The sequence below is a fragment of the Dicentrarchus labrax genome, unplaced genomic scaffold, assembly GCF_905237075.1.
Source record: "Dicentrarchus labrax unplaced genomic scaffold, dlabrax2021, whole genome shotgun sequence".
Classification (NCBI taxonomy): domain Eukaryota; kingdom Metazoa; phylum Chordata; class Actinopteri; family Moronidae; genus Dicentrarchus; species Dicentrarchus labrax.
Genome location: NW_026136708.1, coordinates 22,226,123 through 22,370,301, shown reverse-complemented (window position 1 = coordinate 22,370,301; position 144,179 = coordinate 22,226,123). Strand labels below are relative to the sequence as shown.

The following is a 144,179-nucleotide window of genomic DNA, read 5'->3' as shown; positions in this document are numbered from 1 at the left end:
GATGGTACCTTCAAGGACACACAGGAAAAACAATGACTGGTCCACCACATCAGCACATCGACACGTTAGACAGGGACTGTCACAGTCATAATACACGTTTTTATCAATAGCAGCTACGCTTTATGTCTTAAAGAAAGCGTTCAAACATTAAATACGCACTTGAGATTGTGAAAGTCACTTGTGAAAAGTAAAAAAAATTCATTGCAAGGCCACAAAAGGCAAAACAAGCGAGAAATCAGAGAAGGCCGCTGAAGAGCAGGAGAACTCCCACAATTTGAATTCAACTCAACTTTGAAATGTGATGAAGCAGCTATTGAGGTGCTGCTAAGGACATAATTAGGAGTCTTATTAATGTCTGTTGGTCTCGCCAAGGTGAGCCAAGTCAGGGAAGTGTCTCATAAGAGCAGAAACCTTTAAAGTCTTTTATGTAGTCTTTTCTATAAGGGACGGGCTTGACTGTGGTGAATAGTTTGTTTTCTTTTATACAGTAAAAAGTTTATTTCTGTGTGAGTGAGATGAAAATGTTAACCCGAGCTCAAGCAACACTCAAGTGTTAATTTCTTTAACTTAAACTGTGAGAAAAATGTTTGTCTGACAAACATCTCAATTCATGGAAATAAAAAAATGAACCACATTAAATTATACCTTTTTTTTTATATATATATATCTAAATTATAAATAAAATAAATATGGACAAAAGCACAAATCTGTAAAGTTGTCAACCTGAAGGTTCAATTTGTCATTTATTAAAATTATATGTAAGTCTGGCAGTATTTTTTAATTTCTTTATTGTCAACAAACTCCATGAACAAACCAAAAACAACAATACATTGATCCTATAAGTATTGTCTGAGTGCCGCAGAGCTCCATCATCGTCCAAAAACCATGAAAAACACATCAGTGAGCCACATTATCACTACTTTATTTCCATAAGTAAACTAAAACACCTTAAAATTTTAAGTCCATGTGCATCAAAAGAGGAGCGAAAAGTTTCTCTTCTTTTGACAGAAAGACAACTCTATCTAATCAACAGTTCAATGGATCAGACATGACCCTGAAAAAGCTCGCTGACACACGAGCACAATCCCAAACACAGACGCAGGTGTATGTGTGTCGATTGCAGCTCCTCTTCCCTTCAGAACGAGGACTGTAAGAAGACAAGGGTCCTCTCTTTGGACTCAGTCGAAGCACTTGGAGAGAATTTCAAAAATCAACTGTGTTAAATTCATCAGTAAAGGATTCTATTTATCTTTGTCATTGTCAATAAATCTAATGAAAAGACCAAAAACAACTGTGTGTTAGTCCGTTACTCCCTCAGTATGTGGCTCTCAGCTCCAAACCCATTGGTTCCTACTGAAAATGTAAATCTAAAAAAAAGAAAAAACAGCTCAGTAGCTTCAGTAATTTCTTAAAATGACTGGAAAATGTAGTTTTTTATTCAAACAGGAGGAAATTGTAAACTGTATTTGTGGGAGCATATTTTAAGCCATGGAACAATGTGTGTGTTTTAATGGTAATGAAGGAACAGTGCAGCTCATCGATGTGTCTTTAATAGTTAATAGAATGGTTGATTAAAGCAACATTATGTAACTTTTCCATCTTAAACTAACAAAAAATCCAAATTATTTTGATGGCACACTGAGTTGTAATAGCGTGAATGGTGCCTCTGTCATTCCCACTCTGCGGGGGCCTATACACCTGTTGTTGCACTATGTAACTTTTACGAGAGCTAGCTTTACGACAGCAGTCACAGACCACAAACTGAAACTGATTTTGGTGAAACTGGATCATATTTTATGGAGAAAACGTCTGATGTCCTCCTGTTGTTGGCTTGTTAGCTTAGCCCGTACTGCCCAGGACGCTGGGAGCTCAGAGCACAAGGGTGGAGCTCAGCAGCTTCTATGGACTTGGCTAATGGCGGAGGCGAAGAGACCGGAGAGGAAGCTAAGAAGATAAAAGCTGCCGAACAAGAGTAAATGTGAGACTGGCTTTTAGTCGTTGGCGAGAGCTTTTAGGTAATAAAAGGCTGCAGACAGACAGCGAGCTGGCCTTCTTGCTGTTGGACTAGTCAGTAATATTAGCTGGCTCGCTATGTCTTGTGTTGTTGCACTTGATGTTTGGCTGTGTTAGAAAAGGTTTCAACTCACTAGCCTCTTGAATGAGACAGTGGGCTGCCAGGTTCACTGCAAAGAGCCCTTCTAGAAACAATCCAAATATTCTGAAATATAATATAATTTCTTGTTTGTTTGAGCAAAAATCTGCCACTGGAGGTGAGTTACTATTTGGATACGACACTTGTTGCCATGTTGCAGTTTCACTAATATTTCAGTTGGACTGTACAGTTACTGGGAAGCTGGTGAGTGCTGCAATGGGCCCTAAAACGAGAAAAAAAGCCAAAACTTTAAGCAAGTTGTGTTGATTGCAAGCAAAATAAAAAAAATTATTGTAATCATTTTAAAATTATTATTTAACATAGACTAGAACAAGTATTTTGATCACTTTATAGGGCTGAATTTAAGAATATGTGCTTTGATCTAAGATTAAAAATCATCAAAACAGACTTTTGCTCCAGAAGCATTCTTAATTTTAGCATTTTTTAAATTAAAATAATGAAAAACTAAACAGCTGCTTCATTTGGGAACATTCAGAGATGACCTTCTCTTAAATTGAGAAGTTGTGCAAGTGGTCTTACTCTTAAAATAAGGAAAAATTAACCATTGTTGTGACTTGTTACTGGTTAAATCTAGCTCAATATTAACTGTAATATCTTATTAAGACAAACTTGCAAACATGCTTGATAAGATTATTTTTCTTTTTAGACAAAAAATGTGACTCATTTACCAGAAACAAAGCTTTTTTACTTTCATGAGAGTCCTTTTTTTTTGCAGTGTGTGATTGTGTTTGATAGACAATCTGGTAACTTCTGACAAACTGCATGAAGAATATTTGTAATGAAGTTTGACGACCATATAAATTATGAGAGTTTTAATAGGAGAAACAACAGAACGGGAGGGTGTTGCCAGGTATGAATATATTTCTCTTGAACGGGTCATTATAAATCTTCCATACACGGGAGGTATTTGAATCTCGCCCAGTGTTTCTAATCCTTCGCTCTGCTGTGATATCAAACATGGATTTCAGCAGAAGTTCACTCGGGTCATGTTTAATAACTGAACACTTTATTAAGTAGAATGGCCAATATAACTACTAACTACTATCTTCTGAGTGCCTCTCAATCACCATTCATTCATGTTTCCTAGCACTGACCTATTGTAAAACAATTACAAGAAGTGCTGCACTTGATCAAAATATGAGCGGCAGTTTGTCTAACAATCCTCAATCAATGCTCAGTTCTAGGAGATTATTTTATTAAACCAAACTGTACTTCAGACTGTATTTCAATGAGGGAACGCTCGCTTTAGGAATTCAAAAAGCTTTATTGAATAAAACATTGATCTTTGGCTTAAAATTCCAGTTGAAGCTTCTGGCAGCTTGTGAAGACAGCAGCCTAATGAATGAGCCCAAAATAATGGAAGCTCCCCGGTTTTGCAGGAATCTTTCGGCGGTAAAAATATATAAATGGAGCCTTAATATTGGTGGTTGCCGTGAACAGAGCAGCAGCAACAAAGATGACAGCAACATTCAGTTAGAGAGAGCTGACTGAAGTAAGAAATTATGATTTGTTTCCATGCACTTATCTGACAGCTTTACTAAATGCTTAATGTGTAGCTTAATATATTGCACACAAACCACATCCTCATCTTATAAAATACAACACACTTGTAGACGTTAAAGACTGAACTGACACTCCTGATCTCTGGTTGTAATCATTGTAAGGAACAAGAGGAAACAAACTATTGTTTTGTTGTGATAACGGGTTGATTATCTTGAGATAGCAAAGCTTGTTTTCTCCATAATGAGATAGATGAACTTGTGATCTTAAGATAACGGAATGAAAACAATAATAATTGCTTCACGCTGTAGTTTTGATCATAAAGCTGGTCATATATTTCATCACATTTCTGCTGCAGACAGGAGGTTAAAAGACAAAGACGGCTTGCCTTAATTCAAGTTTACAAATATCTGAAAACTTGTGAGTGTCCTCGGTAGGCGGTGGGGTCCGCCACCACATCCACCTGTTGTTTAATTCACAGTACCTCTGGCTTACTCGTGTGGTTGGATGTAGACTATTCGTTGCTGCTGGGAAGTAGGGCTGCACGATTTGGTATAAAAAAAATCATATTGCAATTATTTTGAGTCACGATTAGAGGGAATGATAATTTCTGCATCAGAATTTTCATTCTCACTGGAATAAAACAATTAAAATCATTATATTTTGGGGGGTTTGTACCAAACAAATATGTTTTCTTACATCTGGAGAACAAGATTTGTAGGTCAGAGCATCTCTTCTAGTGACTAGTGACTCCCACTGGTTGATCGGAGAACCTCCTCAGTTGGGAAGGTGGTCTAAACCTCCCATGTGTTACTCAGGTGAAGCTCAGGAGACTTAATTTGAACTTTGTTTCTACAACGTTAATGTAAAAGAGTCTGTTCATGTATAGATTGTGGAAAGTATGAACCAAGAACCACACTTTCTTACTTTATCAGAAAAAACAGAGACAGAAACAACCCGATTTAGATTTAGTCTGTATAGAGTTATCTCAATGGTGTGAAGTAACAAAGTACAAATACTACATTACTGCAGTTTTTTCAGGTTTACTTACGTATTTATTTCTCTGACAATCTATCTGTATTTTCTACTCTTTACATTTTCACAACAGGCCTGTTACTTTAGTTTGAATGTGTTTGAGGGGAATTAACGATAATTATTATTTGTTTTCCAACATCAGGACCAGAACCAATGTCACTCATGATGACAGACGTAAGAAGATGAAACAGACAAGAGAGGGAAACTCGACCCTATTTGCAGTTGGTAGAAATGTCCTTCAGAAAAACAGAGTACTTTTATACTTTTGAGTACATTTCAGAGCCTTTACTTTCTAGTTTTCAGCTCATGGTCTGATTTCAGCAGAGTTTCTACCTTTTTACCATTTTTATATACAGGAATTCTTTACTTGCAGATTCAGTATTTTAAAACTTTACCAGTAATCATGACACTGATTTTAGTTTTACTAGTTACATTTGTTTGTTTTGTTTGTGTGCTGCCATTGAAGGTTGTTCTCTCTGATTATTATTTGCACTCAGATTTGAAACTGTAACATGTAATTTGAATGGTTGCCTGAACTATCAATGCCCATCAAGAGACTAGTGTCTGTCTTTTCCCTTAACTCAAAACAGTTATTGAGGCTTTTGGTGCGTAGCATAGCAGAATTTTAATTAATATTAAATTGTTTTTTGATGTAATTAGCAAGTGTCAGACTCATGTGACACGTCCTTGCAGGGAGCCTTTGCAGCGTTAACCTCAACCAACCAGGTGCACTGAAAATCAATAAAGCAACAAATAGTTTTTCAGACACAGTTAATTTTGTGAATGGAGACCTTGGCTTTGCTGCACTGAAAGACATTTTCAGAAACTTTTTGTTTGAATCCTCACTCTCCTGAGCACCTAATATGAGAGTTTGCTGCCCTCTGATGGACATTTGGAGAACCTCTCTCATATGAAAGACACATAAGACACTAAAGAGAGGTCCATATCCGTTCACTGGGACCTCTTTTCTACCTGAATTTCTTCACTTTTCTGCCTTTACTGATTATTTTTACCCCATATTTAACCAAATAAAACTCACATAGAGATACGAGTCTCCTTTTTCAAGGGAGACCTGTCCAAGAAGGTTGCAAAAAGACGACAATAAATACAAACAAACAAGAAAAATGGCCCAAAGCTCACTGACACATGCAGTCTGTGGTTACAGATACATGTGGGCCAGTTGGTGTTGTGAGGCTGTTAAAGTATAATGCTGGCATTTATAAAAAAATAATCTGTATATTATTATTATTATTATTATTATTATTATTATTATTATTATTATTATTATTATCAATTAGAAAACAAACAAATAAAAAGTATTTCCTGTGTAGACATTACAAACAGTACATTTTAAAAAGGATTCATCATTAGTTTGAATGTAAGAAAAACAATGAAACATTAAAAGTTGTGTTAAATGTGTCAGTTCATCTTTCATATTGTTTTTAAATGTTAATATTGATAAATTAAATTAAATGTAAACTCAAAACTCAAAATTAATTATAAAATGCTTTAAATGATTACTTTCTGTTATTAAATTATCTGATTGTGGATTACAGTAGCAGTTATATATCCCATCACACAGTGAATTTGTCTCCTTATTTAAATGTCAGAGCATTTTGTTTCTAATATCTCATTTGCAAAACAGACAATATTTGTTGTTAATAATAGAAATAAAAATGGGAAAAGTCTAAGTCATAGTGGGAAGAATTAAACCACTGTAACATCCACCTGAAGGTTTATTTTTGAAACACTTTCCTGTTTAAGAACACGTATGTGCTTGTTCTGATATCATGTGCAGGAGGGTTGTAACTGCCATAAAAGTGGAAATAATGTTATTTCTCATACAGCAGTTACCTCTTACCTGCACCACACACACACATACAGAGAGAGAGAGAGAGAGAGAGAGAGAGAGAGAGAGAGAGAGACTCACATATGGAGGCTGTCTCAATCAGCTCTAATGCAAAGTTCTGGTTAAACATTGGCCCAAAGTTTGCCTTCCGCCTTCTGTTGTTTTTACACTAAAGGTCCGGCAATTGTTGCAGCCATTATTGACTTAGTAATTAAAGTATTTTAACGTGGGGATTCTGTAATCATTACATATGCCACCATCTGTCCCTGCGCCGCTGCATGAGCACCTGAAATGGATTTTTCCTCCTGAGTAGATAACGTATAAAAACCAATCAAGAAGGGAGGAGGGGAGCGCAGCCACGTCACCACCATTCATCTACAAAAGTCTGACTCGTGCCAATATGTTTGTTATTTATTGTGGTTTTATTAAATATTTGGCTTCTGATTTGATGAGGTTTTCTCTTTAATGCATTAAAAGAGCAAAAGAAACCTGCAATAATATCATTTTTAAATTAGTTTGTGATTATTTATTTATGAAAACACTTCATAATTAGCCTACTAGTAATGTTAGTATATATAGTATTTTGCATATTCTTAAATCTTATGGTCATATTTCCATTATATCAAAATCTCTGAATTAAATTGTACTGAATTGGAAATTTTTGGTAAATAAATAAACACATTTTGCTGTAAAAATAGTCTACCTCACATGACACAATATAATAATAGAGAGATAAACTATTGGAAAACACGTTTTACACATAAACAAAGTAAAAAATAGTCCATTAAAGCAACCTGTTGTATAAAACTGTGTAATAATGCAGAAAAATGTCCTAACAAAAAAAAAAAAACAATCTTTATTAATTTGAATAAATAACCTTTTTCTTCAGGTCATGATATAAAGAGAAATATAAAAGAAAGTGCCTTTAACTTGCCATTTCTTTTAGCTTTAACATAACTGGTGTAACAACATAACATCTGAAGTGAAACTACATTTCATGGGTCCAATTGGTCAGTTGAGTTACCAAAATGTGAAATTTGTCTACAGACAACCAGACAATTTAATGTACTGTATAATGAGGATAAAGTTTACAATCATAAATTAATAATTTATAGATATTTTGTTGTTATTTTGTTTGATTTTCTGCGTAACTAATAGTTAAATTACATTGCTTTTTCTAGGAAACTTTACTTTATCTGGATAGTCAGCCTACAGATAGTTTACAGAGTATCTCTAACTCTAATGTGTGATTATTCATACCCTAACCAAGACTATAACAACTATAACCAAACCTTAACAACAGTGGCGTAATATCTATGAACAGTTATTGAATATAAACTAATGAGCTCTTGAAGTGTTAATCTATAAACTCTCTGTAGGCAGACTGTCCAAATAAAGTGTGACTGTAATAATTAGGAAACTGCAAACTGGAAAAATTGGTTTTTAAAATGTGAAAGTGATAGTTTCAGGTCAAATTTATGCCTTATGTGCTTTTCCGTTCTTATAGTACAATAATAAACGCAATGGTTAGACAGTGGATACATACAAGCAGTACAATTAAATATTTCAGTGCCATAAAACAGGTGAGTTCAGGACATTTTAATCCCCCCACAAACGTATTTTCTTCTCTATTTAGTGAATTCAAAAGATAAATCAGTCTGTGACAGATAAAAGGTTTTTTAGTGTTTTCTCAGAGGAAACCGACCACACAACTTTCATCTTCTGCTTTTATGACGTCCCATCTGCTCCAGTACCGACAAACTCAAGAGGAGACATGTTTCAGATGTTTTACTGAGGTCACTGTAGTGTGATATTAACAGCTCACTCTCAGACATCCTCCCCTCCCGGCCCTCCCTCTCTGCCTCTCTCCCTCTGTTGGTTCTCGTAACATTTTCGCAAACACTTTTATCTGAGTCATATCTCCCTCCCAATGTGCCGCAGACAAAGCAAATAATTACGAAAGCTCCCAACTTTGATCCGCTTGTCTTCTATTGTGATTCCGTCCTGTAATCTCAGATTTCAGCCATTAAAGAGTCGTGTGTTTAACGCTTTGACACAAGGTCTTTGAATCAGGGGAGATAAGGATCCTATTGGGGTCTATTATTGACTGGAAGTCAATCTGCTGCAGAGGCGGACAAAAGCAGGATCTGTTCCCTGTTCTGTCCTGTTCAGTGTCTCCATTATTACAGCAAATAGATAAAACAGGCAACCAGAAGCAACGTGGTAATAATTCATGTAGTCAGTAGAGCTGCTGCAGCTACTGGAGACACTTAATTTAGATTTTTAGCCGCACTAGTGCCGTGGCTCTGTGGATGGCAGTGTCAGCAAGGCGTTTCAGACTAAAATATCTTAACAACTATTGGATGGATTGCTATGAAATCTATTACACAGACCAAAAAAAACCTACAAACCTACACTAATAAGATTCCTATCAGACTCAGTTGTAAGCTAAGATGGTGACTATGGTTAATTAGGCTATACCTGCTGTGAGCATGTTGGTATCCTGATGTTAGCATTTAGCTCAACGCACCACAAAACGTGTGGATTGACAGAAAGGATTATTTTAAAGATCTCCTCCAGACATGTACTAAGATATGTACAAATAGTTTGGAACAATAATTTTTCATTTAAAAAGAAGTGTTTAAAATCCTTAAAAGGGCATTTAGTCCTTCTACCTGAAGTCCATGTCACAGTGTTTGTGCACTGGTGGGTTAAAATTTCTTCAACACATTTGTAGAAGTTGCATACTGGACCAGGATTGACTTCCAAACTATTTGTGATCAGCAGATGAATGTGAAAACATCATTCTAGGGTCAAACTCTGCACAGACATCATTCAAACATCACACTGTAGGAACAAGAAGAAACTGATTTTTGACTGGAGGGGGGACTTTAATTATTAATTAATACCTGGGTTAGTTTTTAAGTTAATTGTTTAGTTTATGGCTTTCTTAAATTCCCAGAGTCCCACAGTGAGTTTTAAATCACTTGACTCGTCCAACCAACAGTCCAGAACCTACTGATATTCAGTTTACAGACGGAGAAAACCAGTAAATCCTCACATCAGAGAAGGTGGAACCAGCAGCTTGATATCAAAATACCTTTGATTGACAAAATGATTAATTAACTGATTGTTTCACTAACTGACTTAAAGCAGAAAAAGAGTGTCTTAAACAGCCTCCACAGTCTCTTGACTCAATACTACTGTACACATTTGGTGAAATTTGCACTCTGGGAATCAACAACTTTGTATTTTAACTACACATTGACGATGGGGTTTCTAAAAGCCCTCAAAAAGAAATGGAAACATAAAACCAAACACAAGCTGTTTAAGCTGATTCAGCCTCGATTATTCTCTGATCTGACACTGCAGATAAAGTCTGCACCTCGCAGCAACAATAACAACCTCACTTAATGAACTACACCTAGCCATTACATCACCACACTAATGAGTATATGTCAGTTAATAATAGTGCTGTTTATGGCTGCTTTCCACTTGTTGTCCCGTCAATGAATTGAGAACAGTGTTGTGACTAACAAAGATTTTATTTACAATTTGCACACAAGAGAAATGGAAGTCCTCAGGCATAATTTAGGAACTAAATCAAGTCAAAGTCTTTCTGTGTGAATGACTGAAAAATACAGTTGTGGATATATGATAAATATCTGCATCAGAGTCATAGTTTGTATGTTTTTAAGTAATAATCCACATTTTAATACAAATAAATATATTTCTTTTGCTCCTCCTTCAGTCTTTTAATAAAACAATTGCCAGATCTTTACATATATATATATATATGTATATATGTATGCTTCCTTAGCTGAGGTTCATACTGTACCTTACAGATCTGGGTTTGAATTTGGCAGGGTGTACTCGTCACTCGTCACCTCATTCGCTCCATTTTATCCAGACCACCTCCTAGCGTTAGTTCATACGTACATTCTGGGTAGCTCTGAATGAACCCGGACTCCAAACCTAGCTCCAGTAGACGCTTTGAGTCCTGTGCGTCACTGCACTCCTCCTGCTCCCATGAAGACAGTGTTGATGGGAGGCAGCGAAGACACCAGGTCCTGCACATCTGAGGATGACGGCACACGCTGCTGAGAGAGCAACGTGTCCTGCGAGGTGAACGGAGAGGGGACGCCAAACATACAGGGAGCTGATCCTGAGGAGGGGAGGGAATGATCTGAGGAGGAAACAACAGAGATGTAGATTTAATCTTTTTAAGGGCAATGCATGATGTAATTTACATTTCTGGTCCTCTTATTATGGGTGCTGGGACTACGGGTGCAGAGGGGGCTGCAGCAACACCTAAAATCTGCCATAATGAAAACCATTAGTTTATCCTTTTTTTTACACACTTTTATTTATGGATGGAAAATAAGTTTTGCCTTGTTTTTCTTAGTTTTATCCACTAAAAAGTTATAAAATGTATGTAAAGTGTTGTTAATAACTATGATATAAGATATAAATGATCTCAAATTACTGCAAAACATATGGACAGATTTTCTCTCAGCACCCTTAACTCTGACTGACTTTCAGCATTCCTGCCTTTTAATAGATTTTTTATTTTTTTACTCTGAATTTGACCTTATTTATGTGCTGGGAAATTCAAACCTGCAATGACTGATTTTTTGGCCACTTGGGGGCAGTATAATGAAGCTGTGAACACATTGTTATCTTTTATCACCTTTCAGTTTATAATTTTGTTGCACACCATATTCCTTTATTGCACACTGCATATAGTGTTTATATTTTCAATATAATGTTTATATTTTCTATGATATCTTTAAGTTATTTTATTCTTCATCTTATTCTTTTTGCACTTCATTTTCACTGTGCTGCTGTGTCAGACTTGAATTTCTCAATAAAGGGGAACAATAAAGGAACATCTTATCTTAAATTGAAATGCAGGAGCAGATCTAGAGGGGCAGTAAAAAAATGCTTGGTCAAATTTAACATATTAACTTAACTTTTATAACTTTTTTTTTTACCATATTTGCTGAAACATTCACTATATCCTGACAGCAGTTCATGAGACAGATCATCTGTTAAAAGATCTGGTTCCTCTGATTCCTCCTAGTGCTCCTAATGGTATTTGCAAGAATCCACCAAGCCTGAATGAAAACAACCAACCAGAGCTGAGAAAGATTTGATCCCAGCTCATCAGATACAGACGCAGGGAGACTCCAACAAACCAAAATGTCTTTCTATCTCAGAATTCTTCATTTTATCTGGTCTTCGCTGTTTTCAAGAAACTACGAATACCAAAACACTGTCATTATTAAAGTATTTACGTAACATATTTTTTACACTGATTGGTTGGAATGAATCAAACTGAGTTGAAATTGATTATTTTGTGGATGTTTTCATAATTAAATTAAATTGACTGAAAAATGAAAATATGATTTATCTTTCTATTAATAAAGACCATAATTCAGGTGCCAGTGCTCATTTTGTGTTGCTAACTTACAGTAAGAAAATTAAAGAGTCCCTTTAACTTAACAAAATGTTTTAATAGAAGAAAACCTTTGTGCATATACCACCCCTCACCCACCCTGACTCACCCCCCCTCACCCCCCCAGTATGTTTAACCGCTCACCTGCTGCAGCTTCGGCCTCAGTGAAATACGCCCCCGTCGCTTTCCTTCCCGGCTCGTCCAGGATGTTGAGCGGATCGTGGACCTCAGAGTACCCTGAAGGGAATGGGCGCAGGCTTCCGACAGTGCTGATGACTGACACGTGCTGGTCAACCAGTGATGTCATGCGCTGGCTATCCAGGTAACTGCTGTTGCCATAGTAACCTGCAACAAGGGGGAAACGTTTGGCATTGAGTTTCTGTGATTATAATTTGGTGCTATTTGTTTTGTGTACATAGAAGAAGAGTTGTTCCCAGCATGGGGAGTTTGGGAACCAACAAAATTAAGTTTATTTGCTTTTTTCTTTGATCTCTGAATGTCTCTAAAAAGTCTTCAAATGAAACCGAAAACAATTACCTTCATTTTAAGGGGTCACAAGCCAAACAGCAAAAGTTTTTTCTTCAACTTTTTCTTTATACAGAACAAAAGTCAAGGTTGGGAACCACTAACCCAGAGTTTAGTCTGGCAACATATTGAAATTTCCAATTTCCTGCTCAGGTCTTTTCCAGGTAAAACAGTCAGAGTGAGTGATTCTGATTGATGTTTTTTGTGTTTTGTTTATGTCTTTTAAGTGAAATGTGTCAGAAGACATCGACTATATGCAGATATTTGCAGCTAAAAAGCACAAAAAACTGAAATAAGTGGCTAAATGTATTGCAGCAACACAACACAGAACACCCTAACCTCTCACATAATGTTTTTATAATGATAATAAATATGTTTCCAATCAGTAAAACAAAACCACAGAGTACATATTCTATATCTGCCTCTCCTGATACTTCATTGAAGCCACATAAGACTTCCAATGAGTAAAATACTTAAAGCTAAAACAACATGGTAGCACCATTATATCTGACAGAAATAGTAAAGCTGTCTTGTGCATCATTTGACATTTATTTCTCTGCAGTGACATATTTAGGATCCTGACTAGAATTAATGAAGTCCTGTAGGACCCACCAGATGATATTTCCACATTAAAGCCACAGTCTGAGTCGTCCTTACCGTTGTGTCCTGCAGCAGAATACGCCTGCCCCTGACACCCACCGCCCGCGGGGTTCAGTCCAGCCCCCACAAAGCCGAACCCCTCTGCTGAGTCCAGAATCTGTGCCGTTGTCTGAGCGTCCAGTCCCTGTTCAGTCTGAACCGGATCTGAGCCTGAGCTGTAGGTGGATGTGGGTCGGACTGCAGAGCCATAAGGTGTCAGGGAGCAGTTGGTGCTGTTAGAGGAGTGATGGGCCGACGGCTGATGATGACTGTAGAAGACATCTTTATTCAGGGGTTGGTCGTTGAAGGAGGGGTACCGAGAGAGATGGTAGGCCAGTGATGAAGCCTGAGACAGACACTGGTTCTGAGTCTGAGGCCTGAAACGCAGATCAAACACACCTTCAGACTTCATAAAGACAACAAAACATCTTTTATTGTACTGTTTGTTGATTCAATGGTAGACAGAAACTTAAGGACTCAACCTTTACAGTTTGATTGCTGCATGTTTTTAAAAAAAATATATTTTTGAATAGAATTGACAATAAAAGCTCCCTGTAGCTCATGAAAGTAAAATGTTTTTATGTTTTAATGTGAAAAAAATATTGTATATAGTTTTTGTATATAGACAAATAAATAGACAAGTATTTCTTGTAGATATCATTTCATTTTCCTTTTTATTTCTTCCTTTAGTGCTACTTTTACATACTTTATTGCCTATTTCATTGTTTATATTCTATTGTAATTTAAATATTTAAATATCTGTTTATATATGTTCTGTGTGTGTATTATATTGTATAATCATATAATCATTGAATTTGTAACAAAAAAAAACAAGTAACAATGTGACAAAGCAGGAAAAAGAAAAGATAATGTTTTTAATCATAAATCATATTAGACGCAGATGACACTGGATTGTATCTTATAAAATCGTGAAATAGAATGTGGGCACCAGTAAAGACACAACACTAAATGAAGCTAACCTCAGTCCAGGTTGGTAGTTTGAGGCTGAGGATCCGCTGGCTGGAGGGAAGTAACCAGAGCTGGTCTGAGGTAAGCAGTGGTACAGGGTCTCCGGGTATGAAGAGCAGGGGGTTGGCTGGGTCAGGGCGCTGAGAGAAGGCAGGCAGGAGGAAGTGGAGGAGGTGCAGGTAGAGGAAGAGGAAGAGGATGTCAGGGGTCTCCCCGTCATGGGCCCCTGGTTGATGACGGAGCCTCGGTGCACGAATGCTGCTGGAGAGATGGGCGGCGTCATGAGGGGGCCGCTGAAGTCCATCTGAGCACCTGTGTGTGTGTGTGCAGAGGGAAAAGCAACTGAAACGGATGTGACTGTGTTATTATAACATGGTTGGTTAAATTAGTATTAGTAATGGGAAAGATACCCTAGAGAAACCCCGCAGAGAATCACAAGTATTTTAGGGTTTTAGTTTTGTGGCCTGAAACGTAACTATTTTGATTCAGTCTCATCCGCCTCGTTTTCAGCAAAAAAAAACCTCTAAAAACTTCCCTGTACATCGGTGGTTCCCAACGTTTTCCTTAAGGGACCCCTTTTCTATCAGTAAACTTACATATAGTCACATATTTTATGGATATTTCCATAAATTCCATTTTCATTATATTCGATGCATAACAATAACATTATAGAACAACTGTTAAATTTAGCATCTAATCCAAAATGACCTATTTTGATAAATTCTCAGTAGATTATTTCCTGTAAAATTTTACATCAGAGATGAGTTTTCTGGATATTTTCAGCGACCTTTTATACCATCCTTTGTCTTTACTATGAATTTTTGGATTTTGACAATCAAACAAACCTAATAGGCTTGTTTTTTGACACATTCAGTGTTTTCTTCTCCCTAACACTTGGCCATTCTTCTATTAGCTGTTAACTTAACGATCAACTATTTGGTACTTTTTTTCTTCTTTACAAGGCTTATTTTTGTGTTTCTTTTACCTGAAACTGAGAACCCAGCAGGCTCTGTCCCCTGGTAGATGATGGTGCTTGTCTCCAGACTTTGCTGCTGATTGGTGGATAAAGACATGTAGGTGTGTTCTCCCAGAGACTCATTCTTCACTGATTGGTCGATGGCAGCACTGGCCTTGTTGCGGTTAGCCAGGAAGCAGGAACTGGGAGAGGCCATGAACGCTGCTTTACTGGCATCTGAAAGTGACATTAAGTCATTGACAACAACATCCAGGGCTGTTTGAGACATACTGGAACAGTTATTTTTTATTATTATGTTGCATGTTGGGATGTAATGTGATAATAATTAAACTAAAACTTATTATTCATTCACTTTATATATGTTGGATAATTTAATTCAATTAAACTCAGCCTCAACTTCAGTCACTTTAAATATAAATTAACAACTATATTTAGTATGTTAAGGAAAAGACCCACAGATTATTTTTTGTTAAAGGGAAGATATTATATTTATTGTATAACAAAAAATACTAATTTGGATCATTTAACTATGATGCAGAAGAAGAATTTATAATCCTAAAAAAAATATCTTTATTATCCTCATTCATTTATATTCCATTTAACTACAATCTATGTATTCTCTTGGTTTTATGTCTCTTTGTAAGTCATACTATATAGTCCCTCCAGCATTTTACAGGCTTTTTAGGGGGGGATTGTTTTGGCCTAAATTGCCTGATTTTACAGCAGCTTTTCTTAAGAGTTGCATTGCATCTTGCGATTAGATAAAATTGTTACATTGCACAGAATTAACAGGTTGAATTTGCATTACTTATTGCGATTGCAAATGTGTTATATAACAATAATGATCTCCTTTATCATCCCACAATGTTTGTAACATCTGTAAACAGGACTTTCCCTTTATCATGTCCCTGATCCTAAAAGAGAAATCTTGACAGACTGTAGACCTGCTGTAGATCTGATTCGAGTTCGTCTTTGTCAGCTGCTGAACTTCTCTGCATCAGTGTGGGTTCTGTTGTTTGATACCTGCATTTTTCATGTATTTGTCCAGCAGGTTCTGCAGGTCCTGCTCCTTGTCGTTGTTGAACTGAGTCTCCAGAGCCAAGAGGATGTATTCGTCCAACAGCATCCTGATCAAGTGGAAGGAACCTATTGATAGATAGAGCACAGAATGATCTCTTTGTGCATCCACATTTCAAACTATAAACATTCTTTCAAAAACATCTGACTATCTGATCACAGCTGAGCTTCTTGTTTATCTACTGTTTGACCTTTAGGATCAAGCTGCTCTTTGTTTGACCTGCAGGGTCGTAGGTTGAAAACCTTCTGTGTGTGTTTGAGCCTCCAAATGGTTTGTGTTTATTCACATACACGCACTCTGTGTGCGTGTGTTTGAACAGAGAGCACGCGACCCGCAGATAAGACTTTGTTTAATCAAGGCGAGCCTGGCCATTACAATTTATGGCGCTGTTGTAGCAATCTGCTCCGAGCTGGCTTGTATTAGCCTTAGTGTGTGTGTGTGTGTGTGTGTGTGTGTGTGTGTGTGTGTGTGTGTGTGTGTGTGTGTTTGACACATCCTGTAGACTGAATAATTTAGAATAAAAGAGTCCAGAATTAATAAGCTGAGTGACAGTTATTAATTTCATAAATAATATTCCCCATGTTGTCATTATGTTCAATATGTCGCTTTTATAAATTCAGTTTTAATATAACCTGATTAACTGTGATACTGTAGGACCAGTTAGACAAGGGACCTCAAACTGTCGGCCCAGGGACCATTTCCCAATGTCCATCGCCCTGCCTCCCGCCGATATTATACAATCCGACCCGCAAGATTATTACTTTTTAAATTCATTTTTTCTAGTTGTTTCATATACATTTAAAGTACCCCTTCATATACAATTAAAAAATATACTTTGTTTGGCGCAATATCATGGCAAATGCGTGCAAGCGGTTGATAAGAAAAGAGCAGATTTCAGGTTTTTGTTTGGTGACGAATGATGATATAAAGTTAGTAATGGAAATATTTTCAGACAATTATTATATTATCACATTTATACCATTTTTCCTTCCTGATACAGATTCTGATACCTGAACTTTGTCCATCAGCCGATACCAAGTACCAATCCGATGAATTATCTAGTCAGTCAAACTGCTGACATTAAGCTCTGGCTAACATTACACTACCAGAAATCAACTTTGCTGTTCTAAACCAGTAGTTGCCAGTGCCCAGCCAATCAGAGTCAGAGTAATGACTTCGGCATCTGGATGCTGCTGGGAAGTAGCAGGGTCCCATTTTGGGGCTAATAAATAACGTAGTTTTGGATCACCCCAGTATCTGAGAATTTACTGATATCGGTGTCGGATCAACTGTGTTTACCAGTTACATCCCAGAGCTGCTGGACATCGGGACTCAGTGGCCCCCCTCACATCTATCTGATGTTTTACATTAGGTACTATTCATTTAAATCAATAATGTATACTTTTCATAATTGTTTATGTGAACAACAAGACAGGCGAACAAATGTTTGGTTTTGGTGTGCCACCCCAAGATCTTCAGTGGCGCCGTATGCCCACTCCTACAAAACATTTCTTGGGGCAATGGGAGCAGCATGTCCCTCATTACCACTACTGTGATTCCCTTGAGGAAGGCACTGAACCCCATCTGCTCCAGTGGCTAACAAGTCAGACTGGGATTGTACTGGACAACTTCCAGGTGTGAATGTGTGTAACTGTGTAATCAATGAATTCCTGCACAGGAGACTCTTTCAATGAAAAGTTGTTAAAATACCCTTTCACTCTGTGTCTTGTAACCATTAGATGCCAAGAATATGTAACTTCTGAAATGTTCTCACCAAAGCTGGAGGCATTGTTGAGAGTGAGGTTGTGCATCACTCTGGCACCGAAGAAACTCCACCTAAGGAGAAAATCCTGAGCTCGCTTCTTCACCGATCGACCGCTCTGCTTTCCGGGCTGATAAGAGACAAAGGCGGAGGAGAAAAACTGTTTGGTTGCATCACAGGACATTTGAAGGACCACATAGTGCGTCAACATTAATGCAAGTATACACAAAGCACCAGGTAAACAGCTGTTACCTTGATGACTTTATGCTCCACGACGGAGTCCAACCACTCAATGAAGGACTCCACTGTGGCGTTCTTTCTCAGCAGCTCCTTCAGCTCCTGAAAGACGGTGATGGAGTCATCTGCAAAGAAAAAGACCACAGGAAGTGAAAGGGAGTTGCTTCATCATCAGTACAAGAGATTCTCATACAGTTGCTGGTTGTTTCTTTACTGTTAAAAGCTGTTTTCTTTAAAAGTCACATCAGTTAATGGGTTATCTAATATTGGACTTTTATTAAAAAGCTAATATACACTGTAAAACCTGACAGCACATCTTAATGAAAGAAGTTAACGTAAATTTATCCTCCGAATGAATTGGGATTACTCATTAACATAAATTAATCCAAACTCAAAAAATAAATGTTAAAGTAACTCACTTAAATTTGTGCATTATTTCAAGTATTGGTGATATTATTCAAGTTATTTCCACTGACTAATTTTTTTAAAGTTGACTGAAACTTTTGTTTTTATTTCAGTTTATTAATCCTCATTATGCATCAGAATAATTCTTAAAGATCGAAAAAGAAGAAGATGTACTTTATTAATCTCCTAGGGGAAAGTGTAAAGAGTTTAGTTTATCACATAAAAAATACCCCAACAAAATGAATTGGCTACCATTTTGATAATCATGGATTACCTGTTTTCGACAGTTTTTCTACTCAAATTAAATATCTCTGATGCTAGAATTGTTTGAGTTAATAAACTTGAAACAGTTTCCAGTTTGAGTTACACTAACTCATCAGGTTTAAATATGAGCGAGATGTTTCAGTAGCTGTCTCACACTCAGAGTAGATGTCGGGGTCCTGGTCTCCGGTTGCATTTACACTGAGCAGAGGCTGCGAGCTGATGCTGCTGAGATCCACGTTGTCAATATCTAACACCATGCTGGTCACCACAGCCTGGTCAAACAGCGCCGGTCGGGCTATCTGGAAAACACAGAGAGATTAAATAATGACATTAGAGTCTACTGTAATCTACGTAATCTAATCTGTTCTTTGTTGAAGTGTTGTACCTGTGCCAGGTGTAAGAACGAGGTCTGTCTCTTCAGGGAGGAAACAAAGTGGCGAGCTATGGGGAGTTTCTTGGCTGCAAGGCATTCTGGGAGGTTCTCCAGGGAGGAGGCCAGCCAGTGCTCCCAGTGTTTGGCAAAGTTGCGGATATCTGCCAACAGACTGATGAACAACATTTACTCAGATCTCCTCTCAATTCCCAATTAATTAATCATTCAAAGTAAATATTTGCTGCTTTTATCTGTTATGTTGTTCCAAATAACACTTTTAAGCGTTTTGGTCTGACTGGATTTGTAAAATCTACAGTAAAGAAGGTGAATTTGTATCATAATTGATGGGAATGATATCCAGAATTAGGATCCAGGGATCACAAATTGGTCTAAAGATTTCCGTCAATCAGGAAAATTCCCTCCAACGTATTGATCTTCCAGCATACAGCATACGGTTCAGCCTGGTATCACCAAATAATGAATAATACGCCAATGTCTTAAGTCATTTCTCAACGCCTTTATTTTGTCTTTTCACGTGTCATTTCTGGAGCGGGTCCTTTTCTACAGAGTCTGCCATGTTGAACCGCCATGTTTCTACAGAAGCCCAGAACAGACAATCCAAACACTGGCTCTAGATAAGGTCACCTTAGTTTCTCCTTCACGTTTGGAATAGGAGGGTGAGGCGAGGGCGTTGTAATTGTCAACTACGCCGCTAGATGCCACTAAATCCCACACACTGGTCCTTTAAGTAACTACTTATTTCAACCCAAACCATGATCTTTTCCTAAACCTAAACAAGTACTTTTGATCCCTAAGACCAAACCAAACTCTGACTAATGTGACTGTTGTTACCATGACAACAATGTCATCTGACTTCACATGGGGCACCCTTTGTAACAGCGTTAAATGTCACATAAAAAGCTTAAAATGAGTAGACATGAAAAATGTCCTTAAAAGTGCCGTGCTAAGAATATTACGTTGAAGGGTTATATGGAGGCTTCACAGGAAATGTACTTTCAACTTTTTAGAGCCTCAGATTGTCTCAGCAAAGGTTTCGTCTGTGTATCACATGAATATCACAACTGATACGACAATAATACGCGAAGTGAAGTTGAACTCACAAACCTTTCAGGCATCTCCTGCATCGTGGCGGGAATCAGAATGTCTGTTAAAACCTGCAAAAAGACACGTTAGTGAAACAGAGTATTTGTTTTAAGGCAGCAATGCATCAATAGATTTTATTGTTTTGTCCCAGTGATTCTATATTCTGTATAATACTCAGAAAGAACAACCTTATAGAGAATAGAGTCACAGACACAGAAGATGTCGACTATAACAGGGTTTTCCAGAAGCGGCAGCAGGTGGTCGGGCATTCCCTGCCAGAAATGGAGCAGAAAATTCTGGATCTGAAACAAAATATTTGAAGAGTTATATCAGTTTGAGTGGATGGTAAACTGTGTTGCTGGTTTTACTCTATTTGGTGCTCTATTGGAACAATAAAATGCTCTCATGTGACAGTAATCGTCACCTCCTCAAAGTTGACATTAATGGCATTGTCCAGGATGCACTGGCAGTGGGTTTTATACATCATGATCAGTGTGTCCACCTGCAAAGAGACAATGAAGACTGATTACAATGAAACCAGTGACAGCCAGCCAGCCCATTAAACAACTACTGCCAATGTAAAAATATTTGCTATATTTAGCATTTTATGCACTGGCGGACTCTTTGAGGGGCAGGGATGAAAAAAGAGCTTAGTTAGGATTATCCTGGTTAACAGATTGAATTAATATTCATCACCAACCTTTTCTCTGGAAATATTTCCCTGCAGCAGAAGATGCTGAGCGTTGGGAAAGTCTGGGAGCAAAGTTCCAGTTTTAGAGCTCAGAGAATATTTCCTGGTGAAACCTCCCTGAAAAATAAAACAATGTCAGCCCCCTTTTTAACTTTATTTTTTGGGATCTCAACGCTATTGATTTTACTTAAAGAGCAACTTAACACCCTCTGAAAACCTCCAGTGGTTTTACTTCTTATCTTACTACAGTGATGTAGAAGTGTACTCTAGGACTCTGTGACATCACTGTTGGCTGGTTACAGGTGTGCCACAGAGAATATACCTGACCGCACCCATCAGTAATACTTACTCTTAACACATGCATTGTAACCAGGGAGCATTCAGATGACATTACGATCATGTGATTAAAAGCAAAATATTTCTATACAAATCAATATTTTACAGCAGTTAATTAATGTTAATTAATGTTAATGAAATACACTGATGATGAGGCAGCTGCATTTGTTTTAGGATTATCTATCTTATCAATTACCCTGATGGGAGGAGTTTCAGATATTTAAAGGATCTCTTCAAGAGTCTCTGTTAGAAAATAAAAAATAAATAAATAACTGCTATACATAACATTTACAGACTTTTGACTACTTCTTTTCTAAATATGTTTTTGCACAAAGGCCCCCACAATAAATTTTGTCCATCACTGGATCTGCAACTTCTCCTGCGTTCCCTTTTTTAAGAGAGTTGAGGTGACAAACTTTAAACCAGAGATTGAAGCAAAATTCTGCTTTTCAGCCTGATGTTAAGTTTTCTCTTTAAGTAAGATTTACCATTTTAACTTACTTCGTTCTTGAGCTTGCTCCCTGAAAATCTGCAATCAAAGAGAAACAGATTTAAATCTTTTAAAATATAAATACATCATGTTTTGACACTGAGACCATTAAAAGTAAAAGAAAACACAACAGAGCTGTATGCCATGTGTTTAAAAGAGTATCAGAACGCGACTTTGATGCTGGACACACAAACAGTAAGATAACAATCAACAAGCAAAAAACATGCAGACACAATATAATATGCATAATGCAAGAAAGAACAAGAAGACCAGATTAAATGTTAAATGTTTTGTTACCTGGTCAAACCTTTTCCAGAATACACAGAGTGATAGTAAGCGCTGCTCTCTTTGATGCCAATTCCATAGTAGTGATATCTGTATAATGTCAAGGTAATGATATTAAATAATAATTATAAAGTGCAATGATTAGAAATAAAATGTTTGGTGCTCTAAGTTATTAAAAATGTGAAATAAAGACGAGTGAGTGAGTGTTTTGTATGTACTTGGAGTGTCCTCTGGTGCCCAGTCTTCTTGTTGTTAGCAGAGGAAACTTCTGTCGAATTGTCTGAAGAGGAAAAGAAGTTCTGGTTCGATCAATACGAGCTCCGTCCTCCACATTTTAACAATTTCATAGAGACATTTTTTCAAAATTGAAAATGAAATATTTTTATTATGTGACTCAGATTTAAAGTATATGTACAATATCTCTGTAATAAAGTGCAGATATTATTTTCTCCACTAAAAGGGCATCATTGAGGGCTATTAACACATTTTCTCCACTAGAAGGGCATCATTGAGGGCAATTTAACACATTTTCTCCACTAGAAGGGCATCATTGAGGGCACTTTAACACTTTTTCTCCACTGGAAGGGCATCATTGAGGGCACTTTAACATATTTTCTCCACTAGAAGGGCATCCTCAAGGGCACTTTATTGTTTACTTGCACATTGAGCCACCATATAGGGCACTTTATCATGTTTTATCTACTATAGAGGCATCCAAGAGGGCTTTTGTAGCTATCATCTGGGTTATTTAAGAATAATATAATAGAAAATAAGACATCTTGGACAATGAGGACGTTAACTGGCTTGCAACCACTGCAAAAACTGACACACACGCACACACACACACACACACACACACAACACACACACACACACACACACACACAAACACAAACACACACACACACACCTTTCCAAAGGTAGCAGCACAAGCCGGCTCTAGTTTCTCTTTCCTGCAGAAGTCCAGGTAGTGAGCATAGAGGATACATCGAGGCAGACACACTCCTTCACACACTATATAGTTCTCCTCCAGCCTGTTGTGACCCGTCAGAGAGGAGATCACACATGTAATTATAACAATATATGAAATGCTCAGTGAATGCAGTAACTGAATATAGTAAATGTAAATTCTAGCTTCACAACAAAGATAAATGGTGGACAGCAAAAGACTCTCTTTTATATTTTAGAGGTGAAAAAACAAACACAAAAAACAGTAATAGGAAAAGAGCGAATTGGACTCAGATTAACAGACAGAAATACAGCTTTTGGTTGCCAACAATAGTTAAATGGCAGAAAGAGGAGGAAGAAGTCATTCATGGTTGTAATTTTTCCCACAAAAATCCCACAGAATAATTGTTATTATGACTAGACGAGTCTTTGTTGAGTCTGTAAATGTTTGTACGTGTTAACAACATGAACAGCAGGTTCTTTAAGAGTGTTGGCTTAAGTAGGTTTACTCAAGTGCTGTACTTAAGTACAAATTTGAGGTACTTGTACTTTACTTGAGCATTTTCTGCAACTTTATACTTTTACTCTCCTACATTTGTCTGACAGCTTTAGTGACTTCTCAGACTATAATTTTTCATACCCTTTCTGTCCAGGGAAAACCACGTATCTCTAGATCTTGTGAATTTTACTTCAACAACCTGAAAGATTAAGTGTTCCTCGATGAGATTAGCTGGATAATACATTGTCTCAAAGCTAAAAAGAGGCCTGTGAAACGTGGTTCTCACAGGACATTGACACAGCAAACATGATGATCTTATTTCTCACATGATGATCTTATAGACTATGATACATTGCTGTAGATTAAACTACCCAACAGTACATAAAGTAGTTAAAATGAGCTCAACCTTAAACATCTACAGCAGAAAAAAGCAACATGCACATTAATGCAGCGGTGATATTAATCCAAAAACATCAGTTATAATAATAAAACACTGACAGGGAACATTTTACTGCATAATGAGTACTTTTGATCATTTAAGTACATTTTGCTGATAAGGTTTTGAATGCAACCCATTTACTTACAATGGGGATTTTCACAGTGTGATAATATTACTTTTACTTAAAGGATCTGAATACTTCTTCCACTACAGGCAGATACAGTGCCGGTGTCTCTTTACTGATGCAGTGTAAGCAGTTACTGATGCTCTCACCACTGCAGAGTGAGCTGTGTCTGTTTCTTCTTGTCCTTGATGATCTGACTGATGGTCTTTCTGGAAGACGAGATGCTCTGTTTGATGTTCAGCTCCGGGTTAAAGTCCGCCAGGTCCTGGTCCTCTTCAGAGGATGGCGTCTCATTACTGTCCTCCGCCTCTGAGAAAACATACAGACAAATACAGTACAAATGTCGTAAGAGGAGACAGGTGTGCTTTGTGTTGGGCACTGAACGTCAGGTTAGTGCTGGTTTTAATTCATATACTGCCATATTGTTGCATAGCAGAAACAACTGCTGTATCTCATTTGTTTCTTGTGCAATACAACATTTAAGAAATATCTCATTGAATATCAAAATATGTCAATTTTTAAATGTTTTGTTTTGAAAAGGAAGCCATGATAAAGTTGTTGGCATAACTTTTTAAATTTTAAAGTTCTGTTTTACTGCGTTGGGATTTGCTGATTCCTTTATTTTTATATAGTTTCATTTTATGGGGCCAAGAAACCCCCTTATAGAAACCAAATCCTTTAGTATATATACATGACGACTTTAAAATGTTTTTATATTCGATGTACTAACTCCCGACAGTAGCCACTATAAACCGATATAGATAATATATAAAATAAAATAAAAATTAAAAAATACCGTGATTCACCATGAAACTGCCAGAATCTTAAAGAATACAACAATATAAGTTTGAGTGCTGCCTTGCTGCTATAAAAAAAAACTAATATTTAAACACACAGATCAGAATCCAGACCGTCATTTCTTCACATGAGCTGAGTTTCATTATTGTTACACAGACGCTGGTTTTTCCATATCACTGTCGAGGACAGAGTGAAATAGCTTCATCACACTTTCTTCTTCTTCTTTAGTGTTAATTTCACCCAAAACCTTCTAATATCATGTAAAAACCTTGAATTGGTTTAATGCTCTTATCTGAGGTCAGATGCTGCACTGCACTGATCTTTCCTTAATGGAACATTTTTACATTTTATTTCTTTATATTTCTTTTTATTTTCAGTGTTTTCTTCTCAACCTCCAACAACCTCAGGCATTTCCTCAATAGATGTGCAGCTTTTATTTCTTAATCCAAACATCTGCTTTGAGGAGAATGTCAAGAAATTAGTTTGAAGTCCTGTTTTCTTCCTGTTTCTGTGTCCTTGAGAAAGTGATTTGAGCTTTCATTTATTACTGAACTTAAGCTGCTCCCTGGTGTGTTCCTGCACGGTAAACAATACGTTGTATGAGCTTATGTTGAGATTATTATTTTCTGAAGCTGTTCAGAAAGTTATAACTGCATTTTTAATGTTATTATGTTTAAAGGGAATGTTTTATTTGCTTTTTGGTCTAAATTTTCTCCCTGCAAACTAGAACAAAAGTCACTTCACGATCAGAAAATAGACAAACCTAAACACAATTAATATCATGTCACAATGATAAAAAGTAAGATTAATAATTGAAGCAATAATGAACAATCTAACAGTTAGAATAAATGTATTTATATAGTAACATTTTGTGTTTAGAGATATTTCAAGGTCTTATACACCCCCAATATATCCGACTGTGACTAATATTACAATACCTGAGCTGACAGAAGACGTGAGTTTGTACGTTTATTATTTAAAACTACAAAACAATTCCTAATTTGAATGTGAATTATAGCAACTCAACATATTTTTTACAAACTCTGTGGGACAATTTCCAAACTTATCAGAGGAGTTTTTAATGAGCACTGCAGGAAAGTGTAACGGTAAAAAAACTGTAGAACTGAAATAAATAATTAAAGAAAAAGGACAGAGTATAATTAAACAATTTAAACCTTATATAGTAAATAATTAACACGGCTACAAAGGGGCCATAAGGCTTCTGGAGCAAAGGAGGAGCTGATGAAACATTAAATCCATCGTAGTGTCAGAGTCGCATTTCCTGATATTACCATTTGTAAAAGAGCCTTTTGTGATGATGGTGATTCTCTTTTTGGTTAAATACAATGAATTTGATATTTAATAGCTCTAATATTAAGAATATGAAAACTTCTTTTTTGTGCAACCGTCATAATTTGTTGTTGAGGATTGTGAAAACCAGGAGAAAAGTTCATAATTCGAACAATAAATGAAGAAGTTTGGCATGAAACTAAAAATTGTACAAATTAGGATTCATGTTGAGTCACTAAATCTGTGGAAAAATAGTTTTTACTTTTACATTTTCAAGCATCTAAATACAAACCACCACTATATAACTGAATTTATTTATTCCACTCTTCTTTCCGTACTGATTCCTCTACTTCAGTCATGTACAAATTACGTCTCCCTTCGTGTTTAAGTCTCTTCATCAACATCTTTCTTCATACGCGTTGGTAAGGAAAATGTTTCTTAATAAAAATGAATGGGGTCTTATCCTGTCAGCTCAGTCAAGTCTGTCGCTGTAGCACCACCATGTGGTCAACTTGTGTCACTGTTTTTTTACCTGAGCAGATTTTAAATCTAACCACCTAAAAAGCTTCAGATTTAAAGTCTTTTAAGATTATTTCAAGAAAACAGGAGAAGATGATGGTGAAGAGATAAGAAGGATATTAATATAGAACATTAATGTTTCATCCATATTAATCTGACCTCCAATAATACTTAATTGATTAAGTATGTTGGCTTTCCTTACCTGATTTAATCCCAGAATCATCCTCCTGATGAAAATGTGTCTGTTTGTTAAAGTCTGTCTCTTCCGGTGAGCTGCACAAAGTCTTGGTTAGAGAGTGAATAAGAAACACTCCATCCCTGGTTGAGCTCTCACTGCTGCGTTTCATCGGCATAGTCACATAAAAAAACAACAAACGTCGATGAACAAATCAACCAAAGACGAAGAGGAAGAAGAAGAGAAGGCCTGCTGTGAAAAAAACGTCCACTGAAGCTCATTTGTCCTTAAGACTGTGAATCAGCTCTGCACACAGTCTTTAAACATTTGTCAATCCCACCTTCACACAAGTCCTGGAGAAGACACAAAAGATCACGTCCAGCATTTTATGTCCAAACACTGATCCACTGATCTGAAGCTAAAGAGGAAAAGGTGGTGTGCACTGCTGATGAACCTGACAGAGCAGCCTCAGACTAATAAAGCTGTGCTGTGGGAAGGCAGAGCTAATGAAGCCGTGGACGCATTCATCATATTTACAGAAGACTGGGGCTAATCCAGGTTATTAATGATTAACAGAAAAACCCTCATCCATCTGTCCATCCATCCATCCTGCCTGCCACAGTCAGCCGGCCCTCCGTGCACAAACTTATATGTGCATAAAAAACCAGCAGGGATTGTTCAGTTTGCTTTATTTTAAGTTGTGTTGTGTTTATGGGTTAGTTTTGAGCTTCATAAGTTTTTTATGTTTAAATAAATAAAAGAAAATAAAGTTGTTGTTTCAGCTGCATCCAACACATAATGGTTGTTTTGTTATCAATTAATCTGTTTTTTATTAACATTATTAAGAAATCAAAATATAAAATTATTTATTTTGTCCAAAGCCGCAAATATCACAATTAAGCTGCTGGCATTAGATGATGTTTAGCAGTTTTGCTTGATGAATGATTTAAATAATCACAATTAATGCTGCCAATTAATCTTCTGTCAATCTACTTATTAATCATTTAATAATCAAGTCTAATAAGACTTCGGGGGAGTTTTCTGTTAAAATATTTCATTGAAAATACAATTTAATTTAAAATGGTGTAACATGAGTTTTATTTTAACCAAAACCTAACCATAAATCCTTATGGAAATTAGATAATTCATTAATTAGGGTTTTCAAGTTAATTAAAAAAATAATAATAATCCAGCATAAGAACCTTAACATGAATACATTTTAAATGGGAGAAAAAGTACAATAAACATTTTTTTTTACTGAATTTCAAACTATGTCAACAGTCATGACCTTTGACCTTAGGGGGGGGGGTGTCTGAGAAGTAGGAAGCGAGGTCACGCACGTGCAGCGGGAGCTCGTGAGAGGTTCACATGAGGCGACACAAAAAGTAAGAAACAGTCAGAAAGAATCTTCCAGTAACGATGACAACCGGAGGTAACGCCGACCGGGGTGTTCGCTGAGCGTTGGGGGGTGTTCGCCGAGCGTTGCGGGGTGTTCGCTGACCGTTGGGACGAATTACGAAGCCAGCTCGTCCGCTGTTAGCATATTAACGTAGCTTAACACCGTTAGCTCGATGCTAGTTTTTACTGTCGCTAACTCCCTCTGAATGTCGGGTTAAACCGCCGTGAAAAAGTCTGGTGAGTCACGTCGACGTCTTCTTGTACTCTGAGGGTTTAGGGAAACTTTCTACATTTAGAAATGTTTTTTTTTTTTTTTGGTTCAGTAATATGACTAAAGTTTAAGCTAGTTGTGCTAGCTTCGTCTCCTCACAGGTTTAAGGTAGCCGCGCTTCTATGTTTGTGTTTTATTGTTTAAATAGCATTTAAATAAAGCAAATCTACCAAGGTGAATTCAGTTGGGTTTCTTTTAATGCTTCTGCAGATTTATTGTTGATAACTTGGCTTTGCATTGTATGAGAAATAAAGCTGCACAGTTAATTTAAATCACAATTTGTGCAAAGTGCAAGATGCAAAGTGTTTACATTTTTAAATAAAGGTTAAATGTGTGATTAAAATACCATTGTATTAAAAGTACTGTAGTACTGTAGAGATACCCTGGTCTACAAATCTTGTCCAGATTAAAGAAAAATTCCACACAATTGTTAATTCAATATTTTTTTTCAGTGAAAGTTTAATTTGTGATGCAGAAAATGATTATTTACACATTAATCGTGAATTATATCGCAACATCTGTCAAAATAATCGCCCTAAGATGTTTTTACCATATGGTTTAGATCAGGCAAAGTGCACTAATTTATTAATATCAGTGCCAATAAATGAAATAAAACCAAAGTGAGCAACATATTAATTTAAGAACTGCATAACTCTTTTAATAGCAAAATTACAAAAACAAAGAACAAATGTAATCCATGACCAGATATGCTCTTTAACATTTAATTCTGAGTTATGTTTTACGTCTAGTCGCCACCATGTTTTTAATAGAAGTGTTCTCTATGCACCATCTTAAAGTCATCTGAAAATTTAATCTATTCTAGACCACAAATATTTTTTTCCAAGATCAGTTAGATGTTAACATTGTCTTAAATAGTTTTTTGTGTTTATGGACTAAAATAACAAATCAGAAATTTGCCTGAAAGTGTTTTAAAATCAGTTAAACTTGAATGGGGAAAAAACACCTTCAATAGGAAAAATAAATACATAAATGAAATGAAGGTGTCAAAGTTAAGGTTATACAGGCTTAGTTATTCTTTAAGGGTTAATATCAGTGTTTGGTTCTTGTGTTTTTTTTTATGAGGGGTGAGTAAATCGATTTCTCTCCATTATTTCCCTCTCAGGTTCTATGTAGGATAAGACGGTTACTGATGCTGCTGCCATGCAGTCAGTGCTGGGCTCTGAACATCGAAAGTAAGTAAAATAGTGTATGTTCTTACTTAAACAGTAATATATGTAATTTTGTGTTATTTCCTAAGTGTTCTAATGACTGGTTGTGAAGTTGACAGGTTACAGGTTAAATTCATAATTTCCTATTCGTTTAAAGGTATATGCTTTAGTTGAGCACCAAATCTGACCATATAATTTTGTTTTTTGGCCTCCCAATTAAATGTGAAATTATCATTTCATGTTTTGTTATATCTTGAAGATAACGATCTCCATAAAATCAGTGAGCTACAACAATAAATGTTATTTCAAAATAAGGCAAATGAAAACAATCTGAAAGTAAATACCATATACAAGGAACAGGCATGGAGATCCTATTTACCATAAAGTACAGTGCACTATATTTAATGTAGTTTAATGTCTCAGTTGACTGCTCACTATAGAGTAAACTTTTGATTGTTGATTATATAGGGAATAGTGAATAAGGGAGTAATTTCAGACACAGTGCTGTGACGTAGGTCTTACTGTTGGCAGCTCCTGGTGCTTAAATGAAGTAAACTCAACAAATAATAAACACTTTTTAAAGGTCAATAATGTACGTCCTTTAAATTTGCAGGTCGCAGAATTCTGGTTCTTCTGTACCATGCGCCCTTTGGCCAGTGGACCTCAAGTTAACTCACTTGGACTGGAACCCTGAAGCAACCCTGATACACTTCCAGGGACAGTACCTGACCATATGTGACCTTGACTATAACATCTTGCAAGGGGAAATACAGAACGTACCAAAGACTAAAGCTGCAGTGGACATTGGAGAGTTTTGCCTCGTGGAGGATTTGACTTCAGCTCGCTGGTACAGAGGAAGAGTTCAGAACCGAAAAGAGGACTTGTTTGATGTTTTCCTCATAGATCGCGGCAACGTCTTGAGCGTTGACATTGCCAACATATCTTCCTGTTCAAACGACCTGTTCATCCTGCCTCCCAAGATAGTTTGTGGCTTTCTTGCGAATGTCCTGCTGCTTCAAGGTTGTTCTCATTCTGTAGTGGAGGAGTACTTCTCAAGCCTGATTGGAAGAGATGTCACAGGCTACATCCAAGCACTCCTGCCCCACAAAGTGCTCCTGTTGGAAGCCCCTGACATCAACATCGACTTTGTTAAACATGGGTTTGGGAGGCATGTGGACACAGCTACTTTCCTCCTCTTGGTTGAGATGCTCACGGAGGTGCCACTCAAACAAAATGTTGAACCAGTTCCCGACTTGCTCATTGAAAAGCAGAGGGGACAAGAATTTTGTTTCAAACCATCTGGTTTGCAGGGATACGAAGACATTCTGTCATTCTGTGGGCCAAGATTGAGTTGTGGGACACGTGCTAAAGTGCGTGTAACTGCTGCTGTCAACCCTGGGCTGTTTTACTGTCAGATGGTCAGTATGGAAACCGAACTTTGGGAAATGTCAAAGAAGCTGGCTGCTGTTTGTGAGTACAGAACCAAAGAATGCAATCAGAAGACTCCAGAAAACCTGGGTTTACTGTGCTCAGTTAAAGGCAAAGATGGGAAATGGTATAGAGGCTTTGTGCAGTTTCTCCCAGTTAACTCTCAAGTTAGAGTTTTGTTCATTGACTACGGGTTCATTGAATCTGTCAAAGTTGAGAATGTCCACAGGTTGCCACCTGATTTCGATTCAACACCCATCATGGCGTTCCCATGCTCGCTCTTTTGCCTTAGTGATCAGGAAGAGGCCGTCAAAACTGAGCAGTTGAGCTTTCTCAAGGCAGGCTTGCTTGGAAGAGTGTTAGATGTGGAGATCAAACGTTTTGACAAACAGCAACATCTTTACTCTATCACAGTATTTGGTGCTGAAGATAATCATGTGAAGGGACCTGAGCCCATTCAGGAGCTTCCTAGAATCAAGAGTCAGTCAGTTTTTGAGACAGAAGAACTGTCACCTCAGGGTGGCTATTTATACTATGAGACAATCATGTGTGAAGCATTGGGTAAAACACTGGAAACAGAAGAGGTACAAGTAGACGCTGTCTTTGTGGGTTATGTTGAATATGTTCAAAATCCACACCACTTCTGGATCCGAACACAGAAACGCAATGATGACTTTCAAGAAATGATGAGAGAAATGGCGGATCACTTCAGTGAAATAAAGATGGATGAAGACGTGCTGTTGAATCCTGTGCTTGGGACACTGTGCTGTGCAGTTTATGAGGAAGACATGCATTTCTACAGGGCTGTAGTGACAGACACTCTTGAGCATGGATCTGAGGTCCTTTTCATCGATTTTGGGAACATCGAGAAAGTGCCACACATGTTGATCAAGAAGATACCAAAGACATTTGCCAGCAAATCAGCATTTGCCTTCTGTTGTTCTCTTGCTAATGTTATTCCTTTGGGTGACGTCTGGACAAGCACTACCGGTGACTTTTTCAGAAGAGCTGTGTCAAACAAAGCCCTGCTTGTCCGTGTTGTCCAGATGAGAAAAAACAAATTTGTTGTTGATCTCTATGCAATGGGAAGTGACAATCAAAGTATCACTGAGTTCCTGATCTCTTCAAATCAAGCTGAATACTGGAACAACATTCCCATCGAGCCCATGGTGCCTGAAAAAACAAGGTGCCAACGGTATTGTGTGACATCAGACATGAATGGGAATACAGAGCAATTTGACGATTGGGAGAAGGAAGAGAAAACATGTAAAAATGAAATCCAGAAGACCCAAGCCCCTGCTAGCTTCAAACCATTAAGCATCAAGCCAGGGTGTGAGTTTCCTGTGTGTTGCTCTTACATCAAATCACCAGCAGATTTCTGGTGCCAGCGTCTAGATAAGGTTCCAGCTTTGGAGGGACTTATGGATCAAATTCAGCTATTTTACTCAACTCACACAGTCACCCTCCAATCAGGGGATTCATGTTGTGTTGCCAAGTCACCTGTGGATGGAAGATGGTACAGGGCCTTCATCACAGAGAAACAAAAAGGTCATGCCACGGTAATGTTGGTTGACTATGGCTTTACCATACAAATCAAGGAGCACAATCTTGAAGCAATAATGCCAGAGTTTGTTTGTTTGGAAGGACAAGCCTTCAGGTGCAGCCTTTACAACCTGATCGAACCTGCTGACCCCAAAAACAGTTGGAATTGGGGTCCAGAGGTGTGTAATTCGCTGAAAGGTTTTGTCCATGACAGCACCCGTGGTCTAAGATGTAAAGTTGTCTCTCTGTTAAATGTGAAAAACAAAGGGCTGTGCAATGTTGTTGACCTGTACAACACCCAAACCCAACAGAGCATAACAAATTTGCTCATGGAACAGGGCCTGGCAAGAGAAGCCACAATCTCAACAAAGCAACTGTCAGCAGTGATTCCTGAGTCTTTTGTCTTCTCTTCACATGATATAAGTCCTGGAAATGAAGAACAAGTCTACGTAACTTACGTTAGCAGTCAGTGGGAGTTCTACTGCCACCTTGAGAGAAACACTGACATCATAGAAGAGCTTGAAAAGAAAATCTCTGAGGAGAGTGAGAAAATGATGCAAGCCAGTACGAGAGCTGTTGTGAGGAAGCTGTGCCTGGCAAAATACTTTGATGGCAAATGGTACAGGGGCTTGGCACATCCTGTTCAGTCGCCTCTGCATCTCAGTGTGTTTTTTGTGGACTATGGAAACACAAACATATCTGAGAAAACCCATGTCATGTATATCCCCAGACACTCTACTGATCTGTTGTACACTCCCATGCAGGCTGTGAGATGTAGCCTTGCTTCAGTGTCCAAGAAAGAGCTCTATGCAGATGCCAAGAAATGGCTCCATGATGTAGTCCTCAACAAGCAAGTGAGAGCTCTCATAGTTGGAAAGAACGAAGATGGTTCATTTGATGTTGAACTGTTTGATGGAGATGTTAACATCAATGAGAAGGTAAAGGAGCTCATTCTCAGTCTTTTACCTAAACCAAAGACGGTTGGGAGTGTTGACATAAGCAGCACAAAAACAAAACATAAAACTCTCCACACAAGAAACACAAAGATGTCAGTCAAGCACACAAGTCAACGTGAAGGGCATTCTACACGTTTTCCCACATTGAATGCCAACAGAGGAGCTGCAGTTGGTAGTGTACCACACCGAAAGAAAAACACAAAAGTTCAAGGGATTGCTCAAAGCAAGAACGCAACAGTAAAACAGCAAAATGAGGACAGTACAAAAACCTGTCTCTCTGTAAAACCTCAGAAAAAATCAAAAACTCAATTAATACAACAAAACACAAAGTCAGAACCACCACAATATACAAAGGAAACCGAGATCCCTCAGCTCTTGTGTTTGCCCGACATGAAAGTGAGCAAAGGTTTCAGGGCAAAGTGTTTTGTCTCCCATATCGAATCTGTCAACTGTTTTTTCCTTCAACTGTCAGAAGATGAACCTGCCCTCTTGAAAATGGGAGAAGATCTCAACTCGGTTATCTTCAGAAAGACTACCACACCTTTGAGAATTAATGACCTTGTTCTGGCTGAGTATGAGGAAGACGGCGCTCTTTATCGTTCTGCTGTAAAGGACTATGAAGGAAGTTCCAGTTTCAAAGTTGAGTTTGTGGACTATGGAAACTCAGCAGTCATAGGGATGGAGAAGATCTACTCAATACCAAAGGAGTATCTCTCTCAGCCAAGATTCAGCATACCATGCTCCCTGTTGGACACAAGCACATACAAAAGTGATACTTCTTTCACTGATGCTGTAATGGACAAGCCTCTGGTTGTTGATTTTGTCCGTCAATGTGGCACTCAATGGGAAGTCACTGTTGAGATTCTTGATGGAGTTGGTCTTCCAGCGCCACTTGATGCCGCTGTTGAAAGTAGCACTGAAACTGAAAAGGAAGAGGAGCCATCTGCTAGTTCATCTGAAATAAAAGAAAGTGTGAGATCCTGCGAACAGAACTACGTAAGAGAAGTGGCTAAAAATGAAACTGCTAAAGAAAGAATGATGCCTACTGTTGATAAACCACCACCACCTACCTGTCACCCAAAACTGAATGTAAGAATCTGCAGGAGCCATAGAAGAAGACCCACCAGATACAAGTGTTATTCTCAGAAGAATCCAAGGAAAAGCGAGGAATCCTCTGTCGAAGCCAAGAGTGATTGTACAGATGGAATCATACCACTAACTATTCAAGCCAAAGACACAGAAAATTGTAGAATTCTGTCGGTTCTGAGTAACAGCAACTTTTACGTCAGACTAAATAGGACCAATGAAGCGCTCTCTGCATTGAAAAGTCGCATAGCTGACAACCTACACAAGTACGAGATAGTGGCTGAAGAAGAGGTCCAACAAGGCTTCAAGTGTTTAGTTCAAGTACACAAGGACAAGCAGTGGCACAGGGCTACTGTTCAACATGTATGCCAGGGGAAATGCCAGGTCCTCCTCATGGATCATGGAACAACAGAAGAAATTCCAAGTTGCTCAATCAGACGACAGGATAGTAACCTGACAAACATCCCAAACCTTGCAGTTCAGTGCAAGGTGAACTGCTTTGGGTTCAGTGAGGGAGAGGGTGCTTACAAATCGTGGTGTGAAACTCTCAAGCCAATGATAGGCAAAGAAGTCAAGCTGGTGTTTGTGTGTTATTCAGAAGCTGATAAACTCTGGAGTGTTGAAATAATCATGAATGGACTGTTCCTCATTCGTCAAATCACAACCTCACTGCAGCAGGATGAAGAGATGATCCCACCTCCCGCTGAAACCAGAAACGACGAAGCAGAAGGAAAATCGACCTTGGACACAAGCCAACCTCAGCAACTTGTCTTCGCTCCCATTGATACAGACAAAGCGTACTCTGGCTTTGCTGCTGCAGTGACAACTCCCTTCGAGTTTTGTGTTGTTCTGGAGGACTTGCTTCTTGTCATGAGCAAAGTGTCCTTAATGTTGGACGACCTACCTGAGCAGATGTCTCCTCTTCCTGAAGCCAACCTCGTCCCTGGCACCTGCTGCCTTTTGAAATCAGACACCAAGAACAAGTGGTGCAGGGCAGAAATTGTACACTTTGACCCCACAGCGATCCTAAACCTGGTGGATTACGGCCATTACGAATGCGTGCCATATGAAAACTTCTCCAAGCTGAAGAGGCTTCCAGTGGAGCTAACGTCCCTGCCCAAGGTGACGTACCCTTGCATCATGAGAGGGGTGAAGCCGGTTGGAGCGGACGGACAGTGGACCGATGAAGCAGCAGTCTTCTTCCAGCAGTGTTTGTGTCAGAAGAATCTCCAAATCTTCTTCAGAGAGTTTGTGTCAAACACACACTGGAAGGTGGACATTCTGGCCGACGGAGTCCATGTTGCCAAGGAGCTGGTGGATGCTGGACACGCCGGTTATATAGACGTCATGCTAGGACTCAGGTATGCTCTTATTGCTTTGTATTTATGTCTTAAATACACTTTCATTGAAGCAACTTATCATCCATTAAGCTCGTATTTTCACTTTTTCATTTTGAGATCGGTGAAACAGTAGAAAAATATTATATAGACAGATTTTATTCATGAATGAACACTGTTTGGGCTCAATGTTTTAAAAAAGAAGAGAAAATAGGGCAGTTAATTATAAACTAACAGTCACTTCTTGCAAGAGGAAATGTTTTAATGCTTTGGAAAGTTTAAACTACTACAAAATATTTTCCAAACAGGAAAAATCTGGCGTATAAAAAAAGAAAAATCACAATTTTACTGCTAAGACAGGAAAAAGACAAATGTGTCTATTCCATTTTCTGTACCTTACTTCTGATACATTCAGGTTCCAGGAACAAAGCCCCTGTAAAGCTGCTTCTCATAGCCCTGGTAGTGAGGAAGAGTGTGGTGAGGAAGAAGTCGTCTCGGACAGGAAGTCATGTCCTTTCTGTTGAGTCTACCGATGAAGCAGAGGAGAAGATACCGCGATCTAGGGAATGTAAGAATACTATTTACACATTTGAACACGTTTAGTTTTTTGGCATCAAGTGAAAGTGCTTGTTGATGCCAACATCTGCCAGCCATTGGCTTCCGTTGTTTCCAGAATCTAGGACTGGTTTCCTTTTTGTAGTGAATGTTTAGGTTTAAGATTTCCTTTTTGTAAACGATTGTTGCATCCACATTCACGTGAAAGCAGAGAGCCACACCCTCATAAAAATTTATTTTCAACATACATGAACACAAATCTGATATTTACATAATAGCTTATATCTTATATATATAATTTATCTGTATCCTTTATTGTTTATCATTTATCCGGTTGTATCATGTCTGTCTAATGTCTGAGTTGTTTGTTTTTATATTTTTTGTCGAGCAATTCTCAAATCGTCTCAAATAAAGTAACAACTGCAAGCAACAGCAAATAAAGTAACCTAACCTGTATCTTATAAAGACAACCAATCAAACGATTCCAAAAAGCAAGAAAGCAAACAAACAGAACAAATAACGACAAAAAAAAAGCTCTTACCTGCTTGTAACATTTCATTGTCTATAGTTCTTCAGAACATAGTTGCTACAAAGTGTGACCACAGGATCCAAAATTAAGTTGTAAACTGAGAAAATGTAGCAGCCAACAGTATTTTTTACTGGCCATAAAACTTAGACTTAGACTTTCTTTATTTGTCATTTAGATTTGCATCAAAAATGAAATTGCGTTGCAATGGCACATAGCACAACAGGAATAGAGGAGAGGCAGTATGAACAGTCAAAAAAATAGATATCCAAATATCAAACTTTTTAATATAAAAAAAGAGAAGAGAAACCCGTAGATAATATGTATTGCACAATTTTAGTTGTCTATTGTAAAAGAACTTTAGACTAATTACCTATTAAAGCCAGAATCACAAGGTTCCTTTGTCACAAAAAACTTTGTGACATAGTCATAGGTTACGAGCGCTTCTCCAGACCTTGTTCTGTTTATTATTGAACTACAGCTTTGATCCATACTGCAAGCTAGGGAACCAGATAATGTCTCAATTAAACACCAAACTCTATAGCTAGAATAAATATTACTCAATGTCAAACTCCATGATTTGGAAAATGGTGGGCAGTTATGTACAGTAACCTAACAGTAGTCTACAGCAGTGGTTCACAAGATGAAAAATGAAAGATTAAAATCAAATCCTTCAAATAAAACTGTCTGATGAGGAAAAACAACCATTTGTAGCTTATGATTCAGGGTCACATGCAGATATAGCTCCATTTTAAGGGCTCTCAAGCCGTAAGTTCTACAGTTCTGTCACTTTGTTTTGTTCTCCTCCAGGTTTTCTGATGTGAACTGTCTGGTTGGTCGGCTAAAATGAGCAGAGAGGGTCCGGCTGTACGTTAACTGGACACAGCGATTCCTGTGAACCAGCGTCCGATTAATGCAAGTGAGATGCTTCTTGTTGGATGTTTTACCTGAATGTCGAGCACTCTGAGTGAGAACTGCTGTAGAAATCTACAAAAAAAAAGGGATTAATGTGAATTGACTAGTATTTATTTATGACGAAACTGATTTATTTTGTTGCCTTTCAGTACCTGTTGAAGATATAAGTCAGCAGCACCATGTTTATTTCTTTTAAGTCACCAGAAGTCTGTTAGTGAACAGTTCAAATATCTTTTTCACTTGTCTCTTATAGTTTAAAGGAGTTGTTGTCATCGTACATTAATGTTTCATGTGTTGATGGATGTTAAGTTCATTTTGTGTATATATTTTATAGTTTAGAATGCTGTATGTTATATTAAATGGGACAATGAGAGCTGCAGTGTTTGCCTTGATGAGGTGAACTAAATATAAAGTAGCCAATCAGACATTTTGTTTGAATTAATTTTAGATTACACATTTTATATGACATTTGTAAATGGATCTACTTTGTACATTTTGAGTTTTGTGAGAAATATTTTTTCTAGGTTAAACAAACTGAAGCAGTTACTGACTGTTGAGTGCTTCTTGTAGTTTGGTTTCAGCCTTTTTACAGTTGGTTGTGTTTAATAAATATTAAGGTGAATGCAATGAATCCTTTTCAGTTGCAAAATTAAATCTTTTTTGAGATGAACTAGTAGTGGTTAATTGGGGGTGTGGGGAAATCTGAAACACAGAAAGTGTCCTCAGTTATAAACTGTGACTTCAGCACACTGCTCATGTTCCAACAGTGGAGGGCGCTGTTGGGCCAGGATTGTTTGTTCACAGTAAGTCCTGTTCCTGGTGCTGCTGTTTGACACTTTATCATGCATTAATACAAACTCTGCAAAAAAGAGAAAAAAAATAATAATAATGTGTAATTAATGCAGAGAATTGGCACCAAATGAGTCACTGAAAGAATGTAGGCTGAATGTCCAGCTGTGTAAACCATCTATTGTGGATTAAAGAAAAGGTTCTTGTCAGAAGTGGGATTCGAACCCACGCCTCCAGAGGAGACTGCGACCTGAACGCAGCGCCTTAGACCGCTCGGCCATCCTGACGTGTGAATCCGTGGAACGTGCACTTGGGATTTAATCGATGAGCTGTGCGTAGCGTTCTAGAACTCGAAGAGAACGTCACGTCATTAACGTTACACTTAACGTTAGACCGCCAGCTACTATTATTATGTTATTATTATTATTATTATTATTATTATTATTAAATTAATTCAATACGAACGTTATTATCGAAAACTTTGACGAGCGCATCCGGTTGTTCACTTCCGGGTTAATTGTTCTAAACGCGCGTTTAAAACAATTAAACATCGGACAGTGAGTGAAACGAACAGTCTCTTAAGACTCTGTATTAGCTTTAAAAGTAGTGACTGCTAATCAGTGGAACCGTTACAGATAATGTAACTTCCCGCAGTTCACTGAATATACCCATCCCAAGTGGAAGGAGCAGTGGGCAGCCACTGTGCAACGCCCGGGAACCAACTCCACTTCTAACCCAGCGCTTTGGTCAAGAGACAAAGAGAGTAAAATGAGCCTAACATTCATTTTCTGATGGCGGGGTAAAATACGCAAACTACACAGAAAGGTCCCGCCAGAGCCGGGAGTCGAACTCGCGACCATCTACCACAAAACACCAGCGTTCGAAATCATACCTATAGTTCCAAGTATTTGCAACAAAATGGACTTAAAGTATCAAAATACACTTTAAGAATTCCCCCCCGTCAGTGTAAACATTATTATTGATGCATTCCACCGAATCGGTGCCTTCTCTGACCATAGGACATGACATGCATTCAAATCTATATATTGTTAAATGTCTTTCACTTTTCTCGAATTGTAATTTTTAATTTAAAAAAAAAAAAACTTTATGATATTGGAAAATTACAAATAAACAATCATATTCTCTGTTGTACAAATAACCATAGAAAAACAATCCCAACAAGAAAAAGACAAAGACAGACCAAACCCAAAATCAACAGACGGACAAACAAACAAACAAGTGCACCTAACATTCCTTATTACAGGACTGACCAAGGGCAGGTGTAAACATTCAGAGTTCCAGTTCCAGACCAGATACATTGTTCACATAAGTTATCAGAGGGTCCCAGGTTCTGTAGAATCTGCTGATGGAACCGTTGAGGGTTTCCAACGTCTCTAACCAGTGGTGGTGTGATGGAGGAGTAGCAGTCTTCCATTTAAATAAAATCAAGCGTGTTATGTTCTGTTAATGTTATAAGCGTAGGCATTAGAGATGACTTCAAAAAAGGATGAGTTGTTGGTGAGTGAATAGAAATACTCTGAATACCCAGACATCTGTTGAACGGATTTACGATGCGCAGTGATTGAGTTACAATTACATTATCCTTAATGTTATGAAGTAGTGAAGGTAGGGGTGCGCAGAGTAAAGCAGGGAGTGAGTGTGGGCTGCTTGTAACCTCCTCAATCTGGAGCCCTGCAGGGATCCTATCATTCCACTCTTTTAACCACAGAGACATGGCATTCAAATTCACAGCCCAATAATACGTGCGCAAATTTGGAGGTGAAAGCCCACCTACACCTTTTTGGTCTTTTCTTATGCGAGTTGATTTATTATTCCATATAAAGGAAGAAATCATTTGATTAAACGCCTTGAAAAACGATTGTGGTATAAAAACAGGCACCGACTGAAATAAATATAGAAACTTTGGTACAATATTCATCTTACAGAATTGTGAATGAAACATTTGCCCTACCCATTCTTTGTGAATTTTAGACTGGTCTTGATTTTGAAGGTGGGTTTCCTGTAGGAAAGCAATACCAACCCCAAGATATTGTAAGTGAGAGAGAACCCTTTTTCTCTTGATTGTCTGATTCAGACCCCTCACATTCCAGCTTATCATTTTCATGTCATCTCTGTGTCATTAGAACCACTCAATTCAAAAATACCTGCGTCTACCGCATTTAGATGAAAAAAAAAAAAAAAACGGATAGGTGAGTTTGGGTTGGGTAGTGCAGAGTGGGTTGGGTAGTAGAGGCCGAACCGGATCTTTGCGACGTGGAGCTTCTGTTTGGACTCGGAGAAGGCTGTGCGTCGTTTGTGGACATCCGGGCTGTAAGTCAGGACAGACGTGAAATCTTGATCCGTTGAAGGAGAGCGGGGCCCTTCTGTCTGGCGAGCCGTGGGATCAACTCTTTTGGTTTGAAGGTGATGGAGCTCGACAGTGGCTGGTTTTGGGGCCAAACTCCTGCGGGCTCTATCCACCGACGGCGGCTTCTCAAAACTGTCTTCCCCAAGCACATGGATGAGTAGTTTGGTGATGAATTCTGGGAGGCATTCATCCACTCATAAAGTAGTAAAGTCACTTAGTGTGTGTTTCCAACGAGCTCCAAAATGTCTAAACTTGACAGATTTCTGCGGGAACTGTGGAAGACACATCCACTCACTACTCATGCTCAACACACTCTTATTGTCATTTTAAGATCCATACAGCCCACTCCCACTCTCTAACTCTACACTTCACCATGAAATATGATTCTTCATCTTTCAGAAATGTTGTATTTTTTTGTATTATTGTCTTTTTTTTTGGGACCAACTTTCATCTGAAATTCCTAATATATTAGTTAAAATACACATTTCAGTCCAGCCCCCAGTTTTTCACTCAACTAACAGACCTCTCCTCTACAGACTGGGGAGAGTTCACAGTGCAACAAGAAACTGCTTCATTTGAGTTAACTAAAAAATTAATAGAAATAATGTAATGTAATAGAAATTGTCATTTTGACGTTTTATACACTACATCAGTGTCATCATTTCATTTTAATGCGGTTTTGTGGATAAAGTCTTAATCTAAAAAGGTTGATTAACTCCAGTGTAGCTGTCAGAAAATGGAGTGGTTTAAAAGGAAGGTCTGCTCAGAAATGCAGAAGCATTAGAACATTGAAATAACCCATGAAATCAGTTTAAATCGCAGCTCGTTCGTAGCTTTCCTGTGAAATAATCAGCACACACAATTACTGCAATGACAGAAGAACACACCTCCAGCCTGCACTGTTGAAAAATCTGTATTTATTAATGATTTACAAAAGGCTAAACATGAAACCATTTAAATGATTCAGTTCATTTTTGAAACCTAAAAAGGAGTAGTAGTAGTTTTTGTGGGGAGGAGGAGAGGAGACACGTCTGTAAGTTTTTTTTTTTTTTTTTTTTTTAACAGGTCAGTTATCATAACAGCATTTTATCTCATCATGTAGAATCGGTTTTAGTGGAGGCTCCTGGAGAGAAAAATAAAATAAAACCACACACAGGATGGAGTCACTCAAACAAACTGCGGAAGAGAGATACATTTGAAACTTCACTATTTTTTTTTTTACTCTTATTTTTTGCCTTTAAACTTTGGGGTTTCCTTTTCTACATCAGCAGAGCAGCAGCGGTGGTGAACGTGGGATTATGGAAATTGTGTGTATAACATATTTGTACAATCACAATTCTGTCAGCTCGACTCCAGTCCTAAAACCCCCCAAAAACAAACAAACATCTGGATCTCCCCGAACTACAGCTGGTGTAAAAACAGAACACTTTCCTGCCTCTAACGCAGAAAAACAGAGATTATTACCACAGTACGAGAGGTCCCAAATGTAATCCACTTCTCACAACAGTTTGCAGATACATATTTAATATTAAAAACAAGGTTGTTTTTTGTGCAAGTATGTTTTTTCCCCCCACAAGGTTTCTAAATAAATATCTGTAAAGCAAACAAGGACTTAAAGAGTAGTTTTCTTTTTTTTTTTTATTGTGAAAAACCAACATTAATCACATTGTGAGTGAAAGAAATCCTTTTTCTGGCTTGAATTTAGGGTACAATCAATCAAAGTTAATCTCACACAACTCTGCAAAAAAAAAAAAAAAGACTATTAGATTTAAAAGAAGGTAAAATTAAAGTTCCCTCAGATTGGGGGGAGGAACATTTAAAAATTCTACTCCACTGACAGTGAGGAGCAGCGGGGGGGGACAGTCCAGTTTTAGAATAACTTCCTGTTGGATTATCTGTCACCAAAATGTTAAATCACATTAGTTTTTGCAGTTTTTAGTAGCCTGGCAGGTTTCTACAGTAGTAAAAGAGTGAGACAGTTGTGGACCCAAATATTTACAGTAATGTTGTGCACTTAAAGATCCTCCTCTGGACTGTTTCGATCCTCCTCTGGAGAATCTTTTTCAGAGTTTTTATCTAAAACATCACAAAAAAAAAAAAAAAGAAATAAATCCCATGCTTTCTCGCTACGGAATGAAATAACAGTGTTTCCACTCACTGAGAATTTATTTAAAAAATAAAAAATAAGAGATTGGTCTGGAGCTCAACCGTGGGGCATTTCTGCTGGCGAGGAGGAATTAAAAGTGTGAAAACCAACATGATGCAGAAAAAGAGCATAAAATAACACCATAAAATTGTTCATATTTCAGTGAGCTATTTAAAAAAAAAAAAAAAAAACAACTTAAAATGAGAACAAACCTTTCTCCGCCCCTCGCCCCAAGAACCATTTTATAAACAAAAATATATCCCCCTTTGTCGTGTGATTCTCAAATTCTCACTAGATACAATTAAAACTTTTTTACAGTGCTTTATCATTATATATCTTTGACAGACCTTAACGAGGGGAAGAAAAGTTTTAAGCCATAAATGTCTCTCCTATTGCAACGATATACCTACGTCAAAAAAAAGTGAATGGTCCAGTTATTCAATGATTAAAATAAAAAACAAAAAGGGGGTCGGATGGGGGGGGGCAACACAAACAGGAGGATACTGTCAGTGGTAGGGAAGCGAGCGCCGCCTCTCTCGACCCGGCGGGGGGGGTTTGTTTTCCCAGGAGCACCTTAACGTTACCGTGGCGACGTGGGCGTTAAGGTGGCGCTGGGAGGCAGAGAGGCTCCGGTCGACTACTTGGTGTTCAGCTCGTTCTCCAGCTCCATGAGTTTGCGTGAAGCTTTGACCTTGTTGGAAACCTCCTTCCCCTGAGAGAAGAGACGCTGGCGCTCCTTGAAGGTCAGACTCTCCGGAGGAGCGCCGCCGGGGATCGAGTTCTCCTGCTCCTGACTGCGACAGACAGACAGACAGACATTATATTTAGTATACAACAAATGTATTTGTTTTATTATTTTTTTCCCAGGTTTGTCTATCATCAACCCGTCATTCAGGTCAATAAATCCACATAATGAGTAGAGGAAGGGGGGAAACAAACAATACAGGCTATAAGCTTGAACTATATGTGGGATTGGTAATAAATACATATATATAAATATATAAATAACCCCAAGTATCTAAAAAAACACACAAAGTAAGTATAGAAGCTGTGGTGGTGGACCAAGTATTCAGATCCTTTACATAAGTAAAAGTACTAAAACCACACAGTAAAAATATTTATGTGTTTTAAAGGGTTCAACCTCATTTCCCTATGGGGGGTTTTTGTGACTAATGTGGACAATAAGTTCTGGATTTGGTTCAGTGTTTGGTTCAGTGTTGAGTGAAAACAGGCTACAACTTATGCTCTTCCTCTGGTTTGATTCGCAGTGTTGCTCAAGAAGTCGTCTTGGGAGAGGTGAGATGAGTTGTTGCAGGAAGACAACAAGCCTTTCTCTGTACGGTCACTTTTATGGACGTTATTTTGACCTAAGGACTCCCTTCACGCTCTCTCAATACTGCACCAAATTCAAAACTTGATGTCACTGACACAAAAACAAGGGAAACCGGCGGAGTTACTCAAACAGAAATGGGCTTTTTTGGGGGGGCGAATAAGTGAAAGAGAGTCTCACCTCTTCGTCCATTTGTCTCGCGGGTCCTTGTAGACTTCTCCCGATCCTACAACTCCTGCTGAGTTTCCAGTGTACGAGTTAAATCCTGTCCGACGTCGAGGAGCCACACAGCAGACAGACAGAGCAGTGAGATATGAGTCAGCATCGTTTATACACGGCTTCAGTTATCCGAAAACACCTGAGACAGAAGCTGCTGGGGGGTCGGCTGTCAGGATCTCCGGCACGGCGCCCGCTACTCCCATAACTCAGAAGGAATTTCAGCCATTTGTGTGTTTTAGAATTGCACAGAAATCTTATATATTTCTATTTTCCCCCTTACAGTGTGGATTATTAACCGGAGACCCTGCTCGCCAATAACCAGCAGCTTCTCCAGTCGACATCACTTCATTTCCCACAGACCAGCCTGAGCAGAAGGAAGGAAGGGAGGGAACGAGTTTCTGGAGAAGCGTTAGGCAGAAAACAATCAGATCTCATTAAAGTAGAGCAGCGAGCCGAGAAAAGAGAAAGAGCGTTAAAAAAGCTGTTAAAGGGCCATTCCAAAGCAGCGAATATGGTCTGTGGAAGTGTCGGCGGGATCTGAGGTCGAGTTCACCATCAAAACTGTCTTTGTTCGCTCCATCTTCGTCATTTAGAGCCAGTATTGAAGAAATATGTATGAAAAACAGAAGCTGCAGCTTCAATTTGAGACTTATTTTACATCCATACTGGCAAAGAAAATATAGGATGTGAAGGAAAAATCGATTGAGACTGAAAAATGCAGTAACTCAATTTCAAAAGCTGCCAAAATCATATTTAAAATTCAGATTCTTGGCGCTCGCCCTGAAAAAGTAAAACAAAATCAGATCCAGGGTGATACAGGGCTCGATTAGACTAACATGAGGAGGGTGACCTCGACCTTTGATCCCAAGGGAGACGTTAAACAGTTGGCTCATGTGTCCCTGTGTCTTTCCAAACTCAAACAGCAACGTCCGGGGGCTAAAGCGAGACACAGCTGGAGCCAAATCTGAGTGTTTCACCAAAGTGTCGCCCAGAGGTCTGCAGGTTTTTACTTCCACCTGCTGACTCGAGGACTGACGTCGTCTTTAAAGTATTCATCTGCTGATGTTCTGGATTTCTCTTATAGTTAAATCCAATCAGAAGACTGAAACTTACAGTGAACAGATCCTATTAACAAACTGACGACCCCATATAAGGGTCATATTTTATGAATATTTCATATTATATTAAAAACTGTACAATGAACCCAAACAGTGAACTCAGTAACTGCAGGAAGTTGATTTGGATGAACTTTGAGCAGGTTATTTCCTGTTTAAGGAACTTTTTATACAATTCTCTGTCTGTATTTTTCACCTTTAACAATCATAAAGACTTAATAGGCTTCTTCAAATTAATCAAGAAGGCCTTGCGACCCCTAGTGGGGGTCCGGTCCCCCAGGTTGGGAACCACAGCACTAGACCATGTCATGAGAGACTTCCTCAGGCTGAGCCGACTGGCTTCCTGTTCCTCGCTCACATAAAAGGGATAAAATACTTCAGTGATCGCTCTGAACAACTCCGGTGCAAATAAACTATTTATTTACTAGGTTTAAGGAAATAACTATGTGGATTTCTATATGAATCTATAGAGTTCAGAGCAGTTTTCTGATTTACAGGTTGAGTTTGAACACATTGGACTGAGGCTGATGTTCTTAGTTTTGGTCTTTTCATCTGATTTGTTGACAATATATCCAAACATATTCCTTTGGGGATGCACGTGACCAGTGAGCGAAACTAATTCACAACTAGTTTTAGGTTTAAACTGAGAGAATAAAACCCTGCAGACTCTCTTAATGACACAATATCTAACAGCACAGGCTGGATCCAAACAGTAAAGTTCTTCTCTCTGGTTGTTGTGCTGATTGTTGAGGACCGTCTGACAGACATTAAACATCCAGTCTCAGTCTCAGTGTGTGTGTGTGCTGGGGTGGTTGGTACCGTTCAGATGCAGACACAGTGACAGGGTGTGAACCCAGATGGATTCGTCCAGCTGGCAGCTCCTAGGCCCTTTCTTTGGGTTTTATAGTGCTAAAGCGGAGTGAGATCTGAAGTGTAGTTTGGGACGAGACCAAGTCGGGTCCCACTTCAGCCTCAAACCACATAAACACAAACTGGCAGAGAACAAAGTAACCACGGAGAAACAACCCTCGTTCAAGGCCAGTAACATTCCTCGGCGGAGCCAAAAGAGATGGAAAATTAAACTTCTGGCACTGCGACTGAAAATTCTTCAGATTCACAAAAAGAGTCATCCAGTGGCTTTTCGTGGATTCTCGTAGGTTGTGAATGTTTTTCTTTCACTCTGGTTCTTGGAGGCCAGCGGAGGCTAAAAAAAAACCTCTTTGTTTTTCTGAACCAACACAGTTTTTGTTCAAACATCCGTCTCTGGGGATAAATGAATTTGTTCTTCCTTTGTAGCTTTCTCCAGTTCGTGCACCTTCTGAGGCAAACTGGCGTCAGTATTGTTTTTCTTGTGGTTTTTTTATTCTGATTACAAAAAATATCTGCGTCTCCAGAAGAGGCCACTTTCTCTTTTTCTATTAAAGCCAGACTCAAAAGAAGACGTTTGGAGCTGCCAGCCGATCAAATCGCACTCATTGAATACATTTTGGAGATTCATATATGTCAGGGAAGCCAGAGACTCAGGTGCAGCGTGGTCACCTGAACCTGCCGCAATGCCCTGTGGGAGTTGTAGTAAGGTTTAGTAAAAGCTGCAGCAGTTAGACAGCATCACAGCTACAGCGGGAGACACAGACTTAGAGATGAGAGACAGCCGGGATCAGCTGACAGAGCCGAAACAGGCAAGACGACAAAGCACGTACGAGGAGAATTAGGAAAGGCAAATTAACAGACGGACCAACAGACGACAGGCAAAGTGGGGAAAAAGGGAAGCAAAGACATACAGAAGACATAAATAAAGACAGCAGGGTGCAGCCTGGTGGAAGCTACGGACAGGCAGTAAAAAGCAATAGACATCAAGCCGGTTACTGGGGTGAGCTGCTGGCAGCCAGAGTGCAGTGTTGTGTGTTTAAGTGTGTGTGTGAGTGTGTGTGAGGGGGGTGAAACATGCAGATTTTATTTATTTTATGGGGGAGGTGGGGTGGGGTAGGTGGGGGAGGTAGTGGGACGTTAGTGGGATGTTTAATCTGATTTGGAGTAAAAAATGAATGAATAAAAATGCAACACAAAAGGTCTCCGTGAGGTCCTGGAAGGTTTTTAGTATTTAATAAGCAGCAGGGATGGAGGAGGTTTATTCTGAAGGTGCAGGCAGCCGTTTCCTGGACCTCGAGTCGTGATGACATTCAGGACTGTGCTGCATTTGTAGCTCTGTTTGTCTGTGGATGTTCAAGCAGCTGGATCTACAGCTGCATAAAGTCTAAATGATGCTGGTGCCTTAATATGGAGTCTGCTTGTGGCCAAATATCACTCGATTGACATTTTTCTGTACTGATACATTGCATTAGTTTACTTTCATTAAAATAGATGCTTTCTTTTATTAAAAAAGAAGAAAAAGGTCTCAAAAGTTTTGCTTAAAAAAATGACTAAAACTAACAACATTTAGACTTAAAATCAGCAACAGATCAAATAATACGTGAACAATATTAGAAATCTGAGCAGACATTTGAAGCCAGATTTCGGGACTTTGAAAGTGTTTGATACTTTTGATGCTATGGAAACATTTCAGTAAATACTAAAAGACTTTTGAGGTTCAATACTTGGTCCTAATTATCACAGGCTGCCTATTTATCGGTTGTGAGCTGTTTATTTAAAGAATAATTGTTTCATTGGTGGAAAGTAAAACGTTAAAGATATTTTTAATTAAAATTTAAATTATTTTTTACCACTTTAATCATCTAATTACCCCTCAGATTAATCTCATTAACTCTTGTGGGGGTCTCGGCCCCTAAATTGCGAACCAATGAGATAAGACTGGTAAAAAACATGAAAAAAGTTCAAGAAAGTCTCAAAGATTAAGCTTGATGTTGTGTGGTAGAAGTAAGTTTTTACTGTTGGTCTCTTTTGTTAATCATCTCACAACTTAATAATCAATTAATTAGACCAATGAACTGAAACATTAAGCTTCTTGATAATAAAAGTCTTTTAGGTTTTTTGGTATAGACAAAGTCATATTGGATGAACTGAATTATTACTATAATCTTCTGCTGATGTTGAACATATAATAACACCGGTTTACACAGACAGTCCCGAATAAGAATCATGGTCTGACAGCTGCCAGCTGACTGCAGTTTGACCTCTCTACTGTAACATATCGCTTTCAAACAATGAGGCCTTTTGAAGCGAAGCGATGATAAATATCTTCACATAACATTTGACAGAAAGAAAAACAGCTGTTTAATATTTGATCTATCTTAAGAAAGACCACTTTAAACTCATGATAAATAGGTTTCTTTTAGAAGGAACTACGTCCCGAGCACGACCTTTAGTATCTCACATTCAGGCAGTTATAACAGATAACCGCCACTAGGAGGCGCTGTGGTTTGAGTTAAACAGGAGCTCAGTTTGATCCAGCTTGAAGGATTAAGAGCATAAGAGCATTTTTTTTTTTTTTTTTTTTTAAACAGCCACAGACAAAGCAGAGGCCTCTCACCCAACACGCTGCTGCTGTGTGCATTTTTTTTGTACGTTTATGAAATGAGAGTTGGTTTTTAATCGGGTGATTGATGGGGGCGTGTGAAGCCAATGGTGTGTCTCCTTCCCTTTAAAGCCAACACCGCTAAGCAGAGCCACGGGGCAGGAAGGGGGTAGGGCAGGCGGACTGACGGCTGGCCTCGCCCCCGCCCCCGCCCCCCCTGCGTCCCAAGCAGCAACAAACCAGACACAAAGGAGGCGGCGAGCGACAACACCAACAGTACTATGATTGGCTCTGATGGGTCTCAATCTGCAGCAAAAAGTGGTGGCGTGATTATCGATTGCTTTTTCTGTTCGAAGGGGGGAGTGGTGATTGGAGGAAGATGAGGAGGGGGGGAAAAAAATTACCGGGGACAGGAGGAGGTGTTCAAACAAATCAACATTTAAAAAAATAGATAAAAAATACAATACAATCTGATTTGCTTTGAGGAGAGGGAGGAAAATTTCCACATATAAAATAACGAACATAAAGTGGTGAACGGAGGTTGACGTGATTGACGACAAAAAAATCTGGACAAACACGTAAAAGAAGGAAAAAGTAGACGGTGGAAATGAAAAGGCAAGAACACCATCTCTACCGGAAAAACAAAGGTAAAAATAAACACAACTAAACTATGAAAGGTAGTAAAATGAAGAGATGAGTGAATGAGAGGGAGGTATGGGAGCTGTCGAGGGCGCTGTGGCGAGCCTGACTCCTCTCTCCTCTCTCTGGGTCTACCTTTAAAGCCTCCTGGGGGGATGGAGCTGGGTTTGGCAGGAAGGGGGGGACCTGTACTGTTGGAGTTGTTGAATGGCGGCTGGAACGAGCCAGACAGGAAGATGCCGTCAGAAACAGGGCGGGGCTTGCGCGCAGTGGGCGGCGGCTGAGGCTTGTTGTGATTGGGTGAGGCGGAGGCCGGGAGGTCGCCGTACGACTTCCGGGTCGCCGACAGCTTCACCTGACCTGATTGGCTGCCGCCGCCGCCACTTCCTGCTTCCTCGTCTTCTTCCTCGTCGCCCGCGTAGGAGACAAACTTGGCGGTGTAGAGCGTGTCGGGGGAGGTGACCTGGGTTTTGAGGTAGGAGGTGTTTCTCTGTGGGGGGGGCGGGGGGGTGTTAGTAGGGTTGTGGGGGGCGGGGGGTTGGTAATCCCGGGGCAGCGGGGGCCGATACAGACCGGCCGGCTCGTCAGGCGTCAGCAGCTTTCTCTCGGCCTCCTCGTGCTGCCGGCGCCGCTCAGCCTCCAGGCGAGTGTAGTACTCCTCCTCCTGTCTCCTCTAGGGGAGGGACAACCGGTTAGTAAGCTCCACTCTCATTGGCTCTCACCTCAGTAATGGACACTAGCTGGCTACAGCTGGGGGAACTACTCAACGGGCTCCACTACCACAACATCAGTCTCTTCTGGGCCAAACCGGACCTGCTCTCACCGGGCTCCCTTACAAAGAGCTGGTACAGTTCTAAGACCAAGTCCACCACGTCTAACTGAAGCATATCACAGCTGATGAATACCGGTCCGAGATCAGGGGTCTCATTTATGAATTTGTTTTGCCTCTTTAGTCATAATATATAATGTTATAGAGAAATCCTTCAGATTTGAAGCCAAGTAGGTTTAGTGTTACAAAAAAGGGGCACAGCTTCTTTACCGAATGGAACCAAATCAATTTATTGGCACACCCTTTCAGTCACAGGCGTGAGGAATTAATGGTCAAATTCAATTTCTATTAAAGTGAAAACAGGAAGAGATCCAGTATGCAACCAAATGTGTGAACAGCTGTTGTTTGAGGCTGCGTTATTTTAGTGAAAAATGTTGATTACTTATTCAAATCAACAATTTTATCAATCAATTAGTCGTTTGGTAAATATGAAAAAAAAAGGGTCAAAAGGAGCAAATCCCCACATTTGACTTACTTTGATAAATGATTAATATCAACTTCGTCTGCAAAAATATCGTCAAGCACAATGAAACAAGTCGTATTTTTACATTCATCCCTTATTTAACTCGTTTGCTCTGGTTTGGAAGAGGAAGCGGCTCTAAAACCGGCACCGTAACCACAGCCTCCTAAAACAACTTCATACTGCCAAGTCTTTTTTTTTTGGGGGGGGGACAATTTAAGCACGGCATTTAAAAATCATCTTGTGATTATGTTTCAGAATAAATGCAAGAACAGTTTTAGAAACGTTGCCCCTGAGCTGGACTGGACATCCACCAGACACCACTGATACAGATACTGGTCCTGATCTTGTGTAAACAACAGGGAATATGGTTCATCACTGATAAAGTCTAATATGTTTATGAGAGTGTTGTCAATCAACCAAACCCAAAATCTACTCTGACTGGTCTAACAACTCCACCAATCTGACAAGATACTGGAAGAAGAACCTGTTCCTACTGGTCCACACTACACTTAAAGTCCACAGTAAACTGGCCCTGCTTCCTGGACCACCCTGTCTACCACCGTCTCCCCTTCCCTCATCACTGTGGGGTGTGTGTATGTGTGCACAAACTATGTGTCCATATGTGCGTCAGTTCTCTGCGTCTCCTCACTTTACGCTATATGGTTTTTGTGGTTGGGTTTCTGATTCGAGCGCACCCCGTCTCCGGTGGGCTGAGCTCTCGTATCTTACACCGCAGGGAGAGAGAGAGGCCTGTGATGTTACACATGAATCTACACTGGAGGAATGTGTTTAGATTTTGGTTGGGGGGTTTGGAGCTCGACCAGCTGCTCCGGGGGTCACATGAGCTCAATGTCGACGCTTCTGATGTCAGATTATCTCCGCCATGTTTTTTTTAAAATCTTTTGGTCCGTTTCATGTGTTGAAGTGTAGTCGACATAGAGTCCTCAAAAACAAAAGGTAACCGCTGTGGAGTGGTCTCTCTACTGCTGGGGGATGTATCCGAGCTGCTTTTGGTGGTCAAACCAGCCCAGTTGGAATCTGAAGAAACTGGGAGGGATTAGTGGGTGTGTGGGTTTTTGAATGAGTGGGTGGGTTTCTGAATATGTACGGTATGGATGACTGAGGGCGGGAATGAGGCAGGTGGGTGTGTGTGTGTGTGTGTGGACTGATTATAAAGCATGTGGTTTCTTTTGAGGGGGGGGAAGTGGGAGGGTGGGGGGCAGCATTCCCTAAACATAGTTTTCTAGAGCGATGCCGGATGGAAATGGTCACAAAGAAATCAAATTAAATAAAATCATAACTGCTTCCCCCAAAAAACTGAAACAACTTAACTTCCTGACACACACCGACGACAACAACAACAACAACAACAACAACAACAACGTGATGGGAGTCCCATGCTTAAGGTGGTTGGGAGCACATAACATGACACGGCAACACATCACATAGGGTGTTGGGGGGGGGGTGCACAGGATGAGGACATGCAATTGGACATCTTTACATATAAACAAACAGCATTAGATTAACAGTCATAACATCTTAAAAACAATACCTCTTTCTTACGTATCTCTACTAAATACTTAGCTACGACTTAACGAATAAAACTAAACTTCTGTGAGGTATTTCGAGGTTCGTCTTTGTCCGAGTTTTTTAAACAACCAGTGGTGTGATCGGCGGTCTACAGTTCACGGGGACAAATGCACCAGAATAATGGCATCATGGTGAAGTCAATGGACACAATGATTAAAAAAAAAACATGTTTGATTTTACACACAGGACAGAGATGGGTGGGTGGACACCAGATCAGACTACTGGTCATTTTAAAACCTCCAAAGTACAAATTAATGTCAAGATTTTAAATGTATTTCTACGTTATAATAAACACATATTATAGGAAAACACGTATCCCCTCCAAATTAGCTGAGTGCTCTATATTAACCGAGTAGCCTGGACAAAGGAAGAAAACACAAGTCATTACAGCATACAGTGTATACAGTGGCGTCAGAAAGTATTAAAACCCCTTTACCTGTTGCACACTTTACTGTACTACTAAATAGATATTTGGCAATTAATTCTATACTCGGTGACTAAACATGCAGCCATTTATCGGCGTGCTCCTCGCTGACTCTTGGAAAATAAGATGACATTCACCGATGACAGGAACTGATGCAGAGAGGGCTTGATTTCAAATAAAACGCTTTTAAAGTGGAATTTTTCATGTGGAAGAAGTTAATATTAACAAAGGTTGTTTCATACATCTCGTTCGAAGACTTTAATTTAACAGTTCATATACTATATTATGTATTAATAAAGGTTTCTTTGTTTGCCCGGCACAAAAGGGGGAATAAACAACAACAAAAAACATTGGTATCAACCAAATTGTTCTTTTAAACATCCGTATCGGCACCGACTTTCACAATAACCTTCCGATCAATAAACCATTACAACAAACAACTTTACTGTCAGACTCTTTGCTCTGTGTGCAGGTTATCATGCGTAAAATTAATTGTCAGAATAATAAATGTAATCCATTTTAAATGAAATGTGTAACATCATAAAGTGTGCACCAAGTGAAGGGGTCCCGAATACTTTCCAAAGTCACTGTACATCCTAGACTTGGACCGATATTTTAGTCTGATATTGATTTTTCTTTTAATCCATAGGAGCCAGTAAATGTCGGCTATCTCTGATATAACGGAGGTGAGGATGATATTTGGGATTTATATAAATCTGTTTTTATACATGTAGCTGAACTGATTAATAGAATTCTTCTCCAGGCTTTCATCCTCACTATAAAGGAAGTAATTAATGCAATCTGCCCAAGAATGTCTTTTTAAAGAGTTTACCAAACCTCAGTCTATTTAAACAAACAGGCTTTTTCTTTTAAAGGAATAGTTTGACATTTTAGGAAATACACTGCTTTCTTGTTCAGAAGAGGATGAGAAGATCGCTGCGACTCTCTACTGTAAATATGAAGCTACCGCCAGCAGCTGGTTAGCTTAGCTTAGCACAAAGACTGGGAACAGCTAGCCTAGCTCCGTCCAACTGTCACAAAATCCACCGGCTCACTCACACGTTATATGTAGTTTGTCTGTACAAAGACTAAAGTTGTGGTTTTCCACAGGGGTTTATGTGTCAGACGTATTTCCAAAAATGTAGAACTATTCCTTTAAACTCAACTTCCTGGTTATTTTAGCTTTATACAGTTATCTAAACCTCGTGTACTTATAGTGTTAAATGATGGTTTAAAAGCTATTTAGAGGCTTTTCCAGACGGACAAGAAGGTAACATTTAAAAAATATTCTGAAGGTACTTAAAAGGTAAAAACTCAACCCTGATAGATTTCTTGTCCTAAGCTGACTCTCTAAAGTATCATAACAAAACATCATAAACATCCTACAATCATTAACTTTCATTAACTCTAACACAACAAACTCCGATAACGTCACAGGCAAACAAACCGACCTTCTCCTCGGCCTCTCGTTTGGCTCTCTCCTCCTCCCTCCACCTCCTCTCCTCCTCCTGCTTTGCCCTCTCCTCCGCCTCCCGCTTACGAATCTCCTCCAGCTGCTGCTTACGCCGTCGCTCCTCGTCCTGCAACTGATCACGCACGCACGCACACACACACACACACACACACACACACACAGAGAACAGCATGCCAAAAAGCACGCACAGACAGGCAGACGAGGAAACAATTAGTACAACATTAAATCGTACATCATTCATACACAGACTCATCCAGCGGCTCTCTTTAACTGATTGGACACTAGTGTACACGGTTATGTGTAATGTGACGTAGTTCGGATTTGTCTCACAGGACTGCTCCAGAGGGGAGGAAACTGCAAACCACACACACACACACACACACACACTGCTGAACATGCAAACAACAACAACAACAACATGCAACAACAGCAGCAACCAGAACAGGGCAACAAAACAAAGACAGCCCCTCTTTCAGCTACTTGAGGTGTATTTGATATCGCTGAAGTCCCGCTGAGCAGGTGTGTAAATCAAGCGTACCTGAAGTAACTGCAGAAATGTTCTGATAACAATCACCCCGACACAAACCCAGAGGGACGTAGTGACACACAAAACAAACAGACCCTTTTTCTCTGGGCTGGACGGTGGTTAAAGAGTCAGTTCAACCAACTAGTCGTCATATTTTGGCACTTGGACCGTGTCCTTCCACACAGAAACTGCATGAAGGTTAATATTTCTCACAGTTTACATCATAAAATCAATTGAATATAATATAATAAAGTATTATATGTGTATATTTCCATGTTTCGTTTTAATTTAAATTATTTACTTATTTTCTTTATTTAATTATGACGTTTTCAAAAGTATTTTATTTAATTTGAATTATTTTATTTGTAATAATGTATTTATTATTATTGATTTCTATTTTATTAATGCATTTTTGGTTTATTATCATTATTACATAAATTGTATTAAAACATTTACTATTATAACAATTATTAGAATTATTTATAAAAAGAAAAATATAAAAGAAAATGTGTTCTGGTCCTGGCTCGTAGCATCCTAAAAGATCTCAACAGATTTAATATGAAAGGCAACCAGTTAGTTCCTTTGTTTTATTATTAGTATTTCATTTAATAATTTTCCAATTCATCTCAAGTCAAGTCAGATTTTATTTATATAGCCCAGAATCACAATTTTACCTCAGGGGGCTTCTCTGCTGTATTGTGGTTCAGATTCAGGTTTCTAAAACCTGGACTCATAAAACCAAATCTGACAGTTGGATAACAACAAGAACTAAGTGAGAAAATATGTATTTTTCTTTTGGTTGAACGGACACTTTAAGAAAGAGAACATAAAGAGGCTCAGCTGGTCACACACAGATGGATGGATGGATGGATGGATGGATGGATGGACACCACAACATCATGATGTGGCCCTGTGCAGGCGGCGCTTGGGGCTCACAGGACTATCATGCATGGATCTCGACCTGGACGCGCCCCCCCCCCCCCCTTGTGATGCATCAGCCATGCAGGCGCCACCTCAATATGCACTCAAAACATCACTGCTGACCAGAATCACACAGCCTTCAGCTTTGATACTCTAATAAGCGTGTAAATGATTTGTTTTCTGTTGCTTTTATGGTTTTGGAAACATGAGTATTTCCCCACCGGCAAGCAGCAACTTCACTCCCCCCCCCCAGCAGTTGTTTTGAGTGGACAAAGAGATGGACAGCTTCCCCAGCCAAACAACATCAAGCATCCCAGGACGCCCTCTCCATGACCCGGCTGCTCCTTTTAGCTAATCATGGCACAGCTCTGCCTCCAACCCCGCGACCCCACCCCCAATGAAACGACGACAGTAGTCCAGATGGGTGGGGGAGAGACAGATAGGAAACACGGGGCAGGTGGGCAGCCCAGACAGAAAACAGGAAGTGATGTAAGGGCAAGGGGGAGGATACTCGTCATCAACAGGAAGAACATACCAAGTCTAGAACAGAGATAGCTGGGACAGCATTCTGCTGCTGAAGAAGAAGAAGAAGAACAGAATAGAGAGTGAGAGGGGGAGGGAGGAGGGAGGGAGGAGAAGGAAAATACGCAAATACTGCAAAGGAAGGAGTGAAGGAGATATCAATAAAACTAAGTTAGTAAAAGAAGAGGAGGAGGGCGAGGAAGGAGAAAGGAGAAACTGAGGAGTATAGAAATAAAATAAGGGGGGCAATACAGTAAAGTGAAAACATTGATAAATAAATAAAGTTTTTCTCCACTGAGCTGATTATTGGCTCCTTAATCCACCAAATCCTCATAACCACAAAAAGCTCATTGTTTTAACTTTAATCTGCCACAAAACTGGTAAAGAAATATATTTTAATAGCAAAAACCAAAACATTACAGCAGAAATATTCGTTAGTTTAGTTAATTATTGTTTTCTAATTAGGTCAAGTGACTCTGGCTCCTTTTTACTCTTCCTATAATGAATGGTGCAGCTGGAATAACCTGCTGAGGGGCCACAGGGCAACATTTGGGACCCTTTTAACCTCACTTCAATCAAATGTATTTAGAAAAAAATAAAGTGCCACCTGAGCACAATATGAACAAAAAAATCATGATTAAGATCCAAACTTGTATTAATCAAATCACAAAAAAGATTGTATTCTGCACAGATGGTGAAGCCTTCTGGGACAGAGTTGTGATTTTGGGCTAAATACTAAATAAACTTGACCTTTAATCTGTTTTTTATTTGCTGTGTTTACTGTAAACTTCCAGCCAAGAGTTTTTATAACAACAACAGGAAATCAAGAAAAAGTTTTAAAGTATTTCAATACAGAAAAAAAGTACCAAACCAACCACATTCATTCAGCACATCCTCTCACACGCAGCTACCAAACACAGCTGCATCCATCAGCTACAGCCACTCACACGTAAGACACAGAAATTAATCAATAACACTGCATAAGTATTAATAAAAAGTATGTCAACCAGTTTCGGGAAGGACCGGGAAATCTGCCTGAAACATTGTGGAGCTATTTTAGTGCGAGAACTGTGCGTAGTTAAGCATAAAGGCTGGCGTCATGCTACTCTACAGCTCAGTTACATTAGTTTTTATAACTATGGCACAGTTATAAATCAACAAGGGACGTAATTATCATCCAATTCTTCATCTAAAATGAGTTAATTCAATCAATATCCACTCAGGATGTCGAGAACCTTGTTGAAATGGGACCAGTGACACTGTGGCTGCATTATATTTGGGGGAAGATGTCAAGTGAGGACAAATTCTGACCTCATCAACGGTGGGGGGAAAATCTTAGTCGTAGGAACAGATATCACCTCAAACTAATAGCACCACGTGTTGTTGTGTCTTATCGCAGCAGGACGCAGCTGTTTGCAGTAAATCACGAACGCCTATCTCTCACCGAGCACATGTGCCGAGTGCAGGAAACCAAAAATCTACAGGAAATGTAAATCACCCACATGTTCGAGCACACTCGCGGCTTTTACCTGTCGCACTAAGAGTCACACAGTTGGGCTCCGTATGTGCGGCGAATGCAGCATTAACAACGTCACCTCAAATCGTAACCCTCACCTGAACTGCCCCAAAACCCTCCCGTCCAACCCCCTCCAGCCAATCAGATTTAAGCAGCTCAGCATGGCAAAGCGATGACAGAAGCATGTTGCAGATGCACATTGCAGGACATTCATAGTGGGAGCGCTGCCACAGAGGAGGAATTCATTTCCCCTTCTAGCATTTGAAAGCCGGTTCCCCCCACACACCCACACACCCTCCATCAGCTTGATTTCCTGCGGCTCGCCCTTCCTCGTGCACTGACCTACAGATTTGTTTCTCAACTGTGAGCTGATGGGCATAATTACTTTAAAAAAAACACAAGTAAGAACGTTTTATTTCTGCCAAAACAGCCTTTGCACATGATACAATTTCCTGTCCCTCTCTTTCTATGTCTTCCCTGCTTCCTTCAGTCCTTCCTATAAATGTTTAATTTACTCTCTCCTACTGTTTTATTCTCATCTCTTCTGGGTCTTATTGTCCTTTAAGCTGCTGCATGATTGTAACCCTAACAGTCTTTTAATTCTCTTCTCCCTCCACCCTTACTGTTTTCCGTTCTCTCTATCCTTTCCCGCCACCGCCTCCCCCCGTCTCACCCTGGCTCTCTTCTCGGCCTCCAGCCTCTGCATGATCATCATAGTGTCCACGTCCTCGTCGTCCTCCTCCTCCTCGTCTTCGTCGCTCTGCTTGGACTCCTGCAGTCGTTTCTGGAACTGCCACTCCAGCATCAGCTTCCTGAGGCGGTCGCTCTCCTCCGCCGTTCTCTCCGGCTTCGCCTGGGAAACAAAGTGGGCTCAGGATTGGATCAGGTTGCGCCAGCTATTTCTAAATCCACCTCTAAGTTTTGCGTGTTGCGTCCTTCGTGAACTCAATGAAGCAAAGAGCAAACGACTCCCTCTGAACGGAGCTTAAGCGGTTCCTACCTGCAGCTCCTGGATCTCTTTGTCCAGCAGGTCGACGATGTGGAGCTGCTGTTGTTTCTCGGCCTTCTCGCGAGCGTCTCGTTTCCAGGGGTCTGGAGACAGACTGTCGCTGGACGTTAGGTCCTCCTTACTGATGGTAATGTACTGGAGGTCTCGCCTCTCGATGGTCCGTGGCTGCTGCTGCGGTAACAGCTCCCTGATCACCGTGTCCATTCCTACAAGCGCAGCACAATACATTTATTATTTAAATATAGTTTTAAGCTTTCATATAAAATATAAAACATAAATTTTGACTTGTGTTACCAGGAGGGTTGGAGGCACTGGCAGGGGGAGGAACAGCTGACCGCGGCAGGCTAGCTAGTTTCTCCGGTCTGGATGGGGGAGGCTGGGGCTGAGGCTGCGGGGGGAGGTAGGGCTGGGGTGGGGCCACAGAAGGCAGAGGGGGCTGGTGGTGAGGAGGCATGGATCCTCCGTTGTTGTGAGGTTGGACGGGCATGACGGGGTTGGCCCGGATCTGACCCAGCTTCCTCTCCTGCTCTCTCCTCTTCCTCTCCCTGGAAAATCATTAATATTGTTAGTAATTATCATTATCAATATTGTTTGTCATTTTATTTAGCATATTTAACGATCGGCTGCAGACACACATGCGCAAATCTATCGATGTTTAAGGATCCGATACACAAATAAGCAAAGGAATTTATGACAATACTAATCCATAATGTGTGAATTATACTTGATTTCATTGTCAAAAACATGATTTTACAGCAAAATATTTACACTACTGGCAGAATTTCCTTGTTCCCTTTTTCTTTTTGAAGAAGAAGCAGTGATGGTGCAGGCCACAAAATCTCCTATGGCTATGTTACATGTTGTCATGTATAATATAGTATAAATTGTAATTTTTAAATAAACGTGTAGTGCATAGTGCATTGTTAAGGGTTATTCTTCACTTTTGGTCTTTGCACATATCCTGATATTTGCTCATATGTTTGCCTGTTGAGAACTTCGTAGGACATAATGTTACATCAGTGCAGTTATAAATGAATAAATGTTCCTTTGTGTGAAACATTAAACAACACAAAGAAACCTCACCTCTCTTCCTCCAGCCGAGCTTTCTCCTTCTCATACCAACGCTGCTGTTCCTCGCGTTTCTTGCGGTCAGCGGCCTGCTGGGCCGTTACGGGAGTGACGGCGGAGGGAGGCGGTGGGAGCGGGAGGTCGGGTTGGGGGTCGTAGGGGTCGTAGGCGTCGGGGTAGGGGGCTGGCGGTGGGGGCGGCGGAGGGGGCAGGTCAGAGCGGGATGGCGGCTGGGCTGAATGTGGTGGCGCAGAGTGAGGGGCGTTGGGTGTCTTCCATCGGCCAGGCCCGGTCTTCTGGTTCTGGGTCTTGTTGGAGGAGGAGGAGGAGGCGGAGAAGTTGAGGTGCTCCTGGCTGGACGTGGACGACTCCAACGAGGAGGACACCTGTGGCTGTGGGGCCCAGTGGTCGGGACCTCCTACAGACGCACAGAAACACACATTCATCCTTTTTGTCTGGGTTGAGTACAAGTGACTGTGCGTGTAATTTGTTTTGCTTTGTCATTCTGAATGAAATATTGTGATTAGTATATATTACATAACAAATAAACATCAAATTACATTTACAGGAACATTTGGATGCTGAAAGCCACTAAGCTGTTACATAATCTGTCAGTTAATACACTATCAGGTGCTACAGCCCTCTCTTTGTCATCCTCTCTCCGCCTCATCATCTGAGGTCTCGGGTTCTCTTTCTTCTTACCTCCTGGTGGACCTCTCTGGTAGTCGAGATCTCTGTGTTGGTAGTCCAGGTCCCGGTGCTGGTAGTCTTGCTGGTAGTGCTGCTGCATCCGCTCGTCTGGCCTCAGACTTCCCGGAGGGGGATACAACTCCTCCTGGGAGTGGTTAACTCGCTGGGAAGAGAGATGAAAGTGTTGATGTTAGAGACGAGAGAAAGGGGAACAGACAATGAAAGGAAAGAAAAGGAAAAATTAGATGTAGGAGTAGGGCAGGAAACATTTTATTTGACTTAAGTTGTGTATGTCCACTTGTGATGTCCCTGATAATCCCAGAAGAGAAGTTACTGAATAATTAATATGATACCATTTTAGGTATTGCTGCTCTACCTGCATGCTGTTGTGGATGTTGTCGACCACGGGGAGGCGTTCTCTGTCCTCCATTCCCTGCCAGTGCTGCGAGGGTCCCGGCCCAGGACCGATGACCCGATCCTGGCTTTTCGAGGCCGGTATGGTGAAGTACTCCCTGGGGTAGGTCTGGGTGGGGATGGGGTAGGCCTCTGGACGGGGAGGGGAGGGCTCGTCCTGGTGAATAAAACCAGATATTACAGCGTGAAAAGAAAATATTCGGGACACCTTCCCAAAAACTAAAACAGGCAACACTTTGTCAGGAGTTGGTTCTGAGTAATGATGCCGCATGAAAAATGATTTCTCATCTCTGCTCTAGATACTGTGTGTCCTCGAGTGTTCGGGTCACTCTAATCTCATCTGGTCTGCCTGAGCATTCCACATAAAGACGCCACTGGCTTCAATCGCACGGGTACCTACGTCTGCACACAGGTTGCCGGTGGAGACGGAGGTGATCTTAGTGCCAGGTCCTCCGGGGTACACCGCCTTGCCTGCAGGACTCTGGCTCTGATCTGAAGACGGGGCAGGAGAGTACATTTTAGTACAGTTGAAGGCAGTCAGTAACAAATACAGTATTCAGAATGTAGCATTGAATTAAGGGAGCGAAGGAGTCGTTGATGAATCCTAAAATACCCAAACTGGTAAGTAAAAAGTGGTTTCAGAGGTTGTTTTTGAAGACTTTTGCAGACACAGTGTTATTGCCCAACATCAGCACTGTTTCCATATCAGGGCGGAGTAGTTAAAGAATAACATCAGTGTAGTTTTACTTTCTATTTCCTATTTCCATTACTGCCCATGCCAAGTTTAAACCTCATGACTTGTTGACCACAGATACTCTCCATTTTCTACCTAATCAAATTCTACGAGTGTAATTCTGCTCCATTAACTGCCTAAATTTGAAGGAAATGTTATCGACCTGATCACATTGTGATATTAAACTTATGTCACAAAGCCATCCTTGTGATGAAGAATTAAGAATTGGTTTATTATGGAGGTCACAACAAATCAACAAAAATAAAAACAGAGGTAATGAGGGAAAATATAGAATTTAACTGTTAAATTAAGCTAAATAATCACGTGTATAAAAAGATAAAATCTCTGTAAGCGTGGGGGGGGGGGGCTTACTGGCTACGTTGGGGCTGGAGCGGTGGTCGGCTCGGTTCTTGAGGAGTCGATCTTCACCGCTCATCTTCTTTGGTTCGGGGTAAGAATCCCAGCCGGCCTGCGGACTCTCCGGAGAGCCGTTCTGCACGGAGTTGTTGTACAACTCGAAGCCTTCGCTCTTTGGTCGCAGCTTCCCGTTCTTGTCGCGACCTCGGTCCGACGCTGGACATAAATTAGGATTGCAGGGTGAAGAGATGAAAGAGTTTTAGAAAAGGTATCACATACTTCGTCAGTTGCAGTTTGTCTTTGGTTATGTTGTCATGATTTTCTAGGTGACGCCTCCTTGGCAACTAATCATTTTGCAGTTTGGGAAGAAGACGTTAAGTCGAGGGTTTCATTTCTATTTGCTTACTTAATGTATGTTATTACGTTAAACGTTATTCATGGCGTGAACAAAAATTTGAAACCAGTTCTCGATTCCAATCCTGAGGTTGTACGAGGGTTTTTTTTCTGCACCACATGGGGAAAAACAAATTTCCTAAACAATTTTTTGATCATTCGTGATGTTCGTTGTTGTTATTTAACTAATCTGACAGCTTCAGACTTGTGCAGTGCTAGTAAATTAGTAAAATGTCCGCTGTAAATGTTGCATTATAGTGATGTGCTGCATATTCAGAGTATCTTAAATATTTAACAGTCTCCTTTCCCTTTCTGTGTATCTGGGTTTGCTTCAGCACAGTCACGCCCTCAAGTCTGTGAGAATCTACACTCCGACTTCAGTTTCCTAACATTAAGTTTACTGAAGACTGACCAGCGACCTTCACTGCCTGGTGGTTAAACTTTCACTGTCTGCACTGGAAAACACTGTGGTCAAGGGAATTCGGGAGAAACACCCCTTTAGCGTCATCGTGGACCGCAGGCCGGCCCGGCCAGAAGACTTCCTTAATGAATCTAGGGTCACATTCCTGCAGACAAAGACCAGCACACAACCAGACATCCCCAGTAAACTCTACGCCATGTATGTGTGTGGGTGTGTGTCTGGACACACACACACACACACACACACATATATCTGGCTGGGGCCACAAACACTCATTATATCCTTCAGTCTGCTCGCTGGTTTTTTACTGCGCTACAGAGAAGACAACAAGGACACACTGTCTGGGCAAGTCTGCTTCTCTTCTTTCATCCACAACACCAAATTACTGGCATTAACTAATGGTGGAACTAACAATAGTCCATTCATCACGGCTATTAAACGACAGAAATCTGCAGGGTTTAGGAAGCCAAATATATGTCTGTGATCTTTTGAAATGGCTTTTAATTGAAGTATTTTATAACGTTCTTGATTGCAAATTAGAGCTCAGTGATATACAGCTGAAATACATATTGTACTTCCACTGTATTGGTTCATCATTGATTAAAGCTAGAGTGCAGGACTTCTACATATAAATGAACTTCCATTACATTCAAGCCCTTTGCCAAACAAGTTCACACAATGCTAATTAATCTCTTTAACACCAGGCAAATGTCAAATTTTATGTCGACCAGCGATGATTGGTTCGCCAGTGCTGAAGCAGGGAGCAACCGTAGCGATAGAGTAGACTACAGCAACTAGGAGTATGGCTGAATAACACAGAATTGTCCAAGTAAAGTTTCTGATGCTCCAGGTAAAAAAGAAACTAGGCGTTCAGAGGAAGGAGTCAAAACAAGAAAGTGGTGGATGGCGAGGACGAACACGGATAACCGTTGGTGTAGCTTTTCCTCGTTGGAAAGAACAGAAGACTTAAGGCAGACACGGATGTCGTGCATTTGTAAAATAGTAAGAATAGGCTATGTAGCTATTACATTTACTCTTCCCTAAATAACTAATTATTGCCTGGGAACTGTGTAAATTTCTGGCGCTATGAATGTTTTGAAACGTCACAAGCACGTGACGCAGTGTGTAATTACTCTCACTGACAGAGGACACAAAATGTTCCACACTGCAGGTTTTAATCTGCTAATCTTCATCGATGAATTGGTTAATTGTTTGGTCTATTAAAAATCCACAATCACAATAATTTAGAGCACAAGTTGATATATTTAAATTAACTGTTAATATAAAATATTCAATTTATAATGATCGAAAATGAGCGAAATCCTCACACTGGAGAAGCTGGAACCAGAGAATGATCAACTAGGTTCTTCAAAATCATGAGGAAAAACAGACAAATGAATAAAAAAGAAATGCAGATTTACTACAATAATTCTGTTGGTTCCTAACTTAAACAGATCTAATGTATTTTCAAACCTCTAATGGGCTCAAAGGAAACCCTGAAAATATGAAATATTATGTCAGTATTGAGTCTGAAGCATAAAAGAAAGAGTGAAACAGTAAAATGATTTTGCATGTGTGTGCATGTGTGTGCTCACCTCTTGGCATCATGGGGCTGGGCTGGTTGAGCAGTGTAGCCAGTCCGTGGTAGATGGCTCCCTGCTTTGCAACCTCCAGAGTCACAACTGAGCCCGTCCTCGTCATCAGCTCTGCAGCCCTGAACACGGGGAGAGGGAGAGGGAGAGGGAGAGGGAGAGGGAGAGAGAGAGAGAGAGAGAGAGAGAGAGAATGTGTATGAAACTTACAACACAACTTCAAGGGATCTGACACACTTAGACTATTCTCTGTGGTGTGGGCATTAAATTTATATAAAACACACAACTAATATTTAAATCTCCTGTTTATCGGCTTTTCTAAGCTCCATCTTTTGAAGTGATCAGAACATAACATGAATTCATCTAAATGTCTTTGTTACACTGGGCTGAAGGTGCATCACATCCCAGCTCATGAATCAAATCATAGGTAAACTGACTGGATGCTTCAGTCGGATAGTTTTGTAAATCCCATCTTAATCACAAAGCAAGGTTGTGAACCACAGTTACTACTTGAAGACGCTGGGTGTTAATACGTTATGAATTTCTCAGCTGGAAAGTATCCTGAATAGACTTTATTTCTTCCTTTGTTTGGCCATTAAAGGGCTTTTTGGGGTACGTATTCGAATCCAGGTTCTAAGAATAGAGGGTGTCTTAGGCTACACAGATCATAAACCCCTTTGAGGAAAATTTAATTAAAATTGACTTAAATTTGTTATTTCTAAAAGCTTTTTCCTTCCATCCTACTGCAACGTTGCTGCTGTCAGATTTTGAAATTACATCTGATTCTGACTCAAAGCTTTTTAAACATTTCATTCATGTAGTGGACGATCCCAAATATACGATTGAAAGATAATGAACTTATTAGCTGATGCTGGAGAAAATCTCCTTTCTTGACCGTTTTACAAACAACAGAGGATGTTTACTGCCTTGAAACACATGACATTGTATCTAAAAAGTTCTGAATCAAATGTATTATGATACTTTGATACTGATATGACAGATTAGGGCTGAAAGTAATATAAGTAAGTCAGATATTTTCACAGATTTCTATAAAATGTCAAAACAATTGGAAAATGTCCATTACAGTGACAAGAAAGAGGGATGTCTTTGTCTGACCAACAGTCCAAACCCAAAGATATTTCATTTACGATCACATGTAAGAAGCGTTTCTGGTTGAAAAACAATAAATTAATGATTATTTTCTGTCAATAAACTAAAAAAAGCCTTACTCTAGATATGTAGTGAGAGTACCATACTAACAAAACGACTACTTTTAGTCATTATGGGAAAACATTGTAAAGTTTCCCTCAACTGGCATCCCAACAGGACGAAATAAACCAGAAGACTTTTATTATGAAGCAGAGGAGGCAGGGATTATATTTGTCATTGGCAGAGACTCACTTGCTGTGTCACACACACACAGTACCCATGTTATTTTCCGTAACAGCCACATGTGCACAGGGCTTTAACCGAATCCTATAAATAGTTGAAGGGCAGATCGCACAAGGTAATGAGCCATGTGTGTTTGATTGGATGGAACTCGGGGAATGCGACACCGACTGCTTCATGCTGAGCAGAGAACGAGCTACAAACCCACATTTGGAAACATCGCAGGATTTATTTTTTACCCAAACATGTAGCAGACCTAAAGGCCAAGCGAGTCATACTTAATGTTAACCTGTTGGGAGAAACCTGGAGGAAGAGGAGACGACCACAGGATGATAGCATGCAGCAGAAAGTTTGGAAAGTCAGAGAAAAAAAAAAAAGATCTGATGAACCCCTCCCATCTGCAATCTGCACGCTAAAGCAATTAAAGCAATGATTTGTAAATCCAGTTTGACCTGGTGCTGACACACAGTAATCAACAGCAGTCAACATCAAGCCTGTGCACGCCGAGGGAGAGGAATAACTGGAATAATCTGAGTGGGGCGTTAGCCACCGAGTACTTCACTGCTGTTTCCAACACACACGTACACACACACGTACACACACACGTACACACACACGTACACACACACACACGTACACACACGCACACACACGTACACACACACACACACACACGCACACACGCACACACACACACACACACACACACACACACACACACACACACACACACACACACACACACTTTCTGCTTGTGCCGTGTGTTCCAGACATGTTTTTGAAATTTGGTCTTTTTTTTTTTACGAGGACAATTGGGATGCAGTGCAAGAACCCTCAGGATGTCTCAACTCTGAGTCAACAAGGTTGTGGTTATCTGATGTCACGTCAACATAATACTTTACTTTTCAAATGTTTTCAGTTCTCAAAATAGAAGTCAAATTGAGTTTCATCATCGCGTTTCACCATAAAAACATCAACACTGCGCGGTGAGTGGTTGAGCACACGGAGAGAAAAACACCCCGTCCACCCACATGTACTCTCTGGTGTTTCATACAGATAGATCACTGGAGGTCATGAATCCTAATTTAAACGTCAGCTGGGAATTTCCCATCACTAGGTTAAAATCAGCATAAGAACACATTTAGTTCACTGACGTCACACTACAGGACTATTCTAGACTGGGTTGCAGTTAAGTTCTCTCCTAAGTTGAGGTATAAAGTCGACATTAGAGGCTCAGTAACTACTAGTTAGTTTGTAACTAAATCAGCTACTAAAGTCGGGTATAACCGAACTAATTTGGAAATAAAATCATAACTAAGACAAGTTCCATCGCCATTGTTGTCACATTGTAGCATGTCGTCGTAAGCTACAGCGATAATGAAATATATCAATAAATTAGGTCTCTACTTAATTATTGTGCTGCAAATTGGCTGCAATTGGCTGTTACTTAAGTCGTAAGTAATCTCCATGGAGCAACTGCTTTTATTTTAGTAATGCATAAATCACACCTCTGTAATTATTTATTTTAATACTTACACACAGCTGGCTCAACTGGCTGCTGGGCATTAAAGTATTAACAGTTTAGTCATTAATTCAATTTTAAAAAATGTACCTCTCTTGCGATAGGCCGACCAGGCTGCGCCCGTCCACGCTCAGCAGCTGGTCACCTGCAGCCAAACGCCCGTCCTGTAAAAACACAAACAGAGTGAGTCACTTCCTGTTTTTCCTCATACGTTTGTGTCATGGTTGCACTTTCTGTGTGTGTACTAACCACATCAGCTGCTCCTCCTTTCACAACAGACTTGATGTAGATGCCCAGCTTCTCCTGACCAGCACCCTACAGAGAGAGAGAGCGAGAGAGAGAGAGAGAGATTAACCCTCTGTATGTGAACCAACAAAAAGCATTTCAAATTAAAGTTTCACATTTTGTTCCAGCAGGATAGAGCAATTTAAAAAGTGAATTTAAGTGAGTAAAGAAACATGCATCTTGCAAATATTCTTAACAGTGTGATCTTTTGTACATTCCCTGGACAAACAGTCACATTGTCTTTTATCATCTCCAAGATAAATGTCTTGTATGTAAAAAAACCTACTTGGCAACAAACCTGCTTCTGATTCTGATATTAATAAAACATGTAAGATCAAATAAAAACAAATAATTCTACAAAAGAGCTTGTGAACTGGTTTGTGACCAGTGTCAGCCTCTGCACAAACAACTTCAATATGATTGGAGAAATCAAAGGGAATCTGATTGCTTTCATTCAGGCAGTAGCTGAGTCTCACAGCTCCACCTGAACTAGTCTGCCTGAGGTTTGTGTGCAGACAATTCAATTTGAAAGAAACAAGTAATGAAAACAAAGTAGCATTTTTGTTTGATAGTAAGAAAACACAAGACAAATAAAATTAAAGCCCGCACTATATTCTGGAGTGTAGTGACGTATTTGTGGTGCATTCGCTGGTTTCACTCATTATCATGTGGCTTTTTCTCTTAACATTTCATACTGTAACGGGTACAAACAGGCTTTTAAACTCAAGAAGATGATGTGAAATCAGCCAAGAGGCCAGAGAAGTGGGTCTGTAACCAGTTCAAATATCATGACCGACTGCTAGAGAAAGAAACTGAGTAATACTCTTTCCTTTTAGTCCACTACCTAGTTTTTTTTTTTATCATTATCATCAGGAGAAGCTTTCTCAGAATCTTAATATACAGTTATGAGATGATAAAAGTTCTCATAACCGTTATATAATAAGTCATAAGAAGAATAAAAGCACTAAAAGCCCTCTGCTCAAACAGTAGAAGACTATACTGAATATAAAGAACTTTGTATTGTATTTATTGATTCTTTGATACTTTTTCAACACCACAGGTTTAAAGCAATATAAAGTCTAGTTATGATTGGTCGGGGTTCAACGTAGTAGTCCAACTTCAGACAGGAATCTAAAGCGAATCCAACATCTCGAGACTTTACTGCGTTATGTAGTCTGATCCTGACAGAACTTCTTAAAACATTTACAGCTATTCAAGAGTGTTGACACTGAACAGAGGAAGGTTGGATTGGAAAATGTGTCCCGAACGCCAAGGCCTCTTTTATCTGAGGTAACGGGTTCACCAACATGTCAAACTGAAAACACTTCAAGACATTTATAGAGCGGCGGCAGCGCGTTTTCTGTTCCGTTTCCCTGATTATATTCTAGCTTTTCTTTGCTGTATTCTAGTAATATTTGCTGCTGAGACAATCAAGTCTCCCCCACAGGAATCCATGGAGATTTATTTTATTTCATAATATTTACTTTAAACCAAATCCTTTCTTTACAGAGCAAGAACAAACACAGAAATACAGATAAAAAAGGGGAACATACACACACAAACGAGAGCTTCTGTGTCCGTGTGTCCGTGTGTGCGTGTGTGGTTTTCTTGTGAAGTGGGGAGGTGATTTACAGTGCTGCAAAGTGCTGGCATGTAATCAGACGTATCACACGCTTTCTTTGCCATCTTGACATATTTATCCTCGGAGTTTGTGCAACAGTAGAACTAGAAAAACCCTCCTCACAGAGACACTGTGCTAAATATGAATCTATTTTCTTCACTTCCAGCAACATAAACGTGTTATCTGGTTTATATTAAGTGTAGATAAATTGAGAAATTCTCTCTTGTTTTGTCGGGAAGGCAACAAAACAGCAACACAAAGGGACTACAAACGCTGCAGTGGACAGAAAACTGAAGACATCCCGTGATTACTTTCAGACTTGCTTCTACTCTTAAAGCAGGTTTTTGGTTTATACGGTACAGAGCAGAGACTAACGCTAAAACAGAAAACGCCACCGGAAGGGTTCAGATAGCGCACACACACACACACACACACACACACACACACACACACACACACACACATTAAGAATCACAGCATGTCTATAAACTCGCTCATAAAACTGTGGAGTGGATTAAAAAGACTCCTGATTGCTGCCAGTCGTCGGACCTGGCAACGTGTGTCTGTCTCTAACTCAGGTTAATAGCTCTTACTGTTTGCAGGTCACATGTACGAACTGTTTCATCAGCTGTAGTGTAGAAGATAAAGACACCAGAACAAACTGCAGCCGCTTTTTAAGACCACATTGAAGACCAGTCAAAGACCAACCAGTAGGGACAATAAGGCCTACACTTATTTATCATGTACATACATTTATTGATGATTGTATCACATTTTTGCCAGTAGTTCCCTGCTGTAGATCACAATAACTCTTAGTAATATAATGAATCAAGTAATGTGATAAAGACCCGAATAGGCTGCAGAAAACTGATATATCGATTAACTAATTAGATGAGATGATGAGCCTCTCAATTACAGTTAAATATAATAAATTAAAATATATATATTGAATAGTAAAAAAACAGATACTACATGGACCTTATCTTAAAGTGAACATTTTTTGTTAAAAATACTAGTTTAACAATTTCTTGTTAACTTGTACTTCAACTGCTTCAGTTTTTAATATTAATCCACACTGCTTGTTAGTGGTTTGTTGCAGGAGGACTTTGTTCACTCTGTGGTGATCAGTGTCTTCCTGCAGCAGGAAATACCTGTTGAATATGCGGGGGGATAAAAATCGGGGTCCGACTGAGTTCAAACCAATCTGTTTGGTATAAAATAACAATAAGCTTTGTGTTGCTTTGTCACCTCGATGAAACTAACACGTTCATGAACTTTCACTTTGTGGCACGTATCTTTCGGAAATTGTCTTCTGAATGTGAGTGAAAACACGTTATTGAAAGCCGGAGTTCAAACCCGTATCATTTCTGAAATTATATACGTTGTTATTGGTAGAGCGTCCATACAAGGAGTCTTTCTTTTCCACTCTTTTCCAGTTCTTCACTCATGTATTTTCTATTTAACTGTGCGAACAGAGTGAATAGAGATACATTCTGCATTTGCCGTGCACTCCATCATCCACAGTGTCCCAGTTTCTCCAGCACAAAAAGACTCAAACTGTCTGACCCACAATGTTTCAACTCTCTGTCTGTCTGTCTGTCTGTCTGTCTGTCTGTATGTGTGTGTGTGTGTGCGTGTATATGTTATAATGAGGCTGGATTCATGCAGGCACGAATTTCCTGTGAATGACATTAAGATGAGAGAAGCACAGTGAATCATTCTGACTGTTTTATGTCTGTTGTACATTACAGAAGACATTAAAGAGCCTCTGTTTCAGATGGAGCCACAGCTTCATGCACTTATCCAGAATGGGGGACTGTGGCGCCAAATCAGGCTCCAGAGACACTAATGGGAATTCCCTGAATCCTCCTATTCAGAGGGACTGTTAGCAAGTTCAAGGGGTCCCAGAGGAGGGTTCAGAGGGGGCACAACTTCTAGCATTAAAGCAGGATTTAAAAAAAAAAAAAAAAAACTGCAAATAAGCATATGAGCAACACACATCTTAGGACGTATTCAGAGCAAATGAATGGTGTTGCGGTGTTTAACCACAGGGTCCTGCAGCTGTGTGGGGCAGGGGCCAGTGTATGGGTGTGTTTATTTGTGCTTCTGAATGTAACTGTTCTGAAACAATAAGAAAAATAAAGTTTTATTTCTTTGATTCACTGGTTTTCTTGCTACCAGCGTTCCCTCTCCGTGCTCACTCTCTATGTAGCTCAACCACAGCTGTCTCTCTCTCTTTCGCTCAAACAAACAGTCACAAATCAAAGGAAGCTTCTTGGTATTGCTATTCTGCAGCATAAACTGCAAGCCAGACAGAGACGTGGAAGCTGGGTACACAAAATAAACACAACTGGGAGAGTATCGTGGTGTGGTCCGTCTGTTTCAGTGATATTTTAGGCCAACTGTTCAGCCGTTTGACCGGTTTGATCGCTGGATTGGCCACCGCAGCGTGACGTCAGGGTTGGGTTTCTCGTAAAGTTGATCCTGTATCAACTTCTCCGCCAGTTTCAGCCCCCTCCGCCGCGGCCTGAACACACTACCCCCATTCAAAATGAACGTCTTGCGCCAAAGCACCTGATTTTGTCTGAATCAGCTCTTAATGCGTAATGAAACTGCACCCAGGTGTGATGCCACAGTCAGGTTCATCAGGTGGAAAGATATCATCTGTAGACATGTAATGTCAAGCGAGGGGACGCTACCAGCAACACTACCAGCCACTCAATGATGTGGATCATTAATGCTGCTAGTGTATTATGTTAATGTTAAAGGCAAAAAAGCGTGTTTCACTAGGAATGGATGTAGAGAATCAACAGTAATTATACCAATGTTTCACAAAAATAGGCAAGTCTTTCTTCAGTGGAAACAAAGAAGAGAATGTAAAGGTCAACTGTAAAGACATGAGCATGTTGAAACGTGTGCCCATGCAGACACACAGCAGGTTGGTTGAGATAATAAACCTATAAAACTAGTAGCTGATTTTAGGGAGAGGGTCGAAGTGAAACCAGATGTGTTGCCCGTCTAAGCTATTATCAACTGATCAACATAGAAACACAACTTTTCTGGAGAAATCAGCCACTTTGAGACATTACAGGGAGCTTTACTGTTTGATTTAGTGTACTTTAATTGACAGCTCTGGTTCTCTTAAGTGCTGTGACACAACAAATCAAGCGCGCCTTAAAGCTGCCAGGCCTCTATTAGAGCGGGAACGGCCTGAAGGAGTCTTTAAACATGCTCCCCAACCGAAGCCTCGATGGAAACTCCTTTTAACAACGAAAACAGAACACCTCCACGACGGTGGTTGCACGCAACCACTCTTTTGTCAACCTGTCATGTCGGGATACTCGTACTGTCCGAGCTTTGTGCTCTCTGATCAAGTCTTGGTTCGCTTGAGTTGTATTTGGATACAAGTGGGACAGAAACATGGGCTTAATTCTACCAATTTCCTGAGGTAAACCTTGCTGGCTACACACTCAATATCCCCCACTGAGCAGAAGCTTGTAAAAGAACTGAGGAGTTCAACGGCTGCGTAACGTGTTTTTCACTCTTCTGCAAACCTCACCAACCACCAGTACAGAAAAAGCTAAATACCAAGAAAGGAAAGCCCAAAATTACATTCACACTAAGGTGAGACCTGGTGTGTCTGATACAGTAGAAAAGGTTTCATTGAGATAAACAAACATCTCTGGCTATAAATAATATGTCTTTTTTCTCACCAATTAATTCAACAAGACAAATGAATCCATCTTAAAATATGAAAATGGGCTACAATAGACGAGATTAACGTAAAAGATCTGCACAACTGGATTGAAATAAGGTTCCTTTAAATAGAACATGATTTCAGATGTAAACGTTTTATCAAGGAAAAAGTACAATGTAATCAAATACTCCGTGACATATAGGGCTGCAACTTAAGATCTTTTCACTGTTAATTAATCTGTCGACTATTTTCTCGATTAATTGATTAGTTGTTTGGTCAAGTGTCAGAAAATAAAAAAAAAATCTCCATCGCAGTTCCCCCAAGGTCATCCTCAAAGGTCTTGTTCAGTACAAAACCCAGAGATATTCAGTATGCAATATATGAAACAAAGGAAAATAGGGGTGGAGGAGAAGGAACAAGCTAATTCTTCAAGCGTTTCTCTCTTGGACAGCAGAGTCAGAGTGATGTGACACGTTTCTCCTGAGCCTTTCTGCCGCAGACTCAACGCTGAGAAACATCAACGGCCGACTCACAGGAACGAGGAAGGCACGGCTGTCACGTACGTCTGATATGAAGCTGACAAAAAAAAAAAAGACTACTAATGCAGGCTGGCGACACACCAAGATTACAGCTTACAATGCTAATACATGTCAACCTGCTTTTTGAGGTTATAAACCACTTATCCGTAAGAGGCAGGTTAGAAGCCAGAGGTGTTCAAAGGCTTTGCAACACCCACGCAGGTACTTTCAGTCAATCAGCAAATTAGACGTCTCCTCAGGACTCTCTCTGCATGTACAGACTGCAGTTGATTGACATCTTTTTGAGGCTCCTATTTTACTTTTGTTGCACCTGTTAGGACAGGACCCCTTTTTCTTAAACCTTCTTTAGTAAATGTAATTTCATTACTTCAGCAAATCTGCTGTATAAAACCGCACCCAACTTTAACCTGAGAAGATGTCTGATGAGCCAAAGTAACAAAAACAATTTTCTAGTATCTAGTATTTTTATTCCTTTCTGACAGAAATAAACCTTTTAAGGAGGTTGAGAACAGAATATGTGGGATAGACAGTCTTGGCCTGTTGACAACTCAGCCACCTTCTCAGTTCCACTGTTTGGGATGTAAACAATGGACAAGAGCAGAAAATAAGAGGTCTACTGTACATACGCTGTTTGTTGGAACTGATCTGGGCACTCAGAAAACTGGACCCTACACTCACAAGCCAGTCCATAAATGATTCGCTCAATAGAAACTGAGGGCTTTCTCCCTGCGTTTGTTGCTGAAACTTGGTTGAAACAATTACAGAGTTGAAAAAGAAACTGCAATGCACCAATGAAAATCTTTAGGGCAGTGACATGGTGGTGGCATGCGGACGTTGTGTGCTTGTAAACACTGTCTTAGTATATAACGCTGCTCGGTACATTCAGTTTCTCTTAACCAGCCATTGCTGTTAGAGCTAGATCCTAATTCATCAAGCTGATATACAAGCCAAAAGTAACAAAAAGCTTGTCCCCAGTTTCCACTGTGATTCTAACACAGGTAGACATTTGTTTTTATAATGAGTCCCTAGATGTTCAGAAGTTCTGTTGCACACACACCTTGTAAACACCTCCCGCACACAGCCGTACAGGAAAGTGAGTGCATGTGTGTGTGCAGCACATCCTCTCATTGTTCCAGCCCTCACAGGGGGTAACCCTCTCATACTATTGTTCCACTTCTAGTACCATTCGGTCAGCTAACAAACAAACACACACAAACACACACACACAAGCAATACTTCTAACACTGTGGAAACAAACAGCGATTTTTTGACTTAATTTCCTTCACACAGGATGAGAACGTTCCCAAGTCATTTATGTCTTCAGATAAAGACCCTGAAACTCCATTTCAGCCATGACTGCACAAATAAAATAAACAATTTTACAATTTTAAGTGGTTCTCGGTGTGCTAAAGACATTATATACATCCTATATCCTAAGTGCCACTCTATCAGGTGAGATAATGCCATTAACCAAACACTACACTACTAAACTACACTTTTAAAAAAAAAAAAAAAAAAAGGAGTTTGGTTTGAAGCACTGCATGAAATATTCTCATGTCTCTGAGATACATGGATTGCAACATAGTGCAAATTTAGCAAAATCTGCAGAGGGAATGTTCTGTTCTTCACTGCGATAGAGTGAACACACCAACACAGGAGGAGGAGGAGGAGGAGGAGGAGGAGGAGGAGGAGGAGAAGGAGGGGGACGAGAGCTTCCTCAGCTCCCAACTTTACTCCGCACAGCTGGGAGCTGAAGAATACAATACCATGAAACACACGCACACGCCACACACACACACACACACACACACTGACTGATATAGGATGTTTAAGGATACAGATAAAACAAAAAGGGCTTTAACAATATAACGTATTAAGTGTTTGCAGTGTTTAAGATGATGCTACAGATCAATCAGCTGCTTGACAAACTGCTTTTACTAACATGGACCATTACTGCTGTTTTTAAACTTACTTTCATTTAGTTTTTTTGTTCCTTAATTACAACCACCGTCATCCCAAAGAAATTCCCAAACATCTGATGTTGCCTGAAATGTTAATTGCTAAGCCTTTCTCCAATGACTGTTACTCTAAGCCCAGAATATGGAGACTAATAACAATAAAATACTATTATTTTTCTGCAGAACTTGATTTAACTGTCTCATTAGATTTAATTCACATTAGGGGCTTAAAATATCCAACCAGTGTAATATTGATTGAAAAGATGACCTCAGTAACATGTGGCTTAACCTTACTGAGCCCAAAAAGCATGTGTGTTTTGACCACCTGTGTCTCGTGTGTGTGTACTTTTAGTTTAACCATTAGCGGATCGGCCCTGAAAGCAAACAGTGACAAGTGACAAAGCAGAAGGCCATCACACTGGAGGGCACACGATTATTCACGTGGGTTCAACATTCAACCAGCTGCCGCCAGTTTCACTACGCGCCCTCAAAAAAGTGCCCGTCGGTACGTTAGGAGCCGCAGCACATGAACCAACAAAGAGGTCACGATACGAAGAAGGTACTAAGGAATCCGGTCTTTCGAGAAATGAGTGAACAGAACAAACAAACACACTCTTTATCTGGCTTGCACAAGCACACACACACTTTTATATTAAACTCATTCAAAAATAACACCAAAGAGAGCAGATGATCAAGAAGCTTGTGACAAGAAAATGTGCAATAATAAGACTTTCTTTGTCTGCCTTTAACACACACACACACACACACACACACACACACTATTAAAGTGCTGTTACCTGGTCTTTCCTGCCCACCACAGAAAACCACATGTTGCTGCCGTTCGTCAGCGCTGTCCAGACCAGTTCACACTGGGGCATCCAGAGTTGGACACACACACACACACACACACACACACACACACACACACACACACACACACACACACACACACACACACACACACACACACACACACACACACACACACACACACACACACACACACACACACACACACACACACACACACACACACACACACACACACACACACACACACACACCTCCTTTTATCCCAGAGAGCGCTTCAACCTGCTAACGTGCACCGACAAGTCCAAAAACCTCCTAATTACACCGGCAGGGAGTAATCCATTCAGCTGAACGTCTACGTTTAAAATCACTATTTACGGACGGAAACGTGGGACAAAAGAAGTGTGAATTCCTGCGTTTGTGGCAGAAAACTGTGGAAATTTAGCGCAGCTCATTTTAAAAAAGGTGGAATTATTAGAAAACTCCCATAAAAAAGAAGCTGTCTAAAAATTTAAAAGCTGTATAAATTCCAGGTTAAAAAAAAAAAAAAAAAAAAAAGCGGCAGTAAATTCCTTAAAATGCTCCCGACTGCAGAGAAATTCCTCCACGAGTTGCTAATTGCTGCGTGTTTGTGAAGAAACAGTGAATCCAGGCGGTGATCCAGAGGTGAAGTGTCTGCTGGGACGCCGGCTGGTCAGACTGAGGTGGAGCGCTGCTGCAGCTCCACCAGGAGAATACCACACAAACACACACACACACACACACACACTCAGTTATATAACAGGACAGAGCTCAGCCCAGTTTACCGAGAATCCAAGCAGCTGTTTGACAGAATTATCTCCCTACCTGCCTTTCCCATCACACACACACACCCTTCTCGACATGCTCTCCTCCTCATTCGTCCACGCAGCTTTGAAAAAAAACAGGAGCAAGGAGGCTTCCTCAGTACGTCCTTCCTTCACGCTCTTCCTCTCCACACACACACACACACACACACACACACACAGTCGCACAGGAAAGCTCTCGCCTGCAGCAGGAAACTCTCTACTCTAAAGAAAGAGTCCTCACGTTTCACACACAGAACAAATACTGTTGGTCTTGATCTGACTCACACACTTTCTATCTATGTAATCAGGCCGAACGGGATCATCAGCCTCACCGACGCCTGCTGCTAACAAACCATCAGCTGAACCCAAATCTATCCATTCATTGACAAAAAAGCAGGTGAGAAACACCATCGGAGGGAAAATTGGTTGATCTAGAGAATTACGTAACCGTCTGGCGTGTAAGTGCCGGGTTTCACCCCCACAGGATATTTGTTAGTCAAAGTGGACGTCCAGCGGTGCTGCTTTTTTCTTTGTCATTATAAATTTGGGACATTGCAGTGGCTCTGGAGGTGCACACTATGTACCTGCTCTGGATTTGTTTTCCAGCTGTGGACGTTTCCACACAGAATACGAAAAAGTACAACACAAATGGAGCTTTTATAAAAGTTATAGAAGGTCCGAGGTAAGTATTAATTTAGCTCTCATAATGCCATTAAACTGTTAAATGCTCAGGATGAGTCAGCTCATGAAACTGGAGGGTGATGATGGAGATTTAATGTTATTCTCCCTCTTGATGGACATCGTTTTATATAATTTTCTTTCCATATTTTCATTATATGTTTAATATATTTTGTTGTGTTTTATGTATCTAATGTTTAAGTCTGTGTTTGTACTCCATGCTGCTTTACAAATGTCCCACTTCAATGAAGTTTAAAGCAGAGCTGACAGGGATAATTTTGTTGTTTAAGACACAAAAAGTTGTATTTTTCTGACATTTTAAATAACAATTAAACAATTAATTGAGACAATAAACTTGCATATTAATCAATAAGTAAGGTTAATCGTTAGTTGCAGCCATCAACCAAAGCTGAAAGCAGCTTTAGATATAAACTACATGTTAGTCTTAATGTTGCAATGCAACTATATAACTACTATATAATATAATTAATAATATATAATTCTGTAGATCATAAAATACATCGATTTGATTTTTAATGGAAAACAGTTATTTTCATAGAAACTTAATCGTCTAGATTTGTTATATATCCCGTTGATTACATTAGGATATTAGTTATATGTGACTCCCATGTCTTCTCCCATGATAAAAAAAATAAAGCTAGCATTATGTAGTTTACCATCGCCACCACTCTGCAGTACTAATGTTAACCAGCAGCGGCCTCCACTGTGCACATCTGTCATCTTTTTAGACACTAATAATGATCTTCTTCTTAAGTTTGGGGTTATTTTTCATCAATATGTTGTAAATCTTTATTCAAACTACATCTTTTTGAGTGTTAGGAATTTAAGAAAGCCTGAGTGAAAAGGCATCCATCCTAATCTACATCTATCTCCCATCCATGTCTACTCCTCTAGGCCATTCAGTTAATCCAAAACATGTCAAACAACAGCAAATACAGTTGAGTATGTTCGCAACCAACGTGGGGAGAAATGCATGAATATATAATAATTATTTCCTGACACAAGAACTCCCCTTTTGGTTAATCTGTGCACTTTGGTTTAATATTGGAACACACAGTGAGATGTGTAATTTCCCCAAGTGTTACATTACATTACATCAGAGGTATGTGAACAAATAAGCAACATGGACAGTGATCCATAGTCCCACCGCCCATCTACACCCACTCCCACCTCTAACAGCAAACTATAGCGACCGTGTTTTTTGTCCAGAAGTCATCCAGAGCTTTCTCTGCAGTGTCACTGTTTAGTCTCTGCACTGCTGTCAGACTCAACAATGAAAGCAGTCTATTTAAAACAGCAGCCATTTCTGTCAGCACTGTCACTCAGCCGCACGCACGCACGCACGCACGCACGCGCGCACACGCACACGCACAGTCTCGACAGCCAAGATAAAAACATCCAAGTTATTTTTGGATTCCCTGCCAATCCTTCACAGTTCTGCTTTTGAAAATGTTTAAAAAATATATGAATTCTGCCTTAAGGAGAAGTTTTCCTTAAAAAAAAAAAAAACTTTCCTGAAAAAGACAGATCTCAGATCTGCTAAAGTTTGGATTTAACTCTTTACACACACACACACACACACACACACACACACACACACACACACACACACACACACACACACACACACACACACACACACACACACACACACACACACACACAGACACACACACAGACAGACACACAGACAGACACACAGACACAAGCTTCCAGGTGGTCTTTCCTACCTTGGCAGCCACGATGCTGAGGCCCATGCCGTTGTGCTTCTTCAGGGTTACCGTGACAACCTCCGGCTCTTTCCTCATTGGCTGAAACGAGAGATTGACAGGAAGGACAAACTGTGAGTGAGGATGAAAACCTCTTCAGTGGGACTCTAACAGCCTCTGGAAAACGCAGCGAACGTCCTGTTGCGTGTTTCTTCCCGAGCGCCTCTGAAACATTACGGAGGAAAACCGAGACTGAGGGAGTAAGAAAAGAGGGAGGGATGAGAGAAAAGGGAGGGAAGGAATGAAGGAGGGATAAAGGGGAAAGGGGAAGACCACAGAGGAACCTGTGGCGGCTGGAATCGAGTCAAGAATGAAAACCACATCATGGCTACCCACACACACCCACACACACACATATACACACCAGGGCTCATTTGAGCAGGGCTGGGTGACTGGGTGGGGAGAGAGACGGAAACAAAGAAAGAGAGAGAGCTACCGAGGTTTTCCCACATCATGAAAAAATATTCGGACAAAGGACACTCCAAAATAAATGAGCTTGTGTCAGACTTGTATGTCTGCATCGTAGTGTAGTGTGTGTGTGTGTGTGTGTGTTTCTGTGTGCGTGCAGGCATCTGAGCTGAGTGTGTGTGTAGCTGCGTGTGGCTGGACGACAACAGTGAGCTGATCATTCTGCAGGAACACCCAGAACCAAACAAAACAACAACAATACAACTATAATGACAACGCTAGAGCGGCACCAAAAGACAACAAGACCGCACCGCAGCTACACTACAGTTACACTACAGCTATACAACAGCTACACTACAGTTACACTACAGCTACACTACAGTTACACTACAGCTACAGTTACACTACAGCTACACTACAGCTATACAACAGCTATACAACAGCTACACTACAGTTACACTACAGCTACACTACAGCTACACTACAGCTATACAACAGCTACAGTTACACTACAGCTACACTACAGCAGCAACCAGAATACACACTGTGGATTCTGTCCCACTTTACTTACATTGAAGTTTAGGGATGCACCGATACCTTTATCTTTATTTCAGACCAAATTCAAGTACAAGTACTTCAATAATTCTAACAATGACTTTGAAAATGTGTTTTATTTTCCCTTTTTTTTCACAATTAAATACTGTTAATGTAATGCCTACCTGTTCAACTAATAATAACCAATAAAATTGCTTTATTATTCTTTAATATATTTGTATGTCAGTACTGTTTTAACACAAAACTATCCCTTAACCTTCTTTTAAATCTTTCTGCAGCTCAACTTATATAAGGCTTTTTACTATAAAGCATCTTTATGCCTTCAGCAACAAATTCAGCAACTACTAACTTTCTGTTGAGTAAAAGTAGGTCTACATAAAGACAGATTTAATTCTGCAGGGAGGAATGTTACAAGAAGAGACAGCCACTATGAGTTTTTAAAGCTCAAACAGTCGACGTGACACCTTTTACTCTTATACCCGTATGAGAATGTGTTATACGAGGGGTGTGAAAATAAATAAAATACTACCAACAAGTGGCCTGAATTGTAAAATACATTCTCACTCAGTTCCACCCAGCCTGAGGAGTTGTTTTAAAAAAAAAAAACAAAACTGAATATAATTAAAGGACTTAGATGGTAGTTAAACCCAAATAGCTGCTGTTCTATCAACACAGTGAGACGACTGACAACTGTGTTTATTGCTACAATAAATCAGTGCGCAAAATAAATCAATAGACACAATTACAACATCATAAAACAGCCACTTGACTACTTGAAAGTGTGGGGGACTGGCACAGACTAACGGGTCTTTATGGTGCCCTCCATAAACAGATTTTAAACACTTTGTTCCACTCTTTTCTTTCTACCAATCTAGAAATACTTTTTAAAAAATGGTTTCCACAGCTTATAACTCTAAAAAGGTTTGGACGAGGAAGAACCGGCAAAGAAAATGAACATAACCTAAAACTTATACCAGCAGGAGAGCAGCTGACCTGTGTTTGCCTTTACTTTTTTACACCACTAACATATTCCTGCAAACGGACGCTTGTGTATCTTAATTTTAAATCATAAATATGTGTGTAATATTGATCACATGGAGAACAAACACTTCATCACATCCACCGCGGAGGAGGAAGAGGAAACAGAGCAGATCTGTACTTGTGAGACTTCCATGAGCAACATGAGACCCCACCCCCTCCAGTCTGCAGAGAACACACACCATTAATCAGAGTGTGTGTGTGTGTGTGTGTGTGTGTGTGTGTGTGTGTGTGTGTGTGTGTGTGTGTGTGAGTGTGTGAGAGAGAGAGAGACAGACGCCTGCATTATGTCGAGGCTACAGTCATGATATAGTAGAGCAGGGATAAACAGACCAATTACAGAGGAAGTGGCTCTGTGTGTGTGTGTGTGTGTGTGTGTGTGTGTTCCAGTGTGTTTGTGTGTTGCGATGAAAAGGGGTCTATCATTTACTGCTCCAGGCTCACTAACTAACTTCTGCAGTGTGATTGGTGTTGATTACATTTGTGTGTGTGTGTGTGTACGTTATGAAAAGTAAATTGCCCCTTTCTGAAGTCACTGTAATCACTGCCTTCCAACTGAAAGACCACACACACACACACACACACACACACACACACACACACACCCCCCGGACTCAAATCAAAGCAACTTCCAGGTTTAAACCTTTCTAAAAATAGTCAAACTATGTCAGTTGTGCCGTCATTTTGTCTCCAGCTTCGTTCCTGTTCAGGAATTTTACCTTTTTTAGTCCGAAGTTCACCTGGAAACTGATCCGTGTTTAAATTCTGTCACGTCTTGACTACTGGACCTCCTGTGCAATCCCCCTTAAACCCAGTAAATCCAGTATAATTTACAACTGAATTATCCAGTATGCTGAAAGATGAGCTTAGCCAGAAAAGGGTCGACTGGAGCAACAGAAGGGAGATTATATAACGTTGATGCAGACCTTTATCTTACGTAATTCCTATTAGCTAATACCGGCTAATTTGGGTTGGTGACTTTTAAAACATATCAAACCTCGTCTTAAGTCTTAATTACAGTACCATTAATCTTTTCCATTAATCTTTAATTCCTAACGCTGTTTGTTACCTTGTTACATAAATGTGTTCAAAATAACCGTCTGGGAGGTGTTTCAGAGGTTTATCCTGTCCTCGAGTGCTCTGCTGATTTTGAAAGATAGATTTTAAAAAATGTAAAATTTAGGGGCGAGCGGTGGTAATTTGTTTAATAGGACAGTTTAAAGTCTAAAAGACTGAGACAGCAGCTGAGAAAACAACCTCGCCGCGGTCATGTGATACGTTGGAAAGCTCCACAACAGCTACTAAATGGACCTTGTTATGAGACTGTTTTCTCAACCAATATAGAGGTTTTTAGCAAAACCACTGTGTGCGGCTGATATGTGAAAGACAAGGATAAAAACTATGTGGGACTCTTTATCCTTGACTCAAAGTTATGGTCTCTCAGTGCGAACAAGCAAAGCATCTTAAAACGCAGCAGAAATTAAAAACATTTAGATTTGGAATGTGAATAAAAGTTTATTTTTAATCCTCGTCTGGAAATATGTTTGAGCAATCTGAACACACTGGTTGCTGACAGACACTTGGACGCTCAGAAAAGCCAACTCAGTGCAGCAGGGAGAAAGAAAAAAGGATAGCGGTGTCCTGAAGTTACTCCTCTGCGTTCAAAGACTCTGCGGCCACTTTTGTGGCTCCGAGACTTTCTGTCCTTGCTCTCTTGCTGTCTAAGCTGTCAGATCTACTGTACACTTTAGTCTCCACAGCTTCTGTGAGTCAGCATTACTTAACCTGCTCAAAGCGCGCTGTGGCACCAACTTTCCCTGCCTGCAATGCTCCACTGCTCTGACACACACACACACACACACACACACACACACACACACACACACACACACACACACACACACACACACACACAGACACACACACACACACACACACACACACACAGACACACACAGACACACACACACACAGACACACAGGTTCACACAGGTTCAGAGAGTGTCTGTGTGTTAATGTCCTACCATCTCAGAACTGTCAGCAGCAGAGAAGTGGCTGTCACAGTCAGCTCCTTCAAAGTGGACGGTCCAGGTACCGGGCGAACGGGGGTGGGGTACTAACCTACAAAAACCTGGGAGAAGAAACACACACACAAGTTATTTCACAGTACATTTTCACTGTGTCATAGATCTAAATTCTGTGTGTAAAAACAAACTTTGGAACAGACTAAGCTACTCTGTCTCTCACTTATGTCATAAAACAGCTCTTTAAACTCAGTGGCAAATTGGAAGAAAAACTAAATGCAGATGGATGGAGTTACTCAAAGCTTCAATCATGAAATCTGTGTTTAAGATCCCCTCAAAACACATTTTAAGACACAGAAATACTTCTATTAATAATACATTGTGTATAATGTATTTTTCTAACTAATAATTAAAATTTCCACATTAAAAAGTACTTAAAAGTAATCTTCTCTTTCTCCCTTTCAAGAGTCAAACTGCACATAAATCATTCTGCCCAGCGAAGGTCAAACATCCAAGTTACGCAACAATTAGCAGAACATATATATTTGATCGTGGGGTGGTCCCGGTCACTTTACCTCTCTGCAGCAGCGGCTCCAGGAAGTCCTGTAGGCCGTTGGGGAGGCTGCGCACCACATCGCAGGAGTAGCCGTCCTCGGGAAGGAGGAAGGGCAGCTGGAGGTCTGGATCCTCCTCCAGCTGAACCTCTCTCCCATCACTCCTCGCCAGCTCATCAGCTGTGTTTTCTGCCACTGCCACAACATGGTCTATCAGCTCCTGCCACACACACACACACACACACACACACACACACACACACACACACACACACAGTCAGACAACAAGAACAGGTATTGTTAACATCTAAAGCAGATGTGGTAAAACTGTGTTAAGTTTATAAATGATGTTTCAGAAGTTGAATGCTCTGTATTTTGTTGCTTTTGTCTTACAGGCGGGATGTAAGGCTCGTCCGGAGCACAATGGTAGTTGGTCATGAGGGCGTGGAGCTGCAGGGAGTTGAGCTTAAAGCAGGTGTTGTGGATGTTCTGCACATCCTGCATGGAGTATTTGTCCATGGTGAGAAGGGTGGTGGCCTGGAGGACACACGAAAAAACATTTAAAATGAGTTACACATCTTTAATATTATCCTTTCTGTCCTAATGTTACCCTGTATGCATTTGACTATACATATTGAATGTGTACGTAACCACATATCCAATCCACATATACCATTTTGAATACTGGCTTTTAAATGTTCTTTAACATGCAAGTTTTAGTTTGATTAAAGCTTCTCACTGTAAGCAATGGGATCACATTATTAGCTGCCAAAGTTCAAATGAGACCTTTTCTGTTCTCGCTGGTTTGAAAAGGCGAGGCCGTGTTGTGATGCCAGCTGTTTCCACGCATCACTTCAAATTTAACAATACAATAATCAGAATCTGACGACAGCTGTTGGGTTGTTTGCTTATATCGCCCCGGGGGAGACGCCCACTTCAGTTAAATCCGATCAAACAACACTCACGTAAGTCCTGAAGAAGCAGATGAGCTGAGATTTTGAGCTTTAAACTCTTATACAGTGATACCTTATAAGGTAAGTTTCTAACTGTAACTTTAACTGTGGATTATGTGGTCATAAACATTGAATGAGAGGAAGAAATACAGCGCATACCATTTCAGACTGTGCTTTCTAAAGGCTCCTGCCAAACAAACTCCACTGTATCTGTGTGTATATTTGGATAAAAAGTATTTGTTGCTACTGTTGGTCTGTGTACCACAGACTTGTCTTAAACAGCAAGAGAATTCCCCACTGGCATTTGTGGGACTTATTCACTTAACATCCCAAATAACAGATCTTAAAACAAATGAAAACACTGTTCAATCTGCTCATGTCCCAGCACACACTTCCCTCGTTTTCCCTCCGTCCTTCTCACCTGTACAATCCGACTGAGGTGGCAGTCTGCGGCAAGCTCCAGACCCTGTTTCTCCGCCCAGGCCTCGATGTGGCTGAGCTGCTGGCGGAGGATGGCCCCCCAGTAGTGACAGCACAGCCCCGAATCCGTGTCGGTCACCAGCTTGTTGAAGAGCCACATGTTGATAAAGTGGAAGAGTTGGGAGAAGAGCTGGATGGTCAGGGCGGCGTTGACTCGACACCGCCGCAGTAACGACATCGCTCCCGTCAGGGTGTGCAGGACGTCCTCTGCAAAGAGGAGAAAGCAAGAGGCATCTCATCAACTCCTGTGCTAAGGCCTTCTTGATGTAGAGAATCTGCCACTCAATCTCACTTAATAAGACCACCAAAAAGCAGTGCAGGACAAATTCACTCTAGAAGGTTACTTGGACACCACATGTGCTTGTATATTACCGATTTTGGGTCTCTGTGGATTATGTTCCTCGGGGTCATCCAGGAAGGCAGGCATGTAGTTGTTCAGATCAGCCTGGAGACAGTGGACCAGGTACCTGCACCCACACATTGCAGCTTGTTAAAGACAACAGACTTCACCGTCAAACAACAGAAAACCTCTTATCCAAACTTGTGTCTTTCAGGGAATTAAAAAAGAATCTTTCTGTCTTGATTAAAAACATTTTTTGTTGTCAGCAATTTTTAGGAGGCAAATTCTTTGCAGGTAATAATCCGCATTAAAAGTTGACAAAATACTTGTTCTTCTTTTGTACATGGACATGATGCCATTTCAGCCATGGTTTACTTTTGTGGTTTGTGTGTTTTTGTCATTTTTGCTCCTGATTTATCAATATAGCAAAGTATTCTAAGAATATAGTCGCATTTTCCCTGAGTGGTTATGCAACTTATCATGTGCTTCTAATGCAGTGGTGAGGTATTACTCATTGTATGACTACTAATTCTTAAATCTAAAACTTCCATGATATTCCAGACTCCGACACCAGCCCCACCATCCACTAATGCAACCACACACAGACTGACTTGAAAGCCATCTGAACCAGATGGGCGAGGATGTCCTGGGCGTCCAGCGTGATGCGATTCAGATCTCGGTCCTGCTTGATGAAGTTGAGCAGCTCTGAGGCGTTGGCCATCCAGAAAGCCAGCGCTCCTGCGATGTTCTTCTGCTTCTGTAACGTACCGACCAACAGCCACACACAAAGAAAGAAAAAAAACAAACACACATACAGAGGAAGTTGTTAGAGCAGCATGACGCAGGAGAGACTGGAGAGTTATAAAAAAAGAAGGTAGGAGAGGGGTTTCTGTTTGAGTGGCAGCCAGAAGGAGCAGTTGTTACTTCAGGGATAGACTCATGGCCCGCCCCTCCCTCCCTCCCTCCCTCCCTCTAAGCCAACCCAGCGCAGAGAGTTAAGAGTGGTCATCACTGTCACTCAAAAGGGTCTCCGTTCCTTGATTTCTTCATGTCTTCAATTCTAAAATTCAACAGGTTTTCACAGATCTTCCCTCTGAGAGACATTAGTGACCACTCCTTTTCCCTCACAGACTCAACTCTATTCAACAGGTCACCAGACACTTGCCTCCTCCACTAAATACTTCTTTTCTTTTTGACAAAAATAAACCGTGTTTAGACCGTAGACTTACACTATGGTAGAAACTATTGCAAAACGGTCAGCCAATGAAAGCCACTTAACAGTGATCTTAAAATATCTGTATTGATGGTTACAATCCATATTAAAGCTCTAAGGACATTTTATTTAAAACATATTTCGGATATTTTTTCATTCACATTACCTATTCAACACTTCACACCTCTTGCCAACAGTCAGATAAGAAGTCTGTCTAGTAAATATGAGGCTTTAGGAAGCAGTCGATTAGCTTAGCATTAAAACTGTTGGAGTTGGAACTACAAAAACACTTGTGACTGTAGGGTGGTGTTACAGAGTGGTGTGGGAGAGGCAGCAGTGACTCTATGGACATATTAAATAAACTAAATCTTTCATCTTTGCAGATTGGCAACCTTTGAACATCGCCAGGCTAGCAGTGTCTACCTGTTTCCAGCTTTTATGCTAAGCTAAATGAAGCAGCTGAGCTTAGTCGGCTTAACTCCAGCTCTGTATTTATCCAACAGACATGACAGTGGTCTCCGTCAACTCTCGACAAGAGAGCGAATAAGGGTGTTTCCCAAAGTCTTGAAGCATTCCTATCAAAGTACAACATTTCAAAGGGCAACATGAAAGCTATTGAAAACACATGTTGTGCCTTTTGTAACTGTAGCTGCACATCACTGCATAAATGTAATCAGAGCCTCTTGCAGAGTAAAGCGATCCATCAACCAAGCAGCAATAATATCAGAGAATAATTAATGACATAATTATCCCAAACGGCCAACACTGAGCAGACGCCATCAGACTTTTTAATAACGCTCGCCGTCTGCTCCATATGTCAGTCTACAGTCTAAAAGGACGGTTTTTGTGGTCCTGGGATCAACAGGGAGGACAGAGCGCAGTGTCTGGGGAGCTGATTGGTTAATGTCCCCACCAGTCAGAGAGGGAGGAATGTGCGAAGCTCGCTCTCCTGCACTCATCTATCCCCGCCTTGAAAAAAAAACACAAATCAAAACAAAACAAAAAGGGGAAATAAAAAAAACCCTTCATTCAGAACAGCCAGAGAATGAGAGATGGAGCCGAGTGCATCCAAAATGAAAACGTGACGATAAAACATTTAGGAAACATTTGAAAACACAGACGGGTGGTTGGACATATTAAATTCCAAACAGACAAATGAAGCAGAGGAGGTGGAGGAGGGTCGGAGGGACGCGACTTGTCTCTCATCCACACTGTTGAGTAGGAGAAGCGAGACGTGATGTCACACAAGATGGATGCCAGAATTAAAGATGGAGCAATGCTGGAAAAGAGTGGGTTGCTTTGGTTTGGCTTTGTTTTTTTGTTTTGTTTTTTTTAGTACCAGGCAGGTCCAGGAAGCTGAATGGAATTAGTTGGGTTGATGTTGCTGTTGTTGCTTAGTTTTCCAGCTGTGGGAGGACGCATTATTATGGCTTCATTTTTACATTTCTGTTAGAATGGAGAAAAAGAAGCAGCAGCAACAATGAAGGGCTGGTCAAAAAGAAGCAGACAGAGAGCCGTAGAAAGACAGGAAAGGAAGAGGGACAGGTGAGTCCAGAGGCAGAGAGTCAAAGAAGGTAGCCGAGAGGTTGATGAGGTTGAGCGACATGATTTTACATTTACAAACAGTTAAACTTGGTGTTTTGCCTTCAAAGGAACGTCTGAACTTGTGACAAATTGCAACAACACAACAACTTGTGAGCAGAAAGCCTCACGTTGGTTAAAGTTATTTATGCTACAAATATCAGAAATCAAGGCTCTAAAAGGTTTGGATGCTTACAGAGTCACCAGATGTTTAAGGCACAGAAAGATTAGAAATCAGCAACTTGTGGTTTAAATAATGCTTAAACATAATTTTTTTACAATATGTCATCTTATAAATTCCATTTCTGCTTTAAAAAATACAATGTCATCATTTAGAGTTAACACATTTTGCATTTCTAGGTAGCATGTGGTCAAGTATTCAATTTGTAGGGCTGCAACTGACATTCAATTTCATTATCAATTAATCTAATTATTATTTTTTCGGTTTATTGATTAATCATTTACTTTAATCAATTAACGACTGTAGCGATTTAAAAAATGATCAATGCTACCGATTACTTTTCTGTCGATCAATTAACAGTTTTGTTTCTGGCTGTATTCCATGAAATTTTCTAACAACACTTTGTTTTTTCGTCAGTTTTAAAATACAAATTTTATGGATTCACATTCATTCCATCGGTCCTTAATGATTAAAGTGGATGATCTTTTTAACCCATTCAACAATTATTATTTAATAACCGTGAGCACAATAAGCAATGGTGTGTTACTATTTATTATTATGTAGTTTAAGTTTCTTTAAAGGCAGAAAATTGAGTCCCAACATCTACCAGCTGGGTAGAAACACCTGTACAAACAGTATCATCAAAGATATTGAGATAATTATTGAACTTGTGATATTTTATCCATGTCGCCCACACCAATAGAAAGAGAGAGAGAGAGAGGAGAGAGAGAGAGAGAGAGAGAGAGAGAGAGAGAGAGAGAGAGAGAGAGAGAGAGTGAGGTAGACGAGTCTGTAGCAGCCGTATCATGGTGTGCTATTGTGCTATCCTACCTGATCCCCTTCAGGAATCTCCTGGATGGAAGGAGGAGGGGGAGGAAGAGGAGGAGGAGGAGGAAGAGGAGGAGGAGGACACGTTCACAGGACAGAGAGAAAACACGTCAACAGCTACAGTATGGACACAGCCATGTAACACACACACACACACATAAACTTTGACACACACGTGGCCATGGTTTTACAATGTAAAGCCATCTTGAATCAGTTTAAGAAAATAACTGAAGAGGTCGGCTGAGAACCACATGTGGTCAAGAAAACATTACACATTACATTATATTCTGAATTATATTGGTTTTGGTCCATTACAGGTCAGAGACACAGACTTATGTTTTCAGTCCTGTGTTCCAGACGGAGATAAAAGGTAATATATGATCTACATGTAAACAGGAGCTGAATGAGTGTGAATGTGAGCAGGGTGTTAATAATAATAATAATAATAATAATAATAATAAGCCAAAAAAAAGGGAAAATGCATCCTTGAATAAACTAAGTTTAAAAGACTAACATTTTAACTGTATGCATTTTTAGACAACTACATTAAATGTGACCAATAACAAGAATAAATTCTCTGCACTGTGTGTGTGTTCAACAACAACATCAGGTTGGCAAGTCAGATTGCTTTGCAGCGGAAACCGGGAATATTCTGGGGGATATTCTGGCTAAACGTTCCAGTTTTTGGGAAGGTAACACCCTCTTTGTGGAAACAAGCAACAGAGTTTATGGGTAATGTGGTCTCAATATAGAAAAACAACTGGGAACGTCACAAATGGTGCAAAATAGAAGCTATCAGATAAATGTTGACCTCGTTCTTGGTGAGGATAAGCACTTAATTTGATAATCACATATTGAGGGTTTAAAGACGCTACATGTGATCCATTTAGGGAAACATTAAATTAAGCAATGCAGTTTAACAAACAGGATGCAAATCACTGGGAAAAGATGAGTCTCCACAACTCAACACAGTTAAACTGGTCACAGTCATGCAGATTCAAGATTTAGTTTTCCAAGTTCTCGACATCCCAGACATGCTCCAGAAACACTACGATTAGTTAACTGCCTGGTTAATTAATATGTTGTAATTATTACTCTTCTGATGATACTAAGAGACAGATTATGAGCCTATGTGAAAGCAGGAGGGCTGAACGTTCCCAAATTCCTCAGAAGCTAAAGATATTTCCCCCAAAACTCTATAAAAACCAGTCCTACTACACACAGACTGAAATAGATTAAGTCTTACAGTCCATTGTGGGTGTGTGTTTGTGTGTGTTTTCTTTCATAACTTCACTGCATACCAACGGCAATGAATGGCTGCGAGCAAAAACAAATAACAGTGAATGGCGCTAATAAAAGAAGTAATGGCAGTTGCGTTTTATTGAGCCTCAGTAAGGAAAGCCTTTAGAAACACTTAGTGTGGGAAGTTTTTACCAAAGTCCTGTGCTTTATTTTATTAAACCAGCACTATGCCAGTATGCGAACTTGTTCTTGTTTAAATCTGCACACATTTTGATGCTTAGCTTCCACTTCCTTTGACCAGTGAATGGTGATTTCTTATGTTGCTCAGAGGTATCTTTGTCTTGAACTACTCGGTGTACAAAATATAACTTTGTAAACGTAAAACATATTTGTAAAGAGGACTTTCTACAACCGAAATGCATGTAAGCAGTGATGGATGACCCCAGACGTTTGAGCTGTAGTGTATATAATATGGTTTCGGTATTGTTGCCTATCATATCAGCACTGATATCTTAGTTACTCTAATGATTAGTGATAGCTCCATGCTAGTTGAAGTTTAGTAAACACTATGTTGTGTCATAGCAGGCTTCACACCACGAGTATTTAACACTGACAGGTAGACAAACATGAGACAAAAACACCAGCTGGTAACAACAGAGGTAACTGTGGAGAGAAAGCTGCAAAAAAAACCAACATACACACACCTTACAACCACTACGAGTGTAGTAGTTTGTAAGAACGCAGCAAGTGGTGGGTGGACTTAAACAAAACATCACACAACTCAATCCTTTCACAAGTGAGTGTGTCAGTTTGAAATCCATAAACATGATGAAGGAACGTGGTGCAGAACACACTGGGATGATGCACAACCCCAAAAAATAAAGAAAGATTTGAAGTGTTACTGACCTGGATGACTCCCTCCATCATGCTCACCATCTTGTTGACGATGGCGATAACCTTGTGCGTTCTCTCAGACGGCGACATGTCGGGGCGGTAAGAGGGCGACAGGACGTAGCGGCACGCCATGTACAGGACGTAAGTGGGAGAGAGTTTAAAGTGAACCGTGGAGCTGTTGGTGTAGTTGATGATGGCTGACAGGAAGGTGTCTTCAGCTGGATGGAAACAGAATCAGATCATTAGACACACACACACACACACGATGAGAATGTTTTATAGCTACGTGGCTGAAAATGTGGAGACGGGCTGATACTTCAATGTCAATACAGTTTTAGAGTCTTCGATAAAGAAAATATTCTCTCGTAACCTTTTCCATTTGCACAAGAATGAACCTGCTGGCCAAACACTGATATCCTCTGAATTCCTTCAGTCAAAGAAAAACATGTCTCACGTTGGAACAAAGCAGAACCTCTCGGCAGCCTCAGCTGAAAACTCAACATAGACCTTTTTCACAGCAGCCATTTTTGACATCAAATAGTAGGGTAAACACAGGTGTTACCAATGATACTAATTAAAGTCTTGTTCCAGTCAGGTCACACAGAGTCAGGGTGCAATAGCATTGTGCATGTTGGCTCACTGGAAACGTTCTGCTACAGTTCTGCTAGTGTCACTGATAACATCTGTGTTTACCCTACTATTTTATGTCAAAATGGCTGCTGTGAAAAAGGTCTATTGGTGCTGGCTCCACTGACCCAAACAGGGGAATAAATTAGTACAATAATGAAATAAAACATCAAACTTTGGGGTACAAGAGCTTCACGCAGCAAAAAAAAAACATGTTTTATAAATTAGGCTATTGTTTAGGTCAGTGGTTTTCAAACTGTGGTTCGGGAACAAACAAGGGGTCATTGAGTGTGTTATAGGGGGTCCCCAGCAAAAGGAGGGATAGAATATTTTAACTTTTATCTCATTTGGTTGGCCGTTATGATTGACTGTAATTTATAGTGATCCTAGTTTGATCACTGACCGACTATGAACACTTTTTCTTCAAACTAAAAAATCAGAAATTACCAGAGGGGATTCCTTAAGACATTCCTCTCAAATTGGGGGTCCATGGTCTAATGTACATCTACTGTGGGGGTCCCTTGAACTGAAAAGGTTTGGGAACCCCTGATTTAGATCACAATCTAGTAACTAAACAGACTAAAAGAGATGAGATATCACTTTATAATTATTATATTATCATTGCTGCTGCTACTAATAATAATAATAAAATAACCATCACAGCCCCTTTTGTGTCTTCCACAACTGCTGTTTTATTACTTTTACTACTAATATTACTGTTGTTACTACTAATAATCTCACAGACAACCAGTGTGGCATTGAGCGGTTCCATAACATATGAAATCAGACTGCATTACACTTTATGTTTCATACCAAAAGATGGATGATACTGACTGAAATAGATCCCCTTTGAGCTGCAACAAGGAGTTTGTTTAAGTCCCTTTAGTGGTTGCTTGGTCACAGAACTTGGCTCCACATGTGCCATGTGGCACACACCAATAAAACCCCTTTGAGCCAGACTGTGGTGTCAGTTTCTTTCAGTGTAGCTTAGTTGCTAAAAGTATTTGATGTCAAATCGGTTACAGATGCGCTACGACAACTCGCCCTATGAAAACCTGAAGATGACAGCGCAGCAAGTATCCAGATTTCAATGGTGCATATGCGTCATTGTCCCAAAAACCCCAGTCTGCCTCTAAAGCATATGGTTTCTCCCAGTGCATTGTGGGTATGGGACTCTCCAACCACTCTGTGACCAATCAAAACCCTCCTTTGGCTGGTAAAACAGATGATCTCACACTATGCCAAATATACACTGCTCACACAGACACGCTGAAGGCCCAGAGCAAGAGGAAAGTCAATAAACACAAGTGTTAGAAAGACAAAGCAAACAGCTAGAAGAACAGAGGACTGTGGGAAACATCAAGTGCCAGAACACCAAACTTTTTGGAGACATTTTAAGGCCACCAGTCCATTAAATTATCAACCGTGGAAAACAACCCTTTTCTAGTTCAATTAATCTTAAGTAGTAAAAAGGAAAATACATCAAAACATTACATGGTTAAGATCAGGAGTTCAAACGGTTACCCTGGAATATTAACTCGTCCCTGAATTCATATAACGGTGGAAACACATGAGTATCAGACCAAGTCTCCCCTCCTAAAGCAGGATTCTCCTCGTCACAAAGGAGGAGGAGATGACATTTTCTTTCTTTTTGTTGACCATTAAACTGTCAACAAGGGAATCTACAGCACAAACACAACGAGGGGTTAACCGACTGATCTGTGCCGAATGTAATAAAGGCTAGAACGGTGTGGTATCGGGGGAGAGAGAGCGTAGAATCGTTACAGTGGTCAGCAGAGCAGCGAGCCGAGACAGAACATCAATCCATTTAGTGTATTTTGATAGATGACGGCCCAAATGTGAGACAGCCGGTTCTCTGTTTGGGTGTGTGTTCTGTTTGGTGGTGGTTAATTTGTTCCCCTCGTTGAATAATGGCATGTTTAGATCGAACAGGGACAATACAGGCTGTTGTATTGATTTATAATGATAAATAGCAGTAAAAGACCAAACAAAAGAGGGAAATCTTACTTTATATCCCCTTTCCATCTTCCTCTAAGCTCCATTATATAGTTATCCTTGGTGATTTAGCTTTTTAAAAAATGTATCTTATAGCGATTGGCCGAAATGTGTCTTTCTCATCACTCTTACATATCAAATTGCTAATTGGACTGCAGAGGAAGTCTTGGCCTGGACGTCCGTTATCCGGATATCCGGCTAGAGTGGAAGCACCGAAACACTGGCCTTTTGCCTCAGAGGCTAAATTGTTGTCAGACAATAGTTGATGGTTTCCAAGATTGCATCAACAGCCTCTTTTCAACAGCAGACACTGACTTGTCAAAGCACCAGAAGCACTGGTGTAACATTGACCATGGCTCCATACCATTAAGTGCCCCAGTGAGTGAGCAGCCCTGGAACTGGCTCAACTGAACTGAATGCAGCCATCATTAATGTTATTAAGTCCACATGTGGTTTTCCTGCTTTGACAAGTCTAAATGTCTCCCATGAAAAGGGTCTACAGGACCACTAAAAATAATCAGTTAATGTTAATGAACTGCGTAACCCAACTCCAGCTTTAACCGTTTAACCCCAGAATAGCTCTTCTGAGAACACCCTTAATAAAAAGGAGTGCTCACTTTATCATCATTAAACGGTGTCAAATTAACTGTTATCTTGATGCAATTACAGGAAACGAAGCTTTTAGGCCTGAAGCTGATCCAGCTGATTTTCTGCCAAATACGGGTGGCAGACAATTTCAAATGTAAATGCTGAGACGATATGCTCATTTTCTCTCTGTCTCTTTCTGGAAGTCATATTAATGTTTCTAAATGAATGCGATAATGGCTTTCTGAAGTCATAGGGTCTTCCTGTACAGAACCGCAAGACGGCACAATACCATAACTCTGCACTGGGGGAGTCTACAGACAACACGGTGGGAGGAAATATCCATAACCATAATCTTACATTTACCAAGGTATAATCATTGCATACTAATGCTGCTAGAGCAGCTAGGTCAGACAACTAGGTGGGTTCAATAGTTTCCAGCTATTGACTGTTTCACTAATAGTGAGGGGAATGGAGTGAGGCAGAAAGAGACTACTCCCACTACTAATACTCACAGTTGTCTCTGAACTCGATGCCGGCTGGCAGAGTCAACTCTGGTCTGTCTGCTGAAATGTCCTGAGACCTGATAGGACAAAAAATAAAACCATGAGAAAGGAAGATAACGCTAAACACAGAGAGGGCCGACTGAGGAGAAGGACGAGACAGAGAGACCGGAGAGAGGGGATAAAGATGGAGGACGAAGAGGGAGAGGAAAGGAAGAGGGAGGAAAGAGGAGAGTGTGTGTCTGACCTGCTGTCCTGCTGCTCTCCTCTGATCATGGGTTTGACCATGCCTCTCTCCATCTCCAGCTTTCCCGAGCTCTGCACACACAGAACACACACAAAATGTAATTTCACTGTAATTTAATTTAGTAAAAGATCCCAACACGAGAGCGTACAGACATGTAGATAGCGACTGCTGCATAACGAGGCTTCACTCGTTCGATATAGACAGTCACACTATTCAATGTGCAACATGTATAAAATAGCTTGTACCATATTGAACACATACAAAGAAGTGACGCTAATGAATATTTACTTTATGTGTGATTAAAAGATTCAGTGTTTATTGTATGTCTATAGCTGCTAAAATGAGTCAATAAATAAATTAGTCAAACAACAAAATAAGGAATTTTTAAGGACAAAAATGCTAAACGGTGTCTAGTTCCAGCTCTACAAATGCAGCTTTTATCTGTTTTATAAAAGTATAATCTAATGAATCTCTTTGGCTTTTTGCCTGTTGATTGGAAAAAAAACAAGTATTTTGAAAGATATTTTTTAAAATTAATAGATTACGTTTATCTTCACCCCTATGTCACAGTGCATTAGTTTTTGGGGGTAATACATGGAACACAGATACATGCAAGCTCTCAATTCGTTTTACAACTACAGTAGAGATGCACCGGTCCAACCGCTCCTCTTCTGATTCAGATAACTCAGAATAACCATCCAACGCCAGTGCTCTCTTTTTTCCCCAAATTTCAAAAACTGTAAACTTGACCTACACTTTAACTTCACCTCTTAACTACAAGTGAGTTCATACAACATCTTTTTTTTTTAACCACATCCTAACCTCTGGGTTCAACTTGACAAAAACACTGTATCTAACGTGGATCCTGATCCGCTTAGTAAGGTCAGTCTCGGCCAATAATGATCCGGCAGATTGGATCTACGCATCCCAGCAATAAAAATTCCCCTTAAAACTCCCTTTGGCAAGTAATAAAATTTATTTATTTTGTGCCTATGAGCAGAATATTCCAATGCAGTGTGCGTCGTGTGTGTGTGTTACCTTGCTGGTAGGCAGCGCAGCTCCACTGTGGACGTCTCCGTGAAGGTCGAAGGTGGTTTCTGGCACACTGCTGCAGCAGAGACACAGACATGCAGCAGTTTAGATTTAGGAACTGTGCTCTCCACAGCTGACTTTTCATTACTGACAACAAGAGCTCAGACTTAATCCAGACACACACACACACACACACACACACACACACACACACACACACACACACACACACACACACACACACACACACACACACACACACACACACACACACACACACACACACACACACACACACACACACACACACACACACACACACACACACACACTTATCTAACCCATCGTCGGGGAGGAGAGAGCTGGATCAGAGATGCAGTAACTGAATGACTCACTAATACATGCAGACAGATAGTTTGTTTTATACACGTGCACACACATACTTACATAAGAGTCTAATTAGATATAGCGAAACCCATGCCAGGAGTCCTGACAGTTCGCACCAAAGCTGGTACATTTTGTGTGTGTGTGTGTGTGTGTGTGTGTGTGTGTGTGTGTGTGTTTTGAGTGATAGTAATTGAGTGTGACAGCAGTCGGGTTTGAAAGTTTTCACGCCCCACATGACAGGAGGGCATCAGTGTCAAACACAGCACAACACTAACAGAAAGACACAAATCATTTGTCGTACACAATAACCACCAGAAGCCAAAGTGGGTTAAACCATTAACAGCAGGACTACGCTAACATAGATGGAGAAAATTAGGCTGATTTTCTATCTGGCACCACATTTCCACAATTGATTTGTTGGCTAGTTATCATGACAACGCCACATCGATAATGCCTCTCAATCTTTCACATGAAACAAACCCTCTTACATGTATTCATTTACAACAATACCATCTATTCCACATGCAATGGGATCTCAGGAACTGGGCAGTCATGAAGCTGCTTGCAAAAAAGAATCAGATTCCTCAACAATTAGAAGTTTTTAAACCTCCAGAAATAAGCACAGATCAATGGAAACCGTTGCACATGCCAAACAGAAGAGCTGTTTTTGACTTTCAGATGTCACCAGTCGACTTTAACTTCATACCACACGTGACATAACTGAGCATGTGTTCCTCTGAAGCTGCCTCTGATAACATTACAGTTTGCCTCTGTCAATCTCAATTATGATTATTGTAACAGCTTAAAACTGGCACCCCCATGTTTATTAACTTAAAATGTTTGGCTGGCATGTCATTTATAATTTCCAGAATGAGCCAGCAACACAAACTCTAAACAAACATGGTGACGGATTACGTTTCTTTCCAGACTTCCGGTGCGTTTTCCCCGTCTTTCGCGCTCTTCTCTCACAGACTAATGCAAAAATACTTAGTGAGAGGCAGGAGATTAAAGACCTGAACGCTCATACGCTGCAAGATCATCTGTTCGGCTGCCAAAAACCCAGAGCCAAAAAAGCTCCGATGTTCAAAATCAGCCGCCGTGCCAAGCTGTGGCTCTAAATTGTTTTAAACATCGGGGATGAGTCTCCGGCTCAAATGAACTAGGTATCCTTGTAAGTTTGTACAGCAGAGCCGTTGGAAAGCAGCCCGGAAAACCGCAGGGATCCACATCCACAACATCAGGCTTGTGTTCCAGACTGAGGTGACATTGAGCTGCACAGAAATGACAGCTGGTGTTAATGTAACTCGACAGACGTTACAGAGACTTCTAATAGGGAGCGGTGCTTTTCCATCGCTTTTCTTTCATCCCTCTCTCTCTGTTGTATAATCAGGGTCTGGACGGTAACAATGTGCCCCCACAGGAAAGAAATGAATTCAAAAGTTACAGCCACACAATCAAATGGAGGTAGTAACCCATTTGATTTCTTATAGTCAACTTTATATGACACTTTTCTGGGTCTCAAAAGTAACAAAACCGGGACCGGGACCCTGCAGGTTTTCATTCAGGCTCACTCTGCTGATTACATCTTCCTCTGTGGTTGAAGGTGCTAATCAAAATCACCTGATGAAGGCTTTGGAATGCAAAACTGTACCAAAAACTCTCAAACCCTCTGAGCAATGTGGTGTGTGAGCCCCCTTACAGACCGTATCTAAACATATGATTAACACACTGTAAAAAGCTCTTATTTTAAAACGCTACGCTGATGTGTCATTTTGTGTCCATCCCACCAGCATCCAAGGCAAACAAACTCATTCCTGAACACACAAACAACCAAACTACTACACTGTTGCTGGATTAATATTAACTAAGATACTGCCATGGAGAAAATCTACCTATAATCTCACAGTTCTTACTTATTTCATCTTCAAAATACCTAAATAAAGGGTTTATTCCTTACACAAAGACAAATCCTACACTCTACCACTGACTTTAAACAACTTTAAAACATGTTCAATACTTAAATCAACTTAAAAACTCTTTAGAAAGTTGTTAAAATACTTCACAAGACGAGCTATACAAGAGAAACCAGAACATTTACCTTCTATTGTTGAATCGTTTGAAAGAACTGATTCATGCAGAAACACACACAGTGATGAGATACAGTGTTGATTACATACACACCTCTCTTTCTTTCACGCGGTGTTAGTCATCCATCGAGTCATTAAAGGGCCATTCAATTCAATTCAAAAACCTCTTTTTCTTGTCCTCCACTCATCCCTAAGCAGCTCCTCTTATCTGGTGTGCTCCCTCCTTCTGCCTCCTGTGAGTGTGTGAAACGACAGCGAGCAGGAGGCCACACCCAGCACCATGTTGATCAGATTAGAGGGCAGCCCGCCTGCCATAACCCTAGACCTCCGCTCTTCCTCTCCTCTCATTTCCCCCATTCTCTCCATCCGACCAACCCTAGTCTTCCCTCCTCCCCCCCTTTTTCCCTTCCCTTCATCTCTCGCTCTGCCTAGCCAACTCCAAACCTCATCCTCTCCTCCTTTCATCTACAGTAACACCCTCTCTTCTTTTTTTTCTCTTCACAAACTTCAGAAAACAGTGTGTAGGGAGGATGAGTAGGAGGAATCGTGGGAAGATAAAGAGGGAAAAAGATGAAGAGCATGAAGAGGCAGCTGTGAAGCACTAGGAGTGTCAGTGAGTTAAGAGGTGAAGACTTTCCCTCACCCAGACTTGTGTCGGCTCCTCATCATGGCGGCTGGTTCCCTCTTCCCTCCCTGGTCGAACATCGGGTCCACGAACTTAAAGACGTGCGTAGAACCGAACTGGAGGGTGGAGCCCGAGCGCAGCACCGTCGTCTCTGTAACCCGCTGCCCGTCCACAAAGGTGTCGGCGTCGGGGCCGTGCGGCGTTACAGTCACCATACCTTCGCTGTGCATGAGGTTGCAGTGGTGGGGCAGAATCCCCGGGCCGAGCAGCTGCACGTGAACAATGGCAGGTACATCAGAAACTACACACACAAACACACACACACACACTACAGCAGCTACAACAGGAGGTCCAGTTTAAAGTCAAACTGAAATTTAAGTACGTCTAGCCAAGAAATCATTTTACATATTGTTGGTATTTGTTTTTAAGTGACGACGCCTCCTGCAAGCATGAATTTCTGGTACCGACTGACAATCTGTGTGCTGTAGTTTGATTGGTGGAATATTGGAGGGCGGGCTCTAAAATTAGTTTCTCTTCTACTCGAACAGCCACACAGGCATTTAAGAAGCTGGGGGGCCCGTTTTTGTTTCATCTGTAAATTGACTCTTGGTTAATCTAAGACGCCGTACATTTCTCAATTTGAAGGCTTACACACCTTACCATTACAACTGACTGTCACAAGCACATTACTGAAACATTCTCTCTCACATGCAAGTATGGAGTTTGTTTTGAAATAAAACGAACAGGCCCTTTTTGACAGTCTGGTCATTTTCCATCGCCACAACTGGACCTACGAGAGGGAGACCGCTAATGCTCGCAAGAACCTCATCTTTTTATAATAGTGTGCAGGAGCTGCCGATGACATAGCAGTTGTTGGAATAACACGAACGAAATAAAATGACATCAGTGCGAACGTTAAACATCTGGATAGCTTCCAGTTTCCTGGTGGGTGTCCTAGCAAGACCATCTTTCAGAGAAATTAATCTTAGACACCATTTCCTCTTTGCATGAACTACAGTTTAAATGTCCTCACACAGAAAGCGAGGAGACGTCAGATTTCAGTTTGACTTTAAACATCTGTGAGTGTCTTTGCTACCTGGATGGCTCCGTCCTCTGTGCAGTCTGAGCCGACCTCAGTGATGCTGTGCTGAAGCCGGTACAGCTTTGGTTTGTCCCGTGAGTCAGACCCGTCTAGACACACACACACACACATTCAAAGACTCACATTTAGCACCGGGCAGGGTGGTCCCTCACATCAAATTTAAAACAGGAAGTACTGTAATATACACAACCTCACACACTCGTATTGACACAAAGCTGACAGCACAGAATTCATACACCACTTCAAACAGGAGATACCCTACAGACTGTAGGACACTGGGGGTATACACTTCTAATGTGGTGAAACAATGTGGGTGGCTGGTGGGTCTGCAGAGCAATTATTGATTATTAGTAAACAGGAGTTTAGTAAAAAAAGCAAAGCATATTAGTGCACTAAAGAAAAAGGGGCAAACATTGGCTGCTGTGGGAAAATAAAATGAATGGGTATCATAAAAACCTCAGAACCACTTTCTAAAAATACTCAACAGAAAGCTGATATAATAAGGCAACCAGGACAGCTCGGTCTTTCACAGGAATATATGAGGTTCAAGCAGAAACTGGCAACTTATATAAGCTTCAACTGATTTTACCAATTTCACATATTTGGTTATAAAATGTTTCCATAAACTACTTAAATGTCTTTAAGACTCATGAAGGGTTTTTCCTTGCTGATGTTTTGTTTTGAAACTGCACCTGTCCTTTTTTTAATGCTATTCAAAGAGATAATAATAATAATAATAATAATAATAATAATAATAATAATAATAATAATAATAATAATAATAACTCTCTTACTTTGTCTAAAATTCCAACCAGAATTAACATTACATTGTTTGAACCTATCGAAGTCATCCTACTATGGACTACAAGTACAACACAGACACAACACTTAGCGGGGGGTGGGGGGTGTTTGATTAACGGGAGTCGGGGGTCAGTGCACCTTCCCTACAACAATCCCATAAGCCATTGCAACAGACACAGAGGAGGTGTGGTGGATGTTTTACCTTCATGGTGCCGATAGGCGTAGTAGGCATAGTGATTCCCTCGCCCTAGGCAAACAGGCAGGCAGGTGCGGAAGTAGAAGGACACATGCACAAGGCCCCACACACACACGCACACACACAAACACACCATGCCATAAGAAGGTGGGAAAGAAAACAGACATAGCAGAGGGTGAAAATGCAGCAAGGAGGAAAATGCAGCATTACCTTGTTAACCCATTAAATTGCATGGAGGCATAACACACACACACACACACACACACACACACACACACACACACACACACACACACACACACACACACACACACACACACACACACACACACACACACACACACACACACACACACACACACACACACACACACACACACACACGATACAACTGCATTGTCTGTTTATACCAGACATTAAAGGTCCAGTGTGTAACATTCAGGAGGATCTATTGGCAGAAGTGGAATATAATATTCTCATGTTTTTGTTAATTTGTCGTTTTTATCTACAGGCGCCGCGGGTGGTCTTCCGTGGAGTCCGCCATGTTTCTACCGTAGACCAGAAAGGATAAACCAACACTGGATCCAGATAGGGGCGTTTTAGGTTTTTCAAGCATTTTGGCCAGTTTCTCCTTTACTACCCTGCTAGATGCCTCTAAATCCTACACATGGGACCTTTAAGTCCTTAATTAACTTTAAAAGGAATAATTCACCTAAGTGGCTTAAGCACAAAAGACATTTACATGTCAATACAGCACAAATCAGGTAATAGAACAGACCCATTTCAACCAGTGCCCGGTTGGCTAAAAGGTGTGACACCTCAAACAAAGATCTGCTCATCAGTTCTAAACTCAAACGGTACATTGAAACGCAGGTAACCACAGCTGCTTGGTGCTGTGCTACCAGGTAATAACTCTCACTGAAATAGATCATCAGAAAATAGTGAACATTTCTGTGTGTAACGACACCTTGGGAATGTATTACTGCCACTTTTGGCACTTTGGATATCATGTAAAATGAGATACGTCCATTTGTGTGTTAAATTTTTTTACAGGTTTACTCAAATGTGGTCTAATGGCGAGGCATGTGATCATGTGGCTGTCGGTGGGAATCAAATATAAGCTTATAACGAGGTCAATACTACTGCTAATAACACTGTAAATGTTTCAAGTAACGTCATTTATAAAGCATTTTCTATTTTAAAGAACCAGGGCTTGGCCAACCGAAACCTAACTTGTTTTAACAGACATGATGGCGAGCAGATTGTAAGATTTTTAAGCCTTATACACACTAATCTTAGCCATTGCAGTGATCTAAGTTGGTTATCAAGAATAAAAGTACAAGAACAAACACACACACACACACACACACACACAGACGCGCACACACACACACAGACGCACACACACACAGACGCACACACAACCCTGCACCCATTATTTAGGAACAACCAAATCAATTTCCCATCTGGGCTGTTTTCCACAGACGGTAGCCTGTCAACCTGACAGTGGATGAAGTAGATGTGTTAGTATATTCCAGGAGCAGACCCCACTGGCTCTCCCAAACACCATTTCAGCCCACTACCGTTCAAACCAGTTTGGCACTGAGAGGTGTTTGGGTTATCATCAGGCCAGATAAGTTAATAGCATGAGGCATATGACAGACAAGGAGCAAGCTAAAGAGAGAGGGATCAGTAGCAAGAAACAAGCTGTTAGGGCTGGATAATGTCACATTGAGCAAGACTCAGGTAAGGTTCATTTCCCAAAATGCTCCTACAGGTTTAAATATCACAATGTCTCCATTCTGGGATTTTTTTTTTTTACCGCATTCCAGGAGTTTAGTTGTTGCAACTTACCTTTTGTTGCACTCGAAGTCTCTCAACCTGCTCGATCTAATTCAAAAATTGATTTCCTCCATTTTCCCCACAATGCCTTTTGAAGAACTCAAAAGTTCTAGTTTCAGTCAAAGATGTATGTGTATTAGCTCAGCTGTTCAATATCACTGAGACATCTTCTTCTCTAAATCATCATATCAATCAATATATATCTGCCTGAAGGGGAAATAGTATAACTAAGACCAGTAGTGGTAGAGTTATAAGAGCATTGACTAAGTGCTTCTTTTGTGGCCTATATTATAAATAAAATAACATCCTTTCTGAAAGCTTCAATGGTTCAGAATGAAGCTGCAGTGTTGAATGGAAGTCAGGCAGTGGCAGCATACTGTACCCATCCGTCTTCAATATAGATTTCAGTGATTCTTGACCTCCTGCAGTGGCTTTATACACTGAGGAAATCCAGTGCTGGTAGGAACAGAAACCACAGAACAGCTGGGATCCATAACGTCGCCACATGTGATTCACTCACCTCAGCAGAGAGAGAAAGACTGCCTCACCTTTGAGTAACCCTAAATGTTATTTACTGCAGCTACACACAGGCTGCCTGCTACCACTACTGCTCCAAATACGACTGATAGATACTAGTGCCGAGACACCATGGATACCGGAGCAAACATTATTGTGTATGTGTATGTGTATGTGTGTGTGTGTGTGTGTGTGTGTTGTGGTTCTACCTGGGCTCAGCTCCACCAGGTAAGGCAGTTTCTCAGGCGGTAGGGAGCTGCTGCTATCCTTCCCTCGCAGGCCCTTGTCGTCCACTTTCCTACCCTTCCTCCCCTGGTAGTCCGGGGGTCTCTTCTTCAGCTGGAACACTAGCGCTCCTGACAAACAAAATAATAAAAGAAAATTAGAATATAACGCTGAAACGTTTTTTACCGAGCCGTTTCAGCTGATTCTTGAAGCTTCTTTATGTGCTGTCTTCATATCACTCCTGTGTGATGCTGTTAATAACAAGAACAAGAGGTGAGGAGCTACTAATGAAGTTGTAATGACTGTACCGCAGCAGGAGGGGGCGGTAGCGAACAAGAAAAGAGGAACGGGAGTGTGAGGGGAGCATATAAAGTTACTGGGAGGGATAGTAAGTGTATGCAGTGTGTGTGTGTGTGTGTGTGTGTGTGTCTGTGTGTGTATTACCTCGGTCTGCAGGCCAGTCCCTGAAGATCTGCAGAGGACACTCATTATCATCCAGAATTGCCTCCTTACCGGACTTATCATCCTGCTGCACGAAAAATAGGAACAAATGATTCAGTCAAAGCCGATGGATGGAGGGACCACAGTTGACAGAGATGCTACTATTCACTTGATTCGCAGAAATATTTTCAGATCCTAAGAGACTTTAAATTAGTCACAGATAGCAAAAGATTACATATTCCTAAACAGGAATGCTCAGAGGCTGTAGTGTCTACATGAACTAATGTGTCTTAGAGATCTGTGTTTCCTCTTGTTCCTACAGTGTGATGTTTGAATGATGTTATCTGCAGAGTTTGACTCTAGAATGAGGTTTTCACATTCGTCTGCTAAAAGGAGAACTTTCGCCAATTCGTTTACATTAATAATGACATTGTGATGTTCTCAGGCTTCATAAATATTGCAATTTTGTTTCATTTCTTTACAGAATATCACAGCTGCCCTACATATCTTCATCCCGTTCAGTCAGTCAGTTCAGCATCTCAGTAAATATCCCCTCCCTCCCCGTCGACCATAAACACAGTAGCTGACAGGCTACTAGCTAGTATACTAATGCTTATTTCTCATGCTCACTAACCTAATGGACTTTCCCTGTGCTTTAGTCTCATCAGCAAATTGCTACCGACTATCAACAGTGTGTGTGTGTGTGTGTGTGTGTGTGTGCGTGTGTGTAGGGTCTTCCATTGGCTGTGGGAGCAGCAGTTATTTCATATGATTGGCCATAGACAGAGTCCATCTGAGAGGATGGATATGTGAGAGGCGCTGTGGGGAGGGCAGCCAAGTTCACCGTCACCGCAACACACACGCACACACGCACACAATAAAAGACACACACAGACATAGAGCATCTGCTGCTGCTATAGCACTCAGTCTGAAAGCAATTGAATTGCATTCCTCCCAAAGGTTTTAGTGCCAAGTAGCAGTCTGTTTCAATCTGCCGGTCCGATGAAGAGTGCGTGCCTTTATGTGTGTGTGTGTGTGTGTGTGTGTGTGTGTGTGTGTGTGTGTGTGTGTGTGTGTGTGTGTGTGTGTGTGTGTGTGTGTGTGTGTGTGTCTGCTTGCGTGCTCTTGTGCATGTGACCATGACCTTGGCTGTCCTCTGCACAGCCTCTCAGAAGGATGATGGAGGTGTTTATTGATTAGATAGGAAGACAGTGGTTGTGTTTAGTGAAGAATGAGGGGGGTGTGGGTGGAAGGCAGCGGGTTAGTGGCCGGCAGTTTGTTTAAAAAACAAATTCATTTTTCAATTTAATGTGTGTCAAATTATGACAAAGTGTTGCAATCAAATATGAGTGAGTACACCCAGTGTGACTTGATATCTGTTTAATGGTATCCACTGCAGCTGGACAGGCTTGGAAGACGCAAAGAAAACAGAGGACAAAACTTGCATGTTCCTCAAAAGTAGAACTACTATTACTAACTACTCATTGTGTTGTTGATATGTGTGTGTGTAAACAACTGTAAAGGTGAAGACGTTACCCGGGCGATGCAGTACTCTCTGGGGTTCTCCTTCTCCAGCCCGTACTTCTCCAGCGCCTCCACCACGGCGAAGTCAGCCGTGTCTCTCGTGGACAGCAGGATGGTCTTATACGGGATGTTTGGCTTCAGACTGTCGGCGTATATCCGCAAAGTGCCTCCTGGAGGAAAGTACGACACACATATTATTTGCTAGGAGAATTCATGAGGGCTGATACAAACTCAAATATCCTATTGAAGTCAGTATCTTTAAATTGAAAACTCCACACGACACACATTATCATCAAAACCCAAAGAAAGGAAGTTAGTTTAGGGCAAAGTGAGGCAACTATTAATCTCCTTTAGTATGAAAAATCATAACAAAAATGTTTTTATAAGGTTGAAATAATGATAATGATAAGTTCAGTCATTGCCTGGACACAGATCCCAACATTTACAACATGTATACAGACGACAGTTTTGTTCATGAAAAGTGCTGAATTACATTTTCCTTGAAAACAACAGAACCACTAGATGGAGGGGACCGACTGCATAAGATGTACCGCGCTTTCACCCGGATGCACACGTAGCCGTGCGACCGTTATGTGTCGACTAGAAATGATCACCTTGGTAAATCCCACAAGGGAGTCTTGGAGCAAAGCAAACAGGATTTTACAGAAGCGTTACATAAAATGAGCTTGTTTAAAATAGCACTTTCTGCTGGGAGAACGTCATTGTCTGACCACAAGCCACCCTGTCCCACCGGTGGGTGTGTGTGTTGTGTGTGTGTGTGTGTGTGTGTGTGTGTGTGTGTGTGTGTGTGTGTGTGTGTGTGTCTCTACCGTATGTGGACAGTGGTTAAAGCTGTTTTTAGAGTCGGTTCAGTGGTCCATCTGTCTGTCTGGCAGCGTGATTAGGTAATGCCTGAGTCACACACACACACCGAACCCAGCCAGCGTGTTCCTTTCATTTACTCAAACATGGACGTCTTTCTGTTTGTGTACACATGTCGGCGTGAGACTTTCCCCCAACATATGGCCTTCTGAGGACCCGCTGATGTAAACATGTTGTAGAATGATGTACAGAGAAAACATTTGACTATTTTATTTGTTTTAAATGTATGTAATTCCCATATGCATTCAGGCCCTTTACTCACTACTTTGTATAAGCTTTACTGGCAGTCATTACAGAAGCAGAACACCTCCACCAGCTGTTTCTTCCAGCCCTCCTTGCAGATTTTCTCAAGCTCTGTCACACTGGATAAAGAGCGGCAGTGAACTGGGATTTTCAGGTCGCTCTGCAGGTTTCCTCCGGGGTTCATATCAGGTTTGTCTTAAGCCTCGCAAAGACATTCCGACTTGTTCCGAAGCCAGTTTTGGTTTCTGAACCATCAGGCTGAATTGCCATTTGAGTTCACTTCATTCATTCGCTCTGATATCGTGTGCATGTTAGCCGAGTTCTTGTTGGGAGCCAGGGTTATTTTGTTTTGTTGCTCTAACCAATCAGTGGAGAGAGACATATCCATCTCATGATGTCATTATCAGTTCATACACAAGCTACAGTATCAGCGGTGTCAATGTACGAGTTGTTATTTCTGCAGGTTTAATAACAACTCATGCAGTTTCACTGATTTCATTAACGTAGCCATGTAGCTAGCTAGTTAGGTAGGAAGATGACATCCCTATTTGGGGTTGACTAGAATCTGGAGATACGATTCAATACGATACTATGAGCAAGGCGATATACTGTGATTTCTTATTTAAAATCAAGTTTTAGTAACAGACCACCATATGCATAAAATCTGAGTTTAAATAAAAGTTCCCTTTGTATGTAACCAGAACAGTTGGATCTGCATTTGTATTTATCACAGTCCCTGAAACATCCACTGCTATCTAGTAGTTGGAGGTTTAAACACAAAATATCTCTATACAATACTTTTCAATATGTTCTTACATCCCTAATCCCTATTCTTAAGCCCCCTGCTGAGCTCTTATTGGTCACCTGTTTCTCACAACTCAACATTAATGTAACCAGATCTACAGCAATTCAGAGATCTGGAAACAGGCTGGAGCGCCAGTCCCAAAAGTACAATATTTGCCTCATCTATCAAAATAATCTTAGTCCTAATAATCTCCAGCTGCTTAAGTGCTTTTTGCCAAGATCTTGGCAGGCCAGAATAAGTCTTCTGCTTCTGTCTAGCTACTCTGCTATAAAAGCTCTGATCGGTGTTTGAGTGTTGCAGGGATGGTTGTTCTCATAACAAGTTCTTCACGCTCTGCATAAAAGCTCTGAAGCTCTTTTAAAGAAGTTCTTCATTACTTCCTGGATGTAGACCCTTCTCTCCCAGGAGCTGCATCTGGACAGCCTACAGCCAGCTGTAGGAACAGTCTTGGCGGTTAGAAACTTCCTGTATTTCATCATAATGAATCCCAATAAGCTCCCGGGAATGTTGCTATCTATGCCTCAACACTCTTCTATCTCAGAGGTCTACTGTGGAGTCTGGCTTGCTTTTTGCTCTGTCAACCACAGTGAACTATGAGACCTAAGAGACTGAACTGTGCATGACTGGATGATCAGAGCTCAGGCTGGGTTTGGCAGGAAGGGGTCTGGATATACAAGTAAACAAGATGTGTTGAATTCATTAGAAGTTGGAACAAACCTGAGTCTGGCCGCCCGTCGCTGCTCATGAACTCCTGCATGCGTTTCTCTAGTTTCTGCTGGCGTCTCCTCTTCATCACCACCTCTGGGTTGGAGATCGTCCTGGTGAAGCTCGTCTCCGGCATGTCCTTGTAAACCTCCGCTGCCAGACGACTGTTCTCCCTAAACCACAAGAGTGAGGGAGATGAATGATGAGAAGGAAGATACAATAAGTCGGGGGAGAAAAAAGAAGCCAGATGGAGGAAGAGAAAGGTTGAAGTTTAAATCAGTATTCTTTCCTCTTCTGGAGCCTTCTGTGCTTTTCTTGGCATTAAAGATCCTCTCCAAGGACTGAGAGGATGTAAGGGGAAGGACAATAAGATGGATGACTTCGAGCGTGTGTGTGTGTTTACCCGTCCTCGCGGCTGATCCCCTGTTCGTCTCCATCGGGGATCCGGGCGAACTCCTTCTCCCTCTTCTTTTCCTTCTTCTTCTCCTTCTTTGACAAAGTCCTCTTGAAGTTCTGGATCACTCCGTCCTTCTCCTTCTCTGGACCATTACTCTGACTCTTCTGGTAGAGAGGGGAAGAAGAGTGAGTGTGGCCCTTTAAAGGGACTATGCGGATAAGTTTGCAATGACATGCTCGCTTTTGAATGAAGAAATAAATAAACGATGAACAAACCGGAAGACAATCAAGGAAAAGATCTTTCTGAGGAAGTAACATCTGATCAAGTCACAACTTCTAAAGGGTTTTCGTTTAGTTTTAAACCTTATTTACTTACTTCTACTTCAGTTCATGATGTCCTACATTTATATAGAAGGCTTTTTGACAGACCACAGACCCAAATAAGGGCAAAATATATCTGAATTACTGGTCTCCTGTTTTCTAGAATGGATTATAAGTGTATTGCAAAATGGTCTCATCTGAAACCGTTTTCTTCCACAGATGAATGAATAGATGAGTCAGCTCTCTGCTAAACCAGCTGGTTGACAGTCAAACAGGTTGACAGACGGCATCAGACAGAGCGGCTGACCTTGGGAAGGATGTCGTTCTCGTTCTTCAGGACGAAGCGTCCTTCTCTGTCGTCTTTGTTCCAGTTCAGCTGAACAACGAGAGGCTTCTCGTCCAGGTCCAGCTGGCGCTCTTCTAACACACACACACAGATACACCAGTTCATCTGAGAGTCAACTATATCAAATTATCTCCATTTCCAACACTGACACATTATTAAAGACCCCTCTTTCTCTCTCCTTCTCTCTGAGTCTATGGGACTCACCGCCACTGACGTGGACCTCGTACAGCGAGTATTTTGGCGAGGAGAGCATCCTCATGTCTGGTCTGAACTTCTCGGCTAACGTCTCAATGACGTCCTGCGTTGTCGCTGTGCTGGACACTCTGATGCACTTGGTGGCAAAGTTACCGGCGACCCGGTCCTGGAAGTAGAACCGCATCACGCCATGGAACTCCAAGTCCTGTTGAAGAGTGACACAACGTCCATAATGTGTTTATTATACGAGCTGTAAACAGGAGGTAGGAGGTTTAACTGCAGAAATAGAGTCTACATTCAATATGTTAATGTTTACATACTGTGACTCATTTACTGTGTGTTAATTAAAGAAGACAGTTTATTCTTGTCAAGCCAACGGATTGAAACTTTTGCCCTGCATTGATAATGACTGAAGGCATTCATCATCAGTGCAGGGCTGTGCAGTAAGGTGACGGTCACAAGAGGAGAGAAGCACCACTGGCTGAGCGCCAGGAAGTGCAGTGTGTCAGCAGGTTGTTCAGTCATTCACTGACCTGGCTGTCAACTCACACGCCAACCTTTGTGCACTGTAACTGACATCAATATCATTTGCTTCAGAAGAGGGAGTGCCCTTTATTTCTAAAATCAGTTTAGAAGTTGCATGAAGAGAACTTCCTATATTTTCCCTCGGTTATTTCCAAAGGACACAGTTCTTTTCCAGGAAACTTCCTGACTCGTAAAATAAAGCGTTGCCATTTATTGTGTTTAAGCTTTCTTATCCAATTTATCTCATGGTGCTGGGCTAAGGAAACACACACACACACACACACACACACACAATACACACAATACACACACACACACACAATACACACAATACACAGGCCCCAACACAGCCAGTGCTGGATGTAAAAGCACGAGCCTGAAACAGACACCCGGGGCTATCTACACAGCATGTGTAGGTACAATTTTATTACCTACATATTGACATTTCCGTCCGCACGGAGTCGACTGCTGTAGAATGAGAATCTCTTAAAGATATACCCAACCGGTCCTGATATTATCGTATGTAACACGGTTCTGACACAGCAGTGAAACTGGACTCATATTTCATCTTAACTGGGATTCAAAAGGTCTCAGATCTACATGGGAGTCTGGAGACATTAGAAAGCAAAATGAATAAAAGGACAGCATCTCGCTCTCAGCAAAAACTAAATCCAACACAGAACAGAAACTGTCCTGTAGCAACCGAAGTCAGACTGGATGCCCAACTATAAGAGTTGTATGGAAGCAGCCATGTACAAAATAAAGCACAATAACAATAACAAAAGCACAATCTAAAATAACCAACAAAAGATGAACATTGAAAGCTTTAAAGAGGCAGACATATCAGGGTTATTGTATTGACTGTGTCCATCCCCTGAAAGGGTTTTAAAGTGATGGTTCTGGGAGGGTTTCCCTTAGGTTGACTGTGGGTGTTCTACGACGTAGGCATCTGTCCTGTCAGGATGCCAACAAAGCAATTTTTGAATTTCAAAAGAGAGACCTTGCCAGCATTTTTCAGAAGGGTAGACGACTGGCCAAACGACTTTCTGAGGTGACAGAATGAGTGGGTATGGGTGTGTGTGTGTGTGTGTGTGACCTACAGCTGAGACTGAGAGGAGTGTGAGCGGGGTGGTTTGAGGCCAAGATTTAAACTAGATTTAACTAGATGTATTCAGTTACAGTTAAAGAGAAGCTGGTAAGAGGATGTGAAGACTGACTGACTCATACATGTGGATAGAAAGTAAGAAAGTAAGAAAATAACAGGGCGGGACTGCTTTTTATTTTTATTGGGGTTTTTTTTTTTTTTTACATGAAAGACAAAACTTTCTTCCCTCTCCATCTTTCTCACCCGTTACCTCCCCCCCTCTCTCTGTCCCTCTTCCCATGTTTGATAGAGACACAGTCAGGCAGAGTGGAAACACTGAGCATAGTTTCGATAGGCACAAGGGTGGAGTCGGGAATGTGTGTGTGTGTGTTGTGATTTACTGCTGGAATGTGGGTCATTGAGGGTTGCCGTTGTGCGAGCTTGCGCAACCGTTGGTGACTGTTACCGTGGAGACACTCGGTCCACTCGGGTTCAAACAAAGCCCAGCGAAGAGCCAACAGTGGATAATTAACACAGTGCCCGGTACAACCACAGTCCCCTTTTGGACAACCACACGCAGTTAAAGTGCAACAGTCGTACTCCCCCCACCCCCCATTCCTCCAGGACATGGTACATTCCTACCGACCCATGCCTCCAGGTTATGGTCGATACCCACACCCTGCACATTCATGGCAATGGTCCAGTCTTATACGGATATTTACAGACCCTGGCCAACTCCTGAAACTCCTGCTGTGGACCAAACTTTCTTATATCTCTAAGCCGTAGTCCAGTCCCACACTTCCATACCTCCAGATCATGCTTCAGTTCTATAAACCCAAAGGTCAAGGCCAAACTTCAAATTAACTCGAGCTCAAGTGCAGTACAACAGCCACATTGCCTCATACCTCCACGACCTACAGACACTCCTTCAGACCCATAGCTCCAGATTACCACAGAGTCCTGTACCTCTTTGATGGTCACGATCCAGTCCAACAATTCTACATTTCTACACCATAGTCCAGTGATAAACCTCAATAATAATTAACCAAAACAACCACTACCAGAAGGACTCCACGGCATTTTTGGATGAATACTCACCAAACACAATAACAAATGGGATTGTGAAGGGTGGGACTTGTCTTTTAAAGCTAAATGTACAACAATTAACTGAATACACAGTACATAAAAAAGGTGTTGGGGCTTGCACAACCTCATTTATTAAGGTGGAGATCTTTCACTATAAAAAAAATGACAAGAAAAGGAACAAAGCACACATTTATTTGGACTTTAAGGACACAATCCTGACTCCCTTTTCTTTTTATTAGCTTGCATATTTAAAGCTTATTTGAGCGTATCAGCTAAATGCTCAAAATTGCAAAACGTAAAAACGTGGCGGGCAAAACAGGAACAAACTGTTCAGTTTATCCTTTGGGCAGCTTTCATTCTAATAATCCCTAACAGCTTTTTTTTTTATTTCGCAAACAGCACACGGGCTGGAAGGAAACGCTAATGCAGCAGTATGTCACCAAACAACAGCCCGGGATAAGACCTGCTACACGCTGTCTGTCAAACACATATTTCCAGTCAAGTCGAGGAACAGGAGAATCAACTGAGGGTTAGGGAAGTCTTTGATGTCGGACTACTTCTGTCACTGTTGGGAATGTGTTAGTAGGTCGACATGCAGCCTGTGCGCACACCTCTAGGCTCTAAGGCTAATTAAACTCATGTGTGTAGTTACTGTGTGTATGTTAAACCCCTTTTCCACTGCATGCTACAACTTGATTTGACTCGACTCACTCTTTTTGGTTCTCCATTGTGGATAGTACCTGGTGCTTTATCTGCTACGGCCACGACGTTCTAAAAATACATAATATTGGCCCAAATACAAGACGCCACCTTGTTCTCTACATTATGTTTCATTATATTAAGAGGCTTGACAATTGCTAGCAAGTTTCTTCATGTTCATTTAAAGTGCATCTTTCAGAGTTAGTCAGCCTCAAAAGCTTTTAGGGGAACTCCTGCAGTTCAACCTACAGTTCTGAAGCTTTGTGCTTTAATTCCTGTCGGAAGCGCCTCCTAAAGTCAAGACTGAATCATCTTGTCAAAGAGCCGAGAACTGCCGGTGTCCAAATACAAGATGATATCTAGTTCTCTAACATTAAGAGGCTTGACAATAGCTTGCAAGTTTCTTCAAGTCCATTTAAAGTGCATATTTTAGAGTTAATCAGCCTCAAAAGCTTTTAGCTTCTGAAGGTTTGTGTTTTAATTCCTGATGAGCGAACACAAGTGGAAAGTGCCTCCTAAAGTCAGGACTGAATCATCTTGTCAAATAGCCAAGAACTGCCGGTGTCACGGTCCGTGGTGGAGGTTACAAGCGAGCTAATACTAAAAGATGTCGTGAAAACACAGCAAACCACTGATTGGTCAGCGTGTGGCTGAGCGGGAGAGCGAGCGGCCGAGAGTGACAGTGAACGCGAGCGGAGCAGAGGAAGAGGTAAAAGTACAGTGCAGCTAACAGTCAGTGAATGAAGGCTGCAGCTTTTCAAAGTAAAGCTCCTGTGTGTTGTTTCCCAGCTGCAGGAATAGTGTCGCTATGACGATCAGCTCCGCCTACGTTGCGTGGGTTCGATCGGCAGTGGAAAGTGAAGTGGAGGAACCAAAAGCAGAGTGGAGTCGAGCCGTACCACGCGGTGGGGAAAACGGCATTCAATCTTCACGGTACTGTCTGTGGTATCGTGCCAGGAGGAGGCATCAACGGGGGAGGGAGGGGGAGGGAGAGGGAGAGGAGAGGAGAGAGAGAGAGAGAGAGAGAGAGAGAGAGAGAGAGAGAGAGAGAGAGAGAGAGAGAGAGAAGATATGTGAGTGATACCTGTGACTAAACTTGTGAGACAGGACTATTTATGACACACACACACACAAAGTGGGCCAACACTGCAGATAGCTGGTATCAGTTAGATAAAACCTGATGGAGACCAGGGGGGGGAGTAAAAGTGTGTGTGTGTGTGTGTGTGTGTGTGTGTGTGTGTGTGTGTGTGTGTGTGTGTGTGTGTGTGTGTGTGTGTGTGTGTGTGTGTGTTCAAGCTGTACTGTGCATATCATAGATAATAAAATCCAATATAAATCAGCAGATATTAGCTTAATGTAAATATATTCTATCTGCGTAAATGCAAGTAAGTAAACAGAAATTAAAATAGAAATTACAGTACACATTTCCACTTGGATATATTAGTTACAACTCTTTAAAACACAAAGTTTTTAAAGGTTTAAACTCATTTCAATACAGACCTCATGCTCAAAATCCTCACTATCAGCTACAGTATCTGGTTTTTTGTTTCATTTTGTGGAAACATTTTACTTTAAGCCCCCCCCTCGTTTAAAATTCGTAGCTTATTCTGTCCCTTTCAAATCACTCGGCTCAGGAATGCCAGATGAAAATCCATTAAATAAATAATATTACACACACACACACACACACACACACACACACGGCTCATCCATAAAAAGTGCGTGTCATAGTGTGTCAGAGTGTGTGTGTGTGTGAGAGACTCTCATTGATGTGATGTGTGTAGAGAAAGTGAGCTGCCTGAGAGATAACCCCGACCCATCAGGCTTTCTGACTAACACCTCAGAGTCAAAGGTCTCTCCAGCGAGAGGTCGAAGGTCACGTCTGTGCTCGTAAGAGAAAGTGAGTTAACTTTACTCTCTGGCTGTAAAAAAAAAAAAAAAAAAAAACCCCCCCTGTTTCTTTTTTTTTTTTTTTTAGGGGGGGGGGGGGGGGGGGGGGGGGGGGGTGAGAGGTGTGAGTGGTGGATTAAACTTTAAGCAGACTGTAGTTTTCCTGCTTGTAAACAAAACCAACTAATTCCCTTCAGGCTGGATATGAATCTGAGGAGCAGACAATACAATTCAAATAATCTAACTCATTATTAAATGATTAACTATTATTATGAGTCTCAACTAAGCATCTTCAAACCTATTAACAATGGAATATATGTGTGTAAACAGAGACAGGAAGTAGTTGTATTAGTAGTCGTGCTACTGGAATTACTTGTGTTCTTCCTTCTCATTGTCTGAGTCAAGGTTACATTTGTCTTCATAAAACTTTAAATTCAACAAGAGCACAGTGACATTATGACAATGTGAGGCTTGAGAACTGGCGATGGCCATATACACTGTGAAATGATATACTTTACTCAACTGTCAGAGATTGTTCAGGTATTTAATAACTGTATAAACCAAAGAAACCTACCAAATACAGCGCCTGTGATTCACCACCAGAACTGTTCACTATTTATGAATGTTGAGTCTAGGTATCTTTATCGAATACAGAGAGGAGACGAGGGAGAAACAACATAAAGACCAGTGGAAGCTGCTTCGCTTGCAAAAAGAGAACATCTTTATTAAAGCTTCAGGTGTGCAGACAAGACAAATAAAATGCTTATCAGCATGTTGCTGCCTGATGTTACAGCCTTTTCTAATGTTCGGCTTTTGCTCTCTGTGCACTTTTGTTGATGCATCCTCACCGGAAGCTTTAAGGAAATATTTTCACTTTTTGCAAGCAAGATGTTTCCAGTTGTGCCGGTGGCCAAAGTTGGTATTTATGACTGCATCCAAAGGCCATTTCAAAATGCAGAGGTGTACTCTGCTACCGAGTATCTTCCAGGCTGAATGCTGCTGTCCACAAAAAGGCACAGCGAGTGCCGACACTGACTGACACACATTTAATGTTCGACTGAGATCTCTCATTCTGAACAACGGGGCTGGAAACAACTAGATTCTGCTGATTTCCAAAAGCTTAATTTAACCCTTATATAATCAGTTTTATGATAATTAAAAAAAAACCTGCTTGCTGCAAAGAGCACTTCATCACTTCAGTTATCAGTCACCATCTCCACCCTCCATCATGTCTCACTCACTCTTTTATCATTCTCCCACATCTCCTTTTCACTCTCCATCTCACAAGTAACAGCGAGCCCTCCAAAGCCGCTTTTAAACCCATGCCACATACACACAGCTTGGGTATATTTGTGTGTGTGTGTGTGTGTTGGGGGGGGTTATCAGGTGCTCAGGAAACTAACCAGAGCTCCATTTCCGAGCACATAAACCACTTTTGGCCTCCAGTATGACGCTTCTGTGCTGACGCTGAACATAGCTGCATGTCTGAGTGAGTTCTGGTACAGAAAGGAAGGATAGGATGTGGTGTGCATCATCCACAACCGGGCTGGACAACAATTCAATCAATAGTCTATCAATACTGGGATAAATTAATACATACACACACACACATATACCACAATTATAATGGTCTGCTGGAGGCAAAAAATGTATATCTAAATGATATATAAAACAAATCCATTATTCACATTTCTAGTGATCTGCTGATTTATATGAGTTAAAAATAACTATCAATCAAATGCTGTTGCTGAAAATATAATTCAAAACAGTTTCCAACAGCAACATTAAAACAAAAGCTGTGGTGTAGAGCTAGGCCATAAATTGACTTAATTCAAATGTATGTGTTAAAATGCTGCAAAAAACTGCTGAAAATTCTTCTTAAAATTGAGATTTAAACTACAAATGTTATAGTGCTGGGATAAAACAAGCCCCAATACACTCAACTGACTCATCTTCACAAAACGTGTAGAATAGTTTTCCCATAGCGTCCCATATGAGGAGAAGGGCCCCCCAGTGATAAGACATTACAGATGCAGTTGTGTCTCTCCTCTCCAGAGATATGGTGTCTTTTGTAGTTTGTTTTTAAAAAAAAAAAGAAAAATCCCCTGTAGAGAAGAGACACAGTGACTGAAATGTGCCTGAAATACCAGAATTATGCAGCCCTGCTGGGAATATTCTGCTTTTTAGAGATCTATAGGGATCGACAGGAAATAAGGAGGTAAAGAGACGCGCACCAGAGATTTCCAGCTGGAATTAAAACTATGGAAGCTGCAGTTCTACAGTATGCATCTTAAACAGGAAACACTTTAAACTCAACCTAGTTAGAACCTGAAGGCGTCAACACGTCCACTGTCAGCAGCTGATCGCACCATTAGCATCCACCTGCCCGCGCAACCTTTTAACCACCTTTTACGTGGCAGATGTACACGTCTTTTTAGGTATAACAAGAGCTTAGAAACACCAGGATTGACCCAGCGGTTCTTCATTACACATCTGCAACAGTGAGCAGTGACCCCGTTTCTGGAGGCTTTGAGTTCTCTATAAAAACAATCTCAATTCCGTGGGGACACTGCTAACTGGGATGTGATGGAAATGCAATATGAAAACAATTAAAGGCAATAAAATGTTTCCTATTATACAGTCATGGCCCACTGGCTCTTTGGATAAACCACCCAACTATTCGGGGCAACATATGGCCCAGTTTGGCTAGTAATAAGCTAAGCTAAGTTTTTAGTGTTTTCTCTCGCACTGATACTGTAGCCCTGTTTGTAATTAAAGAGCAAACCAAAAACAGGTTAAACCCTAGTTTCCATGGAGATACTGAATACGGGACTGTTCAGTTTTTTGGCATTGAAAAGGTGAATTTAAAGAGCAGGGAGGAGAGGAGCTATGTGGATGATGGCTGTTTGAAAACGAGAATAGATTCCAGCTGCTGTGCGTCATCTTAGTCTCCTCCACACACACACACGAACGAACATGAGCCTAATAAAATGAACCGAGTTCCTGAGTCAATATTGTTGCAGCCCCACCTGCAGTAACATGGGGGGATTCCTCCCTAAGCCTGTGTCTAAGGTCAGCTGGACCGAGGTTTTGACTCAGATGTGGGGAAGGAGAAAACTCATCCCACACATCAGATCCCACAACAGACATTTTCAAAAAGACATCAGACGCAACACCGAGGAAAAGAAAGGAGGAGGAGGAGGAGAAAGGTGAAGACAAAGAATCCCATCACATGAAGCAGGGGCATTACTTTCCTCTTGCTTTAAATAGCCAAAAGGATGTGAGGCTTACAGCACATTATCCACAATATCAAATATCTCCCTGATACTTGCGGTTGCAGATGTATGATTAGAAACCCAACACCATGTCCTGAGTTACTTTTTCTTTTAGATTTAACAAAAAGGTTGGTTAACCCGGCCTCAAGCTAAACAAAAGGTTTAAAACAAAAAGAGGGGAAACCTCTACCCAGAGGTTTAAAATAATACTAATTCATAACTTTTGAAGACTCGTTGAAGACAGCAGGAACTGGATTTAAGGTCACAAGCTCTTTTCAAATGCATTTTTCAAATAAGAAAAATTACGATGTCGCTTTGTTCATCTTAAAAAAAAAAAAAAGAAGCCCATTACTGTGGGGTGAATCTATGAGGTCTCTAGTAATTGGTTTCCAGACATTTAATGCCGATGCTGACCTCGAGAGAGTCTGCAGATATCCTCAACTTCCATTTTAGTAACTGAACAACTGAACGAACAGCTTGTTCACTAAACTAAACTCATGAAAAAAGGACAGACCACATGAACCCTATATTATCCATAGTAGTGCAGTGACCCAGTTTGCCAGGGTTTGTTATCGGTGTCGATTCTGACTTCATTGAGTTATAAGGTTATCGGCCAGATGTGACAGATCCACAATACATACAGTTCCTTGTCACCTTACATAAATATGAGCCCAGTAAAGTATACAGATCCTTGAACGTTGAGGTATTGGAATAAAGAAAGTTAAATCTGTTCCTGATTATTGAACATAATTTGTAATGGTTACGCAGTTACAAAAGACTCCGCCTGGACAGAAGATTCAAAGTTATAACATTAAACTTAAATGTGATTAGATTAGCTCAATATAAGGGTATTTAAGAGGTATTTTCAATCACTAACTATATCGGAGCACAGAACAGTTTGATCAGTTATTATCGGGGGGGCAGATGGAGGAAAACCTGATGTTGATTTATTGCTGACCCTTTCAACCCTCTACGAGGAGACGCATATAGTTAGAATGAAACCTACAATCACACTATATCCCCTCTCAGTCGACATAAACTATTTGACCAAAGAATGAAGCCAAATACTGAAATATTACAACAAAGCAGCCCCGTCTTGTAGTTACATCTGTTAATCTGTGTCCTGACATCCAAGTCAGAATCTGACATGGTGACGGTACCAAACTGGAATGACTGAATTCCCAGCAGAGCAAAAACAAACCTGAACCACTGGGAAAAACAAAGGGAGGCAGCGGAGGCCTGTAGTCCTCAATGAATGAAAAGACTAAATGCACACATTTCCTCTGTGGCTGCAGAGAAAAGCCTCTTTGTTTCAGGTGAGTTTCTGCTTCGGTATCGAGCCGTCCAGCCTCTGCACGCCCCCCCCCCTCCACCCGTACACCCAGCTCGCCCTGCCATCCTGACAGAGTAAGGCATTGTGGGAAGTGGTATGGTATAAATCGTCTGGACCCCAGTGGTGACGCTTGGCCACAAATCAGAACCTGCTCAGCGCCTCAACGCCTCCATAAGCAACCCACAAGGATCAAGGCTGGCGGATAACTGCGTGGCCACTTGACGGAAATCACTGTGTGCGAGTGGGTGTGTGCGAGGTAATTGCCCACCACAAGGCCGGTGAAGAGCTGATGAGTTTGTGTCCGGTCTTACTTCTCTCATTCATTCGTACACACACGCATTCCCCGGATAGAGAGTAAACCAGGTGATATGAGACAAGATGTATAGCTGATGTGTCATTTAAGATGTTTCGTTACCTAAAGAAAACTGTCTTCTTACACACACATTGTCTCCTTGTTATCAATCATTTGTAAATTTGACTTATTTAAAGTCATGAAATCTCCAAAATATTCCAAAAGTGCACCGTGGTTACCCATATTCGTCAAATTTCAAAGATTATTCTTCAAAAAGCCCAAACATACCATAAAACTTCCAATAAAAGCAGGGTCCCTAATAGACGCAGGTCTCTTTTAAAAGCCTGCTGTGGCTACACGTTTTGACAAATAAACGCAGGTCTCCAATAGAGGCCTGGTCTGGATTTTATAGAAATGATCTTGATGTATAAAACCTCTTAAAAGCCACCAGGTCGCCCACTAGAGCGAGTTTTAAGTCCGTTTTAATCTCCTACACAAATATAAATGTTTAAACTTCTGTCAATATGAACATAATGAACATGCTGCACATCATTAGATGAGTTATAGATTCTCCGCAATTCAATCGTTCACTATATTTTACGAAAAAAATCAACCACAAAGTATAATGTTAATTCATTCTGACTTACCGGTAACACCAGCGGTGTTAATTTGTAGATTAATCTACAAATGTTTTTAACTCAAAATAACAGCATTATTAAAACTACTACCATATTTAGTTTGTGCAGGGGATGCTACCACCATATCTTTACTGTGCAAACTACTGACTACTATGACTGGACACACACACACAGACACACACACAGACACACACACACACAGACACACACACAACAAACACTGTTAATAAGTAGACGCCCAGGCTGCTGACCATTACAGAGAAGCCATTGTTCTCCAATGAACATCACTGGTTCAAAGTTAAGACACAAAGGCAACACGGTGTGTTTCTGCGCTTCCAAGCTGGATATGCAGAAATACAGAAGGATCCAGTCTTTTGTTTATGTGTCCAGTTAGCAGAATCTAGACTGATGCAGGTCTGATACTGCCCTAGTTTTAAAAAGAAAAGACCCAGATATGATATATGATGGAAATGCTGGAGTTTGGTTGCTTATATGTGTAGTTACCTGGACTTTACAATCCCAGACATCTGCACAAGAAAGGGTTTGAGCTTCACTAATAACAGCTCAACACCAGTCAAACACTGCCAAAGTAGAAACTATTCGAATTAATTAGTAAATCAAAACAGTATTTTTGACTCAGAGCAACATAGTGATGAGTATTAGCACATTTATGCTGGTGCACAGATGCAACCAGTGCTGTGGACGTGCATATTATCCTGAATTTATCAAGACTATCAAGACAGGAAATACTGGAGGCAGTTACATTTGCATTAACGGCAAATTAAAACGGGACCAGGCCAGAATACAAAGAGACGTCTTAACCAAAATATGACCAAAATACACCAATAAAAACAGGGGAAATTAGGAATAAAGGCACGTCTGTAATATAAGCCTGTTTCAAACTCAGGCCAGACTCGTTCTGCAGAGAGATCACTATCTGAGACTTCACAGTATTTTCAGTTCCTTCTGGCATTAAATTGGTCAAATCTACATATGAAAGTAAATCCTGGCCATTAGTAAATGCAACCCAACAAATACGAGCGTAGGTATTCGTATCAGCCACGACAAAGTCATATCAGTCCAACTCTAGTGGAAACGTTCAAAGCGCCAGTCAGAAACTAACTGGATAATGAGAGGAAGCATTCACTTCTGCTCCATTTACTGATATTTTCGCTCTCATTCTCAGTAACTATAAAAGAAGAGAGAGAGAGAGAGGGGGGAGAGAGGAGGGGGGAGAATAGAGGCTTTAGAAAAAAACAGAAAGGTCACACATGCTTCTGGGTGTTTGTGTGCATCTGTGTGTGTGTGTGTATGTGTGTATGTACAAGGAAGATCAATAACAGTCTGCAGTGGTTTACAGGGGGGAGGGGTCGGGGGGGGCTGGTTAAACACAGCACCTTGTGATCATTGCTATGGAGTTACACACAAACATGCGTGCACACACGGACGTGAGCACGAGCGTGACCTTACCAGGCGTTTCTGAAGGTCCCAACGTGCAGGGAATAGAGAAGCGCTCTTAAGAACGCAGTGTGCACACATGCACGCCCTCACACACACACACACACACTTGGGATGAGGCGTTGAATTATGCAGGTTCTTTTCTCTCTCTCTCTCTCTCTCTCTCAGCCTTGGAGTGACTTTGGTGCAAAAACAGAGGGAGGAGGAAGTAATGACAAACTATCAGACTGACCACCAGACCAAATCAGTCGAACAGTAAAACCCAGCTGATAAACTAACTGAGGCAGATATCAGGATGTCTGCAGGTCTGGAAGAAGTCTTAATAAGTCTGTCTTTTGATTACCTACTGTATATCCGAGGCCTCGACAGTAATTAACTGCTGTGTAATGTAGCCTGTAAAGCCCTATTCACACGGGACCGGTTATTATCTGGGGTCCTCTTATGATTTGCAGAGGTCGCCCGAGTGCTTTAATCCCGTGTGAATCTGCCACGTCGGTAATCTGCAAAGTCAAAATTCCACCACAAATTAGCTCAAATTCAGCGGTCGTCTGATAGCATTAGCCCCCACGTGGATGTGCATTTCAGTAAAAATGGGTTCAACGCTTTCTTTAGAAGCTTTCTTTTGAGGTTGAGTTATTTAGGCTGCAGGGAAGATTGTTAACGAGAGCATCGATAGCATATTGGGTACACATTCTGGAGAATATCATATCAAATATGTTTAAATTTTCCATAATTCTAGGAATCTCCAAAGCAAACTCAAGCTCCTAACTGTAACGGTTCGAACTTAAAAGTTCCTCAACAAGCAGACAAACTCAATCTGCTAAAGACCCTGGAAGACTTAAAGAGAGCTTGAGTTGAGAATGTATTGTTTTAATGTCAAGACTGCGCTCTAAAGCTCTAAAGATTAGGGCCATAGCTACCTATTATTGCTGTTTACGCTGGGCTGCATAAATTAATCAAAATGTTACCAGAATGTCAATATGGTCTAGATCCAAACTGTAAATGCTGCAATTCCTTTGATAAAAAAGGTAAAATGTGTGACAAACAGCATTATGATGAAGTAATGTAGTGCTGCAGAGAGGCCCTGCCCTTCAGATCTTCTCCAGATATAAGAAAACTCCAAAAAATGTCACATCATCATTTTTTCCATGAAAAGTAAAACCGTGATGCAAAAATAATCATTCACACTAACCATGAACCATCAAAATCATCATCACGCAGCCCCTATTTTTATTATGGATTAATCTGCTCTCAATTAATCATTTAGATTTTTTTAAAAATCAATAAAATGGCAAAAACAAATTGTGAAAAATAGACATTACCATATCCAAAACCCAAATATATTCAATCTGCTATCACATACGACACAGAAGAGCAGCAAACGCACACATTTCAACATCGGGAACCAGCACATTGTTAACTTTTCCTCTTTGTTTTAGTTATTATACTAAATATTTGCAGATTAATTTCCCGAGCATTGACCGATTCATCCCTGTGTTATTTGTTACACGCATAAAGAAAAGTGCTACTAAGAGCGAGGTGCAACCCCTGTGACACCAACGGGCGCTCATCCACCTCCACACGGGGGCCACTTCTGCAGACAAACAGCTGACACTCCCCCCGAATAGTAGCCACCAACCGAAGGAACCCAACACCGGGCGAGCTACCGAACGCCGCCATGGCAACCGCTTCACAGCTGGGTGTCATGTTGCCATGGCGCTGGTATGCAGGCCATGCCCAGATCTCAGGTGTCCGGTGGACGAATAAAGAAAGGAAGGGGAGCAAAATATGTCACCGCAGCAAAAAAAAAAAACGGGGTCAGAGTGTAACGAATAAGGTGGGTTGGTCATAAATAGGTTGTTTGGACAAAAGTAAGTCAGTAATTATTCGGGATATATATACGCACTACTACTGGAAGACAATTCAAACAAAGCAAAGTAAGCCTGGCAGACTGCAATGTCACTCCTTCCCCTTCCTTCCTCTCTCTCCTAGCTGACCTGAATCCTACAACCCTGGTGATGAAAATTGGATCTGAATGAGGATCTGAGAGCCTCAGAACAGGGACTGGGCTCCGTTATCACACCCTCACTACTTCATTGATGGGTTTTTTTTTTTTTTTTCTTTGAACCGTTTCCTCTTTGTCCCGAGACAATCAGTAATGCAGAGGTGTCCCCGTATGCCCCTGCTGCTGCTACAGGCCTTTTGTTATAGAGAAAATATACATTATGACACGGTTTAGAGCAGCAAAGTAACAAACACTGAATTAGTTCACCTTGAGCAATTGTGCTATTTAACCAACAATTCAAACACCACACATTCAGTCTCTTACGCAGAAGAAATCTGTCAATAATCGATCATTTTTTGTGTCTGAAATATCAGAAAATAGTCGTTTTGTGACATTTCTGTACACAGAGTGCAGTGTCTGCAGTTTGATCGTCTTCAAACTGCTCGTTTTGTTCAACCAAAAGTCCAAAAACCTCAAAGATATTCAATTCACAATGATATAAAAACAGACAATCTGCAAAACGTTCACATTTGATCAGACGGAAGCAGCAAACTGTTTGGCATTTTTGCTCGATAGATGAAACAGTTGGCGGTTCCTGTCAACTGACTAACTGTTTCAGGCCTCAGCGTCTGTGTGGGCAGGAGTTCTGCACAGATCAACTGTTGCCTGCATGTCACTGGACCTAGAAACTTTTCTAACAACTTTTGTACTGTGATGTGTCCAACGTTACAAATCCTGCATTTTTGGATCTCCACAAAAAAATGCTTGACGTGTCCCCAAAGCATTTATAGGATGTTTTACGGGGTCTGAAAAACTTATTTGATTTGTTTCATGAACTTGAAATGATGGCTGAGCTTCTACAACACACCAAAAAGGACGATTTATTGGCCGTAAAAACCTGTCATCATAACTTCTGGGGGCAGATTTCTAACTGGCATTCGAGAAAGGCCTTGAAAAGTCTTGATGAAAGTTGCAGATATCCTGAAACTGATGCAACCGGTGCCACAAGTATCCAAATGAGCAGATGACATCATCCGGCCTTCACCAAAAACCCCCAGTTCAAAAGCAGGAGGAGCACTGGTCTCAGCTTTATTTCCACATGTGCAGGATTTACTGCACCAGGGCATTCCTGCAGTCCGTCGCAGAAATAAAGTTTCAAATACTTTCCGCTGGTTGGTTAAATTGCCTGGTATCAACAGCACTGTGTGGTGAACTCTGCCACTTACAACCCTGATGGATAATGTACTGCATTTGCATCAGGCACTGCCTCCTTAGACAAACAACTGACCAGGAACAGTAGCTTGGACTGCAGGCCTCTCCCCTTCTACACATACACAAAACACTCACATAAATAACATCCAGGGACAACTGACAGACCTGCTGGCCCTCGCAGTGCATATCAACGCAAAACACACACACCGAGAAACCAGTTACAGACACGTTATTTCTTTTTCTTTCTCTTCCCTGAGACAGATTTACAACCAGAAACCCTGAACTCCCAGGTACACACGCACACACACAGTCTGGGCTTTGCGTCAGTGATGTCAGCCCCACTCACACATCACCGCTGCACCGCTGCGTGTGTGTTTGCGAGTGTAAATGTGCGAGTGTCTCTGTGTGTGTGTGTCGAAGCCATTCTTATGAAACGGGGTTGGACAGCTAAGATCAACAAATATGAGCGGGTGGAGCAGTGCGTAGGGAAGTTCCCCCGGTCCCACTGAGGTCAGCCACACAGTATTATTGTGGTTGTTTTTTGGTTCAAATTCTTCACCAGGCGTTCGCAGGCGGGTGGGGCTGAGCTGAGACGGGGCGAGGACAGGGTGCAGCTCCATTGGGGGGGGGGGGGGGGGGGTAGCTTCTAACAACCTGCAGATGAGAGGAGTGGAGTCCGGACAAACACACAGGCCTCTTTGATAGAGTTGGTATGTAACTTAAGGCTGCAGCACCTGCTTGTGATCACTGGCTGCTCATCTCTCGCTGAGTGGTGTCTCAGAAATATGTTGAAGCCCATTTTGCTGCCGATCAGTAAATCAAAAGTCAGGATTATCTGCTCACTAGGGTGCTACTGAGTCAGCTGTGCACCCATGGTGTATTTGTACTGCTCTGGCCAGGCTGTGCTTTCATTTAACCAGAAGGATTTACACTCATATTGGGGAGAGTGATATCAGACGACGCTTACTTTTAACATGCACTTCATATAAGACAGTAAACCTTAAGTGCTTGCTTGGAAACATGCCACGATAGTTAAACACTAGCTTGTAAGTTAAAAGGAGCATTGGTTGATTTTTGTGGCCACTTGGGGACATCAGAACAACCTGTTTACTCATCCAGCAAACACAGAGCAACATCAAAATTCACTAGAGTCGTGTTTCCACCCACTATGTCCAATATTCACTCTCCTTTCCACTCTGTTTTGGTCCGTTTCCTGGCTCTCTAGCTGCTAAATGCTGCGCTACCAGCTAATTGCTAACTTTATCTGTCTGCTATTTGGTGCTGCACGTGTAGCGTACGGTGGGTTTATCAGAGCTGCTGCAGCTGAAAGCTACACAATGAGACTGAACCACAACAGCAAAGTTGCACCTTTAACCCAAACAGATGAGCTGACAGAAATTAAAACACCCTGTAGAGCTGAGGGGGAACACCAGAGTTTGCTGATAATCCTCTGACGGTTGCACAGTGATGACACTATGAGCCACCTCTCTCAGGAGCTAACGGATGCATGCAGTATATGTTATCTGAAGTTTTCACATATATTTCTCAAACCCTGCTGGTGTGCATTTATTTCATGAGCCAAAAAACAAAACAAAATGTTGATTTTCAAATCAATGCTGCATTTGTATAGCGCCAAATCATAACAGATGTTACCCCAGGACACTTTTCAAATGAATTACTTTTGTTTTCTTCCTAATAAATCATGTAAAAGTGAAGTCCAGCAAAGTCCAGCAGAGACCATCTGTACCTCTGCTGTCATGGATTTGGTATGCTGATACTTTTCACAGATCAACACCACCAAACCACCAAACATTTCAACACACAGACACAGTGCCAAACATTTTGTGGTCCCTCAAATTGTGCAATATCACTTGTGTGCTGTCGTAGCAGTGTGTGTGTGTGTGTGTGTGTGTGTTGTTTTGTGTGTTGTGTGTGTGTGTGTGTGTGTGTGTGTGTGTGTGTGTGTGGAGGGATTGCTATGCTGGTAATTAAGCTTAACCAATCAAATAAATATCACACCCTATGGCAGTGTATCCAGCCAGATATCACAACGACACCAATGATATAAAATATTTGTCTACCGTTACTTGTTCCTACTGTCTCCAAAAAGACAAGAACAGACGCATTGACTTTTTACTTTCAGTCAAACGTGAGTATGTTGACATAAATGTGCTGTAGCTAGCAATTCAGAAGGTTTATACAACATTTCCCAGGTCTTCTATGACGGATTCTTCTTGTGTGAATGTTTACAACTGACACTTTATATAACACTTTCTTGTAATAAACTTAATTGACACAATATGCAAATGAACCCAGAAAAGCATGTACACATCAAAGTTGTTTTTAATGGCTTTTTTTATGTGGATTTTTATCGCAGCCCTACTTCCACCTCCCTCTCACCGCACATAAACTGCCAACACGTGGCAAACAATAGGTTTTACTCCCAGTAATGATAAAGACACGTCCCTCCTTGTTTTCCCCTCCTTGTGGGCCACGACTTAGACATTGATCTGCTTGCAAAGCACCATGGGAGCTGGTAGCGAGCGGTGCTGAACACTCCTAGCCATTGGTCCCCTTGATTGCCGTCTGATCCTGTGAGGTCAACGGGGGGTTACCTCCCGTGTGATTGGCCCGCAGGGAGCCAGGCGGAGCTCTGACTGACAGGTAGGAGAGCGTATCAGCTGCCAGAGAGGGCAACGCAAACCAATGGGGGCCTGGAGGAGAGGAAAAAAAAGGGGGGGCAAGGCGGGGAGGAGGTGAGCCAGGCCTCTGAGGGATTAACATGGTCTGACAGGCTGGCTGGGACAAACACACACACATACATCACACACACACACACACACACACACACACACAGCTTTTAGGGCGGGCTGCTCTGCTGAGCACACACAATACTCTGCTTGTTTTAGAACAAGAGGAAAGAGAGAAAAGATAGATAAGAGAGAGAGGCCAAATCACAGAGAAGGAATGTGTGTTTGACGGAGGGAGAGAGAGCAAAGAGACAGCGAGATTATGAACCACAGGTGCTTCCCAACTAATGTGCTTCCAGGGAGAGAGGCAAACTCCCGCAGTGGCCTTAATGTCATTTCCATGACTCTTCCATGACTTTCCCTCCCAGTTGTCCTTCTTTTCCAAAAAATGTCTGGACTCCACCCCAAGTTTCACTGAAAGCCGTCTACTGCGAGACGTATTTGACAGTAGCTGCACTAAATACATGTACCGCAGTTTGTAAAATCCCCCCCGACATCGCCCAGTTTCCACAGAGAAACCTATCAAGTTACCTTCTCCGTCTGGAATTCACTCGCTCAAAACTTCATCGGCATTCCAGGAATTCCTCCACCAGTAGGAACCCTGAAAACTATGACATATTACCCAGTTGGATCCTCACAAACTCCTCAAACACACCCACACACACACACAGAAAGAGAGAGACAGAGACAGAGAGAGAGAGAGAGAGCCATGCTGATGTGTTATTCTGGACTGCTTAGGGAGGCTTCTTTAAGGAGCACTTTACATATATTGATCCGATTGTCGGCGGCCCCATCTTGGAAAATTAACTGCCTGCAGCCAAAGTAAAGCACGGTTTCTGCGAGATTGACCAAGTTTAATTTAAGGTTTTAAAAGAACCTGTAAGTTAAAGAATGAATCAATTATCTAATCAATTTTTGCAACCTAAGCAAATCTAAATAAAAAAGGCGTAACCAGGATGAGTTATGGGATGTTTTAAAAGCCGTAAACAGAGATTATTTTACTGGAAGACCATTTTAAAAGGTTCTTCGGGAACCCTTTACGTTTGTGTTTGGGATATAACTCAGTTGCTGTTTTGCATTAGCTGGCTAAATCTTGTGCTGTTGTTTTCTCTCTGATCTTCTGTATCTAAATACTTAGTTACTACGGTAGCTAATGTTGGGCTTGATGGCACATGCTGGAAAATGAAAACTACCTGCAATTAGTTATATTTACCTCATAATAGTCAGCTCTTGCAGCTACCGCTACAAACAAAAACAGGCGTCTGGAAGCAGAGGCTTCAGTAGAGACACTTATACACCTAATGCCGCACGTAGGAATCACTGTGCTTTATCTTATAACTTTTAAACAGCTTTATCAAAAAGTCAAATCATGGAAGATATTGGGAACATTTCCCTGAGATATTCACATATTTTGTGCAGATGTTATCCCACTTGCTGACCTTTCCATCCACTCGTTGATTTTTGTCTTTAGTAATGAGCACATCTCGATAAAGACTGTTTCACTCATAACCCACATACAGCCCTCACTCTACAGGAGAGGGGGGGGGGGGGCTGACTTCCTAACAAGCTGAAAATAAACAGTGGTGATAAATATCCAGGCTGTCCAGTGTGACCCCCCATCCTTCTTTTTAACAGGCAGCAGCCAATCGAGCGAGGCCAGTCTCATTGATTACAGCTGGTACAGTGAGCGATGTGGCTGGACTGAGATTAGATAACTGAACTGGAGAGTTCACACCCAACAGCAAGAAACACAAAAGTGGAATTTAAGGACATAAAAGGCCAGCACCGCCCCACATCCATGCTGTCAAACTGGGAGGAAACTGTCAGAATAAAGCGCACTACAGCACTAGTCCAGGCTGAGTGAATGTGACAACTTTGCAAGGGGTGAAATTACACTCAACTTAATGTTTAAACCACAAAACACCCAACCAGTGAGAGACAACACAGCTTCTTTCTAAAAAAGAGCTGAACTGAATATGACTGAGCAACGGTTGGCTGATGGAAATGAGCTGCAAGGTTACTCATCCAATCACCGACTGTCCGTCTGTCTGCGTATTTATGTGTGTATTCGTGTGTGTGTGTGTGTAAGAGATGGGCCATAACTCTGCTGGACAGCCTATAAGACTTGTGGTCGTGATCTTTTGCCCCTGCTTCCTAATGAACCGCTGTGGGGGGGGGTGGCGATTACTCACACACACGTAGACGGCACGGTTCGGCCATGAAATGTGACACACACATACACATTTACAGCCTCGACTGGTTGTGCTGATAGGCAGACTACTTGGCAGACGCGTGCGGCAGCGGGGACGACACAGGTGGACTCTCAGACACATGCAGAGCTCGAATTATCTCAGACCTACAGGGTGTTAAGCGGAGTAAAGGAAGGCAGGAAGTGCAGATGAGCTACTGGAGCTGGTGAGGAACACTAAGACTGTAGCATCAGGTCGAATTAAGAGAGAATACATTTTTAAAATTGCAGCTAGGATTAAAAACCTAGACCAAATTAACACTAAAATGAACTAAATAAACACCAGTCGTATGCTCTCGAGAGCACTGAGCTGATTATTTCCACCCTGGAGTTAAGAATAATGGCAGTATGAAAGAGGGAAATGTTAACTGAAACTGGAAAACGTCATATCACTGCTACTGTGTGTGTGTTTACACTTCTCCAGAGAGCTGATAAGGCTCCTTTCTATCAGCATCCCACAAAGCCTTCATCCATTTTCACACAGTTATTCTGATTACATATATTAGTCAGTCCAGAGCCTCTGTTCCATCCAACCAGGAAACATGTAGCATAAAAGGAAAAAAAGCAAAGCAGCATGACGGGACTAATCGTGCTGTTTGTGGTCTCTCCACAAAGCCACATTTTTAGACCCACTTTGCACTTATTCACGGATAGCACCTCGGGACACGGTTTGATGTAGAAAAAGGTGTAAATGCATCTGTCTGTGAAAAGAGTCACACGTCATCTCTATTCCTCCCCAGTGGAACTACATCAGTAAGGACTCCTAGGGTCTGTCACTGTGATGAAACGAAGCTAAAGCGACACTGAAATTACCCATAGTTCGCAAAGCCAGCTCCGGCCATTTCAACACAAACAACAATACAGATCCCTGATCAGTTCGAGCTGAATGATGTGTGGGTGAGGGAGCATTGATCTGTACGGGTGAGGGAGTGACGTGTGTAAAAGCCTGTGACGACAATAAAGGTTTTTTTTTTTTTGCCTGCAGTCCATAAATGTCATTCATGTGTTAGTGTTCACGAACTGTTACTGTTGTGACTAAAATGCTAAAGGCGCAGACGTTCTTCTGTGGTCTTTGTGGCCAAAAATACCACAGAACTTCTGGTGCATTACCACCACCAGGGTCCAAAATTAAGCGCCGAAAGCGGGTAGATTATCCATTTGGCGAGTAATGTGGCAGAAGAAGCCTATCCGCCGCAGTGGCAGGCGAATGTTTGTACCACATATGTACAATTTACTGGCGTGCTGCTCTGTCCTGTTGTCTGTGTCGGAGTTTGACAGACGCAGAAAGCAAAAAACCAAGAGGGACTGCAATCAGATGCAAACGCTGACATGCGGCAGTGGAGTACAAATGAAAGTGTCTCAATTGCATGTGGTTTTTTCATGTGGATACAAGACACTTGAAAAGACAAGTGTAAATGTGGCCGTAGCTTTAGCGGGATGCCTCCAACATACCTATAGAATTACAGCATCTGAAGAAGTGCAACACCTTGACGAAGATGCATAATTTAGCCTTTAGCTGACACAGTCAACCCACCCACGTGCGACACCGAGTGCAGCAAAATGAGTCCTGTTCAGGTCCAGAGCTGCAGCCCAATAAATCCAATTATGATGCGAACAGACCTGCCTTAAAAATACCTTCAATCATAACTGTCATCACTACTGCAAACCACAAATTATCACACACACACTTCTTTTACAAGCCTTGTCAACTATCAACTATTTGTGTGTGTCTGTGTGTGTGTGTGTGTGTGTGTGTGTGTGTGTTCTCTTTTTGCAGAGCTCCTGTAGTCTATGCTCATCACAGCGACAGCGTTACCATGGTGACGCAGCCAGCTAGTGGTGACATGACATGATATGAGAGAGAGAGAGAGAGAGAGAGAGAGAGAAGAGAGAGAGGGGAGGGGGGGGGGGGGGGGAGGGCACGGCCGATGAAGACACAGACGGACAATGCAAACAGAGATAAATGCACAGAGCGGTCAGTGTGTGTGTGTGTGTGTGTGTGTGTGTGTGTGTGTGTGTGTGTGTGTCCTCGCCAGTATTGTAGTTGTGGCTGAGGCCAGCAGATCTGTTAACCAGGCCTCCGCTGTGCTGCTGCCAGACACGCCGCTACTATCGCCAGCTGCTGCTGAAAACAGGTACACAACCAGGCCGACACTGACCTTTCAGTCAAAGTCAGCCAGTCAACAATCTCTTCTTTTTTTTTTTTTTTTTACCCCCTCAGTGTTGACAGCAGTGTGTTATTTCTTCTTTCTGTGCACTATTTCTTTTCATTGAGCATTTTTGACCTTCCAAGGAGCAAAATATATCCAGGGAAATACATCTGAACGTCACTTAACTGCACGAATGTGGTTGACTTTCTGTCTGAAGTAAAAAAAAAAAAAAAACATAGGGGTGAGTGATATGAAGTTAAGCTTACAGCTGAAACAAATAGTCAATTAACTGATAAGTTGTCAGAAAATTCTGTCATTTTTCAAGCAAAACTTCCAAACATTTGATGGTTTCCAGCCTCTAGCCAGACGAGGAAGTTGTGATGGGTAATTCTCCCCTTTTCCTGGCGTGTAGTAGACCAAACAATCCATTAAATTAGAGGAAATTACCGGCAGATTCATTGATAAGGAAAATACTCAGTAGCTGTAGGCCTTAGTATATATCTCTACTGTCAAAGATTTTATATCTATACTGAGGTAACCATCTCCTTACCTTTATAGGCAATGTTAAAATCAATATTTAGCTTGGCATTAAATCAATATCTGACTTTTATATTGCTTCTGCATCAATGTGATTTGCCAAGTATTTAATTTTCTGAATCAGACAAAACCTTATATTGCAAACTGTCAATATATATTCCTAAAATGTTATAATATAATGCTCTATAAAATTATATATAGTGATACAGAAAACAACATTAGCTACTGCACACTGTCAACCATGATGAAGCTACATTCAAATTCTAATGTGCAATGTCAATAAAAAGCAGAAAATATATAATCAATAATGTCACTAAATATCTACAAACATGAGAGGGGCTGCTGCACCAGAAACAGTCTCAGTATATGAACAATAATATTTGTTCCACTGGTGAAAAGTGTGATTCTGGAAGCTTACACTGGAAATAGCTGGTCAAATAAAAAGAAAAATCTGATCACGCATCAGTCTGAAAACAAACCCCAGTCATTCCACCTTAGACACACACAGGAAACCCACAATCTCCACACAACACACACTTCCTGTGGGCTTCCTGCTTCCTGCACAGTAGAGTAAAAGGAGGGAGTGGCCGCCGATGTCACCGCGAGTCTGCTTCCAGGCTGCGTTCACGTCCCGTAGGAAAGAAGGTGGATACGAGCTTCCTGCTAGTAAATAGGTCAAATTCAGCCACTGGGTGAGGATACTGTCCGATGTCATCCTGTGACAAAGGTTATCGCTGTGTTTTTAAGTTTAGTGGTTGAGCATCATGACTAGAGGGAAAAGGAGGAAACCTGCAAACTTGCACAGAGGATTTCTAGCATTAAATTAGTTTAATTTTCTGCCAGAAAAAGTAACAATCAGGTCAAAAAACCAACAGGTAAAGTTTCAATTAAACTGTGAGGAAACCATTGACCTTCAGTCTCTGCAGATGTTACAGACCAGCCCTGTTCCTCAGGCTTTCCACCTCTCTGGGCCACAGTTAAGATGCCAAACTGGAAATGTGAGAGTGCAATCCACACACTGTCATCAGTGCAATACATAATGAAGCTGAGGAACATATTGAGAGCTATATTAAGACGTGCCGATTGTATTTTTAAACCGGAACAGTTTTCCACCTTATTAAAATTCGGCTGCTGAAAAACTACATTCCTGAATCTCTACTGAGCCTTTCCAGTGTAGGGATGGTCCGTTAAACTAAGGCCAAAGACACTCCCACACACACCTACTCACCCTGTTGTGTGGTACAGTCGTGTGCACGGAGGTTAAAAAAGCGGTAACACTCAAATGCGACATGTAGTAACAGGCTGACTTTCACATTTATAGCCATGTCATCTGCAGGTGTCAGAGAGGCATTCAAGACAATTTCAACAACCAGAAAAACCAGACCACAAAACAACAGGAACCAGCTCCTCGTCCGACCATCAAAAAGATGCAAATCTATAAATAAACAACGTGCAAGTTCAGGAAATATATGAGGACAGTGTATATTTAAAGACAAGATGTTTGGGTCTGTTCAGCTGAGCAGACTTGATAAAAAAGAAAATATCTTTTCGACCTCGTTCTGTGTTCCAAGTCTGGAAGTTAACTGTGGCCAACTGGAAGTGAAACCATGTAACAGGAGGTAATACTTGCTTTAATTTCCAGCTCTGCTGCAACTTAAAAGCCCCATAAAGTCTATTTAAAGCATTTATACTTTTAAAAGTCACTTTTTCTGTTTTAAGCTCCTGCAGACATCGGGCTATGGGATCCTCGGAGTAATGGTAGGGATGCACGATTAGGGCTGCAACTAATGGTTATTTCTTTATCAATTAATCACTTTCTTGATTAATCGATTAGTTTGTTTGGCCCATGAAATGTGGAAACTGGGAAAAAAAGTTTCCCAAAGTCTACATCCTCAAATATCTTGTTTTGTCCGCAACCCAAAGATATTCAGTTAACTGCCAGAGAGGACTAAAAGAAAATATTCACATTAGAGAGAAGCTGAAATCAAAAGCCGGCAGAGATTGAGAGGTCAGAGTTCAGTGGAGTTATTTGGCGGTGAAGAAGACCTCGTTCCACGGAGAGTCAACCAAGAACTGGACGGCCAAAAAAGCTGCTTTGGGAAGAAGTGAAAACAACCCTTAAGGCTGGCCCTCAGGACAACTGCAGGAGCTTTAAAACTGTCTCACCTGCATCACGCAACTTAAAATAAAAAAGGTACAGTTCAACAGATTTGACTCCTGCCTGACCTCAAACCTTTTTCAAACCTAAGAGATGTAGCCAGGTTTTACATGATTCAGCACTCATCCTAGGGAACATCACATTTAACGACAACTAAAAAAAAAAAATGCCCCAGTCGGCAGAAAATGTTAATATAATATACATCAGACCTGCATGATTAATGACTACGTTACAGGGAGTTACTGGCTTAAAGAGCCCTACCTGCTAATTACGACACCGTCAGAGCCACTTCCGTACGCCTAATTGTATCGCTGGGTACATCCTGCCTGTGTGCACAGTGGGTGAATGCTTAAAGTACAATTGTTAGGAGATATGAATCATCTACTGTCCATTGTTTATCTCGCACTGTGTTCCTAATGTGTGTCGGTATGCACTGTTAATGTTTTAGATATGTGCCCTAGACACTTTTTGTTTATGGCTTTGTTCAAACTCTCGCTACCTGTGTACCAGAACTTATAAATAAAACCAACAAACTCACACACACAGGGTTGGGTGTCGAAAAAAAAAACAAGATTTCCTTCAGAGACTCGCTTTTGAATTCTGCCCCATCGGTTCCCCGAAACGTCGCCTTTGGATCTGCTGCGCAGTTATATTCAGGACAATCTTGACAACAACTCTTCCATTATGCACAGCTTTTCCGAGCACAAGAAAATGCTGGATAACAGCTGTCAACATTCAAAGTCTTATACACATGAAACCTTGTGTTTTTGGGGAAGGATTCCTGCGGATGCTGCAGACTCACGATCCAAAAAAAAAAAAAAAAAAAAAAGAAGCTTCTCTTCGAACAGGACCGAGAGCTTCCTTTTTTTAAATGATTATGAATGAGAATGGTCTGACCTGGATGAGGGAATTAAATGCTGATTCTGTGTGTGGTCACAACTAATTAGAAACACATGTGTCTTTAAGCTGAACGCTGCCCATCCCCACCCTACCACCACAACCTAAACAGACATTTAAAATGACCTAATCTCTGCCTAATAACATTTTCTGCTCTTGTATTTTGACGAGTGTGAACAAAAAGACAAATACAAAAGTGATGCAAAGTAAACTTTCCCACAACCTTTTTATCCAAATAAACTGGATAAACTGGTGTTATTGCATCTGAATTCCAGTTCATCTATCGTGCCGCATCTTTCAAGCCGAGTGTTAACTGAATTCTCTTAAAAAAAAAAAATCTCTGCCTACTGCCTCTGAGTCCCCCACGTGACACAAGTACCTGTTATGTTATAATGAGGCCCACCACCATAAGTCCCACAGCAGGACTCATTCAGTTTGTGGTTGCGAGATTAAAAAGTTTGAGAACCTTTGCTCCAGACTAATCAGCCATCCACGGCTAATCTAATCACACGAATGATCTCACCGCTCTCAGTGGCAGTTTGCTCAGAAATTAAACAGTCGTTTATGCTGATTGTGTGTGGTAATTCAAATCTAAAAAAAAATAATAATAATCAGCGTCAATCACACGTCATACTGTAAAGTTTTACTACAAAACGAAGCATATTTCATACACAGCTACACTCAGGAGCAGTCCCAGACAGTGTGAAGGACACTTGTGCAGCTTTGGGGGGGGGTGCTCTACCAGCTGACATATGGGGAGGGTGTGGCGTGGCAAAGGAAGGCCCATGCATCTGCTTACATTTAAATCATGTTAGACTGGACTAAACTCTGTCTTCACTGCTGCAATGCTTCTTGTACAGTGAGAGAATTACAGCCTGGGGAACTTCGGGGGCTGGGTTAATCATTCCTCGCGGACTGGAAAGGGGTTGTAGTGTGCGAGTACACAAACCTCCAGGCTGGCCAGCTCCAATCCCGATAAATTAAATCGGCTCAAGAAGAGGAGAGGGGACCCTGTCCCCCCCCCCGCCCTTACACCCTTTATCCAAGGAGAGGTGGTGGAGGGGGGGGGGTGGGCTGCCCGCCTAAAAGCAGAAGACACTGCAGCTGACGTAATCACAGTCATAGCTATAAATCAAAACTAATTAGCCATGAGATGCACCAGTAAGTGGGTAAGGTTAGACACTGACTGACTGCTGAAGGACTAGAAAACATCACCCAGCCCTTGTTGTCCTCTGGAAGCTCGCTGGCTGGCTGATGCCTGCAGGGAGGAGTTCCCTACCCGGGCCATGTTGTTAGTAAACAACCACAACCTGAGTCCAGACGGGTGATTTAATTACAGCACAGCTCCTCAGTATGTTGCAGGGTCAAATTATTGCTGGTCAAACAAGCAGCCTCGCGTCAAAGCTATCTTAATGCCCAGACAATGCAGGGCTACAAGGGGGGACATGGGACTGTGTGTTGCCCCGACAGGAGACGCTGTGGTGGGGCTGATAGTATCCGTGCCTTCAGCTACCCTACCTGGGTGTTAGCATTTACACCCAGCTTGTTGCTAATACTTTAAGCTTTTATCTATTTGCCCTGCGTATCAAACAACCTCACCGTGCTACTGGGTTTGTCAGCCATTGCAGGCACTGCTGCAAGCCCGCTGCACGGCCAGTACACACACACACACACACAGTGGACGTATTACAACTTTATCATTTTATTTGTGATTAATTAGGTTAATTAGGTTAATTAGGCTTGCCGGTTTTCTTCTAGTTGAAACACAATGAACAGGGTTTGCTCTACAGGTAATGTGCTTGCTAACTAGCTAGCTAGCGCCGATACGTGCCGCCGTTCCCTCTTGTATTGGGAGACAACACGCCAAACTCCATTCAAAAATCTGGCAATTTAGTGCTGCCTCTCCTACCGCACGTAGACTTATCAGAGAATACACCTCAAGATATTGAATAAAAGCACTGATATTTAGCTTAAATTCGGCACGCTTATTATACACAAAACCTAAACTGGTTCTGTAAACTGTGCACTTTGAGTTATTCCTTCTATAGAGCTAGCTACTTCCCAAACATACAGTTGTGGGCGGTAGCTAGTAGCTGACTAACGTTACGTTTGTTTCTAAAATAACTAATTTTATCCAAACATGCTGCTGATCTGTAGAGAAACGTTTAATTTTAACTCAGCAGCCACGAAAGCTCAAATATTTATTCAACATAAAGGGGCCTTTTTGTGTTGTATTAACGAGTGTAGTAAAATAGCCAGATTTTTCAATGGAGTTTGGCATTCATTCCCTTCCATGCACGTACAAGGAGGGGGACTCAACCACCGAGTAAAACCACGCTGCCCACAACAGCTTTCAACATTTCCCAACCAAAGTGTCACCTCCCCCCCCCCCCACCTCCCATTCAACCAGCCAGCAGAGAGGCGGGCCTGCGGGTCCGCGGCCTCTCCTAGCCGCTGCTGCCGGGGTGGTCTCCTACCTCTGTGGGCCGGCTGATCTCGAACAGGTCGAGCCGGTTGGCGTTCCAGTGGTTGATGATGTCGGCCAGTTTCCTCCTCTCCTCCTCCCTGCTCCCCGACATGGTGGACAGTCTCTTCTGGCCCCTCTCCGTCCGTCGGTACTGTCGGAATTTTTAAAAATAAATAAATAAAAAAAACTTCCCGGTAACGTTAGTCCACAAGGAGGAGAAAAGGTTCAGTACTTCGTGTGGTCTCTCTCTCCGTGCTGCTCACCGACCGACCGACCAACCGACCTGCTGTCTGATCTGTTTCTGCTTCGCGTTCCCGGTGAGCCTGTGCGCGCTCCCGAGGCACTCTTGTTGGATGGATGGATGCACGTGCACGCGCTCAACTGTTAACCGTTTGAGGTCCAGTTGAACGTGAGTCGTGACGTCGCTCTCGTTAAAGTGCCCACGGTGGGATTACGTCAACGTTAACTTTTATTTAATTAATTGATTTAAATACGGAGGTAAATCCCCACACTTTATCAATGCCTTTGATTTATTGATTTGTTTGCGCATTCAAAAAAATATACATTAATATAAATGTAAATAAATAAATAATACACTTTATTTATACAGCACTTTTCAGAATAAAAGTCCCTTACATGACCATGATTAAACATATTTCAGGAGGCACTAATAGGCCTAACATAATTAAAATCATATAGAAGTGAGGTAATAATTCCCATAATATATACAAACACACTTTTATATAGTTTTACTGAGACGAATGAACAAAAGCTTAACCAGGAGAAAAAAGAATAACATTAAAAATAAAAATAAGGCATAGAATGACTGCTACAAAATAGAATAAAAAGATGACGTTAATATATATAAATTATTCCTTATTCTAGTTGTCCAACAGTCAACACTGTTATCAGGAAGTTGTTTTTTTTAATGTAACTAATTATAATAATTTAATTTTAATATGTTGACAAACAGAATTGATCTGATAACGTTACAAATACAACACACTTATCCAAGTATTATTATTATATTAGGTTGATGTTAGGTTGACTATATAATAAATATCACATATATATAAATTACAGAGTTTCAGTGGTTGTTAGCTTCAGGATTATCATTGTAGAAGTAATATATTCTTTTAATAATTTATCTATTCATAAAATACAATAGAAGCATGGCTCCATAAATGTGTCCTATCTGAGACCAAATAAATACTTTAAAACTTGTTACAATGAATGTCTGTTTATCATTGTTTATAATCGAACATGTAATTTTATACTCTGCATTTGTTAGCCCGAAGAAAACCGAAGAAATCCTTCTTCCTCAGTCTCTCGGGCTGTGAGAGAGGAGCTTCCTTTGTGTTTTCTGTTGTCACTTTGTCTCCTAATTCAGTTTTAGCCAGCAGGTGCTGAATGCCACACAGTGCTGCCAAGTCCCCACACACACACACACACACACACACACACACACACACACATCTCTGCACTGTATCCTGACAGGTAGTGAACACTATCTATCTATCTATCTATCTATCTATCTATCTATCTATCTATCTATCTATCTATCTATCTATCTATCTCTAACAAATCTGCCAATGGGATAATATTTATTGTTGTCTAATACAAATGAACTCATATGAAGACATTTAGAAAAATCAATCACACAAATGCAGCGGTCGGCACAGCACATTTATTTCTATTGTTTTAATTTGTCGACTTCAGCAGATTAATTTCTGGTAAAATGTGTAAAACATGAGAAACTCTGCGACTGTAGTTTCTCATCACAGCGCCAGAATTCTTCTTGTTTAAAGAAAAATAAAGCAAACTCTGAAACTAAACTACAAAACAGACTTTTTTAAGGCACTTTTCTGACCTCAATACACACACACACACACACACACCCTATCAACGTATACGGATGGATGAGCCATTGTCTGCAGTACATTACTGATAACTTGTGTCCTTCCTGTGGATGCACTAAAACATAATCAGCTAATGCTGGTTTCCTTTCTGTGTGTGTGTGTGTGTGTGTCTGTGTGTGTTTGTGTGTGTGTTGACTTGACTGTGTGTTTTTTTTTGGGGGGGGGGGGGGGGGTGTATGTGTGTAAATGATCCGAAGAGAGCCCCATCTATGTAAACAGCATGCTCTTTATTAACACACGACTGTCGGTGGCTCTGAAAGGTCACCAGATATCAGGGCAGATACATGTGAAATGTCAGGAATACAGCGGTGATCGCATCTACAGAAATAGCTGTGATGCAGCGGCGTGGTTAGTCATGTTGCCCTCCCACCTACTCTCCCAGACAGGGGGGCAGAACAGTAGCCCCTCGCTTCTTATAAACACATTAGTCACTGTGCCTGAAATATGTGGGTGTGAGTGCTGAGCTGACCTCATGTTTGAGTAATGAATGAGAAATAAAAAAGGATTTTTATCAGACCAGCTGATCTGACTGGTTGTAGAGTTGATTAAGGACACAAATAAACAACAAACTAACTATAATAATGTTAAATATACATCATATCACATGTTTGTCGCCGATTCTTTTCAAATAAAAAATTAGAAATTAAGTCGGTATGCGAGGAGAACTAACTCAAGAGTCAAGTGCTGAGCTTAAATGTGCTACAATTAGTTTTTAACTGGTTATGAAACAGTCTCAATTTAATACTGATGTCTTTATATGATCCACATAAACAAACAAGACCATCAGCAAGAAGATTGGCTGTTTATATAGTTATTCTTAATGCCTGCCACCGGGTCGGATACCCCTTGAAATCAATGAAACGAGGCAGTAAAACAAAACCGCTTTTGTCCGCAGGCGGCGCCAGAATTAACGTTCAATGTTGCTGCTTTATTTACAATTTTGAGGTACTTGTACTGTAAGTTTATGCTACTTTATGCTTATACTTTATAGGGAAATGATTGTACTTTTTACTTCACTACATTTATCTCACAGGTGTAGTTATAAGTTACCTTTCAGATTAAGATTTATAGAAAACATATATTAGGTTAATAAGATACAGTGCGTGTTTAAACCAGGTTTTTGGCTTGTGACCAGTTGGGATCTCTTGTCATGTTTCAGATGTCTATGAGATGTTAGGAAAGAGAAATTTCCCCTCAAAGTTCTCCCTGGTTTTATTTAAATAACTCTTCAATTATCTAGTATTTCATGAAAAACAAAGATCCAAAAAATAAATACTAATTTGTGTAGCAGAACTTCTTTCCCTCCTCTTTAATAATCTCACAACCCCCCAGATTTATCAGCTCCACCTAACAGTAAAATTCTACTTAACAATCCAATAATGAGAATAATAATTTGTATTTCATTATGAACGCAGGATTTTTACCTGTAACAGTATGTGTAAAGCATTTTCCATCATTGTATCTGTACTCTTACTTAAATAACAAATCTTATTAAGCTACTGGCGAGAAGATGTGTGAGTTTTAGCTGAACTGAAATCGGCAGCAGAAGTGAGAAACCACAACAGGAAACCAACTTCACCAGATAGCCTCGCCACTTCCTGTATCTGTGATAGTATCACTGCTTCAGTCACCACACACACACACACACACACACACACACACTCAGAGGTCACAGACAGAAGTCACACTGATTTATTACAAATCTGTACTGACAAAAACAGCTACAAAATTCCCGCTGCCAGTGTCTCAATTTCAACATTTTGTTTTACTGGTTTATCGGTGGAGTCAGTTTCTGATCAACAGCCACTGAGATCATCCGCTTCTTTGCATTTCACACAGTCAGAGATGAGAATGACATACTGGTTTGACGTCCTCGTCCGCCTCCATACTTATCACCTATTTTGTCTCTCGTTCTGACCACAACAACGCCCTCTTATCTGTTAGTTTTTAAAATAAATGATGATAACATGCAGGAATGCCGTGTGTTTTTACTCCCTACAGTAACAGTTCAAAGCAGATAACTTATCTTTCTGGCTGGAAAGAAGCACAAACGTTAGATTGAAGTTAAAAGACAAAACAGTAAGAGCCTGTGATAATGGGCGTCCAAAGAGGCAGCTCAGCACTTAATCACAAAGATAGAGAACAGTATGGTCATGAGCTTTAGTTTAAGTTTAAGCAAACTGAACTGGAACAAAACAATGTAATTTGGAAAGAGGAAGTTGCCCGCGGACTGTATTCATCAAAATGAGGAAGCAGCAAGGTGAGGCAAGTTTATCATGCTGATAATATGTAGAGGAAAATTATTATAAAGAACTCAACAACTTCAATGATGGACTGTTAATAACAAAAAAAACCC

At 40.9% G+C, this 144,179-nt stretch overlaps 3 protein-coding genes and 1 non-coding gene across 18 annotated transcripts; 1 reads left to right on the top strand and 3 right to left on the bottom strand.

Annotated features, from left to right (window-relative positions):
* Window positions 1–10,393: 10,393 nt before the first annotated feature.
* Window positions 10,394–27,119, bottom strand: rfx6 (regulatory factor X, 6). Its single transcript, XM_051409753.1, has 20 exons — window positions 26,969–27,119; window positions 24,309–24,468; window positions 23,060–23,183; window positions 22,368–22,429; window positions 22,162–22,239; window positions 21,876–21,903; window positions 21,048–21,155; window positions 20,772–20,849; window positions 20,536–20,649; window positions 20,369–20,418; window positions 19,256–19,415; window positions 19,025–19,169; window positions 18,217–18,326; window positions 17,977–18,094; window positions 16,148–16,270; window positions 15,134–15,340; window positions 14,160–14,460; window positions 13,198–13,556; window positions 12,160–12,360; window positions 10,394–10,743 (listed from the first exon to the last, which is right to left on the bottom strand). The coding sequence occupies exons 1-20, from the start codon at window positions 27,117–27,119 to the stop codon at window positions 10,565–10,567; spliced, it is 2,856 nt and encodes a 951-aa protein (XP_051265713.1). The 3' UTR covers window positions 10,394–10,564.
* Window positions 27,120–28,255: 1,136 nt separating this feature from the next.
* tdrd15 (tudor domain containing 15) lies at window positions 28,256–38,794 on the top strand. 2 transcript variants are annotated; one of them, XM_051409725.1, is made up of 5 exons: window positions 28,256–28,326; window positions 29,734–29,803; window positions 30,393–36,152; window positions 36,544–36,696; window positions 38,020–38,794. In XM_051409725.1, the coding sequence occupies exons 2-4, from the start codon at window positions 29,772–29,774 to the stop codon at window positions 36,650–36,652; spliced, it is 5,901 nt and encodes a 1,966-aa protein (XP_051265685.1). In that variant the 5' UTR covers window positions 28,256–28,326; window positions 29,734–29,771; the 3' UTR covers window positions 36,653–36,696; window positions 38,020–38,794. The 2 variants fall into 2 exon arrangements, with proteins under 2 accessions (XP_051265685.1, XP_051265686.1); XM_051409726.1 differs by lacking the exon at window positions 28,256–28,326 and adding an exon at window positions 28,487–28,576.
* A 323-nt stretch (window positions 38,795–39,117) lies between these two features.
* On the bottom strand, window positions 39,118–39,200 carry trnal-cag (transfer RNA leucine (anticodon CAG)). Its single transcript has one exon. It is a non-coding gene; the product is annotated as a tRNA-Leu (tRNA).
* Window positions 39,201–42,178: 2,978 nt separating this feature from the next.
* afdna (afadin, adherens junction formation factor a) lies at window positions 42,179–140,236 on the bottom strand. 14 transcript variants are annotated; one of them, XM_051409728.1, is made up of 40 exons: window positions 140,137–140,218; window positions 139,915–140,055; window positions 111,210–111,405; window positions 110,967–111,079; window positions 110,346–110,503; window positions 109,955–110,115; window positions 107,320–107,477; window positions 105,787–105,871; window positions 105,327–105,473; window positions 102,766–102,810; window positions 101,757–101,851; window positions 100,679–100,929; window positions 97,568–97,637; window positions 96,530–96,600; window positions 96,295–96,362; window positions 92,564–92,769; window positions 90,419–90,439; window positions 87,224–87,369; window positions 86,645–86,739; window positions 86,214–86,479; window positions 85,233–85,376; window positions 84,861–85,059; window positions 84,286–84,392; window positions 80,222–80,302; window positions 68,305–68,370; window positions 68,146–68,219; window positions 65,148–65,266; window positions 62,754–62,954; window positions 62,049–62,140; window positions 61,611–61,805; window positions 61,247–61,397; window positions 60,560–60,962; window positions 59,771–60,021; window positions 59,468–59,682; window positions 59,141–59,320; window positions 56,965–57,003; window positions 54,960–55,094; window positions 50,338–50,875; window positions 44,938–45,022; window positions 42,179–44,221 (listed from the first exon to the last, which is right to left on the bottom strand). In XM_051409728.1, the coding sequence occupies exons 2-40, from the start codon at window positions 140,014–140,016 to the stop codon at window positions 44,065–44,067; spliced, it is 5,886 nt and encodes a 1,961-aa protein (XP_051265688.1). In that variant the 5' UTR covers window positions 140,017–140,055; window positions 140,137–140,218; the 3' UTR covers window positions 42,179–44,064. The 14 variants fall into 14 exon arrangements, with proteins under 14 accessions (XP_051265688.1, XP_051265687.1, XP_051265692.1 ...); XM_051409727.1 differs by having other exon boundaries at window positions 139,915–140,236; XM_051409732.1 differs by having other exon boundaries at window positions 60,560–60,959; window positions 139,915–140,236.
* Between the last annotated feature and the right edge of the window lie 3,943 nt (window positions 140,237–144,179).

What these genes read in the sequence shown, in the direction of transcription:
- rfx6 (XM_051409753.1), bottom strand. Translation starts at nt 27,119, where the DNA reads ATGCCGATGAAACGCAGCAGTGAGAGCTCAACCAGGGATGGAGTGTTT. An exon ending in CAACAATGCCTCCAGCTTTG is followed by an intron (nt 16,271 to 17,976) that starts GTGAGAACATTT and finishes ATCTATCAATAG; the next exon opens with GTTCCTTCCACTTGATCAGG. An exon ending in TGAGGCCGAAGCTGCAGCAG is followed by an intron (nt 10,744 to 12,159) that starts GTGAGCGGTTAA and finishes TTTCCTCCTCAG; the next exon opens with ATCATTCCCTCCCCTCCTCA.
- afdna (XM_051409727.1), bottom strand. Translation starts at nt 140,016, where the DNA reads ATGTCGGGGAGCAGGGAGGAGGAGAGGAGGAAACTGGCCGACATCATC. An exon ending in CCTGGTGGAGCTGAGCCCAG is followed by an intron (nt 102,811 to 105,326) that starts GTAGAACCACAA and finishes CTGTTTGCCTAG; the next exon opens with GGCGAGGGAATCACTATGCC. An exon ending in AAGGAGGAGCAGCTGATGTG is followed by an intron (nt 68,220 to 68,304) that starts GTTAGTACACAC and finishes GTGTTTTTACAG; the next exon opens with GACGGGCGTTTGGCTGCAGG.
- tdrd15 (XM_051409725.1), top strand. Translation starts at nt 29,772, where the DNA reads ATGCAGTCAGTGCTGGGCTCTGAACATCGAAA. An exon ending in CTGGGCTCTGAACATCGAAA is followed by an intron (nt 29,804 to 30,392) that starts GTAAGTAAAATA and finishes TTAAATTTGCAG; the next exon opens with GTCGCAGAATTCTGGTTCTT. An exon ending in GACGTCATGCTAGGACTCAG is followed by an intron (nt 36,153 to 36,543) that starts GTATGCTCTTAT and finishes TGATACATTCAG; the next exon opens with GTTCCAGGAACAAAGCCCCT.